At 41.0% G+C, this 136,584-nt stretch overlaps 4 protein-coding genes across 12 annotated transcripts; 2 read left to right on the forward strand and 2 right to left on the reverse strand.

The window, feature by feature from the left end:
* Positions 1-9,826: 9,826 nt before the first annotated feature.
* On the reverse strand, positions 9,827-14,329 carry spcs3 (signal peptidase complex subunit 3). The gene is made up of 5 exons (XM_064335080.1): positions 14,060-14,329; positions 12,141-12,211; positions 11,471-11,550; positions 10,925-11,040; positions 9,827-10,028 (listed from the first exon to the last, which is right to left on the reverse strand). The coding sequence occupies exons 1-5, from the start codon at positions 14,200-14,202 to the stop codon at positions 9,896-9,898; spliced, it is 543 nt and encodes a 180-aa protein (XP_064191150.1). The 5' UTR covers positions 14,203-14,329; the 3' UTR covers positions 9,827-9,895.
* A 4,230-nt stretch (positions 14,330-18,559) lies between these two features.
* Positions 18,560-31,420, forward strand: asb5b (ankyrin repeat and SOCS box containing 5b). 3 transcript variants are annotated; one of them, XM_064335089.1, is made up of 8 exons: positions 21,494-21,786; positions 24,394-24,454; positions 26,325-26,404; positions 26,854-26,961; positions 27,492-27,642; positions 28,280-28,414; positions 28,849-29,040; positions 29,493-31,420. In XM_064335089.1, exons 2-8 carry the CDS (start codon positions 24,397-24,399, stop codon positions 29,618-29,620), a joined length of 852 nt encoding a protein of 283 aa, XP_064191159.1. In that variant the 5' UTR covers positions 21,494-21,786; positions 24,394-24,396; the 3' UTR covers positions 29,621-31,420. The 3 variants fall into 3 exon arrangements, with proteins under 3 accessions (XP_064191157.1, XP_064191158.1, XP_064191159.1); XM_064335087.1 differs by lacking the exons at positions 21,494-21,786; positions 24,394-24,454 and adding an exon at positions 18,560-19,028; XM_064335088.1 differs by lacking the exon at positions 24,394-24,454 and having other exon boundaries at positions 21,492-21,786.
* Positions 31,421-33,417: 1,997 nt separating this feature from the next.
* wdr17 (WD repeat domain 17) lies at positions 33,418-58,167 on the reverse strand. Of its 5 annotated transcripts, none has more exons than XM_064335086.1 (30): positions 57,815-58,167; positions 50,032-50,160; positions 49,474-49,657; positions 48,755-48,988; positions 48,144-48,395; positions 47,227-47,349; positions 46,927-47,114; positions 46,237-46,405; positions 45,964-46,055; positions 45,656-45,738; positions 45,028-45,114; positions 44,770-44,934; positions 43,958-44,160; positions 43,598-43,747; positions 42,933-43,063; positions 42,300-42,425; positions 41,701-41,856; positions 41,457-41,521; positions 41,187-41,319; positions 40,931-41,022; positions 40,664-40,763; positions 40,193-40,332; positions 39,787-39,807; positions 38,955-39,066; positions 38,440-38,581; positions 38,189-38,291; positions 37,777-37,878; positions 37,347-37,445; positions 36,488-36,671; positions 33,418-35,948 (listed from the first exon to the last, which is right to left on the reverse strand). In XM_064335086.1, the coding sequence occupies exons 2-30, from the start codon at positions 50,152-50,154 to the stop codon at positions 35,829-35,831; spliced, it is 3,879 nt and encodes a 1,292-aa protein (XP_064191156.1). In that variant the 5' UTR covers positions 50,155-50,160; positions 57,815-58,167; the 3' UTR covers positions 33,418-35,828. The 5 variants fall into 5 exon arrangements, with proteins under 5 accessions (XP_064191156.1, XP_064191151.1, XP_064191153.1 ...); XM_064335081.1 differs by lacking the exon at positions 57,815-58,167 and adding an exon at positions 51,953-52,181; XM_064335083.1 differs by lacking the exon at positions 57,815-58,167 and adding an exon at positions 51,953-52,180 and having other exon boundaries at positions 48,755-48,985.
* Positions 58,168-61,019: 2,852 nt separating this feature from the next.
* On the forward strand, positions 61,020-118,911 carry gpm6ab (glycoprotein M6Ab). Of its 3 annotated transcripts, none has more exons than XM_064335091.1 (7): positions 61,020-61,172; positions 107,467-107,659; positions 110,344-110,500; positions 111,094-111,247; positions 111,872-111,948; positions 112,527-112,592; positions 116,534-118,911. In XM_064335091.1, exons 1-7 carry the CDS (start codon positions 61,169-61,171, stop codon positions 116,684-116,686), a joined length of 804 nt encoding a protein of 267 aa, XP_064191161.1. In that variant the 5' UTR covers positions 61,020-61,168; the 3' UTR covers positions 116,687-118,911. The 3 variants fall into 3 exon arrangements, with proteins under 3 accessions (XP_064191161.1, XP_064191163.1, XP_064191160.1); XM_064335093.1 differs by lacking the exons at positions 61,020-61,172; positions 116,534-118,911 and adding exons at positions 82,131-82,637; positions 115,996-116,511; XM_064335090.1 differs by lacking the exon at positions 61,020-61,172 and adding an exon at positions 82,136-82,637.
* Positions 118,912-136,584: the final 17,673 nt, after the last annotated feature.

Consider the following 136,584-nt stretch of genomic DNA (forward strand, 5'->3'; position numbering starts at 1 on the left):
ATGTGCAATTATCCCTATACCAACGAATCAGAGCCTTTTTTGTTTGTTTCTTAACGTTTGATGGGCTCAACATTCAAATACAATTAACTTTCAATTGCAATTAACCTTAGATTTCCCTAATAGAATAAGTTAAAAGGAAGTGCTTGGAATTCTCAAATGCAAAAGTGTTACAATGTAGGCAAATGTCTCCTCACATGGGCAGACTATCACACACACGTGAAGTTAGCTTTAGTCTAGAAAAAAAAAAAGTTTAAAAAATTGTTGTACTGTAAAACTTGTCTCATTTGCACATCTACATACATGATGGGCTGTTCACTGACAAACTGATGTAAACACTGTTTTGCAATGTATTTTATACCTTATATTTATACAGCTGGATATTTAGTGAAGTACTTTGCTCAAGGGTATAGTACTCATGTCCCACAATGACAGTTAACATAAATGGTGCATAACCTGTATTTATTGTGGCAAAAGGACACACTTTACACACACTGTACATGTTATTTTAAGGAAGGTAACCTAAAAGTACCAGGATGCAAGACAGACACTGAATTAATTTGTCATACAAGCTTAAGCTGCAAATATAAAATGATCTTCTTCATGATAGAAAGCTTTAAAAAAGAAAATCAGCAGATTACTGAAACCAACTCCATCATCATAAGTTCTTGCCAGTGAATGGTGTCTAATTTGAATCGCAATACAGACTGCATTAACTGGGTTAAATGTTAGCAGTCCTCATTTTTCACATTGCATAAATAAACAGCCATTATAGAGAAGCACAGTAGGGAGAAAGGGAGATGTTCATTTGAATGAAAACAAATGATCTGTCATTGGGTTCTGGGTGAGTGTGTTAAAGAGAAATTTGACACAATAAAGTTGGTGTTCAAATGTTGTCTTAAAAATAGCAAGTGTAACTGTAAACTACTTCATTTATCCTGTCATGAAATGGTTGTTTTAGTTTTTAATTTTTTCATTTATTGTACAATGAAGCTCAATAAAAAATAATTTAAAAACCCTTTATCACATACTGGGTGAAGTAAATCTCTTGGTTCAAAAGAAGTGCTTCCTAGTGAATTATGAAATCATAATTTCTGTTATTATAAATGCCTATTGAGTCCTGGCATTATTTATTATTACCTCCGTGAGGTATTTTTATACAGTTTAGCCTAATTTATCACTCCAGAATGTAAGCCTTATCTAAAAGTTCCTCGGCCACAAAGAAGAACAAAACTTAAAAAAACAAAAACAAACGTGAAACACCTTTAAACCTCTGTGAGGCATCTCTCCAGCAGTTCAGTGCAGGGAGGTGTCTCTTGGAAATAATTCATTGTCTCCTGGATACCGTTTGACTTTAACAACAGACTTAACTACCCCTGACGGTTCCTTCCAAGATGGCCCATATCCTGCGGGACAGGAAGGCAGCGGAGTCGGGTGCCAGAACCGCAGATTGCGAGGTAATATATCGCACCGTTAAAAGCGGGCTCGCCGTATATTACATCAGCGAGCGCATAGCTCGCTATCGTGCGTTTTTCCTGCCATTGAAATTCACCGCGACCTCCGACCCCTGGTTTTAGGGGTGTCACCTGAGATTGTCATTAGGTGTGGACCCGAGTTCGAGAAAACTGGGTGTGGCTCTCCTCTCCGCATACAGCTACGTTAGAAACCCAGTCAGAGACCCAATACCAAGAACAGGACAATGCACAACAAGCTGAGGGTTTTTTGCTTTCTGTGTATTCCATCTAATGATTTAAGCAGATAGCAGTGCAGGATATGCTGAAACTTAACTTGGTAACATCCTGTATTCCTAGGTCACCTCATTTCATTTCAGGCACTCTGGATGGTAGAAATATAAAATGTAAGCCTCTTTTTGTAAGTGGTTATGTGCACTAGTAATTTACACGTATCTATGAAATGACAGATATCGTCAGCAAGTACAACAGAGCAGATGTCTTTTAACTTTACAGCATTTCAAGATACATTCTGATGATGGAATGTGGAATGAGAAAAGACTAATATATAGCTCCATAAGACACTCAGGAATAAAATTAATGAGATTTTGCATGCGCCAACTTCTATATTCAATGCAAAGTAAAAGGAACATTTCAGTGCCAAAACTGAAGACAGCCCACCCGTATGCACTGTATGGAATGTTTGAGAAAGCCACGGGAAAGGGAGCAAATGTTATTTCATGCATTTCCTTAAAAATGTCAAAAAATAATTGTCAGAAAAGGAATCCCAGCACGATGCTACAGAGAGCTTTGTCTAGCAGGGTGCTGCGACATGCATGTGTGTCCCATTCGGCTTAGCTGGGGAACATTCCCTTTCCTGTATTGCTCCACCTTGGAGCCGCACAAAAGGAAAATATCCGAATAAAGGGAATTGTTGACACACCTCTGTTGATGAGATGCCTAACTAGCCAAAATCGATACGCACACTCACATCAGGGCAGTCTGAGTGTCCCACTGGCTGTCCCCCTGTCCCCAAAATCAAAGAATCAATCAGGGTTTACTCTGCAGCCACAGTTTTAATGCAGCGTTCAAAGTGCGGTTTAGTGTTTACATTAGAGTTTAAAGCACATATTTTACATATGCAAAATTGAGTTTACAATACATCTGTGTTTTGCATTTTGAGAATGGAGTATAATATATAGCTGTATTTTATATAATCTACAGCTGTGTCTCACATATTCAAATGGGAATTTAATTTACAGCCATGTTTGACATATTCAAGCATATAGGTTTGGTTTATACGTTCAGCCACTATAGTCATGTTTTACATATCCAGACACACTTGTGCCCTACGAGTTCAGACACAATAGCTGGGTTTTCCATATTTACAGTGGGACTTTCTCAAGGCTTACAGTCTATTGCAATCAGTTGCTAAAACCCCTGTTGAGAAAACATCCCTCTCAATTGCAGTGCATAATATTACCCATTGGTCTAAATTTAAACGGAATTTCAATCCTTGTAGAGCCCTTTGTTTCTGGCTATCAGAAAAATACATATGTTTTTCTCCCCGAGGGCAGATAATAGAGTGGAACGAAAGCAGCAGTGGTACTCCTTGGTAACTCAGGAAGTTACTCACTTTGCATAGTTTATTTGATGTAAATAAAACAAAAAGGGCCCTTGGCAACACAGCATGTTCCATATCAATATACCATCTTGGGCAATTCAAACACCCACACCCCCTCCCCTTCCCACGCAAAAAATAAAAAATAAAATAATAATAATAATAGTATGAAGAAGATGAAGAAGAATAAATAAATATGCTTTTCTGTATTGTCTGCATGTATGATTTTACAGAGCTGGAAGCCATTTTATGAAATTTTTAGATACAGTTGTTTTCCATAGAGTGCATTCAGGAGTTGAAAGACAAAGTGGAGAGGGATGAAAGTCCTGGATATAACAAGCATTTATAACATTTTTTGTATTATTGTAGCGCTTATAAAATAATTAAATCTATGTATAATTCTGATATTCAGTTCTATGATGGATAGCCTTTTATTTCCTCTTTAATCTATGACATAATCTGGTTGCTAGTATTTTTATTGAATTATACAACATAAGGCCTACTTAACAGTCTTGAGCGTGAAATAATACCAGTCAACCAGTTCTGACAGCAACTCCTGACAGCGCATTACAGCTTGTAAAAAAAATGTCATAACATTGTTTCAATTTATGCAGCTAATTTTAATAACAGCTTCAAAATTATTTCTGCATGACATTGTTATGACTTTGCTCATCAGATGAAATAGGTATTCAGCCATTGCTGGTTATGCTTATGACTATGTGCTTTATGGCACATAGTTCAAGCAAAGTGTTGCCCAAAGTCGTGTACTATGAAGCAGCAATAAGGAAATGTATCTACCAAGACTGGGACCAATCAAGTGGGAGGATTAGTTTGGACCCTTCAGAACATTTTTCAGACATGATGCCATGGGTTCAATCTACTGCACAGACTGGCCAAGATGGCAGTCACAACTCCCTATTAGGTTGGTACACAGCATGTGCAGACATGCATTGTAGGCAATGGACTTCTGATAGATTGAGTTTGGGGGGGGGGGGCTTCGACAGTCATTTGATCTTCTGTACTTCCATAATTTAATGAGTTTCTATTACTATATCCATACATGAATATTCATGAAGAAACTACCCCAAGGACAGACATAACATCCATTGATCAATCGCAACCAGAGATGTCATTTGTCACCATGTCCTTTCATGAATACATGCATGCATTAAACTGGAACAATTTCGTTTCAAAGGTTTGAGAGAGAGACAATTTTATATTGTCATATTAGTTCATTTAGTAGCCAACCAAGAGCACTCACCCAAGCCGACTCCCGTGAATTCACAATTTAACAAATTCAAAATGGCTCCATAAAAATGCATAAACCAACTAAATAACAAATTATGTGGCTCACCACTATTTAACCACCACTATTTAACTCTCCACATTTAAAAAAAAAATCAAGCAACTCCAATGGCCTGTGGGAGCCATTATCATCATTTTAAAAATAGTTTCTTCATTATTTTCTCATGGTTTGCCATAACGGCCCATTTTTGGATGTATAAATGAAAATGGGCATCAGTAGCATCCGAATCAACGGCCCTGTGGTCCACAGCGCAGATAAACTTTCAGGAACAAATCCTCCAGTTCCACCAGCAGTCACATGTACTTGTGTGCCCTTTGCTACAGCCACATAAAATGTGTTAATTGTACAGGGAGTTTAAGCGATTTGTGACTTCAAGTCTTAGCATCAGCAAAATGGCATATCCCCAATTACGGCTCTACCTGAACTATTTTTAAGTCCTCCAGATTCTCCTGGTAGGCCCCCATTCATTTCAATATTTTCACACGTCCGTGAAATCCTTCCTTATTTATGCCTGTGCAATCGCACTGGGAAACTGTGCGTGGAGTTCGCCTCACACAGAGAATTAGCAACATTGAACTTGAAAGGTTCGATAATGGCAGCGAGTCACGTGACCTTTGACCCCCGGTGTCTCCTGCGAGCCGTGACACGGATTCCGCGAGATGACGCGTAATCGTAAACATCTGTCCGCCGGCTACGTGCACGCAGCGAACCCGCGTGCGCAAAAAGGAACACAATCTGCTTTCTGACCACATGAGACGAGCAACGAAACCTACCTTTCGTGTATTCAGAATTACGTGTACGTCTAAGCGCACAAGTACTGTGCGTGAGCACTCGTGCATCAGTGGCCTTTCCATTTTGCTTCAGAATGGCGGTTTTTACTCACGTCTGAACAATCTTTGCCTGCAAAAGATGAAATGTTTCTGGGGAATTTCATCTGGGAAACATCCACCTCAAATTAAATAAATAATAATAATAAATACTAAAATCTAGCATGAGCTGTTTTGGAAAAGGTTTTGAAACAAAAACATTTGGTGGAATGCTTTTCTGTGGCAGCTGATTGGACGATGCATGGCAAGGAAACCTCCACCGCTTCCCAATCTACATCCTGCACGTAGTTTCAGGGTTCATTTTTCATTCTGACGGACACGCTCGTATTCATATCAGATGTCCACCAGTGACATGGTGGAACAGCCCATGATTTACAATGCGCTTAATTACAAAGAGGAACAACCTCCCCAAGATTTACCCCCCCGGAATCAAGAAAAGGTCACTCTGATATCCCAGCGTTCAACAAATGTGCCATTCAGTGCAAAGCAAATACCACTGCTTATGGCAAAAAGCCAGTTATAGCTTCATAAAAAACTGGCTGTGACTGGGGGCCTGCAGTGGCCACACCTGGCGTCAGCTCCCCAGGGTAGGGCTGCTCAGGTCAGCCAGGGCCCCCCAGGGCCCCACTACGCAAGCGCCTCCACACTGCCCACCAGGTACCCACAGGCTACCAGCTGTTGGTGATGGACTGTCCTTTGATTGCTCTCCTGTACACTTCAAAAACCAAAAGAAAAGTCAGTCTAAACTAGTATTTTGGTCTTCATCCTGCTAAATAAGACAAGAACATTGCGTATCAGGTGAGACAGTTTGACTCATTTCAAGATTTGCCAAAGGGGTAAGACAATTTCACTTGACAAGCAAAAATGAACTTAAAACAAGGTAATACTTTCTGCTTGTGCAAAAAAAGATTTTAGGTCTCGTATCAAGACTAAAACTTAAGATACTTTTTTTCAGTGTATTACTGTGTGAACTGGCACAGTGTGAATAACAGCCACTCTCCAACAGATCCTGCAGTGCCAATGCAGTACAGTGGTACAGTAAGTGATTCCACATGGGAATTACACCAAAGAACAAGGACTGATTTAAACCAGTAATGATGTACAACCTCAATTTTATCCTCGTTAGCCTTTTTCGTTGCACACGTAATTATATTGTTGTCACGACCTGTCAGTCAGGCGTGCAGTGAGGTTATGTGGGTGTGGAGCAGGAGCCTGGTATCTGGTTCCCAGCTTAGGGAAGAGAGCTGTTCGCTGCCTCAGATGCCCCACGCCGACGTGAGAGCAGGTTGGGGACGCCCTCGGTGAAAGAGGAGGGGCGTGCGGTGGGGAACTACGCGTGGTTCAGCCAGCGTTGCTGGGAAGAGTTCAGCAAGGGCGCCTCATTCCGACATGGCCAAGAAGCCAGGGCTTGTAGAGATGTGGTGAAGCCACAGCGGAGTTTGGGAAACAAGGCCTCCGTCTCCTCCCAAACTCCCACTCATCACAATGCATTCAGTCCCGTGTGAGATATGAAACAAATCCCTTCCTGGGAGGACGATAAAAAAAGTAAAGGCTAAATAAATAAATTCTGATGCCAATCTGAAAACAGTGGAGGCCAGACTAACTCTAGCCTTTGTGCCGCCCTAGCTAAAATCACAGACGGTGGCACATTACATTCATGGTACACGAATGTAATGTGCCATAGGTGGCAGCCTATATGGCCTATGACTAGGATCAGTTCTGACTGGAGTTACTCAACATCAGCATGTTCACTTCTAATATCACATATCCCACCAGCACATACAGTACAAGGGCACTGAACTGTCTTTTTTACCTTTCAATACAATGTTGAAGCTCTTTGAAAAACCGAACTTCAATCTGAAAAAGCGACTGGGCCCGCCTCTCGGATTCCCTGGGTGGGTGGCCAGGTGGAACCTCTCCACCTCTCTCCCGCTGACAGGGAATTAAACGTGCAGGAGACCTGCTACTGAATGCCAGCTCTGGAGAGGAAGCAGGAGCCGCCTGTGTCCGAGGGTCCAGTGACAGGACCGCTGGAGAGCGTCTGCTGTGTGTCACGGCATGGCCGGCTGGCAGGCCTCCGTGGGCGTGCGCATGGACCATTTGGACCAATCAAACGCAAGCACGCTTTAATTGCGGCGATCTCTGTTGCGGGCTGTCTGATGTTAAGGCCAAAGAGCTTTTTTCCTACATGCTCCAATTACGCCTACAGCTCGGCTAAGAGAACACTCCGGTAACTCCTAATTGTAACAGCGGGCATCGATTTGTATTTCGCTCTAAGTTTGAGTGGAACATTCTCTTTGGTCCCTTTTGTCTAAGTATCAGGCTTACACAACTGTTTTTCATTCCCCCTCTCTCTCCCCCTTGTTTTGTACCCCCCGCATACCACAGATGTTCGAAGAACAGCTCATAGGAACTCGCGATTGCCGAAACTTCAGTCAGAGCTATTTTCAGAGATTAAATCAGTATTTTGAATGCAGATGTTTGACATGCCATGATCACATCTTTCCTTGACTACAGTAACAACACCAAAAACCTTGGATTTTTCTATGTGTATTGTGCAGAACACAATGGGGGCCTTTTTGATGACTAACATCGATTGTTGTTCAGTTCAGTGTATTTTACTGGGGGTACATTTGTGAATATTTTCCATGCCAGTTGGCCTTTGATGCTTTGAGCAGGGCTGTTTTGGTGAGCGTTTACTACAGGTGATGTATGAAGAACCCCACCCCCACCCGCACCCCCCACCATTACAGACAGGGAGTCATAAAGGCAGCTGGGGTTTCTCAAACTGTATGGCACAGGCTACTTAAGAAAGCCATTTAAAAACAATTCATTAAATCCACTAGTGTAACATGAGCTTCACCTCCAGTAGATAAGTGAAGCCAGTACAGGGAGGTAGAGAAAAAAAAATCTTGCCATATTGACACAAACCCCTCTTGATTGTGGAGGTCTCACAGTTGCTGGGGAGAGAAATTCAGTTTGATTGGTCTCAGCCAGTGAATTTCTACACTCTTTGCTACTTAACAAACTGCCATACTAACCAAGAGCATCTATTTTGCTTGCTGCAAAAGTTACATACAGTATGTATGGTATACTATACAATAATGTACAGATGATTAGATATTGAAAATTGTCACTGAGCTGCATAACATAAAAAGCAATCAGATCACGGCCACAGTGGGGAATGTCTTACATACTGGCTGTATTAATGGTCTTTATGTTTCTACAGGCATTTATTTAGAGCTTTTTTGTGTAGACAGTTTGTATTGACTTCAGATGAACTTCACGACAAAATATGTGGATGTGATATTCAGTTATACTCTGGGTCCTTTTCATATATCACAACTGTAGAAGACACAATACATCCAGGTCTCGTTCACATGCACAGATCATTGCATTAAATGGGGGAAAACGAGCCACAGACCATAGAGGAGGTGGTGCTATGGGAAAACACTACCAAACAGCTTCCACAGCGATATGCAAGCGCTTGCATGTCAGGCCATTTCTTGGTCATTGTCAGGGGAACCAAATTCACTTGAAGAGCTCGTGCAATCAAGCAAAATTATTTATAGATTTCCTGGCAATGGGTCTTGAGAAACTGGAAACAGGCGATTGCTGTTATTTCAAGCTTAGTACAGTAAGTTTGGAATTTGCAAAACTGATACAGAAATGGGAAAATGCGGACCTTAAACCCAAATAGTCCCTTCAGCAATTTCATAATTCATCTGCAGTTCACAAGCTGCTGGCTGTTCACATTGCATGCATCAATGCAAAGGGCACATATCTTGTGAATGTACTTCTGAAGCGTTTTTGAGAAGTCGGGTTACAGAATAGGGCTTAAATGGCACGACTTTGTTGGTCTTGACTTCACGTACCCACAGCAAGACAGGAGAGTCACAATCGAAACAGACCAATGACTTGGATGACAGAACAAGAACTCTGCTGCCACCTCCTGGTAACATCATTTCAAGACACTGTTTGACATGACACCCCACTCACAGCACACTATTGTACACTTAAATGTAAGGAAACCTTGCAGATCTTAAAATATTTACACAAATGGACATATTTTACATGCAAATAACTATTCCTAACTGGGGAAAAATAAAGATGAACCTCAGGTAACGTGTTTGGTTTGACACACAAAACATGTACCAAGCTGAAGCCTGTTAAAACCATTAGAATGTCCTCAGTATGTTTTGCTATTAGCATGTTCTGTTTGTATTGCTAATTTACCACCACAAAAAAATCCAGAACCATTCCACAAAAGTAACCAATTACAATTACAATTAAGCTAAACACAGTACTGCTAAAAGGAACATAAAATATTAATATTGGGGGGGAAAAAGTGAGGACTATGCTACAGAAGATAACTTCCCGTATCTTGGAGGACTCAGTGACGTGAAATGAAACGTCGGTGGCAATCAAGCTTAGAGGTGAGAAATAAAATGGCACTCAACAACATCACCCTAAAACACTCCCTTTAAAGGAGCATTACATTCAAACAGAATTGCTGGCACAAGAAGCTTTCGACCAGGTCAGGTCTCCCCAAGTCTCCTCTTACTGAAAAAGAGCCTACAAATCCAGCTGAGCATCCGCACGCAAACACAAGTCGAGTCGCAGGCCCTGTGGTGTAAACTTTTATTAAAAGTCATAAAAGAGTAACAACGTTCACAAAGACGGGCGGGCGGTTTCAGTAGCTCTGGGTGGTCTCGTACACGTCGGGAAACGGGAGGGACTTGCGCCCGGAGCCGGTAACCAGGGGCAGGATCCCGGCGTTGGGCACCACGTTCCACGACAACGTCAGAGTGATGTTTTTATTGGCCCTGTGCGGGAGAGAAGAGCGCGTCAGGGCAACAGCGCACCAATCAGCCGCTTTGGGTACATTCCGTTTCGAAGAATAAACATGCCCGGAATCCGCTAATTAGGAGTTATTGACACACAAATTGCACTGCCCTTTGAAGTATATATAATGACTTAATTAACATGTCAACGTTGCAAGAGATTAATGAGCAAATGTGATGCTTTTTAAAGGACACAGGGGAAAAGGCACATATCACTTGATTTAAAAATACACTCCCCAGCCAAGTTTCCAGCCAACTTGAGTTTGGACTTGAAGGATTTGGAAGTCAGTTCCCCCCTAGAGTAGAGGAGGGCAACAAGAGCTGTATCTGTATTGTATTTATGTATTTGATGCCAACTTCTGGCTTTACTTACTTAATTTTCCCTAACATTTGACATTTCAGCTACATTTCTTGATAAGCACATGCATGACAGTCAAAGACTACTCTTGTGTCCCTTTATGAAACGCTTTACTGCGATCTAATCCACGAGTGAACCAGTGTTGGTGGATACAGTCGGTTAGCGCAGCCAGGGTAACTGATGGAAAAAAAAAACCCAGCATATACACTGGGGGGAATTCTGACTGCTGTCAGCCACTAGAGGCAGACTGGCTGAGCATAAAGATAATAATACACATCAATGGGCCAAATTGCCCAGGGCATTTTTAAATGACACCACAGCACTACTTCCACACTGCCCTCTGCTGTACACAGAGCGCATTACACTGACATGAGAAGACGAGGCAAATGGAACAGCTCTGAACACTAACAGAAAGCTTCATACTAAAATGTCAAGGCAGTCCAATGTTCATTCTGCACATCATTATTAATACTGTAACCTACATAATTTTCCTCCCCCTGAGGAGAAAAGAAATGCTTACCGAAGGCCATTTCCGTCATCGAAGAAGAAGTACTTGGACTTCATGTCCTTCAGCAAGAGCTTTGTCTTATCTCCTCTCAACACAATCTTGTCCCAGAGAACCACCTGGTTCAGCGCCTGGAAGAGACAGCCCTGCTCAGTACCGCAGTAAATTCCTTTACGACATCTCATGCATTACATACACGTCTGCTTTTCTCACATTACAATATCACCACCTGATTTAGCAATTGACCATATTCAAGGTGACTTCAATTCACTATCCAACAACACGGCCACTGAACATACAAAGAAAACAGGCTTCTATTTGACTACACAAATCAGTCAGGACATGGGTACCATTGTTGTATAAGCAGAGGCCAGATCTTAACCACTGATCATTACCTTTTAACTTTTAAGTTCAGATATTTAACAACATAGGTTAACTGCCCAACGACAGATTAGCAGTAACTGTTTAAAGAACTGGGGGAAAAAAAGGGATTCAGTATTCATGAAATGACAGAAACCTGAATCATGGAAAGAGTTACATGGAACAGGAGAGCACACTCACGTTGCTTTTAGTTGAATACTCTGCAGACAGGTACAGGAAGAGCTGTTTGACGTTCCAGTCGAATATTGGTTGCAGATGTGGTGAGGGTTAAAGAACAACCAATCATATCTAGAGAGAGGCTGAGATCCCACCCGCTGGACTGCAATCTGGACCGCCCACTGTTATAAATAATAGCGCTCTATTAAACACTGTTCAATCAATACCCAAGCCTGGAATATGCCTTAAGCTCAGCTAATCACAATTCAACAAGTAGCCGATACCTATGTGTAGCAACTTGCTGACTAGCTTATTTTTGTTTGTTTGTTTGCTTGAATGACTGAATGATGACTGGTCGCATATGCCAAACAGCCACCAAAAAAACTTGGCAGATTCACTAATTCTGGTTACATCTGGCCAACAGATTACCTTTCAATTTGCTGTGTTCTAACAAAATAATGACCTGCACCTTTCAGGATGGGGCTAATACTTGACAAAGGCAAGCCAATAAATCGTACATATCTGCAAACAAACAGAAATTTTTTCTTTTGACATCAGTAACCAATCGTGGCATGGCCTATCGCTCCTATCACCAGTCTAAAAATATCTGCCAACACAAACAAGCCGGGGCACTTCACATCACTAATCACTGGGGTGCAGACACAGGAAGAACCGCAGGGGCAAAGGATATCAGCTGAAATGTCGAAGGTGAGGAATCCCAAATCGCTTCGTTCTCTGGGCCCGGTGAAGTCGTCCACATTCTTCCTGCAGAGAAAAGCAAGTGCGCGTCGACAGTTTTACAAACAGCCCACATAGAGACGAGCTGGCTGAGCAGCAACTTCCTGAGGTTGACCTATATTTCACATGTCAGACACAATCTCCGGTTTGCTTTGCTGAACCTTATCTACACTTGCACACGATTGTGAACAAATTTAGTATATTTAAGATTCAACAGCTTTGGGTGAACACATGCAATGCATGGTCATTGACAGCAATTCACACAGTTGACAATGCTGACAGAAGTGTGAATTGTGTAAACAGTTGTGTAAAATGAGTCTTGCCATCTCTGAACTGGAATATGCAGTTTCAAAAACATAAATTTCACTTTCAAAACATAAATGTAGCTACTTTGCAATACCACTTAAAAGTGCAGTTGACTTGTATACATTTTTAAGTTTTAATCAAAATAAACAAAACTGTTAAACCATAAAGGGCCACACATTTCCTTTTCCAAAATGAACAGCTTCACATACATGGAAATTTTAAATTTACATTATAATTATTTGCATTTCTACAAAGAGCATTTCCAGTGACCAATGACTCAATCAATGTGAACACATTAGCATTAAACAGGCCTACTGCATGATCAAATACAGCTGCTGTCCCTTCCATGACAGAAGAGCAAATGGGAAGTCAGATTTTTTAATGCTCAAGATGGAAAGGAGGAGTAGCACAAATGTCATTATCTGTAAACAATGTTTTGTTCTTTACAAAGTCGAGGGTGCTTTACTAGGCAGTAGGTCTACCTTGTACAAAACATTTGCACTCCATTACATTCATTTTTAAGAAGCTATTATCCAGAACGACGTACACTATAAGAGCAACATACGTGCATTCATCTAGCGACAGGCCAGGCTAACAACATTCCCAGCGCAGCAACCAAAGATGCACCATCACTGAAGCACTACTGCAAGTTAACCATGCTAATCCAGACCAAAAAAACACACAGACTTGTGAATACAGTACAGTCAGTAGACTATACTTTATAATACTTATGATTGAAGCTATGAATCCACTTGGAGCAGAATTCAACTTAGATTTGTTTGGACGGTATACGTTCATAAAATATCATAAGAGAAACAGATTCGTGTATAAACGTGACATTTCAATAGCAAATATAAGCAAACACGTTCAATGCGCAATGCATGAGATTAAAGACTCGTGATCCAACAAATGTACACTCAACACTCGGATGAAAGCACTAGCGAATGTAATTTAACTCCAAAAGTAAAATCTGAAAATACCAAGGGGCACCAACAGTACATCACTTTGCACCGTAAATGATAGTGTAGAAACCGGAAGAAATGCAGTCAAACTGAAATTCGATGATGGGTCCAAATCCATTAATGAAAATAAATAAAATAAGACAGACTGTACACGATTACCAGTGTGTAATGTGTGCTGCAAGTTGAGGCAGGACATCTTCACACACAACTAGTTATTGTGTGACCTTCCGTCTATCAACGTGCTCTACTGCTATTGGATACTAGCTACGCAACCATGTTTGAAATCATGACCAATTTAAGAGTACTAAAACGCTGCTACTTAAGCATGAATAGATACAAAACACTGTAGCAGCTGTTGGCACCTCACGTAATAACGTGAATGCAAATGGCACCTTGAACATAATAAAACAGTAAGCGAACATAATAAAACAGCAAGCGAATCTACCTGGAACAAATGATATGCAATTCAGGATTAGCTAGCCTAGTATGCACTGTTATCTTGCTCGATGAATGGCTCATGAGACAACAGCAAACTCAATACACGAAAATACAAATTATTAAATTAACAATCCATTAAACCAACGAATTGGCTTCTTTTCACACTTACAGCATCACTTTTGATACGTGTATGTCCACAGGGACGCTTCTATCTTTGAACGCCGTGGTGATAAAACAGCCGAATGTGAGAGCTGCCATCACACTGAGTGAAAAAGCAAAAAGGGAATTGGCCCTTGATAATACAGTATTCATTTTCGTAAGTTCAACTACCTAATTAGTTCATATATTTAGCTGCAATTTCAACAAAAACTAACGGGCGGCAGCCAGCTGCTTGTGGAAAAGTCTCTTGCGTACAGGAAGTACGAATTATTTTCAAGATGCGGAAACGAAACGAAAGCACTTGCATCGAATTGAGAAAGACTATTCTCATAATTCACAGCGCCACCTACTGGATTGGCCATGAACTCGCAGTAAATGCGATACATTCTTGTGCTGCACAGGCCTATTTCACAAGATGGCGACCAAAACCGGATGGAGGGATACTTTGTTTCCGGTTATCCTTGCTACGGACGCAAGTCCATTTCTGACAGCGAAAAATTGAGCCTAAACAGCGACGTGTGTTCTCACTGTCCGATGTTATCCGCATTGTCGAAGCATTGCCAGTGAACGTTAAGCGGTCTAAACTGGACAAGGGCTATAAATTCTTTTTTGAGAAGTTTATATTCGGTTATGAAGGTAAGTATAACGTTAGCTCTGGTTCACCAGAAAGCTAAATAGCTAGCTTGCTAACCACATCAAGTTAGCCGATTAAAGAGATGTTTCACTTCGACATAACAAATTCTTTTCTGGAGGCGACTCCATTGTGTTTTCGTGGCGTGAAGCAACATCTGCTGTCCGTTAACAGCGTCTCTGTTCCTCTCGGTTGTCCCGAAAATGAATTAATAGGGAGCCTGACAACTATGAGGAAAAGCGATTCTGTTAAAATTGACGGTCAACAGGGGAGGCAAATGCTATGTAAGTACAATGTTAGGCTCCACAAAATTACTTATGTTATTATACCGAAGTGAAATATCTCTGAATTAAGTTTTGTACTACCGTTACTATTTTGTGACATGTTGTTTGTGCTGTACTTGTTCTAATAAAGATTTATATTGCTTGTCAGATCGCCTGTGTAATGGTGTTCAGTTCACTACCGAGCTGTTTGTTTTCATCGCTGATAAAAACTACCCACACATTTTTAAATCAGCTGATATGTCTTAAGCAGGCTTGTCGCGATGTCCGTCAATACATTTTGTAATTACAATTAACAACTAAAATAAACGTGCATCTGCAGTTTCAACATTGAATATCCAAATATGTGCTTGCTAACAAGCTAGCTGGCTAAAACGTAATTTGCTAATCATAACATAACATATAGCTCGCTAACTGATTTTATGACATTCCAAGTTCCAGCGCACACCAAACTACGGAGGAAGAGGTCTGCATGCTATTTCGCCGAGGCTCTCAACCAGGCGAACGTTTCCCTGCTCCTGTTTACAACCTGAGGCACTTCTCCAAACCGCGCAAAGAGTACAGATGAGCTGCTTAAACTCTGAATAACTCGCGAAGTCGGTGTTTGAGGTGCTTGGTTTAAGAGATTATTTTCTATTTCCCTAGCTCTTTGGGCCATTCCCTGTGAAATTTGGTGCCCCTACTTGAAAGGTCCTAATACCAAGAAAATAAGGACCCCTTAATGAAGTCCGAATTATTGCCTCATTCAAAATTTAATTATTTAACGTTTTTGTTTGCTTATCCTTGATTGTACTGTCAAATTTTACTGATGCTAATGTTAAACTTGTTTTTCTCACTCAGTAGCCCATGAAGAAAAAAAAAGAAATTATTCAAAAAGTAAAAACGGCTGTCTTGTGATATGCCTGATTATAAACCGAGTTATATATATATTCGGAATTGAAGTTATATATTCGGAATTGAAGTTATATATTCGGAATTGAAGTTATATATTCGGAAATTGAATTTTATATATTCGGGAATTGAATTTTATATATTCGGGAATTGTACTTATATATCCAGAATTGAATTTATATATTCAGAAATTGAATTTATATATTCAAAATTGTAATTTATATATTCGGAATTGAAGTTATATATTCGGAATTGAAGTTATATATTCGGAAATTGAATTTTATATATTCGGGAATTGTACTTATATATCCAGAATTGAATTTATATATTCAGAAATTGAATTTATATATTCAAAATTGTAATTTATATATTCAGAATTGAAGTTATATATTCGGAAATTGAATTTATATATTCGGGAATTGTACTTATATATCCAGAATTGAATTTATATATTCAAAAATTGAATTTATATATTCAGAAATTGAATTTATATATTCAGAATTGTAATTTATATATTCAGAATTGAAGTTATATATTCGGAATTGAAGTTATATATTCGGAATTGAAGTTATATATTCGGAAATTGAATTTTATATATTCGGGAATTGAATTTTATATATTCGGGAATTGTACTTATATATCCAGAATTGAATTTATATATTCAGAAATTGAATTTATATATTCAAAATTGTAATTTATATATTCGGAATTGAAGTTATATATTCGGAATTGAAGTTATATATTCGGAAATTGAATTTTATATATTCGGGAATTGTACTTATATATCCAGAATTGAATTTATATATTCAGAAATTGAATTTATATATTAAAAATTGTAATTTATATATTCAGAATTGAAGTTATATATTCGGAAATTGAATTTATATATTCGGGAATTGTACTTATATATCCAGAATTGAATTTATATATTCAAAAATTGAATTTATATATTCAGAAATTGAATTTATATATTCAGAATTGTAATTTATATATTCAGAATTGAAGTTATATATTCGTAAATTGAATTTATATATTCGGGAATTGTACTTATATATCCAGAATTGAATTTATATATTCAGAATTGTAATTTATATATTCAGAATTGAAGTTATATATTCGGAAATTGAATTTATATATTCGGGAATTGTACTTATATATCCAGAATTGAATTTATATATTCAGAAATTGAATTGGTCCCTATTCTGAGATTAAGGATTTATTATTTTACAAAAAAAAAAAAAAAAGGATGATGGTCAAATTTCACATTTTAAATAATGCCTGTGTATTATATAAATAAACATACAGATGAAAATACAGCTCTGAATGTAATAACCTGGGTTGGATACAGACAGGTAATGAAAGGATTCTGCTAATATTCTAAAAGTACAATTCTGAATATATAAATTCAATTTCTGAATATATGCTGTTAACACCATTACACAGGCGATCTGACAAGCAATATAAATCTTTATTAGAACAATTACAGCACAAACAGCATGTCACAAAATAGTAACGGTAGTACAAAACTTAGTTCAGAGATATTTCACTTCGGTATAATAACATAAGTAATTTTGTGGAGCCTAACACATTGTACTTACATACCATTTGCCTCCCCTGCTGACCGTCAACGTTAACAGAATCGCTTTTCCTCACAGTTGTCAGGCTCCCTATTCATTCATTTTCGGGACAACCGAGAGGAACAGAGACGCTGTTAACGGACAGCAGATGTTGCTTCACGCCACGAAAACACAATGGAGTCGCCTCCAGAAAATAATTTATGTTATGTCGAAGTGCAACATCTCTTTAATCGGCTAACTTGATGTGGTTAGCAAGCTAGCTATTTAGCTTTCTTGTGAACCAGAGCTAACGTTATACTTACCTTCATAACCGAATATAAACTTCTCAAAAAAGAATCTATAGCCCTTGTCCAGTTTAGACTGCTTAACGTTCACTGGCAATGCTTCGACAGTGCGGATAACATCGGACAGTGAACTTTGGCAGAGCTATCAGGGACTGTGAGAACACACGTCGCTGTTTAGGCTCAATTTTTCGCTTGCGTCCATAGCAACGGTAACCGGAAACAAAGTACCCCTACATCCGGTTTTGGTTGCCATCTTGTGAAATAGGCCTATTGTGTGTGTCGCAGACTACAGTAAATAGTAAAAACAGCAGCACTACAAATGTAGTATCACAAAAAAAATCACAACAATGTCAAATTCCTGAGGTTGGGACCAATATGTCTTAAGAATAAATAGAATAAACTTGGATACATTAATGCTCCAACCAGTCCATGCACCGGAATAAGGAGGAAGAACTGCCCTGAAAAGTGACATATAGGTCTAATATAAAGATACTTCAGACCAACGCCATTAGGCATAGGCTATGTATTCAAATGATAAGCGTTGCTTAAATTGTAGTTCTGAGTAGGCTAGTGATAACGTCAATAATTTAGAGTCTATTGCCATTTTGATAGTAGATCAGAATTGCCTCCAATTCAGGCGACGTTTTGGCTGTTCGGGTGCACAGCTCTCAACTGGGTAGCCTTCACTAGCCTACAATAGGGTTGTTCTGAGCGTTAGTCCCAATTTATACTCGAATTTTATTTGACAAACATCGAAAGATTCCAGAGCAGAATGGGCCTGTCTATAAATAGCAAACAATAGCAAGGGTCCTGTTTATTTAATCTGATGCCATTTGAATTATAGCTGTTTGTTTCCAGGTAACAAAACAAACCTTTCCCCCAACTATCCAAAAGATGTAATTTGAAGACTACGCCTGCCCTTTGTCTCTGTTCAGTGTGACAAAGCCCATGAACAATGTCCAGCGCTGGAGGGCTGTTTTCCACAGGCCGGGCTACAGCTGTTTTATCTTACTCCTGCTGGGGAGCCAGCTGCTGTGGGAATTCCTGAGAGCGGCATATGATCCCGTCAGCACAACACAGACTCTTTCCAAAACACTCGCCGCCACCCAACGAGGAGCAATGACGGAGATACTGGAAAGCAAGCCGTTCGGCTCCCAATTTACCAACGTGTACCTCAGCATATTCGCGCTCTTTTGCTTCAAGCTCTTCGTCAAGATCAGCCTCAATATCCTCACCCACTTCTATGTCGTCAAAGGCAACCGCAAGGAGGCCGCTCGGATCGCCGCCGAGTTTTACGATTTTGGTCAAGGACACAGTAAGTAAAAACGCTCTCTCAGCCTGCTGTTACAAAGTTCTCCCGAGGTTTTGGAACGAGATGTCGTGCCCATCTAAAGGAAAATCAGTCACTATGTTCTCAGGCATGCAACGTGTTGCATTCGGGCTAAGGAGATCTGTATTTGATCTGCAGAGTCAAGTGTCACATTGTAGCCTAGTTTTCTACAGTGAAAACCTAAATCCATAGTTGGTTCTGCAGCTTTCTAAAAGAGTCCTTTTCAAGACATATACAATGTTTGGGACAGTAGGCTGATATCATTACTGTTATAAATACCCTACGCTATTTATTGAACCATAATACGCTTTGTTGGACTGTTGGTATGCTAATGCTATAAACAACCCTTTAAAATCTAGAAACTCCTGTAAACGATTTCAGGAATGAAACATAAATAAAAATCTTAACTTTGTTTTATCCTGTAGGGTAAAACAAATTAAAAATAAATAAATAAACAAATACATTTCCAGAAATGTGACATAGACTATCCTACATCACCAAAATTACTAGGCCTACAATATATAAGGATTCATGGTCGTAATTCATCATTTTGGAGAGAGTACAGATGTACCAACATAATACCATTGTCCTTTTCATTTATACACCAAAATGCCCTATTAGCATGCAATGTTCTTGCTCTCAACATAGGCCAAAGATAGTATTTTAAAGTATACTGCTATTGACAGTAATGTCTGTTCTTCAGTTTTCAATTTCATATAGAAAAATGTATGTATAAAAAATGAATAATTGTTTTTTACCCAATACAGAACACACACATGCATGCACGCATGCACACAAACACACACTCACATGTTTCTTGTTATTTTTAAAATGATTGCAATGTTTGCATTCACATTTAATGATTTTCTCAACTTCATTATAAAGTATGATGTGATTAAAGTCAGCGTCGTTGCAGTTGAGGTAACAGTGTCTTTGTAGATGTCTCTTTATACAGCACATGTCTGTCATCATGGAACACAGGGAATTCAGCTGGGAAAAGATGTTCTTAGCCCTGACAACAGGATAAGAGCAAAACTAAAAATACAATTCCTCATTTCATACATACCCCCACACAACACACACACATGCGCACATGCACACCCATGTTAGCTGCATACTGCAATTAAACCAGCCATCTAAATAGGGCAAAGTTCTTAAGGAAGTACAGCACATGTAGCAGTCAAGAGCAATTTGGTCATTCAGTGTTATCTGTGAACTGCATGTCTTAGACTTAAATGGTTTCACTAAGACGTTATCATATTTTTTCATGCACAAATTATAAATGTCGATTAAGCAGGAGTGTGTCTGTTGGAGTCACACTTGTAGCTATAATGAGCCACATTCATAATATTATGATTCACTGTATTCATGTTGCTATTTTTATTATTCTCATAACTCCCCTGTAGTCTGCAGTGTGCACACTGCCCTTTGTTCTGGATGCCATATTTATGTTTATGTCGCTATGCAGGCCTGTATTTATTAAAAGACGCAGTCATTTGATACAACTTTAAAGTGTGTATGCGTGTGTGTATGCCTGCGTGTGTATGTGTGTGTCCTTAAGGTATACACACACACACACGCTGAAGTACCTTACACCTTCAGTCTTCAAACTTCTCTCATTCAGTTTTGTTATTATTATTATTATTATTATTATATGTACAGTGTGATAAGGGGATTAAAAGTACATTTTGTTGTAGAGCCATCAAAAGGTTTGCATAAGACGGGTGAAGTGCCATGGACAAACTATTTAAAGATTTTTTTTTTTTTTTACTTAAAATTAACAAGAAAAAAAAATCTAAAATCAAATTTCACCTCACATGGACACACAAAGTGAATGTAAATGATTGATCAAAATTCAGTGTTTTCAAAAAACTGCTGATCAAGGTGCATGTTATTTAATGAGAGACAGTTCACATTGTATAAATGTTGAATGAAGCAATACACAGTTTAACTGTTTCCATAATGTTAAATGACAGCCTCGTGGTTTCCTGCTATGCATTGTTGTTTGTGCATCCAGCGGTGCATCCAGCGGTTTAACGTTAGGCCTCCACGTTTGCCTATTTAGTGGACTATATTTGGCCATATAATGACAATTATATTATATTACATTTAATTTTGATAAAAATAACAGTTTATTTGATCAAAACAACAACCTATTTTTTAAGTGTTTAAATTCGTCTACACAGTAAACTGTTAAGGGTTAAAACAACTTTTACAGAGTACAAACGGTCATGTGCGCCTTTAGAGTTTAATTAGCACTGGACATTTTACTGTGTCCGGAATACAGTACGTAAAGCCCTTGCAGTCAAAAATGAAAACATCAAAGACCGAAGGAATAAATCCACAAACGTGAGCGTTTCTCACTATGGGATAAAAGGGTTAATGCTCAGACTGGGGTTAAACCCGTTCCTAACGCATTTTATAAATAGAAACAGCGCTGTAATCCCTTTTCCATCCCCCAATCGCGGCTCTCCTCAGAGCTGCCTCGTACTGCCTTTCCGTGTTATCGCGTTCAGCTCGAGAGCACCCTGTAAAAACAACGGGCCAGCCAATCAGGGCGCGGGCAGGCTCGACTCGTGCTGCCGAGGGTTTTCGCAGGGAGGATTAGCTGATACAAACATGCCTGAAGTTCCATGTATAGAGAGCAGCACTCGAGAGAAAGCGCCAAGAAAAAGGACGTTAGAAAACACCGAGGATTTCCCAGCTAAAAGGAAATCCTGCTGGGGCATTTTAACAAGTCAAGGTCAGTGCTACATGTGTTTACATTCTCCCCATGGTGCTGATCTCGATTATACGTTTGCAGAATCATAATATTGTTTATATGGACAAGTTTTTTTGTGGCTAACAAGTAGATTCCAGATTAATCATTGATTTTTTTGGGGGGATTTTAAACATGACAGCTAAGAAAATAATAAGCTGTATTTTGCATTTATATGTTACTTTATGATTTCAGTTACATTGTGAATCCAGGGTCTGGATATGCAGCATACAGTATACATACATACATACATACATACATGCTTGTGCAGTCACTCTGGGAATATGGTCAGTGATTAGATTGCCTTCCTGCTTCAGTCACTACTGTCAAAGATGCAATATAAGGGGGAAGTAGTCCTCATGTTACATTGTACATAGTTTTAATGTGTAATACAGTATGATGCTATGTTCAAGTATGTGTTGCCATAAAATGTAATCATTTCACCTTTCCAAATGTGACTACTTTTTTGTTGATTCCCTTAGCGCAGCACTATATGGTGCAGTTACTAAGTGTTGTGCAGTGAAGCGTTGTGTTTACTATCAACCGTTGCATAACAACTAATCCGGTAATCACACGTGCCATAGTCTGTCATAATCAGTGAAGAATATGGTTGTGAGAAATACAGAACGAGTGTAGGATAAGTAGTATTTTTTTATGTGTTTGGGGTCTGTGACACTAGCATTTTGTCCTGCGACAGTACTTTTTTTAGAACTCAGCTGTAGCTCTGAACTCTGAAGTCATGAATTTGTGATGTACTCAATACGCTAATCTCGGTTATATTTCTCTAAACACAAGCAACACATGACCTTCACTAAGGTTTATTCTTAAAAGTAAGGCGAAAAGCTTAATCCTGATTGGGGTATCTTTCTAAGGCCATGTAGGCTACATAGGACCATGGGTCATATTTTGAGTCCCTCTGCATTGTGACACCTTAGATGTTTCTTGTCTTAAATTATCCTCTGTACTCCTGTCCAGCCAATCCCTATGTCTTCCACAGACTTTTCACCTTCTTATTACACATCCCTGTTCACACTTACACAACTCCAAATTAAATGCAACATCTCTGCATTGCATGTCTTCAACATGGATGCTGTTAATGGCTTTATATCACAGGGTGGTACAGCCATTTTGCAGTTGAGATTTAAACCCCGAAAAGCAAGGGACAGAGTTGCCCCTATGGAACATGTCTGTCTCATGCTCTCACAAACAAATCTTGATCTCATTCCATGGTACACTAAATGAGCCTCAAATTACAATTTCATACAGCCATATCCATCACTAAATCCATATAGTATTTCTAGGGGAGTGTCCCTGCTCCCTTTGCACAGAGAAAATAAACTTTTGTTCATACTTTCAAATTTTTGTGAGGGAAGAAGACATTTTTTTTTCCAATTCATTAACTGATCATTAATATATCAGGTGCCCTGCAATAGATTGGCGACCTTTCCAGGGTGTATTCCTGCCTCTCGCCCAATGTAGGCTGAGATAGGCTCCAGGATCCAGCACCCCCCGAAACCCTGTCCAGGGATAAGCCGGTATAGATAATGGATGGATGGATGGATGGATAGTTTATCAGTTACAGCATTGGGTTGTAAATCAATGCTTCAACCAGCTTCAGCTTTTCTACTGGACACCGCTATCATACACTTGAAGGAGGGTTTACACTACATATTGCAGCTGGATAAAATGATACAATGTCACATGTCACAAGTTTCCCCTAGACAAGGCCATACTCAAATAAACTCATAATAAATAGTGATACCTCATTATTACATCTTAACAAATTAATATTCCAGCATCTGTCCTGTGCCTAAGAAGTGATGAAGCTGAATAATGTCTAATTGGATTCAGTTTAATTTCTTCTTCATCAGTCATTGGTCAGTATCAGCACTGGTGAATGTGTACATGCAGTCACCATGGAAAACAAAAGCACGTGCTTGGAGTATTCATGAAATATTCATGAGAGCCTTTTACATGGAAAGAAAATCTTTTCACTTGAAGGCACAGTACTAGCTTGACTTGCTTTTGTTCCAGGTGACCAATAACGTTGGAGCGTTTCAGGTAACCATGGACTCCGTCTGTAAGCAGAGAGCTCTGTCGAACATCCAAGACAGAAAAGAATCTTGGCCCTCGTTCGCACCATTGGGTGCTTGAATTAATTTGTGTTTGGACGAACCATTAGAACAGTTGTCATCTACATTAATTCTCAGGGGTCCCCTTCTGGATTTTTGTACTGCCAGTGTGGCATTTCATGTGAGAACACCAGAATGTTCTAATTGAAATTTCCCTGGATCCATTGAAAATGTCAGTCTCAAAGCTGTGGAATATTTTTGGAAATAGAAACAAAAATGATGGCTAATGTATTACTCTTTCATTGGCCTTATCATTCTGCTATCATTCTGCTTGTGAGATTTTCTGCTGTAGGCCTAGCAGTCAAATCCTAAACAGAGAGTGACATGAATGACAGTCCTCTCTAAGCCCGCGCCATTTGGCTGAATTTCACAGTCAAACTAGGCTGAGCTCCAAAGATGGCCGCCTCTTTGAACACAGGGACTCGGCCAACTCGAGGTGACAAGAGTCCTCTGTTTGCAGGCCATGTCTTACACGTTGAATTACGGCTGGCTTGATGTGCCGTGGGGAGACGGCGACCTTGGTACGTAGAAACGCTCCGGCATTTTAAACTCTGCGGCAGGGGTTTGGGGTCTGTGGACGATGTTTGTGCGGCATTTCAGACCGCCGGATTGTATGCACTGCAGCTCGGCCAGATGGTTTACTGAGAGACACGTCTAAATATAGCCCTTGATTTACGGACTGTGAAGCACACCTAGTAGTCCTCTCATGTTTGTGGACATTTTGAAAGCGCTGCTGCAGAACCTGCTACCTATCTCTAGCGAAGGACTGTGCATTTTGAATGCATTGAATTATTGTACGTGCATTGAATGAGTGACGTTTGTCCTTGGATGCTGTCGCATGCTACAAAGGGCTATACAGTGTGTGTCTGAACATTCTGATAGAACACCGTGAAAGCAGTTATGCCTTTCAATCAAAGTCAGGTTTTCACAATGTACTGTAAATGACAATTATTTCATTACAGTTGCATATAGTGATACATACAGTGTAAAAATGAAAATGCTGTTTTCCAAAATAAATAGGCTACCATCAACATATCCCAGGCTTCAACATTGCTGTTGTCATTTCCTTGGATTTTCTCCAAATCACTATTAAATCAGTTACATTTCTGATACATAGTGAACAAATTACAACCATGGCTATGTGCAATGTCACTTTACCACTCAAAGATTATTTTTAATTGCTTCTGTGTATAGGAAATCATTCTTGAATTAATTGAAAATGGCTCCCCTTATGTTATTTTTGTTTTTCAGCATTTACTTTTTTTTTTTTTATGTCCGTATGAGCTCAAAATTAGCATGTATGCTAGAGGGTGAAATTTAGGAAGTGCTAACATTGCATACACCAAGTGGTTCTTGCTCTGCTCATTTTAAAAAATAGTTATAAAACTTTAACAGCGTACCAGTGTTCATTTGAAGAAGGAACATATCCATATGCAATTCAGTTTACCAGGAAGCATCACTAAGTATTGTTTGTTTACTTTTTTTGCACTTTGAAATCTGATATATTGACTTGTATGCAGTGTACATTGATTTTATGTTCATAATTTATAGTATTCAACACAGTCTACAACACTGTAACAGCACAGCCAATAAAGCCTGCAGTATTTCATCTTGCAATAAGCACGAGGGTCAGAAAGCCCCTGAAATCGATGGCAATTAACAGGGCTGTAATTCATTTCTCCATTCGGATGTCTTTCCCTCATATTTAGTAAGCTGTAAATACGTAGCTTTGAAAGATAGTGTGCTGGCGAAGGTGAAAATGGAAGACATTCACTAAAACTCACTGAAGCGCTCATTTAAACACAATTTCCTCATCCAAAGGATTGACTCGGGTGGGTAAACAGTACTTAACCTTAGGCACGGTCACATGCCGTAAAATAATAATTAAAGAAATAAAAAATGAAAATAACAGCCCTACACTGGTCAAACTCCATACCAAGCCAGTGATTCCTTTTATCATTGTTTCAGCAACTCTCCTTTTCAAGTCATGCGCAGCCTTTTGTATATTTAACCGCACAAATTTATTGTTAATTTGATGGGCTCTGTGTTGCAGTAACTCGATAACTGGGCTCTATTAACAATGTAAGAGGACCATTCATTCGGCTGAAATTGCAGTGCCTAACAGACCGCTTTTCAAATGCGATGATTACCTGTATGTCACTTCATAGAACTCCCTCCTCCGTTCATTAGCGGATGATGATGGTAACCATTCTGACACGAGCAGTATTTTTTCTGTACTGTTAGTTTTAACAATGGAGATGTGGTGAGGCAGTGTGTGTCTAAGAAGTCAGGTTTTGTGTTCATTTGCTTTCTGATGTGCTTTCCTTTGCGGGAGGAGGGCCAGTGGGCTCGCTGAGTATTTGAGGTGTGATGTGGGCCCCTCTGTCGCAGGGTCATGGGCGGACCGCTCCCCGCTCCACGAGGCCGCGTCCCAAGGTCGACTCCTGGCCCTGAGGACTCTGCTGTCACAGGTGAGCGCCGGGGGGGCGGGGCCTATGTCTCCAAGACAACAGTGGGGGCCAGCAAATGCAATTGTGCTCAGAGGAATGGAGAGAGTGAATGAGAGAAAATGCCAGTGTAAGTCGTGGCCATAATACGGTGCAAACTGCGGCAGATTACTTTTAAAATGATGAAGAGTCAGCTGTGTTCTTACTGAAAATCATCCTTAGAGTTTACAAAGTAAGTTTTAAAATATTCTGATAGGTAGGTTGATAAGTAGGTTTTTATTTTATTTTAAAATGTACCTTTATACAGGGTTGGTTGACTGAGCACACATGCTCATTTACAGCAATGCCCTGTTAACCCCCCCCCCCCCCCCCTTTGAGTAATCTAACCTGTATGTCTTTGGTTTGTGGGAGGGAACTGCAGGTGTGTGACTTTAGTTATGTAACTGTGGTGATGTATTTCTCCTCTCCTATAGGGTTACAGTGCAAACATCCTCACCATCGATCATGTGACTCCTTTACATGAAGCCTGCCTTGGAGACCATGTGGCCTGTGCCAGAGCACTCATTAACGCCGGAGCAAACGTAGGCCCCTCCCCAAAACACCAAACATAGACATCGCACGCACCCCCGTGCACTATGTGTTCACCCTATAAGAGGTACGGTATTGGTGGAAGAGATATTTGTTACGGATTAATTCTTAAGAGAATAGCCAACCCTGGTCACAGACAGTGTTCTGACAGCATTACTAAACAGCGTGGTAACCTTACTACAACGCAGTGTAATATAATGGGTAAGGAACTGGTAACTCATAACCAAAAGGTTGCAGGTTCAATTCCTGGGTAGGACACTGCTGTTGTACCCTTGAACAAAGGTACTTAACCTGCATTGCTTTAGTATACATCCACCTCTATAATTGGATGCAATGTAAAAGTTATGTAAGTCGCTCTGGATAAGAGCGTCTGCTAAATGGCTGTAATGTAATGTAATGTACAATGCTGCAGAGTTATATACACTGCAGGGACAGTCATGCATGACTCTACTGTGAAATGTGGTGAGGTGAGAAGGCACCGCTGTTGGCCCGTGATGTGAGTCCAGGTCGATGTCCTCCGCAGGTAAACGCCACCACCATAGACGGGGTGACCCCGCTGTTCAACGCCTGCTCCGCGGGCAGCGTGACCTGCACAGAGGTGCTCCTGGAGCGCGGTGCCAAACCCCAGTCCGAAATATGCCAGCCCTCCCCCATTCACGAAGCCACCAGCAAAGGTACTGTACCTGTACCAATCCGGGCCGGGAGATGGACTGATAAACATATGTACTCTCTCACTCCGGTTATCTTTCTTTTATTATTCATGGTTCCATTACTGCCTTTAAATTGCACTTTTTGTACGTCGCTTTGGATAAAAGTGTCTGCCAAATAAATGTAATGTAATGTAAATGAGTCAAATATCTACTTTGTTGAAAATATAATAAAAAATCCAAATACATGGAACTCCAAACAAATATTCAAAAGTAAAACTAAGACTTCTGAAATCCCATCGTAAAAGGAGTCATTGAAGGGCTGTTAGTACTCTGTTTAATGAACGAGAGGAAAAAAAGGTCAGATTATTCAGAAACAGGATCTTGGACATGGTTCTGACAGGTGCTGCCATGTACAGTGTATCGTACAATAATATGATGTACCGTAAGTACGCCATCTTCCCTTGACCACAAAGCACCAAAAGCCTGTACTGATGTAATCCCGAGCTGGCCAGGTCATGCTGACATATTTTACAGCTCTCTATCAGTAATTATCTGATGGATTCCACTTATGGCAGCGAGTCTGACTTGGGAGGAACAGAAAGCAGGGAGCAGGAGTTGGGGGTGTGTGTTTTGACACTGTTCCTGCCCCCCCCCCCCCCAGGCAGAAGCGCGTGCGTGGAGGCTCTCATCGCGTGGGGGGCTGATGTGGACTACGACATTCCTCACCTGGGGACCCCGCTGTACATCGCCTGCATGTCCAAGGAGCTGCAGTGCACCCACGTTCTGCTCGAAGGGGGTGAGGGCCGCACACTTACATTACATTAACAGTGAGGGCCGCACACTTACATTACATTAACAGTGAGGGCCGCACACTTACATTACATTAACAGTGAGGGCCTCATGCTTACACTGAAAAACAATTATACTTTTAATAGCTACAACAGCATATATAATAAGATTTGTCGTGTGACATATTTCATGAGATAATAATAAACTTGTAGGGGGGATTATAAGAGATATTTTTTTTTTTTACAGTGCTGTTCCATGTGAGAGGGTGTCAATGAGTGATGTGTCAGACTGATTTCATCATGATCTGAACATTTCAAACCATTTTCTTCAATCCCTTATTGTTTGCTGCAGGGATTGAGGCATCTCAGTCCCTTGCTTGTAGGAGAAGTGTGGTGGGCGTGCGTAGGTTACCGGGTGTTCACCCGTTATTCTTCCCCGCAGGAGCAAACGTACAGAAAGGAAGGTTCCTGGAGACGCCTCTGCACGCCGCCGCGCAGAAGGACTGCCCGGAGGTCATGAAGGCGCTGCTGGAGTTCGGCGCCAACATCAACTCGAAGAACCTGGAGCTGAAGCGTCCGGTGGAGACAGCGCCCCCTAGCAGCCTGGCTGAGGGGTTGCTCCTGCTCTATGAAGGTAGGTTGTGGCCCGTCTTCTGTGCATGAGCAGAGCAGTACTGCATGTGACCCGATCACATGACCCTGAGCTCAGCTATAGTGGAGCTTCAGCAAATGACACACGTGAGGCGTCCTTAAGAAGAGTTTGAAGAGGAACTGAGGGCTGTGCTTCAGTTCTGTCCAAATTGTCCAAAAAATAAGGCTCTTTGAATTTCTCAGTATGTGGTGGATTGTTTTGATGATACAATGGATGATGATTATTGCTGATGATGGTATAATTTCCTTACATAATATTGTTTGCAAGCTAAAGGCAGCAGTGCTTTTCCTCAGAATGGGTAGAATCGATTCAGAGCGAGTGAACACGCATAATCATTACTGAGCCTAAATAACTGTGTCGGCATATTTACATTGACTGTTCCTTATTGGATGAAATGTTTGAGTGACATTTATTCCTCCCACCCTTCCTTGTAGCCACGCCCCGCTCACTGTGTCAGCTGTGTCGCCTGAGCATCAGGGAGTATGTGGGCCGGTCCAGACTGCACCTCATTCCACAGCTTCAACTGCCCACCTTGCTAAAGAGGTTCCTGCAATACAGATAGAACAGAGCCACCACCACCCTCCCCCCACTCTCTCTCTATCTCTCTATCTCACTCTCTCTCTATCTTTCTCCCCCTCCAGTGAGTCTTTTCCTCCCTCAAGTGCATTTAATACCTTCATATATTTTGAGCCTGTTTTTTTTTACCCTGAGCCACACCCATCACTAAAATGTAACTCTATAACTGCACTCTCATTACATGCAACAAAGGAATAAACCTGGCACTAACATACTTGAATTGTACAAAAAAATATCCTTTAAAATGTAGGGCAAGGTGTGCAAATAGTAATTAGCCTGTAAGTTACTTTGGAGTGTGATATGTGTTTTCCTTAACTGTGAATGGCTTATTTAAACAATAGTTGTGCCCCCCACCCCCCAAAACAGCTTTAAACTTGGAACATCACAAGTGTAAACTCTGTTTGTGCTTTATTATTGTGTACAGAATTATGCATAAGAATGACTCACTTCTCAATAAGAACCACTCACTTAAAAGCATTGTTCAAAGCAAAGGAGAAAGCTCATTGCCTGTATGCTGAATGTGCCTCTCTGGTGTCGAGCCAACAGTCTGTGCAGATATACGTGTTGTTACTGTCAGGGTTAATGTTTGTCTTTGTCTCCTCTGTGTTTCTCTGGGTTCTGTTACTGTTCTGGGGTAACAGTGTGTCATTGTTTCCTTTTTGTGCTAAATAGCATTGATGTGTTACTTAGCTACAGTATCATTAACACTCTGAAAACACACCTATTTTATATATCTCATGTGTAATATTATATGTTTAATTCACTTACAAACTTAATTGTCAGCACATTTATAAAAACAGTATCCAATATAAGGTGTGAACACCTGTGTACATGTAGTAGAACACAGTAAACTTTTAGCCTGCCTTGCCTTCAAGAGCTCAGCAGCGAGACCTGATGACTATGTCTGAGGGATTTGTAAGGGAATTCAGTGTTTCATGCTCAAATAAACGCACTGTATTTATGACAACGAGCCAGCACTCTTAACCAGCTCTCTATATCATTGACCCTGCTACAATAGCTTGTTCAGGGTGATCCATATGATCTGTGAATTAAATCAGTTTGCAGCGTAACTCCTCTTTACCAACCAACGTCAGTTTCTTTAAGCCTGTGGAAATCATCTTGACCTCTAAAAAGACAACATCCTAAAATGTAAATTCAAATATATATTCACAGATACGGCACATATTAAAATAATGTCACTTTAATATGTTATATTCTGCTTACAGTGCAGATTGTGAAAAAAATATATACACTGTGATATGCTGTACAATAAATGCACAATATCACACATTCTCAGTTTCATTTTTAATATGCCTTGTGTTTTTCGTATATAAAGGAATGCAATACCCTATATTGTTCTTGATACATTGTCCATGTTTTGACATATGTTTTTCAAGTTGTGTTCTTTTTTGTGAAATACTTTTTTGCCTACACATCTGACAAAACTAAATTTAAGTGTTTAAGTAGCCAAGATATTACATAGAAAGAAGTACTCTAAATCATTCATGTCAATGTTCAGAATTGTTACCATAATATTTGTGTTCAAGACCGTCCTTGTGTTATGTGTCTATCCCTGATGCATACGTAACACTGACAGCTTGTGAACTGCAGGCTTTGTAATCGTATCTTGTAAACATGTTAAGAGCCAAATTCTATCATTTGAATGTAGAATGATAACTCACCATTCTCATTGATGCATTTTGCCAAACTATGCCACGTGTACAAAGTGTTTGTAAATGTATGTGTAAAATATATTAAAAAATAAAATAAAAAGCTTGAATTTTAACATTTTCATTACCTTGAAATTTTTTCCTCTTTTGTCATTTGAAGGGTAACTAAGGACCATCACAGTTGTAACAGTGTACTTCCTATGTGTTGTTATTGCTACATTAAAAAAAAAAACACAAATTAAGTGTTGTGACAAGAACACTAGGTGGGGCTATACAGCCTGCCTCACCACTGAAATGCATATCAACAGCACAGGGTTCCTTTGTTTAATTTCACAAAAGGGTTAATTACTCACGGTCCCTTCTCGTGTCACTATCTTGTCTATTTTGTCCAGAGAGCTACATAAATTAGAATAGGACTCATCTGATTGGTTTATTTTCACGTCAAATGAAACACAACCTGCCATGTAACATCAGTATTGCTAGGACTCCATCCTGTGATTTTAATGCATTTTTTTGTGGAATATTTTCCTGCAATTGCACTCCAATTAGAATAGGACCTCACAACTATCCAATCTAGGAGCTAGTCTCAGGTAAAAACAGTAACAGAACAGGCTCTGTTCCCAAAAGGCAAAAGCACAAAGCTGCATTTTGCCACATCAAATTTGAGTTTGTCATGTTTCTTAAACAGAACAAGAAATTGGAAAAGAAATATGTTGTAGTAAAGACAAATTTCTGGAACTTAAAAAAAATCTATATTTAAATGAGCCGGTCTGCACAACTGTAGTAACTTAGCATTTGAATAATTAATGCATTCATTTAAGCAGAACATGAATGACAAAATCAATGTTCCAATTCAATACAAAGCCCTGCTTACCCAAATCTACATTGCCAGATTTTCACCATTTTCCAGCAGATCTGAGTTTATCAATTCCCAGCTGAATAATAAAACAGTTTCAGCTGGGCACATCTCAATTAACAAATCAACAACAAAGCAAGCCCTATGTGAGCACTTGCATGACATTTAACACGCCAATCAAACTCTAGCTGGGCTACTGCCCACCTCTGCTGCTGCAGAAATGTTGTGACAGCAAAAAGAAACAAAGGACAAAGTATGAATAAGCAATGCACTCGCACACACACATGCTCATATGCATATACAAGGGCAAAGAAACAAACAAAATCTGTTGAGATAGGCTGCTGTGATATGCATACCCTAACTTTATTTGAGCTGCATGCTAAAATAAAGTGAATAAAATCATTGAAGGATTCCCCCAGAAGTTACACTACTTGGCCAAAAGTATGTGGATGCCTGACATCCAACATCCCATTCAAAATGATCGCCATTAATATGGAGTTAGTCCACCCTTTGCTGCTATAACAACCTCCACTCTTCTGGGAAGGCTTTAGCCTAGATGTTGGAGCATTGCTGCAGGGATTTGTTTCCATTCAGAAGAGCATTAGTGAGTGTCACACGCCAGTGTGACACCCCGTGGAGGGGGATGCGGCAGTACCGGGGAACACTGTTGGTCGCCGCATGAGAGCGCACACACCGACACAAAATAAAATAAACGCCATCTTCACCCTTCCCCCTCATGGGTTCCAGGCAAAAACAATAAACTAAAACAATCTAAAAATAAGACAAAAAGTGAAACAGCGACAACTATTTCTTTTCCCCGCTCTGTAACTGGCCTGCTTTCCAGCAGACCAGCTCCTCCAACTTTTCAGAGGCGGTTCACTTCTCCCCATCATGTTAAAAGAAACAAAACTGAAATTAAATGAAACGCAAATAAAGCCACACACGCTCTTGACGTTAGCTCCCTGTCTCAGCCCCAAATTGTGGAGAGCAGCACACCTTTAAGCACCTGGGCTGATTAGTTAACACAGCCCAGGTGTGCGTGTTCTCCAACAGCCGGCAGACCAAATACTACAGTCAGGTTGGCCACTAATTGGGTGATTAGGCCTGGCTTGCACTAATTTGGGAATTAGGCCTGGTCATATAGTGCTAAGGAAGGAAGCTAAGGAAACAAATGCTCACATTAGTTTATTACTATTACTATTATTATTATTATTATTATTGAAAACAGTGCATTGACAAAGGTACAAAACACCATGAAACTGTATGAAAAGGTTTATTTCATATTGCTTACACTTGAGATGTAAATACGCAACACAAAGCCATTAAGTGAGAACTACACCATTACGTAACATGTTTCTACACTAGCTGGCTTTCTTTGTTTTTATTTTTAAGTCTGCCTGCCTGCATTTTTGTTCTGATGAGCAATCTCCAACAAGAGCAATTATCAAGATCAAGGGCAAACCTGGATAATAAATGTATATTACTTTTTGACAACTATAATTTTACCATTATGCCGGACAATAGATCTGGCAGTCAAATGCAGTCTATTGCAGTGACTGAACAGCAGCTGATATTCACAGTACATCGATAAATAAATAAGCAAATGAATAAATACAAACACAGTTACATATTGCAGTGAAACCTGAGGAAAACAAACTAGCGTGGTACCTTTGAACCAGTGCTAAAAAACACTGTAATAATAACTTAAATAATTTCACAGAAACTCCCAGGCACGCTCAGGTGCCCTCTGTCTTGGAAACTTGTAGAGCAGTGGTGTTAAACTCGTGCCATGGAGGGCCGTGTGTATGCAGGTTTTCATTCCAACCAATTAATGCTGCCTTAATTGAGTCCAATTACTCATTCAGCCATATGCGTTTAACTGCATTGAAGCACAGAATATAAGAAAATTTTTATTTAGACAATGCGGGTCACCATAGACGTTGGGTCACCATTGTGCACAAACCTGCATCCCTAATTCAGCAAATAATTTAACTAATTATATAATCAAGATCTGAGGCTGGAATGAAAACCTGCATACACACGGCCCTCCATGGCATGAGTTTGACACCACTGTTGTAGAGTCAACTGCAACGTGCTTAGGTTCAAACTGCAGGTTTTAGACCACACGACTGCATTACATCTGGAACAGCTAGTCCTTATTTGGATTTGGATAGCTGCTCCAGTTTTAATGCCACTCTGTGGTGTAGAGGTTTAAACTCCAGCTAAGCATGCTGCAATTGCCCCGTAAAGCTTTTAAAGGCTAATGCAACTAATGCATTCCACATGTACATTATTAAACTGGTAAGGATAATGAATGTTTTGTCTTCTACTTTATTAAGGCACAACTTGCAGATATAATTTTAATCACACAGTAACTACTCTATGATACTAAATCAATGTGCAAATTGAAGAGAAAGTACTACCTTTGTTGAAGGTAAGCCAACAACTGTCTTAAGTCTTGGGTTTGCACATTTGAAATATGTTAAAACACATCCCAATTGTCAATGGGACATTTAAATTCCAATTTCCCCAACAGTGAGGAAACACACTGAATTTGTAAATGAAAAACATATTTTTTAAATTTTTTTAACTTTATGATTTTCCATATCCAAACACGCACAACCCTGATATGGTAATACTGCACAGCCAAACAATATTTAATATATACAGTTAATAAATAAAATCCATATCTTTACAGATCTCTCTTTCTGTCTTTTTTGTATCTACAAAAATGTTTACATTCACAGTCAAATACAATACACACTACTGCCTGACTTGTTTCGAAGCAAAGCGACTGGCGTCATACTACCACTTGTTAACAATCCCATAGATACTGCAGTTTTTTTGATTATCATCCATTATGTTTTTATAGATAAAGTAATAGGTGCATTGCATGTTAAACAACTGAATTTTTGAAGACATCTCTGTCTTCCGTTTCATAAAATGAACATCAAACAATTTTCTTCTGTTTGAATTCTTGTTCTGATTGACTATACTTTGCTTTGAATGAAATAATGCTAAGGAAAGGAAACAAACAACAGGAAGGATTTGAAAAACATATGCAAACAGTCAAAAGCACACACAACAGTTTGTGGGCAGGTATTAAAGGTATGAGGTATGCATTATGACCATGAGTAATGTGTTTTTTCCTTCCAGATTTTTCTCAAACCACTTTGGAAGAAGCGTTTTCAGTTCGAGAATACATCTACCATCCTGCATTAAAATGTATTTTTTTTCCATAAGGATCATGCGTTCTGACCAAATAGGTAAAAAAAAAAAAACAGATTTGTTTTGTCACATTAAAATCTAATTCAAATGCTGGTGCACTTAAGCACTCTGTTCCATCCTTTCAGTAAAGGTGCTCGTGTGAATGTTAACCAATTATCTTTCATGTTTCCCTCTGCCAATCAGCCTGTTTTTAGCACAAACTCTGCGCATTTCTCCATGCCGCACACCGCGGGAGGACAACCTTTGGAATTCACAATCGACCGTTCACCTCACGGCACTTTTTGACAATTCTATCGTCGCCCATCTTGAGCTGTCGCTCCCCCTGTTCTTCCGACAAAGATACCCTCCAAACCAGATACTCACACACCCGCCGTGTCTCTGCCTGTGCCTCTCTGTCACAACGGCCAAGCGCTGCTGGCTAGCTTTACCGTACGCTGTGTTCAGAAGGGGTTAATGCGCATCCCTGTGCCAAGCGGTGAGAACGGATTCACTTTGGCCCACATCAGGGCGTCGTTGAGCGAAATCGCTGACTTCCCATCTTCAAGGAAAAATACAGGGCCCTGCGTAAGCCGAACAAAATGGTAAGCGCATTCCCGTAAGTGCAGTACTGTTTCAATTACTATCAATCATTAATATTTCAATACATTTTTATACAAATACAAAAAAAAAAAATGGAAACGCCAATGTAAAGTCGCTTAGGGTTTACCTATGTTTTGTAAAACTGTATGCTATTGTTTTAGGTTGAACTGTGCTTGTCTGTTTTGCCTCGCATTTAGAAATGCACGGACATCATGTGTGCTTGATTATGTGATTCTGCCCACTGCCATCCTTTTTAAGATGGCGTCTATCCCTCGGAGTTCCACGCTGATACCTCCTCAGACACTACCACTCGTTAAACACTGCCTAGTTAAGCCGGCCTGCTAAACATGTTCCCAAAATCACCCATCTATCAATGTCACTGATAGACATCATTATAGGCAACCAGGTGCATTCAGCTGATAATACAAGGCCCTGTACATGCTTGGGCACATTTGTGGGGTAGCTCCTGTTTTGAATATACTTTTTTCTCCTTTTTTATACAGGTGTTTCCATGCCTTACCTGTATCCGCAGGCCTGTGAAACAGGAGACCTGGACGTCGGAGTGGCTGGGGAGGTTTGAGCCGGTCACATAGTCCGGCCCCTCCATCCCCCTGAGGGCCTCCTCCCTAATTCGGCCCAGCAGGAGGGCGTACTCAGCCTTCTGGGCCTCAGACGGGGGCGTATATGTCACCTCCTCAGGGGACCTGTCAGTGACAAACACCGATACAGGGACTAAATTAAGCAGTCACAAACACTTACACATACAACAATTTCAAGCACAGCGAACGTCTTCATACTAAATTAGTCGATAAGAGTGCAGTAGGACTATGTGCTATATTACTTTTCATTTTCCTGTCCACTGTACCAAAATCAATGTAATAAAGGATCAAACAAATGGAAATATATTGGAAATATCTCTTGAAATTGAAAGACATTATCAGGACATGAAACTCAACTGTTCTGTGTATAAATTGCATTGTTCTTCCTACTTCTCATGTTACTCATTGCAGACTCTGCCTTATAGTCTTGTGAGCGATATATAAAAAGCAACATGTAAACACTCAGCCTGAAAAAACGAAACTTTTTTTCGCAATGTATTTTAGAATATAATTAGAATGTAAAGAAAGCAGAGAGATACATGAGAAGAAGAAGTCCTGGTGCTGTCATATTGTATATCAGAACTCATTTAATGTCTCTTGCCCAATCAAATAGGTCAACCGGAACTAACAGTTGTATAATTAGTCTGGCGTTTGTTACATTGGTTTCCATATTTCGGTCTTATCTACATGCAAACCTATTAAATGCAAACTGCTGTTTGTTGAGTGACTCCATGATAAACGAATAATACATGCAGGGTTGTTGTCAGGTGGGGGACCCACTTGTTGTGAGGCATTGTGCAGGCCCGCCACGCATCCAGCTCCACAGAGAGCTGCTGGATCTCCAGAGGGATGGACACCTCCCGCCTCTTCAGCAGCTGGCTGGAGAACACAACGACACACCACCAGCGTCAGGCATCCTGCACGCAACACGCCGCGCAGCCTCGGCGAACGGCAAAAGATAAAAACACACGCAGGAACTCCACTGGCTCGTGGAGAGAAATTGACGGTAAAAAATGTCTACTTCTGTAAAAAAAAAAAACGGGCTTGATACATGTGTGGGACATTTCAGATGAAAGCCTTCATCAGGGCAAATGAAAGAATCATAGGTCACGCGTGATGCATTTTAAAATTTTATAGTTTACAGTTGTTTATAATGCACATGATAACCATATGATTGTATTAAAATAAATGGTATAACGTGGCAGCTGACCTGGTGTACTCGTACAGAGCAGGAACGATGCTAGAGTACTGCCTCCGGATAGCCAGGAGAGCACCGATGTACCCACAGAGGATGAGCAGCTCATTATGGCTCCTGGCAATAGGGGAACAGGCATTGATTGAGACAGAGTATTACCCACAGCACACTGCAAAACCACCTTTGTCCCTAGAGGGTATGTGCGATACACTGGGTAAAGATGAATACAGCTCTCATTACAATACATCATCCTACCGCATAACACACAGTAGAACCTCCGAGTCACATACAAAAAGGGTATAAAGCAACATGCACCTACACCTTATCAATATCAATAATCACTAATTCAGTAAATTGAGAATGTAACTGCTAGTTTAATTGGTTAATCACATTCTTTTTTTTTTAAAATAAGAGACAATAGACTTACTCGTTAACTTTAGGAAGAATGAGCCTATCGGTTCGGATGTAACTTAGCAGATCGAGGATGGGATGCACTGAATTCAAAGTCCAGTCAGTCCTGCTAAGTTGTTCTGTTGAATACAGAAATGAACCATCATTTTCAAACCCAAGCCACCCGACTAAAACCATGCAATGTTAAGCACGCTTTCTTGAAATAGAAGAAACTTCTGTAATGAGACAGATGACAGCTACAGTATATACTGTAAGATAGCAACTCACCTTTAACAAATGAGATTCCTATAGGCAGGGCTTTCTCTGGCTCTTGACTCAAAAGGTAGTATTTAACAGCTTGGAAAATCTCTCCATCACTGTACGCCTGTTCCCCTAATTCTTTACATTCTTCTAAACTTGGCAGATTGCACTGAAATGACAATTGTACATTTAAAAAGACATTATTTCAATAATAAATAACAATTTTACATTTGTATTTGAATGCTACGATTCCTCACCATAGTCATGCTAATCAATAGAGCATTATTTGACTATGCTAATGTGCATGATGAAAAATCTGAGCAATGCAATATAAAATTTTAGTTTGCTCTTGGTTGACATTTAGATATGTACAACAGTGCATTTTCTATCATAATTTGATGAACATCCCAGTTCCATTAAATGATGGTAAAGCAAAAACACATTTTAATGGCTGACACAGGCTAAAGGTGTTAAAGTATAATCTGCAGGGTATCTGTGAGACCATCATATAGATCCATAAATGCCTTTAATGAATAGCATACTTTTTCATGAAGATCATTGATTTCTGCAGCACTCCCTGGGTAGAATGCACACAGCTTGACCAATAGGATTTCGTTGTCTGGAATCATTTGTAACAGATCGGCAGCCAGGTCCCTGTACATGAAGATAAGTGTTATCACGTTAGTACCGGTGACAGACAAAAGGGGTCCACTGACCATTAATCGCAAGAAAATGTTTTGTGTGCCAGAACATTGCTAGGGGTAAACATTACAATTTCACATTAAATATTTAGTGGCTCAGATTGTGGGAGACTGGACATCAATGAAGCAATATCATCATCAATGCTCTGCCATCTTCTGGGTGTTTGATTCCATTTTTTCAAAATGTAAAGATATCAATTAAACACTCAATAACATACTGATTATTTTTATCAAGGGAAAAATAAACAGGACCTGTTGATACAGTCACACAGCATTGAGCATAGCGATTTTGTTTTAATTTAAACTTTAAAAAACAAAGTAGCACTTGTATGCACTTCATTCTTTCAGTAGCTGCTGTTATATTTCAGCTCTTCTGGAACTCAAGTAGCTGAAGTATTGCTGAACATGATTTTCTTCATGCATATCCATCACCAATATTAATCATGATTTGCCCTGAACAGGCATGACTAAGAAATGCAGTCAGAATAAAGCACTGCCTAACTGAGTTGTAGGGTAGCTAAAAAATACACTATGAAAAGAAATGGGTATCACTGGGATAGTCTTTATATCAAAGACACCTTTTGTAATTATGAGTGCAAGACAAACACAATGACACTAAACAAGAACTACATGCAAGTTGTCCTTTTTTATTCAACTCAGGGAAGTGAAATACCTGTATCCAACAGATGGAAAGCTAAAAGAAAATGAAAATCAGAAACACCTCCGGTGAATTTTTCAGAATGATGGAAAATGTAAGTATGATTAAAAAGTCACACATATTCTGTTTCCGAGGAGAACATCACTGCTGGGCAGGTAATGTGTGAACCCAACATCCTAATCCTTATCATTCTCACTGGTTTCTCTGTTTAGTATTGCCCATGAGTCTCAGGTCTGAGTCATATTATGACACAATTTCACAGTAATTTATCCAAAAAGCGACTGCATGAACTCAGGTCAAGGCACATAATTAACTTTTCATTCTAATGCATCACTCTGTTATTTTACCAAATAATAACAAATATCATTATTTTCAACAATAATAGTACAGATATGGTTGAAACACAGTAGATGGGTCTTACCAGGCGGGAGCAGTCATGTACTTCCTGGCCAGAAGTTCCAAGACGTAATGTGTCGCCTGATTGGCTGCCTCTCCCAGCACCATTCCAACGCATACGGCCAGTTCCAGCTCATTACCCCTAATCAGACTGGCCATTGCCAACTTCGCCAGAGACCAGATGAGTTTCGTTATTCAAAATCAAATAAAAATACTATATCAACACACTGTTCAATGTGTATTCGTAAAATGTTCATTGTATTGTGTATTGTGTTCATTGTGAAAAGTTGTATTTCATTTAATACCAAAACAGGAATTTTACATTACTAAAATTGTTTATTTATTTTAAAAAAATTAATATTCTGGATTGGAACACTTGATAAAATGAAGTTCAATAAATAAAAATAATGAACTATCAGAGATGTGTAGTACATATATGAGCATGTATGTGGAGATCCCAGTGAGCAGGTCTGTGATGGTGCGCGAGCGTCTCTACCTCTGTGTTATCCACTGCCAGCTGACAGCAGGCTGCCAGTATCGCTCGCCCGTCCTGAAAGTACCACTCTGCCAGCTCTGTACAGACGCCGTGCAGCAGCCTGGAACAAGAGCAAAACGCAGCCCGGGCCAGGGCCTTTTAATATTTAAAGAAGAACACTAATCACGCTGCCACAGATCTAAGGCTATTCTAAGGGGAGCGCAATCCCATCAAGTATGAGGAAATTGAAAAGCGCTATAAAAAGGGAAGAGCTAAAAGAAAGCGTACCCGTTGTACATGCTGATGTTGTCTTCGTCTGCGCTCGCGGAGTGGTTTATCGAAGAGGTCTGCGGCACGTGAATGTTCCCCTCACATGCACCCTGTGCCACCAGGACCAAGTGACCAATAAGAAGACAAAAACACCAACGCTACCAAATACATTACAGCCATACAGCTGTACTTATCAGTGGGTTGTATGTGCATTTGAGGAGAGGCTAAGAACACATGTTGTCCAATGTACAGACTGAGGCAGAACCTGGAGTACCTGGGCAACGAGCAGGGCCTCCTTCAGTTGGCCCCTAGAGGTGAAGAAATTGACCAGTTTCTTCACGTCGCCCGTTGCTATGCAGTATGGGATAACATCATTGTTGTCCTCTTGCATAAGCTGGTCAGCTCTCCTAACATGCAAGTCATATACCACTGTGAGTTAGCACCCAAAATTTCAAAACTCATTTTAGACTCATATGATTTGCTGAATTCTTTATCCCAGGGACAATCAATCCAATAATAAAACTGTTTTTAAATGATACATTACCTTTGCATCAGTTTTTTCCAATATTTCAAGGATACACCAGGTGCCACTGATAGTGCTTTATCCCACTGAAAAATGAAACACCCATAAATAATTTAAAAGTTATCACCTATACAGACATATGATACAAACAGACACTGTAGATACTGGAATTCAATCAAAATCCAACGCTGACTGTTATCAATTCAAAAAATATCATGGATAGCTTTTTTTAGTGTTTAACAAAAATAAATGCTCCAGACCATACCTCTCCCAGCTCCACCATGAGCTCGCAGTATCTCTGTATCTGTCCCAGCCGCAGGTGAATCTCAGCGGCGTCCCTCAGCCTCTCCTCCTTACTTGGAGCGCCTATCCCTCCTCCGAACTTGGACATCTTCACTATCGTCAGCTCCTGCGCCTCTGACTGAAGATCAGATCCATAAATCGATAAAAGTAAATAAATTGGGTAATATTATGAGAAAAAAAACTAACCAAAAAAAATCTAAATATTTAATCTGATCAAAGTAAAGCAAATGGTAAATAATTCCTTTCACCTTGCCCATCCCATTAAGGGAGGCGAAACGCACATAAATTTTGAAAATGATGTCCAGCACCTAGATGTACAGAGACTCTACAGCAATGTGACAAATACGCTAGTATATTTCTGCTGAAAATGCAATCAGTTATATAAACAATACATTGTAATCCGCTTTACTTTATTATGACAGCATCAGCGTTAAAAAAACGTTAGATTGAACAGCCAGCCCCATAGCTTGTAACATGACCTAAAGCCAGGGTAACTTTGGGGTTTTATTAGCCCATGTTTGAAAGCTCTCGAGCATTAGTGTTTATGGATACGGGACTTACAGTCTTGAACCTGACCAAGTGTTTCATGTGCATGATGCCCTTTCCATAGCTCTGGGGTAGCAAGCTGTCATCCTGACCCGTCGTCACGGCTACAAGGTCCCAAAGGTTGTTACTTCCGCCAGGAGGCTGTGGCGTGACAAATAAACAATCAAATAAATTTTTTTTTGTTCAGCGTCCGAAAAGTGATACATCATACAGTGATGAAAGGCCCATACATCACACACATTATTAAATGCACAGGTGTCAAACTCAAGTCCCCCGGCACCAGGGTTTGTGCTGCTTGTCTCACTGACCTTTGCTCTTAATTGCTTATTTGGCCCAGAACAACCACACGTTTGAAACATTTTTTTACATTCTGCTCGTGGCCCTTGGCAACAATGAATGGCATGTGCGGTGCATGTTGGGAAATGCGTAGGTGTAAATGTATCCAACTAATTCACTAATTGGACCAATTAGACCAAGGGGAATTGTTGAGAACAAACACTAGCGCACATATGGCCCCCCAGGAATTGTGTTTCACACCTGACTACGTGCATCTAATCCACACTATATAACACAGCCTGTATCCACAGAGTGGAGAAATTAATATATATATATATATATATATATACATACAATTATTTTTGTACTCACAGAGAAACACTCAGAGAACCACCTCAGCTTCTTCACACGAACATCACTAGACAATTTATCCAGCTCCTGTTTGATGTCCCTGGATACTTTACCGCAGAGAAGGGGAGGGGCACCAGGCACCATTGCACGATCTGCACAAACAACAGGGCAGAGGGAGGGTAAGCCAAGCTGTCCAGGCAAGTGGAACCAGGGCGGTGTAAGCAGGCAATTGGGCCACGTCTTCCACAAAGGACACAGGGCTGTCTCACTGCATGCGTCACTAATCAAACCGGTATCATGTACCTGATCTCACTCACAAGCTTGGCTCTGCCACATGAATCAAGACTTAACATGATTAACATGCTATGCCTGTGTTCTGCCTGTCCAATGTCACACGACACGGATGTTTTTTTCGTTGTTTGGTCTCAAAGCCATAACGTTACATTGGTGGTCGAACCTCGGAAAGTATACTTATTTTGAGGTTATAGCCACATCCTCAAACAGTAGGCTTGGCCTTGGTAAAATCAATTTCCTGACCGGTGTGTTCATATGCACACATCCTTGGTATCTTTGTCTGGGTTGTAATACTAATACTTGGAACCAAAAATCGGTCTTCATGACTCTCCTGTCCTGAACGCAGCAGTGCAGAACACCCCCCACCCCCCAATTACAAGCATGAGACTCACCTGTGTTCCCGATGATGTCATCCCAGCTGCGATCGACCAAGATGTTGATGAGGAGAGGGGCGATGAGGGGGGTGAGAGACCACAGCCTGACTGTGGAGTCCCGGGAACAGGAGGCCATGGTGAAGGGGCGGCTGGGGTGACACGTCAAACCTAGAGAGTGACAAATAGCACCTTTAATACATGGAACAGCTGACGAGATTACCAAAACTACACAAGCAAATTAACATTCTGCTCATAAACTTAAATTCAATTAAGTACGGTTATAGAATGAACTTTGTTATTCACAGATCATTCCCTTTATGTTGGAATGTGAGAAGGGAGTTTACTCTAAACATTTATATACTTGTGAATAGATAATACCATAGACGTCTGCCCCATGATCGTACACAGTGTCCAGACACGTCCCGTCTCGGGTGTCCCAAACTCGGATGGTGTAGTCCCAGCTCCCGGAGGTCAGCAGGTACGGGACCTCAGTGTTCCACATCAGACCCCTAACGGGTGCAGTGTGGCCGCTCAGCACGTTAATACAGGCGTCCTGAGTGTAGTCCCAAATTCGCACGGTCCTGTAGGATTCAATAGCTCGGTTTTACCAGCTTAATTCCTTTAAATGTTCAAAACAGCAACAACAATGGAAGAGACCTTTTGGGATTATTTTATTAGTTAATCTGACAAACAGAATAAGAACATTATGCAATGTGCACAAAGAAGTTAACATGGCTAACTAGGCAAGCAAAACCTACTTCTTTCAATATTCTGAAAATAGAAATATTGCTAATAAAATACAACTCAATTTTATGTTTAAAGAAGTAGTTTGTTAAGAATGGACCGATGTGCTCTCCCAGTCCGTAGTTAAGAATGGTATACCCAACTCTCAAACTTCAATGACAAAAAATATTAGGTTCATACTCCAAGAAAAAGTCCTGGTGGTTTGTCTTTTCATTACAAATGGCTTGGTTCATTGACTCCTGACCCTCACATAAATGTTTCAGATTTTGTCATTCATCCACTGTCCATGCAAAAAAATATGCAGCAGGTCAGGGTATTTACCTAGCGGCAGCATGCAAATGGTTGACAACAGCTATTTATCCAGTCTCCTTGCCTGAATCATAATGCCATCAGTTATTTACCCACAATCCCCCAAGAAAATCATGTTTTGACCCAGATGGATTTACCCATCGTCAGATCCGCTGCAGAGGATGCCCTCCCTCAGGGGTGACCACCGGACGTGGAACACCTTGGCGGTGTGGCCGGTGAACACCTTGAGCGGCTGGTCCGAGCTGGTGGCCAGGTAGTACACCCGCACGTTCTTATCCTCGCAGCCGGTGGCGATCATGTCTCTGAGGGAAGTGGTACATAAAAGATCTGTCAAACAGGGCCTGGATATGCTTCAGCTTAATGGAACGGTGGAGAGCAGAATCGCTGTTGCTCACTTGTTGTTTTGGCTCCAGTCGCAGCCGAACACCGCAGCGGGATGCTTATATTTGTGTAGCACCTTTCCGTCGATCGTGCGGATTATGCTGTGAGTCACGCATGTACACACAAACACACAATCGCACAGGTCACATAATGTAAGAACAACAAAGATGCTCACGCTCAAAAATAGGTTTTACAGAATAAACAGATATAATATTTGGAGACTGAACTGAACTGAAGTTTCCTTTCTCAATAATACATTTCTATGCCTGCTCAGTAATGGATGCTACTACATGGGCACATTTTACAGAGTAAATTGTTCAGAATTGAATAAACTCTTACAGAGTTTATATGGATCCACTATGGCCAGAGTGGACTCATGTAAACTCTGTTAGAGCTGAATTAACACTAGACATTTTACTGAGTACTTCCTATGCAAAATGCAGTGACTTCAACAAGAAAGTCTGACAAATGACAACACGAAATGTAAGTCTGCCTCCTTCTTGTCACTTGCAGTCAACTCTCGTAATCTACTCCACACACTCTGCTGGTAGATTAGCAATAAGCTCAATTTTAAAAGACAGGGGGAAATGACAGGGTGTTCCAGGCAGAACTGAGAGAGTATTCCGGAATTCCGGAGCTCACCAGAAGCCATCTCCACTGCACGTAGCGATTCTTTTTGAGTCTTTGTGGCTCCAAGCGATGCAGAAGATCCCGTTTTTCCCATGCTTGAAACGAACGAACAAAACCCTCATATTGCAACCAAATCACGCCATCCTATCCGAGCACACACTGCTGACGATTATTCAAGGCCGTCATGAAAAATCATTTAAGCACAAAATTTATATGCAAAGCAAAATATCTCATGAATGAAATGAATGCGCTGGAGCTGTTCTTATTTGACATAATATTCAGGTATGCCGTGCTTCTAAAACCACGGATTAAAAACTTGCCTCGTTAAACCTGGTGATCATTTTGCCTTTTTTCACATCCCAGATGAAGCCACCATTTCGAGACGTGGCACCGGCAATACAGTTCAGGTCTCCTTTAAAAAGAATAATTATCCACATATTGCCTATTATTTCCATTAAGAAACATCTCTGTTAAAATTATTTTTCACACATTATTCACTAATGTTTTCTCTTAAGATAAACAATTCTAAGTGTTTTTTAAAAGTTGTTACACAGTTTAAGAATTCATGTAAGATATAAATGTCCCAGGCCTACCTGGAGCCCAGGAGAGTGAGTAGACAACCCCTTCATTTCCTGGTGATGTGTAAACCGCGGTCAATGTGTTAATGTCCCACACTTTTATAGTCCCATCAAAAGATGCAGTTGCCAGGAGATTTGGGTCATCTGGTTTGAATTTGCAGTCAAATATTGTCTCCACGTGTCCCTGAGGATCAACATTCCCCATCATTTCATCGCTGATACTAATATCAGAGAACGTCTACACACAAGGTGAAAATCTGATCATTTCCATTTGTGCAGAAGAAAATGCACATCATATGTGTCAAAGCTTCCAGTAAGCAATGAAATAACCTTTCCAGGCAAGGAAAATTAGTGAGCAATAATACTCGCTATAAACAGCTCCCTCCTCTGAGAGGAAAAATTGATCATTTCATTTGTAATAATTCAATTATCTAGCATTGGTCTTAATATGCCCTGCAGTCTGTTCAGTATTGTGTCCCATATCATGCATCCATTTTAAACATTAAATATTACTGCTTTCATTACTATAGTACACAAAATGCCGCCTATGCAACATTATGGTTTGTATATTCTATAAGGTAGGGGTGGTGGAGTCTGTGTCAGAAACAGTGTGTTCACACCTGCTTCAGCTCCAACTATGGCAGGCCAAACACCAGGCAGATATGTCACACACCGCCCCAGAAGAATATCATTGGGGTTCCTCACCAGATCTCTGAGGAAGTCCCACTTCTTGGCCCCCATGTCGTACAGCCCCACGCCCCCATCCATGAAGCAGCAGACGGCATGGCCTGGGGGCAGAGAGAAGGCCCGGTTCTGGGACAGCGTGGGCGGGGGGACGGCCTCGCTGGTGGAGGACGTGTGGTGGTTTTTGGTCGGGGAGATCGACGCAACGGCTGAGCAGCGAGGACAAAAAACGGACAGGGCGCTCAGACCACTGCGCGGTGGAATTCGACTAAAAATCAAACGTCGTTGAGCGTGAGCTTCAGGTACAGTGATGTCACTTACCTTTCTTAGCGGGTGGGGAGTTCAGCACGTGCAACGCATGGAAGCCGGTCTTCTTCAGCTTGAAATTGTCCAGCGGCGTAGTCCTCGACACGTTCCATACCCTCAACACACCCACCTGTGAATCTTGGGTGAAAAAGGCCTCATTCAAACTTTCAAATCAGGAGTTTTAAAAACACTTGCATGACTTTTCTTTAAATCACTAAAACAAAAGAAATGGGAAAATGGAAGAAAACATCCAAATGCCAAAAGCCAAAAAAAAACTCAGATATATTTCAGACAATCTTAAACATTTATTTCACATGTGCAATCATTTGTTTGGCTGCCATATAATTTTAGTAAAATATTCAGTGATAAAGGCTCAACTGCTGATTAGCCTCTTGTGCTCCCTGTGCTCTCAGCCCTGAATTTTTATTTAAGAGCTCTGAGTGCTGCTTCTGCATAAATAAACGCACCATAAGAAACACTTGCCAACCTTCAATAAAACTCCATATTTCTTGTATTAAAAACTCATCTCCAGCGACAAACTCACCTCCACTATTAAACATCTTCATAGCCTAACAATCATCTACAGTAATACATTCACTCACCACCTGCAATAAACACTTTCACATCCTGTAATAAGCATTTTCCACTTCTGTAATAAAAATCCCTCTCCGGTAATAAGCAACCTTACCCCCTGCAATAAGCACTCTAATGTCCTGTAATAAACTCTCACTTCGGCTGTAATAAACACACTCACCTCCTGTAATAAACTCTCACTTCAGCTGTAATAAACACACTCACCTCCTGTAATAAACACTCACTTCTCCTGTACTAAGCACACTTACCGCCTGTAATAAACACTCACTTCTCCTGTACTAAGCGCACTTACCGCCTGTAATAAACACTCACTTCTCCTGTACTAAGCACTAACTTACCTCCTGTAATAAACATGCCAGGGGCACTGGGGACCCAGGCCAGGCACTGTACGGAAGCAGCAGAGCTTGGGAAGCTGAAGGTGGTGATGCATGACAGAGACTCTGAGTCCACCAAACGAATGCCGTTGTGCAGGTTGGCCACCAGGAGGTAGTCGGTGGACAGGGGGTCCCACTCCAGGGCAGTGACCGGGTCCTCCTCATCAGTACCCTCCAAAGACTCCGGCCTCAGGACGTGCTTCTGATTCTTAGAGCCTAGCAATACAGTCAATCACCCCCATTGTGCTTGAAACTCACAGGCAATGGTAATACGAGGTAAAACAAGTGATTTATTTAAGTGACTTGTGTTTTGGAAAACAAGTTTAACACTTTATCTCCTCAGAAAGGATCGCTAAGCCTGTTTAGACCCAATAAACCAAGGTTAGGTGAGTTATCACTGTAATCAACTGCCTTAATTGATCTCTAATTGATTAGTGCTGAATAACAATGAAAACTAACACCGCTTGCAGCCCTCCAGGACCAGGGTGGAGTAGCCCTGTCCTAACAGTACCTGACCACTGGCGCTAATAGTTTTTGTGCTGTAAATGAAACCACTGTGCATGGTGTTTTTTTACCAGGCTGGAAGATGGACAGGCTCCCATCCGTGTGCCCGAAGACGACCTTTCCCCGCTTCGTGGGGTGCCAGCGGAACAGGCAGATGTCAGACAGGAAACTGTGGGCCTCCTTGTGCACGGCCACGCCCGAATCCGGTCCCGACACGGTCCAGATGTAGAGCGGGCCCCGGTGTGAGACGAAGGCAACCGCATCACCAGCGTTCCAGCACCAGCTCAGAGAGGCAGGGATTCCTGCTGGACAAGCCACCCCAGCACACACACGCACACACACACACACACACACACGCACGCACACACGCAGCAACATCAACACCCCCTGCACACACACACACACACCCACACCCACACACCCATCAATCAACATCAGCCTAAAATCTGGAAAAACATGCCAAATGACTAAAATACACTAAACCATACTTCTTAAGTAACATCTTCCTGATATTTCCCATTTACATACTGAACAGGAAAAAAAACATTCTAACCCTGTGTTTTTCAGCCTAGTCATTTTTCATGCCATATCTGTTTTTTTTTTCTTTTTTTTTTAAAATTCATGTGAGTCTGACCTGTGCTGGTCAAGTGAGTTGTACCAATGCTTCTTAAGATTCAGGAGTTAAATGAAGCATCCGTCTACCTATCATGCCTCACACAGAACGACCGCAGACAAAAGTGTAGTGATTTGTAGGGCGCTGCGCTTTTATCCGTCTTTTCGGAGACAGTACCCTTAGTGTTATCCAGCCGCGCCACCGATTTCTGCTCGGCCACGTTCCAGATGATTAGCAGGTTGTCCGCGCTGGCGCTGGCGAACACCTCCGGGTTGTGGGGACACCACGATATCGCCGTGATGGTCTTCTTGTGTTCGGACATGATTGCGCGAAGCTTGAACTCATTGTACCTGTGATCCAGCTAGGAAAATGGGCAGATTTTTTTTTTAAAGACTGCACTGTACACAAAATGAGACTTGAATGTATTAATGCTAATGCAAATTTTTCATGCTACTTATACCGTATGTCCTCTCGTACCTCTCTCTCTCTCTGAGGAGAACGAACAGATATCCTAAGCATTCTACTGAAAGTATCACCCACATGGATGCAACACAATGGTGGTGGATGAGGTGACTCACTCACTAGATGTAATGCACATTAAGATCGTAAGATGAAAGATGCTATATCCATTATTTATATATTTTTTGGCTGTCATGTATGATGTGCATATAGTATGTTTTCATGAACACAGGTCACACGAGAACCTCTTCAGAATAGCCACTGTGATGCACTAACCTGGTAAACATATATTGCGAGCGTCGCGCAATAGGCAAACCTATCTCCACTGGCCGCACACACGTCTTTGTTCCAGGGTTGGCATCCTGCAGCCAGAAGCCCCACCTGTTTCACCTGGGACATTTTTATCTGCACAGAGAGAGAGAACGACAGAAGTGCTCACTGACCACAAGAGACACGGCCCACTAATGCACATCTCCCAGCCAGATTACCTGGCAACCCAACAAAAAGAAGACCACCAAGTCAAGTGCTAAATTTTTCAGCACTGATACAATATTGTGAGCCAAGCATTTGCATGGCATAGTTAATAAGCAATGAAAAAAAACCTTTCTTTTTTAGTTCATCAGACAACATCACAGAAAAACCACAGAGAGAGGGCACCAGATAGTTCCCTCAGAAAGAACATTGCACTCTTTCTCAGTTACTGTACAACATGACCTTGCACAAAGCAGAAATACCCTGCTAGGTTAACAATGTCATCATGGTTTATGGTATCCTCTCAAAAAATTGAAGTTCCACGTGCAAATTATTTTGAAAAATGGACAACAGTGAGCTATAACTTTTAGAACATGTTGTATACTTTAGCATTTAACAAGGCAATTAAGTTTTTGCAGTAATAAGTATGTGCTAGTGTGACTTCATACCCAGTAACGCTGCCTAACCTTTGTCTGATTGGTACACACTGTGTTAATTCCTATTCTATACATAAGCTCTAATTTGTCATTGCTGTAATTATTTGTAATTGACGTATCGAGCCCTGTGAGTTGCTCTGGACGAGAGGATTTGCTAAATAAACACATAGTGAAGCTGGGTACTCATGACTTGGCTTTCTTTTCTGTTAAATGTCTTGTGTTTGTGCAATATTTCACTTGACAAAGCTGAAGCATGCATTTCCTCCTCTATACATGCCACTCTTGATAAATATAGCAGAGCAGATGAAAAAAAGACTGTAAAAAAAGGCACAGGTTCTCGGAATTCTGCATTAGACATAGTTGACGGACCTCGATTAACTTATGACACAGGTGCGATTATTAGAGAAACTGTGTGGAGTCACTCACACACACACCAGTAGAACCTGGTCCTGTGATTAAGTGGTACAGTAGCCTTGAGGACCTGTTTGTGACTGTGATGCCATTTTAAAAATTAATATAATATTTGACTCAAGCTAAGACTAAAATGACATCGATTACCTGTTCAGCAAGGGAACAACCAAAACATGCAAATCCCCAAACTGAAGGGAGGTGGTACATTATTAAAGTAAAGAGCCATGTAAGAATAATGACCTGAAAAGTGGACAGAAACTTATGCTAAAGGGAATGAACTTCCCACATACACGCACACACATTTATGTATGTATTTATTTATTTATTTATTCAATTTACTATATCAACAGGAAACAAGAAACGCTAGTATATGTTAATCAACCAGTTGCATACAAGCGTGTTTTACTGCGGACTTAAGAAATTCCATCTTTTCAGTAATAGGTGAATATCTTCTTTATCAAGATAATTCTGCTCATAACTGTCTGTAACGAATGCCTCCGCTATGCGTTCACTCTGATTAGGACAAAAACTTGGCGTGCACGCTATTCTGATAAATGCGTAGCCTATCACATACAGTAAAGCGTGCACGTTGACTGAGTCATCGCTTAAAAGAACTGCAATGCAATTTTAGTAAGCGGTGAAAGAAATTAGCTGAACAATCCTCAATGCGCATGTAATGTCAACGTTAAAAGAACATACAACCAGAGAGCAGCGCCAAATATGTATCTTTCAGCATTTGAGATCAGATAACAGCATTCTGCAAGAACACGAAAGCCAAACACGAAAACCGAGCCTCTTGTTCTAGAGTAGCCTATGGACGCAAAGGCGCCGCACATAGACCAAGCAAACTGACCGACTGCCACGGTGAGCAATCCTACCTTTACATCGGTATCGTTTTTTGTGAACCACTTAAGAATATCCATCTCGGTTTTTTGGATCCTTGGGGCGAAACGCTGCTCGCAATCGACTTCCGACCGCACAAAACGTTTGATGTTCTCGTTTCAAGCGGACGGCGAGAGTCGGCAGACCCCCGTGTACGCTCATTGACGGGTACAGCTTCGCTGTATGCGAGACGAGCGGGAGGCGGGAGCGGCGAAGCAGCTCCAGTCAGTAGCCAGGCAACTGCGGATCCTCTTATTTTAATGATGCGTTTTTACGCGCTCTTCCGCCATCCCCTTAAAGGTGTTTTCCTTTAGGCTTTCGCACGACTTATAATTCTCTATATATAATTTGTTCAACACACCTACACTTGTGCTCCCCCACCTCCATAACATTGTCTGATTTCCTTTGCCCATATAAAACGCAGCAGCGTAAGTACACCGGTGAAGAGACTACCGTAAATTGTTTGTGCATAACGTTACTGTGAATTATTAGTGTAATTTTAGAAGGTTGTTTTGCACTACAAATGGTTCTGCAAATGACAAGACGTTTTGGTCGGAGATCGAAATGTCACGATTCCTCAAATATGAGGATCAGTAAATGTCAGCTAGCGGTATGACTAATGCCGTATCCGTGCTGAGGGTGTCCAGGAAGACCAGTAGGTCCTGATATGACCTGATTTTCATGGGAAAAGGTTTATTTATGTATTTATTTATGCCAAGCAATTTGTAACTAAATATCTACATGTAGTACCCCTTGTTTCCGAGTAGAGAGATATGTTTTCTGTTGAAAATTAACCAAAGAGACCACTCTGCACTGCAGTGACTGTTTCCTAGGCGATGTAGACAGACACTGAGTGGCAGTTAAGCTGAAGTGGCACGTGTTCAGCCAGAGGACGTAGGCCTACAGTCCTTGAATGTGTGGTCACAGTGTCTGTCTTCCAAACGTAATTAAAGTAAACTCAACATATACCTTTTTGTGATGGCATCAACCACTTGATGCCTAACCAGAAATCCAATTTGGAATAATCAACGACACAAAGAGGTTCCGTCTCCAATGGCACATATCAGCCATGAAATATGCACATTTGTAGCTTTAATTTAAAGATCAAAATCAATAGAGTAAACAATTATTGAGGGTTAAACATGCATCAGGTATTTGAGGTATCAAAATGTGTTAGCCATGCAAAAATGTTTCAAAGAACAGACTATTCACTTTTGAGCGTTACAACAATCAATCCACTGGTACATTGCCCCTTCCAGTAGCACATTAAAAGGGTTAATGCACTCCCTTCTTAGAACTGAATGCTTTCTAGATGTGCACATGTGTTATGGTAAACAAGCTATCTACTCTCCTTCAACCACTGTAATAAGAAAATGGATAGTGTCACATTCACAGATCTATTGTTTTCATCTCTGAAATGAAAGCTCTCTGCCATACAATTCTTCTTCTGTTTTTATTAACAGAGTGGACATTTCAATATGACAAATAGTAATGGTGTACTTACAACAGCAAATATAATCATTGTCATCATGATCAAATAATTAATTCAGCCAAATTGGCCTTGGTTTGTGTATCACATTAATTAAGTATAAATAATTGTTTGTTGTTTCAATCTTTTCAACATTGTCATCAACAATAACAACAAATATCCATTCATCAATTATCTATATGTGTTTATTCCTGATCAGGTTCATGGAGTCTATCCCAGCTTGCATTGATCGAGAGGCAGGAATACACTCAGGACAGGTCTAACAACAAATAATTCAGCAAAATTGATGCATATTGATATATAATAAGACCAGTTAATCTGTAAAAAATGATGTAGCCCTGTACTGCTATTTGCCAATCATGACCTGCACACTGGTTTCTGAAAACTGGACATCTTTACGCCACAAGCACTGACCCAATGTGATTACGCAAGTTCATTATTTTGCACATAACTAGTCACTCTCTTCAATGACATAAAATTAGCATAATGTTCTATGACATATTGTGGTTGTCTGATTTATAAGAGTGTTTTGGCTATCATAAATTAGGTTTATGCAGTATGGACCATTACTCAGTGTCTACTTGTCATGGCCAGTTGACCTCTTGTAATCAACCAATCAATCAATCTTGGCTAACGCTACTAATGTCAGCATGACACACAGCCCTAGATGCATACCCAAACATTGCTATGCAACAGACATTTAAAAGTCTCTTTTGCATTGGATTAGCATGTAATCACGCAACAGACTGAACAAAATAACTGTCATTCTAAAAGGCAAATTGCAGGCTGAAGTATCACAATGCATACACTCAGTAGCAAGACAGACAACAGCCAAACTGGCCTTTCTCCTGTTTGATGCATATTGAGTTCGACAGTCCTTCCTAACAGTCACCTAGGCTAGAGCTGTATTACATATTCACCCAAATTAAGAGTCTGTCCTCCATTACTGGTTGTTGATAAATAAAGCCTGCTCGAACAGGAATGTATTACTCACAGTTTTTAGTTTGACACTGAGTCAAATGTGATCAAGTAGAAGCATGCATTCAATATATTTATTCAAGCAGCAATGTTAACACTGTGTCTTCCTGTCATAGTGTGCTTAACATATCCAAATACTGCATAACCATATAAGTCATTTAAAGATATGTTAGTCATTGATTTTTAAAAACTGTAAACCAGAATAAAAATCGATAAACAAGCACCACATGTCCCAGAACAGCTCACTAAAGAAAGAAAGAAAAAAAAACGGCTACACTCAAGCCAACAAACAAGAGCATAATGAACTTCCCAAATCTTAACATTTCATAGCTCCACAAATTAAAAACGTTTCTTTGAATGCATTTGAATAATTGTATATTGTTTTCATTAACTTGATATTAAAAGAGTTTGCTGCAGAATAAATAAATAAATAAAATACAATTTACAGAGCTAAATAACTTGCCTCCTCCGTGAATCGGAACTGAAACACATTGAGAAATGCATGGCGAGAGACTAGTTCACACATAGTCAAAGGGGATTATTGTGATTAAAAGTGAAAGGGCCGTGCTCAGGATTCTGCAAATCTGATTCCTCATTGGACGGAGCCTCGGTGCTTCCGCGCGCGGGTGGACCTGTGCTGACCGGAAACCCCGACCCCCAGCGCAACTGCTGCAAGACAATGCGCGTTGACAGGAGCGCGTTCAGCTACACATGAAGACCGACCATTTTCCCGGCTGTCCAAACTGTCAGACTGTTCTGCTGTGGTAGTGCTCTCGTTCTTAGACTATTACCGCACGGCAAATTGGAGTGAGAATGCGAATACTGCCCGCAATAACTGGCAGAATAAATTAACATTGTTCATTATCATTTGTTCAATAGCTTTGGCAAAAGTGTACGAATTAAAATACACTAATCGCAACATGTCCCTTTAAATCCAGTCTGACCTCTTGAAATATGTTCACACTCCTCCCAGTTTGTCATCTTTTAGGAATGAGGGATACAGTAACATGAGAGTATCATTACTGTAATTACATTACGGGCATTTAGCAGACGCTCTTATCCAGAGCAACGTACAACAAGTGCAGTAATGTTTTCTTATATGTGCAGAGATGTACTCATAAGACCTAGAGCTGTGGTCCATGGCTTATCTACTGTATTTCATTTTGTCTGACATTGGCATAGCATGAAATATTTAATACTGGGCAATCCCAAGGCACATATATGCAAAACACATCAGGAAAGATAAAAAGTTGCAATGTGCGGCTTGTCCCAGTTTAGTTTCTGACAAACAATTTTTTTTTTTAGATTCTGAGTGTGTTTAAATTGACTGGATATACATTTCATTTACCATTTATCTTTAAGTCAATTCAAAGGCAAAAGTTTCAGCAACATCATCTTTTCTACTTCTGTACTGGTATGTTGTGTGCCTCATTGCAAAACAGTCTATGCCATACGCACATGAATGCCTCCAGCTCTCTAACATTCACCCAAAGCTCCAATTATGCCCTATAGTCACCTGTAGACCACAGACGCAACATTAGCTTACTGTTGTCAGAACTCTACATCAGCAGGTATGAGGGTGGGGAAAAGGCAAAATTATACTTCCCAATTTTTAGAAAAAATAAATACATAATTGGAACTGTGCTGCCTGAACCAACCCTGAATGTTCATTCAGATTGAACTTTGGCACCGTCAGCAATTGGGGTCAATTGCAGTGTGATTAGCTGGAGTTTAAACCTCAGGTTTAAATCTTTAGACCACAGAACTGCATGACAACTGGAACAGTTATCCAAATCAGAGTTGTAAGGATTATCTGTTTTTGTTGCAATGCAGTTCTGAGGCCTAGAGATTTAAAATGAGGTCCTGTCTAGGATGCAAAATGTTACATTTTTTCAAAGTTTCCTTATAATCATGTATCACCACCACTATCCTTATTTGTTCATTAGAACAAGCCTTTTAATATATGATTATTAAAGGCACACTCCCTTAGGACGTTGGCAGATTTTCCTCCCACCCCTAAACCCCCCCACCCCACCCACCCACCACCACCCCTTTCCCCCACCCCACCCCCCTGCCTCCAGGGCCCGGGTCAATATACTCAGTTGCCCCCAATTCTCCCTGCCATTGGTGGCCCTGGTGACAGCTGCCTCGTGTACTTGCAAAATAGTTTTAAATCGTGAGATGACACAAAATATGGGATTGTCAATTATGTTAGTATGCTGAGCTCATTACAACACTCTCCGATATAAACTTGGCATGAACTTTTAACTTCTACTGTGACATTACATTCATTTAAATGTTTACATTTTCATGTTGTGTATTACTAATTCCCTTTTTATAGGAGAATTAATGGTTTCTGTTCTGCTCTATTCTTGGTGTGATATGTGTATTGTAAGACAAAGATGACAGACAGGTCTGAAATGTAGCTCTTAGTAGGTCTCCTGGTGTGTTTGTGTCTGCTAATTATGCTTGTATCTGGATGGATAGACTGTGGACACATGGGAATTTGCCACTGTGCCATTGAAGACTAAGTGCCTAATTTAGGAGCACAACTTCAAAAAGGATGGTAACAACATCAGCTGCCTTGAACTAATTGCACCTTATTGCATGCACAGTTCTTACATGTCAGTATCATGCATTCATGGGTAGAATACATTAACTACTATAACATTGACAAATGTGTCAAATTCAGCAAAGTGGCTTCAAACCTTATGATAGAGAACAAGACTAATAATTCACTTTTTTCCAGACTTTAAAAAATTGCTGTATGACTGTATTACTATTTAAACCACTCTGAAATGTTTGTCATGAAAAAACTAATTTTGAGTAAATCATGATTAATTAGTCATAATAAATAGCTAATAATAGCTAATTGTGTAGTAACTGCATCAATAAATTCCTACTATGCTACTATCAAACGGTAATAATAATAATAATAATAATAATCACGGCAATACTTTATTGGTATCAACTGGGTGTCATTGTTGTTGTTGTAAATTCATCAAAAAAAACTTTTGTTTTAACTTCGCATGTATGTTCATGTCATCATTTGCTGCACTACTCTTTACTTGCGTTCATGCGAGCCTGAGGTTCGGTGTCAATCAGAAGTCTTTCACTGAAGTTTCACTCGAAAGCGTATGTTCATACGTACACAGACAGGAACAGTACTGAGTTTCATTTGTTTCTCACTGTTCGCGTTAATGTGCACATACAGAGAGACTTACGGTTGAGAAAGAATTGAATCTTGGGTTGGTTACATTAAATCACAATGACACGCTTTAAATACCCATCGTAGCTATACAAAACGAGGGATAACAGTACGTGATTCGTAGGTTCTCCGCCATTCTTAATAATATTGTCATTAAGAAGTCAAAATCGTCAGTACACTTACCTTGCTTAATTCTGATAGTGGACAGCGAAGTGGTTCTGAAATTAGGTGTATTGCCGACCAGAAATACTGCTACGTGTACTGTAGGTACTTATTTCTGTTCATGTATTGCAGCGCCGATTGGACAATTCAAGTACTTTTCGTCGCTACGGTATTCTATATGTGAGCGGCCATTGGGTAGCTGATGAATCCATCAAATAAACCTAATCCCCATTTCTTGGTTTTACACTGGCAAATGGTTTCGTCCCTGTAAAATCTTGACCAGAAGGCGGTGTCCAGGCGCCATGGATAAGCGAAACTGTCGTCCGGATGAATCGGTTCCAGTCAGTTCTTCAGGGCAATTGTGTACTGTGTGTTACGATCATTTGAATTTAACAACGCACATTATTCCCGAAATTGTTTTGTCGTAGGCTATTTGGCTTTTGCAAACATGAAGGGACACACACCTCTCCATGTCGCACAGTTCTTAATAGGTAATGCATTATCAATTGTGCCATAAACATAAATTGTTTCGCCGTTGTGCAGCTTTTAAAAGACACGAAACCATTCCTAACAATCCATTTTTCTTCGGTATATTTAAGAGGACACTCGACATACCTCAAGTAGGCTATGAAAACATCCTTAGATTAGCCTACATCTAGCGGGATAACATTGCAATCATAGTATAGCCTAATTTGCCGGACATCTGAGCTCGGTGGGCTATATATGATGGTAGGCGTACTCGATGGTTTCTCTTTATCTTCATTGTCTTGAGGCTTAGCAAATAATCAGTTGCGAATATGTTTGCAGGGTTAATATTGTGCCTACTGTGTAGATGGAAATGTATGTTCATAGTATTTAATTATAAGAGATGCTTATATAATATTGCATTTATTTCGAATTAAGACAAAGAGCTTTTATATTTCAAATGAGAGGAAGCCTAATGGTTAGTTTTTTCCCCCGTTTATTTATTACGTGCTCACAGCAACAGATGGCGCTGCTCCCATTATAATCGTTATTTTTTTTCAAGCGAGATAAGGGTGTGTTCAGCTAAGATAGGTGAAAACAGATCGAAAGAAAAGATGAGAGCACCACAGTAACGCAGACATGATGTGGTAAACACAGACAATTGACAGTGTAAGCCGGATAATTAATAGACCATCTTAGTTGGATATGGACTAAATAATACTTAGGCAAGACAATTATACATAATATTAAGATTTATTTCTGTTTCTTTACAATTGGTCAAAGTGTAGGCCTATTTTTGGTTTCATAAGACTAAGTTAATTATATACCATACGTTTTAATACACGGGACAAATATAGTTTTGTGTTCTGCATGGATGGATTGAGGAGGGCTTTCCAAACCTTAACTGTGCATTTGCATGCGTACATGTGCAGGTAACAAAACTGAATCAAAACTCATCTGTTTCTTGTCGTTCAGCAGGGAACATTTAACTACAGCAAACATGCCTGTACATCCCTTTCATCATAAAATACTGTCAGCACATTTTTTTAAACATAGTATATTGACTACAGTCTTTCAATGGTGTGAGTGCGCTGCCTAGCATTTCCTTGGATTCAGCCTGATGAAATATCGCCTTGAGCATATTTAATTACCCTTTAAGTTGATCAATAAAACTTATAACCAGGATAAGCTGCCCTGGCCCATGGACTGGTGTTTAGTGGATACAAACACACACACCTGCATAATTTGATTCATTATTAGGATTAATGAATCTAAGTGTCCATGTGTTAGAGGTACTGAGCCATTTCATTTCATATACCTGCAAAAATTCTTAACTAGAAGTATTGGCCATTTGTATCAGCATTATTTCAGCTTTGAATGGTTCACACTCCATTCTCCAGGGCTAACAGCATGGTCTAGACCTCTGTACTGTATGTTCCACATGCATTATCTTGTTATGCACAGTAGAACCACAGAGATACAAATCTCAGTTCACACTGACTGGTCTAACAAACAGGACGTGAACCTGGAAGCAGCACAAACAATCAATCTCATTATTATATAATGCATAACAAGCAGAAAAAAGTGAGCATTAAATGAAAACAGGTCATAATTTTGATTTGAAAAAACAGGCTGGAAATTCATTGACTGGGAGTAAGTTTCTCAGCATAATGAAACAAAAAAGCCTTCCCCTGTGTAAAATAAAACACTTGTTTAAATGCTTTGCTTGAAACAATGACAAATGCATATTTAAATGAACAGTGCTAGGAACATAAGATAATCTGGGAATTCCACTTGTGTGCTAGCGATGTGCTATTCCTCATGCAGTGTTTCCTCATGGTGGCCTTGTCTATTATCACGTGACTAGAATTATCCTTAGCTTGCTTGGAACCCACTGTCCCGTCCATGTGTTCTTCAACCTCATACATTTCTTTTAAAAATTAATTTTCAGTTTGTTCTTGTAAATGGCACACATACATTCCTTATGACATTCAGCTTATAAGAATAAATGAACGGATACATTGCAAACCATGTGAAAATGGACACAATGAGAAAATCACATGAGAAAGAATTATGCGAAACACAACAAAAAAAAGTACAAAGTACAAAGTACAACAAAATTACCACTCTTCAATCCATTCTAAAATAGTACTTTATGCTCTTGATATAGTAGGTCTAAATATGTTCCCTATTGGGCTCATATTAACTCTGGTTTAGAGCTGAGCTGTAACAGTGACCATTTTAATGTGTGCTTTAATAAAAATGATTTAAAAAGTGATGCATTATGCTATTTTCTTTTAGGAAGAAGTTTTCTGCACTGTGCAAGCTGACAAAGGACATACTGTTAGGAATGTGTTGTTGAATGATAAGGGGCGCATGCCCTCCCATTAATCCAGATGGGCCTACTGTAAAGATAATTTAGGCGTATCAGCTGGTAAACAAGCCCCTCCTGGGATTGCAGTTGAGTCAACCCTCAAGTGGGTCCTTTTCAATGTTGAAAAATAACAATGCAGACAAAATTACAATGACTATGACGGGTTAAATCAACCGCATGCATGTACTATCCTGGCACTTTCTAACGGGCTGTTTCTAAACAGCTTGATATGAGTGAAAGTCGGGATAAACCCGGTGGACGGATTTCCACAGAATACAAAACGCCATGCACTTTTCTTTCAGGACCACTTTTGTAACTAGTTTCTCATTGATTCATTCGCACAAAACCCCATTGATTCTCAATCACTTTCTGCCGCAAAGAACTCCGCCCGCTTCTGGGCTCAGTGACGTAGACTGGTCCCACAGTCTGCTTTTTCCGACCCATGCGAAGAACATCCTAACAAGTTAGCCCACAACTCTGGAGTAAAACTCGAGTCTACTAAGCAGAGCGTCACATTCAGAGCACAATAACTCTCAATGGGTGAGTACACCTCGGTCATTACTTTTTTAAAAAGTGAAGTATGTGGAATCACTTCAGGCGATTTCGTCGGCTTCTGACACTGCGAACCTCGAAGTAGTGAAGGCAATGAACAGTGGACCGTTTGCGGGGGATTGCCTAGCAGAGCGATAGTCTATTACAACTACATAAGCACATGTCCTGTCGCTATGATAAGCAAATGTGCTTGTTAAATAGGCTATGTTATTTTTTTATGGGCTAATATTCAAAAAGCCCATGTTATTGTTGCATAGCCCAATAGGCTTGTCGATGCTGTTTCCTTGCAATCAACCATCACCAATGTAGGCTACTCACTTCAATCCACAAGTTGAAGGGACAATGATATATTACTTCAATGTTGTTTAAAATAATACACTGAATTGGATAGCTCGTGGGGCCGTCTGTGTTTTGCCGTTTGCTGACCGATGGCTAAGGGTCTTAGTATGTCCAAGAGAGTGCAGAGAGTTCCATTCATCGCCAAATGCACTGCATTGTTTTAAAACGAATGAACGCGAATAAAAAATAAAATAAAAAAATATAAAAAATACATTCATAAATAAATAAATAAACCATGCGCCATCAGCTGCAGTTGCGCATCACGTTTTACAAGCAGCCCGCATTGAGAAAGTGCAGCTGCACTGTAATTAAAAATGAAAAAGATAAAGCACACGCAGACAGAGAGAGAGAGAGAGAGTTGACCTAGGCCAGGTTAAAAGAACTGTTCTTGTTTTTTTCTCTCCCTATATTACCACCCCCCCCCCCCCCCCACCCAAAATAAATAAATAAATAAATACTTGACCATTAAGTGGTAGAAGTAGTGACAGCCGTGGCTGACTGTGGTGTTTATTCAGTACTGTACATACGTCATACCTATTTTACAGTTTCATTTGTGTTCATGTAGTCTGACACTCACAGATTGTCCAACCAATTGCAGAAACGATTAAAGCACACAACTGGCTGAAGTATTCACATTCAACTCTGTACCTTTGCGCAGATTAAAAAGATGGAACTAAAAAAAAAAGGAAAAAAAACGTTTTGTGAAATTTTACCTAAAATTTAACTAAAATGACTCCATGCTGCCTGTGTTAGCACATGAATCATTAATTTTCTTGACAAATAGTTTATTGGACTCTTCTTGCTGAGCATTATTATTGGTGTAAAACAAAATCCTATCAGGTGTACACAGTGCCAGGAAGTTCTCCTCAATAGCAGGAAATGTTTTTTCTTTTTTGTCTGCTGAGCTGTGGCATAAAAAAGTGATTACACCGTGGAAGCAAATTGCTACTTCACACAGAGAAAGGCAGAAATCCATGGAACTTTATTTCACATGAAACATGGTTTGGCTGAACATCGTCTGGTGACATCTTTCCCAGTGCTTTAGAAGCACTAGTACGAGCATAAAAGATTAAATTTCAACCCGTAACTTTGAATCTTTATTCTACTGCACTACTATAACATGACACTGTCACTCACAAGTGCTTTAACATTATTGTCAATTTGTGTATGAAAAATCGATAAAAACAAAGTTCATTAAAAAAAGAAAGGATAATGATAGAATGCAATTTCACTGTATTCGGAGAAGGTTGAGAATGGCCAAATGGCATGAGAAAGCCATGAACCGGCATAGTTTTCAGTACAAAGACAGTCTTCATCAAACCTCATTATTCAACCAGATTGCATGCTGAGAGGCAAATCAATGCAAAAAACTGAGGGAAAAAAAGAAAGCGAGTGTCTGAGTAAGACATAAAAATATTCACTGTTACATAACTTCCTGGCAACACACTAACCTTTTTAATTTTATTCGTACAGCTTAGGAAAAAAAGAAAATAGTCACAGAAACTTCAGAGCTGTGCGTTTGGTTGCTTCGTCCAATTGTCTCACCATACTGTGACCACAATACTTAATTGTTGATTGTTTCAGATTCTGTTTCAGATTTTCATGCTTTTTTTTGCATATTTACTTTTGTTTACCACACAATGATGACATTTTGAAATCGATACAACCTGTCCATTTTGCATTCTAGCGGAGGCTCGCTGCCATGTTGTAATGTACTGCAGTCAGTAATGAGTGATGTCGAGCGATGAAAGGGACGCTGTTGAGGATCTCACTCCTTCGCCCCTCTCTGTGGTTTTGTTTTTGCGTTGTTCTCCACATGCTATGCAGTCAGCAGTCACATGAGGGGCTAAATGGACGCATTGTGCGTGCGTTTCTCCTCCTGTGTGGGGCCTTTGATAGGCTCAACAACTGTTACAGTGTTTGTGTAAGCATTTCTGTCCCTCTTGGCACTCGAGACTGGGATTTTTCTGCTTCTCTTTTTTTTCTTTTTGTCAATGCGCATAACTTCATTTGGGTCACTGGGAATCTTGTTCCTGACTTCACAAGGGGGAAACGTGCACGAGTGACCCTCGTTCCGTGTCTTGTTGGAGTCAGAGGGATGGCGATTGTGGGAGGGACTATCTGTTTCCGGCGCCTTCTACCCAGAGGCATGGTCGCAATGTATGGTTCTGTGATCCTGTCTGTGATTTCTTTATTCTTGCTATGTGTTTGTGATGTTGCAATGTAGTGTAGCAGTTGGGTGGGGGGGGGGGGGGGGGGGGGTCACCTGTAGCCAAAAGCATGTTGGATCCCAAAGTGAGGCCCTGATGTTTTTCCCTTCCAGCACCATACTAAACCTGGGTTGTCTGAGTGAACATCTGTCCCTGAAAACGTATCACGCATAGAATGTGTCAGCTTTTATTTGGCTTGGATAAGGATACGTGCGAAATTAATCAGCAACACAATTTCAAGGAAAGGACTATAGTGTTACAAAGACATTGTTTGTAGGTCATGATTTCATGCTTGTGTACATTGGACTGGATGACACTAATTTGTTTGGTTTGGTTTCTGCTTTTATTTGTCTACGTGAGACAAATAAAACCAAAATAACACCGAAAACCAGGATGAATTTCAGTATGCTAATGCTGAATTTCATCCTGGAGCCTGCAATGTGAGTCAGGAAACGCTGCCAAGGCATTTTTGCTGTGGAAGTTGAGTCTCAATGATTTATAGTGAAGAGTCCACAGCATTGGATGAAATAGTAGTCATAAGTGCAAACCACTGTGCTTAAAACATCCATCGTTCTGAACTTTATTTGCTCCCATGGAAGGAGCTAGTGACCGTGTTCGGTGTTTATTTGTCCCCAGACTTACCTGGGAAGGCAGGTCACCCTTTAGTTTAGGGCCACAGTGTCCACAGGCTCGGCCTTCTCATCTCCCTCCACTGGCTACTGATATCAGCTCGCATCAGATTCTATATCATAGGGCTCGCCTAGTAGGCGACAAAACGGAATAATCTGTTTCGTCACCAGCCTCGGCCTCACTTGGCCTACACATCTCCAGTCTTTTCTGGTCATCGGACTGAGCTTCTCATGGTGGTCAAGACAGCAGAGCTCGCACCTGTCATTTGAAGCAGATTGAAGACCCATCTCATTTGGCTGCCCAATGGCTCCCCCGACCCTCACTAGCTATTTATTTCCTTTTGAATGTCCGTCTGGGGTAGTAACGTTATGGGTGTAAGCTGTGTTCCGATAGGTTATCGACAGTGATGTTTATTTTTTGTTTATGCTACTAGTTGTTGGTTTGTTTGGCTGACTTTACATGTCTTGAATATAAATGGGCTTTCTGTGCCTTCCTGTTTTGTATTCTGGAGCATTACACTGATGCTCTTTGCTTTCAAAACTCTGTCTGGATAAGAGCATCTGCTAAGTGAATGTAATGCATGTTTTGGGAAGAACGGCTTCCAGCCCTGACAGTGAATTAAAACCCAACATTTGAAAAACAGACGATTTGCTGTGATGCACGCCAAACCGGAACAAGACGTTTGGCAGCCAGACTATTTATGTTTCTCCATCCTGTTCATGTCTCAAACGCGTTGGATTCCCTCAGGGACAATAAGCACACTGTGCAATAAGCCCCTATATATACACACTTTCATTTTTTATCAGAGTATCTCATCCCCCTCATTCTTCCGTTCCTTACTGCTTCAGAGTATTTTATCTAATTCCATGCGGTGCGATTCACAGATTCTTGGTCTGTCAGACTGTATGCAAATCCATCTGTCCAAGGTTTCTAGAATCACGGTTGTGTGCCGGTGGGCGGTAAAAGTACTCATCTCCAAGCCTGCAGTGGTACAAAGACTACAGTCTGCGTGGCTGCGTTCTTCATTATTACCATTGTGTGCTGGGGGCAAGAGGTGAAAGTATTTACATCTAATCTGTGCCATGCATGTAGGACCAAAATAAAATCGTATGGACATGTTTTGTGCAAATAAAAATATATCGTGGAGGTGTAAAAGTTGACTGCTGAATATTCCCTATCTGAAAGTATTCCCTATCCCTAGAACGTGTATCAATTTATCGAGCATATCACTGAAAGTATAGTTTTGTCCAAGTATAGTTGTTCAGTCTGCTGAAATGATTTTATCCTATTCAAACAACAATCATTTTAAATCGGTGTTTTACTGTCATCTTATCTGTGTGAGTACATAAAAAGTGAAGTCCTGCGTTAGGTCGTTTTTTTCATCTTCTTCTTTTAGAAACCCAGCGTGAGTTCACACATAACCCTGAGGCCTGGCAGGGCTCCACTGAGTCCCTGCCAGCCATTGTGCTAGAGCAACTGCAACTCATTCTCACAAATCTTCCCCCGCGTGGACCGACACCCCTCCATGCGCGTCTGACCAGCCACTGCTCCTCTGATCTCCTCTGCCAGGCTGAAGACACCTGCAGATATCGGCTGCTTATCCAGCTGAAGTTGTGGCGGGGAGGGGGCTTTTAATGTGAAATGCAGTAGATCGGCGGAAACAGCCGGGATTAAGTCTTTCGCCCGGGACACAGGGGGCTCCATTTCCTGTTATTTTGTCTGGATTTTTAAAAATGATTCATCCTTGAGGTGTGTGTTCTGAAAGAAGTTTCTTAAAAAAAGGTTGGGAGGAAGTTAAATCATAGAACCCCTGGCTCAAAGTACCAGATAAGCCCACATACAGTTATAATGACGAATGAAATGGTCAAATCTTATAATTGTCACAGTAAAACCTTTTCATACATCATTCATATTGCCTAGGCCTTGCTCATCAACATTCAGTTGAAAGTGTGGACTAATTATGGAAAAGTCCTGTGTAATTGACCATCAAAGGTATTTCTCGGTGGCAGTGCTTATTTTCCAGGCCAGGAGTATTAAGTCGGAAAAATGGGGCGGTGACGGATGTCAACTCATGCAACTTCATCTGCTCATGCTAAAATTTACTATGAGGTCATAAGAGGGCTTTCAGTAGGTTGAGGTTTTAGGAATTTCAGATTATGAATTAGCCAATCTGATAGTCAGTTAGTTCTGTGCATCATGACCGTAGGAGTGTGGCTGCAATGTAGTGCTGAGAGAACTGGACTTCTAACCAGAGAGACGGTTGTAGGTTCAGTTCCATAGCAAAAACAGCTACACTGTTGTTTAGTATCACAGAAAATGTCCAGTGAAGATTTGACTCTAAATAAAAAATGATGTGAGTCCAAAGCAGATAAGATATATGTATCAGAGTACAATGTACTCACGTCAGATTGAACAGTACTGTACTAGCAACAGTGTGTTCATGTGAAACTCTTTTCTAAGGAGACATTGTGTTTTTCTTTCAGTGAATTCTGCTCCTCATGCCTGACCACAGACCCATTGCTTTTATACCCCAATCACAGGCCCAGAAATCATGATTCCACAGCCATTTCTGTTGGTTGGGTTTATTTTCATTTTCTTTCTGCCAGTGCGCACTCCCATGGGTCAAATAATCATTATAATGGACAGAAAGATTTTAAAATCCTGACACTTATGCTGAGTGCTGAGAAACTTGGCTTGAGATTTAAAACAGTGTTGCAGTGGCTTTCATAACCACAGGAAGAGCTTGAACATGATTTCACAATCCCAATAAACACATTGGAGTCCTCCTGGCAGCCAACCTTTAAATGAACTGCTTTGTCTGTGCATTGATGCTCTTGTGCAATGTTTATGTTATCAATGTTAATATGCCAGAATGTGATGTTTTTACAGAAAGAACTGGCTAATGTCAGCAAATGTTTTTACCCACAAGTACTATGCTGCTCTAAAATCATAATTTAGCAAAATATGGTGTATGTTGAGGGATTAGCCTGTCTATCAGACCAATGTGATCATAGATAACACTAGGCTGAATAAATCTAAATGTCTTTGCAGAATGTTCTTCTTCAGTCCTGCTATGACTTACTTAGTTTATGTCATCTGACCAGAAGGGTAGCCAACTATCTCTCTCTGTATCTTTTCAACCATTTCAAATCCTTAAGCTCTCTCCAACAACCAAAAGGCAGCCCAATGCTCACTCTTGTTTTCCCATGACCTTTATCACTCAGCTTTTGAGATGGATAGTGGGGTTTTTTGGGTCTAGTGCTTACAAAACATCCTAACTTCTGGCAGTCATTTAAATGAATGGAAAACCTTTAGGGAGTGGTAGGAAGAGTGGTACTGTACATGTGTTACTCAAATCAGTAATGTAGATTGAAAAGCCTGGGATAAGCAAAGGATCACTACATGACCTATGTGAGAATTTTAAGCCTGTGATTTGACAAATGCAGTCGAATGTCTTTGCTGCATCGTGCCTCTTCAGTATCTTTTTTAAGATGCATTCATCTTTCAACAAACCTCCTTGCAGTTGATCGCATATATATCTGTGTGTTCATAATGCCCACCATTGCATCAACTCTTGCACACTGGATTCATTTCTGAGAAATGCCTCTCAAGGCATCATCTTAAGGCTTGCTTCCTGATTTCCTATTCCTACAAAGAAAGGAGTATTTCTTAATCTAATCGCGAAATCATGTTGTCTTAATGCAAGGCCTATGCTCGATGTTCATCTTGTAAAGATGGCAGATCATAGCACCACGCTCGAGCGTTTGCTAAAGCAATATTTAGAAGGAAAAAAAGGATAGATGTAGGATTACATCAGGTGTCGTCTGTTTTTTTTTTTCTTAGGTGCCCCTCCCACCCCTTCCCTCACCACCACCACCACCACCTTCATAGTGCAGCTCTCTGGAGTTAGTTGCCATGGTTACAAGCTAATACTGAACCAGGAGCCAGTGATAAGCTTGCTTTCAGCTAATTCCATAACTCCCTCTGTTCGAAAAATCGGAAAGGAAACCGTGCGTTCTGCTTCAGCTGGGGAATGGCATTACATCATTCCTGCATCTGTTAATGTATATGTATACTGTATGCTTTATCTGGCCATCTGCTGTGGGCATGTATGCGTTTGCCCTGCACGCATACAAATATGCTGCTGCTTTGATGGCAAGACAGCAGCCCTCTTAAATATCATCTGCAGAATGATATGCAGTTTGATCAGGGCTGCACAGCGATGTCCACTGATAATGCAACTCCTACAGAGTAAATCTGAGTCAAACAGAGACCATTATATACTCTGTAAGATTTGATTTAACACTGAACATTTTACTGTGTGCAATATAGGAAGGCGGGGTGGGAGTCCTGATGGATTTCCTGTCACTAGAGGTTCAGAGAGGGAAAGGTGGCTGCAGGGTGTGGTATGGGCATGTCAGGGTCCACAGGCCCTCATGTTGCGTTGTGTGGTAACTTTGGGGCACACGGTGTCTGACCCCTGAACAGATTGGCCAGAATCACAAACAGATACACGCTCACACATGCACTCATGCTAACACACAAGCATTCGTTCACTCATTCTTAATGGGGCAAATGTGGGGAGGCGACAGTGTCATCTAAGTCACGGGTGGGGCGTGCATGCATGTCTCTGTACATGCGCTCGCCGATGATGGTTTAATGAACATTTAAACCTTTTTTTATTTTATTTTTTTTGCTTCCAGCTGCAGATGCATTATTTTGCCTTCGAAAAAATATCTGGGAAGGATACTTCTGGGAGCTTAGCCATTCCTCTTTGAAAAAAAGTCTTCCAAGCTGTTCTCTGACATCAGACTGTGATATGAGACATCTAAGAGTAAAAAAAGGGTAGGGAGGTTTCTATAAATAAGCCATTCAGTTACACTTCATCTCGCTCTCTTTCTCTCTCTCGCTCTATCTCTCTCATACCTATCAACAGCATTTTTGCGTATGTGTTTGTACGTGGTCTTTTTGAGAGCCTGATTTCACCCAGTTAGTTATTACCTCTGAATACCATTTTTTCTCCAAACACTGCTCTCTCTCTCGCCTGCTCTGTCATCTGTCTATAAAGTTCTAATTTTCCTCTGTAGTGACCAGTGCAAGTGCTAAAATGTCCCCCAATACCCCTAAAAAGTGTAGTACTCTGTAGTTTTGAACTGCAGTTGCACCTGCTTTTATGGTTTTTCAGGTTGCTTGAGAGAAACTGGATACATGTACTTCAGGTTGTTGGAAGGGCCCATCTCAACAAAATTCTATCCATTCACCCCTATTGAAACAGTCACTTTTCTTTGTTCATCTTTTAGGGAAAAATAAATGTGAATCAGGCTCTTAGGAGATTGATTAAGCTCTTGTTACTAAATAAATACTAAATAAATGAATACATATAAAAAAAATAATGTGTTCATCCCCATGATCCTAGCAAAGGAAATTAACAAAATTCTGAAGTTATAAATATAATTCAGCCACAGTTATTACATCATCGTATTTCCAGGCGCTGTGTATGCATTGGTCTGCGCAGATCCTGTCCGAGGCCTTCTCCCTTACCGCCCGCCGCATGAAAAACTGCGATTTGTGCAGCAAATCTGCAGCGGTTGCAGCAGATGAGCTGCACCATGCAGCGCGCATTCTACGAGGGAACGCGGACGCTCCGTGCTTCTTTGTGCATCTTAAGAATGAGCACACAGCCCGCTGTGACTTCACTGCCATTCGCTTCTGAAGAAAAGGAGGGGGTGTGGGGGGGAGGGGGGGCATTTGACGGTTCTGTTTGAGAGTAAAACTGAATGAATTTTTAATCCTGTTTACAGAGCGCTATTTAAAACATGAAGGGACTCCTTGGTTGCTGTGGTGCTTGCTGACTGGCTGGGAATGCAACAGGGGAGTAAAGCAGGGAGCCGCTGCCCCTTGTGTGTGTGTGTGTGTGTGCGTGTGTCCGAGTATGTGCGTGTGCATGCCTGTGTGTGTGCGTGTGCATGTATGTGTGTGTGTGTGTGCATTTTCTGCATGACTCAGATGAGCCTGTGGAAGTATCTGGAGCAGGTTGGCACAGAAAGGAAACAGGCACTTTTACTGAAGCAGCCAATGCATTAAGCATCGACGTAATGCCATTAGATATTTTCGGAATCATATTACGGCGGTTATGATTGCGATTGTTTCTGTCAATGGTATCCAGTGATGACACAAGGACTTAATTTGCCCTGGTCTGTGATTGCATTATGTCATATATACACAGGGGCACGCAATGGATTGCCTACCACTTAACCATCAGGCTGAAATCTGATTGTGTAGTGCTGGGCATTTTCATTAGATCTATCCTAATGTAATAGCACACACATTTTGAACTGTAATGATCTCTGTGGCTTGCCATACTTTATAGCCGATAGTCGGGGAATGTCTGAGGGAGCTGGGTAGACCGCAATCCGGAAAGGCGGCCATTTTCTCAGTGCCATAACAAAGTGCCACAAAGAGCTCGTTGATGTCCCCATAGGTTCTTTTTTTGGCCCCTAAATGCTTAAAAATGCATCCGACAATCATCAGTTGTCTCCGTACCGGGAGGTTGTCATCCGGAAAGTTCTGTTAAGGGCTTATAAGGGCTGTATGTGGTGGTGAGGGCAGGGGGTGGCAGAAATCGCAACCACAAGCTCTGGAGCTCCAGTCCAATGGAAATTGCGCCATGGGCCGGTAAGCTTTTTCCCTGCCCATTTTCAAAAAAAAGGAAAAAAAAAAAAACACAAAAAACTAGGCTTGTATTTGGGAGGTCACCCCATGAATATCACTTAAAAAGAGGGCTTTGTATGTGAATATTCTAAGCAGTCGGGCAGATAGGGACCAGTATGGCCTGGTCTCCATGCATGCATGTGTGTGTGTGTGTGTACAGTACATGTGTGTGAGTGTGTGTGTGTGTGCATGTGTTTTTTTTTTTTTTTCCGTATGTGCTCTTCTTGGTAATGCATTAACTGGCCAGGGAAAGGAGCATTCCTGCAGATCCCAATGAACCTTTGCTCAAACCCAGACTCACAATGTAATTGTACTTAATTACTATTTCTGTACAGTTAATCACTATCCCCACAAGTAAGAAGAAGAACAGGCACTGCTGTTCTGAGAGTTCAGGAGAACAATGAAAGTTTCTGCAACACTATCATACCATATGGGATTTTAAATGCCCTTTTCTGTCCGGATGTACCTAATCTAAATTGAAATTGGCTTGAAAAGAGATATGCATATATGATGTATATATATATATAAAGGATATATAAAGGACCACCTTGTTGCTACGTTCGTGAGTAATGCTGTATCAATAAGATGACCAGAGATGACGAAACACTGAAAGTACAACCTTATCTTTGGAGTAACATCCAAAAATTAATAAAAAGCAGGACAATGACATGACAATACAAGCTGGTTTAAAATCTGGGAAAGTGAGGGAGAATGCAATGAAAATAATCTGAATTTCTCAAAAGAAAAAACATTCATATTGGGTGACAGATTGCACACAAAAGACAATCGATCTGCTGAGTGCAGTGTTTATTATGGGCTGTGCGTTACCATTTAGGCACCAGCTTCACACAAACTGATGAGCTATTGGGCTAATAATTCCATCCAGTAGATCACAAATACAGCAGATTTCTGAAGGGAGTGATTAATAGAAGAGCACTCCCCTGCTTCCCGACTACTTTCAGAGAGCCGGCCTGCTGTCGATTTTTCGTAGCCGAGGTTCGACGGGTCTCTATAGTTACAGTGTTCCCGGTTGCTAAGGAACCCTTAAATAACTAATTGCGTGTCAAACGGCGCGCTCTTACAGTGGAGCTTTTCGGGGGCGACGCCGCCTTCCGCGGAAACGCGGCGGCGTGGACCGGACTCCCGGGCTTACGCCGCTGCAGTTCCCCGCGAGACGCCATTGTCTGAGGCGTACAGGCTCCGCCCTTTCCGCGTTGCGTGCGCATTAATCACACCGAAGAGAAAAGGAGCGCAGGGGGGCTGGGCATTCGCTGTAATTGAACGTTCCGGCAATCGGAAGGACAAAGCGCGTGAACAATTGCCGTGTCTTTATCCATGTTGAGTGCATTCATTGCAGTAATTGTGCTTATTTTCTTTACCCTTGCAGAATTAAAATTGGGTGTTTTTTTTTGGGTGCACCAACTCAATTGGTTGGTTCAAGCCTGTTAAAGTTCATTCTGGTGAATGTTACACCACAAAAGAGTTTAACAATAGATGAGTGGTGACAATGTGCTAATAGTTCCAATGTGCTAATAGACAGAAATGATGGTTCTTGGCGTTCTTTTCGTGTAATTATTTGCAGTGTTCCAGGCTTTGCGGTTCTCGTGTTGTTGAGAGGAAAATGGCTGGCACACCTACTCACACCTACTGCAGCCACAGTTCCTCTGTAACACACCAGCAATAATTGCCTTTAAATTAATACACTGCTCCCACCAGTAAATTTGATGCCTCTGAATGTTTAATGCCTTGTCGGTAGGTCGTGATAACAGTCAATGGATTTTCCATTTAGACAGAGCGTATGCTATCAGGCAGAGATCGGCTGCACTACCATGGTGTGAGGCTGTTCCTCTGTCAGCACTCTCACTCTTACTCAATGAAAGATCAGCATGTTTCTTTCCATAGCAGTTCCCCCAAAGCCAGTCCCCCCCCGCCCCCCAAAATTACATACAAGCATTATTATGCTCAGGTCCCACTGTATTATGTTTACCATGGTACCTCCTTGCTCACATGGGACAACACAATAATATTTGCTTAGAATGAATGAGGTCTTAATAATTGTTGGGGTTTGAGGAGTGTGTATATTGGCCCTCACATGATGTCTATTTAAACAGTGCGCAAGCAACGCACCACCATGTACTCAGGGCCTAACAGACGCAAAAAATGACTAATCTGAACTAAATAATAAAGGGGCTCGGCCTGCCCTAGGCAACTCGCCTTATTCAATCCAAAGTCATTTGATGATTCAGTGGCAATGGCTGAATCGTTGAATGACATTCACTGCTCGCCCATCCACCTCTCTGAGAGCACAGCATCTTCTCTTAACGCTATCGTTGACACGTTTACATAATGTAAATGTTTAAAAGCCACGTTTGATGGCCGACTTGCTGTCTGAGAAGAGCCAGGAGGTGTCTGAAAAATGGAGGATAAAAAAATGTGCTGTCACTATAGGGATGTATTGTAATTAGCCGGCTGATCAAGGGTTTGCATTGTCGTTGGAGACAGGCTGCTGCCATTGCCCAGGTTTATGAAATCATGATCAAAGCTAACTTTCTAGCTGAACAATTATCACAGCAGTGGGCTTCCTTCCAGAATGTAAAGCTGAAGAGAATACTGGGATCCTTAAAATAACAATAGGTTTATAACAATAGCTGAGATTCTCATCTCTACAATGTGTCCTTTATCCCCTACTCCCTGTGGAAGCTGGATTTGATTTTTCCAGATTATGGAATGGCCCAGCTAATGCAGTGTCCTCTGTGCGCTGATAAGAGTGAGGACTGGTACAGACGTTCTCCATCAGGCGTGAAGTGAGCTGAAGGCTTCTTCTGCTCTGAAGTCCACAGCATTGGTGTGGCACTGGGGGATGACAGAGCACATGTGGACAGATTAACTGATGCCTGAAAGCCAGGCAGTCACTGATGGCTGAGGATGGGGGTACTCTGTCCAGGGGACCCCTGCCTTAATGAGTGACCCTGTAGGAGTGGCTCCCAAACCTTCTCAGAGCTAAAACTTAATAAGCAAACAGATTTTCTGTGACTGACCTTTATCAACAAGTGAACTAAAATGTGTTTAAAGCAATTTATTTCCATTTTTTAACATACTTCAGTGCGTGTTACAAGTGCAACATTTATTTTGGCTGGAATTAATGTAAATACAATGCATGATATACAATAAGTTATTCTCTTTTTTTCTTTTTGTCTTGTGACTGACCCCAAACCGTCTCACACCCCACTAGTGCGCCTCAACTGTTTGGGAACCCCCGAGCTACAGCAAGTTGTGCATCACCGTTTGGGGATTCCAGCTCTGACAGGGATAAGACTCCAGCTGGGTTATTTGTATCAATGAAAAGATGGGTTCTCACTCTTCTACCAGTTGCTGTCTTTGCTCAAAGATCCTGTGTGACTCATATAAATCATATATTCATATAACGGACCTCCGGAAGAACCGTGAGGAGGGGGAAATTATGTAAGATGTTACAATTGGATGCCATTAACTATAAATTACATTAGCTACATACATCAGTAGCTAATAATACATTTCCGCTTTCAGTAATATTCTACACTGTGAAAATGTCGAAACGTGTTATGTCGAAAAGCTTGAGATTTGTTTTTTTGAGTCCCTGCACAGATTTGATATAAGCTATTTTCCAGCCTTAAATTCTAAGCTGGATAATACATTGTCTGTGCCTCCCTCCCCCCCTTGGAGATGCATTTGGGTTCACAAGCCCATCTGATTAGTATCCAGAAGATATGTTCAGCACTTACTCATACGGTAAGTAGGTCACAATGTATGGTGCTGTAAAAACAATTTATGAAGCAAGCTGAAGAGGTGGTTTATTTCCCTTATTTTTCTTGTAACATTTTGCAGGTTGTCGTTTCTATATAAAAGAACAAAGAAGTCAAAGAGCCAAGAGTCAGCTGCATGGTGTGCTGGCTATGGGGATCAACGAGTGAGGGTTTTTTCAGAGTTGATGCCCATTCTTTATATATATTATATGTCACTTTGATCTTCAGGCTTTTTTTGCTAAATTGATGCAGAATTATTTTGCTGCGGAGCTGGGATTCACTGACTGTTGTGAGTCTACCCAGACTCTGCGTCTTTTACATGCTCAGCAAATGCTTAAAATACCAGCTCGTTTGATGTCATCTATTACCGTGTCTTTACATACGCAGGGGCGGGTTCCACAGGGAAAGCCTGATACAGCTCAATCTATACACAAGTAAGCTAAAAGCTGCAATTCAGCACTGGGGAAATTGGATGTAGAAGCTACATCCAGCCATTGCTTTATGACATCATTTGAGCAAAGGTATACTGATTGTGAGAGATTTATACATTAGGAATATTTCATGTTGATGTATACAACTGGAATTCTTATGAATTTACTTGGCATTGTTACTTGGATATTGTATACAAACAATCATTATGCCTTGCTTTTTCCTTGACTAATATGATTAATGTTAATATTGTACATGCATGCTATATTTGAATTTAATTTCCAAGTCAAGGTGCAATTTGAACCATTTTTGTTGAATGAGGAATATACTCTTTGAGTTTGTTTTCCTTTGAACCATTTGCCTGAAGTAACATAAGGAAATCAGGGACATTCCCCTTTTGTTTGCTGCTATTTTAGCATTGTACTGTGGAAGCGACCAAGGTAGGCTTCCCAGGAGCTGTGTGCTATATTATGCATGTGCAGGCCCGATTCTGTCACTTCTCTGCTCTTCCATTTGTAGCACTGTGATTGGCTGTGTGTGGCTCTGTGGGAGAACCCCTTGGCTTGGGGACGTTGATCCTTTTCCCTGGGTGAGGACTGGTGCTGGTTAAGGTGAAGTGCTCATGTTAGTGCTAAGCCATTATTCAGGAAGGAGTTCTTTTCATTCATTCTACACTTGTAATGCGGCAATAGAACTCTCAAACAAGCAGTGATATTGATGTGTCTTTTTGCTGGTACTGGTGCTGATGCAGGGTGGCACTGTTGCATCATAACAAGAAGGTTTATGGTTTGAATCCCGGCCGGGGCCTTTCTCTGTAGAGGTTGCATTTTCTCCCTGTGTCTGCATGGGTTTCCTCCGGGTAATTTGGTTTACTCCCACAGTCCAATGAAATGCAGATTAGGTTAAATTGGCAGTCTAAATTTCCCCTAGGTATGAGTGTATGAGTGAATGGGGTGTCCTGCGATGGACTGGCGAACTGTCCAGGGTGTATTCCTGCCTCTTGCCCAATGCATGCTGGGATAGGCTCCAGAACCTCCCACGACCCTGACCAGGAATAAGCGGATATAGATAATGGATGTATGTATGGATGGTGCTGATGTGAATCCTGCAGAATAAGTTGTGTTAAATGTGTTAGGTGTAGCTTGAACCCAGATCTCCCACAGGCTTTAAAAATGTGCTCAGCCTTGCATACAATCTGCTTTTGTAAGTTTGACCAGTCAGTGAATGGAGAGACTGCAGAACATTATGCAAGTTATGTGATGACAGAAGCTAGCCTTTTAAACTTGACAAACAAGGCACCCATTTAAGATTAGAGTAGCATGATAATAGTAGCCATGGTTCAGGGTAAAGTGCAGTTGTCTGGGTCTTTGCCTCGAAGTGTAGTGGTGACACGAACCTGACCTCTGAACAGCCTGTATTAGCGCCAATAATGTATGTTCAGAGTTACAACCACACTTCAAGTTTTACACTCAACATTCATTCTCTCTCTCTCTCTCTCTCTCTCTCTCTCGCAAAGACAACTGACACAATAAAGACATCAGAAACGAGAAGACAGGTTAACAGCACCTTTCAGTCTTGCCAGCGTGTGCAGATAGCAAAGAATGCGGTGTGCATGTTGCCACTCACTTTGTCCCCTGTGGAGAGCAGGAGTCATGCAGGGATGTATGGAGAGTAGATGCCAGACTCACAAAGGCAGCCATTCTGACGTGCGTCTGTGCTTTTCAGACTGTGGGCTGCAGCACAGTGTCTCTCCCGATACCAGAAGGGGGGTGTAAATGGGCTGAAGTCACAATGGCAGGTATTTTGTGAAGCTGGTGTATGTTAGTTCCCTTCATACCCCTTTTGCAACAGTCAGACAGCAGCTTAATTAGATTTTAAAATTCAGCTGATGAATTTGAGGACCTGTCAGGGACTTGAATCTTGGCCTCAGTCAGAGTTGTGACTTGCTGTATTTAGTTGAACCGTTAAACCGTCTGGGCAGCAAACCACTGACAGCTTGGACACGAAACTACTGAAAAACCTGACACCAAGTCAGTAACAATCTGGGCACCAAGCCACTGGCAAGCCAGACCCCAAACCAATGACTGCCCTCGTGAAAACAGCATAGGAGAGACAGTACTAACCTCTCCAGCTCCATCACAGCTTGATGTTATTTAAGACTGGATGTGTGACAGAGCATGAGTGGGAGTGTGTGTTTCTGTCTATAGGTGTGCCTGCATTTAAAGTAGTTATAATGATCTACATAATTACCAATTATTAAATGTTCCCTTTATCTCTCTCTCCACACAAACACACTCATATTCAAACATGCATGAAAAAACTTATGAATTATGAAAGACTTGGAGTTGGTGACATTGTTTTGTGCAAAGTGAGTTAATGGGCTGTGGATGTGATGTAATTGGTTGAGGAGTCTGAATTCATCAAAGTGATTTATATTTTTTTTACAGCAGAATTGATTCACAGGCAAAAAAAAAAAAACAGCCAGTAACACCATCTGGTAGCTGGGGAGTGTCGACTAGGGTTTGGAAAGTAGTTTCATGATAGCGGTGCATGCTGGTTAATCTCCTTGTACTGTAACTCGAATCATATGATACAGGCGAACATGTTTGCGCCTATATTTTCCTGACAACAGACATAATCTGAGAATAAATATTACAGTACACACACGATCTAGCTTCAAGGTCAAATTTAAATCTATTTTAAATTTAAAGGTATCTATCAATAGCTTTTTGTTTCCCATTATTGTGTGAGTAAAAGGTAATTGCATGAACATATAAATTACTCTGAGAAAGACTATTTATTTTGTATAACCATTGTTCTCACTATACGCGTGCGTCCCCTGAAGATCATTTCTCTGTTAAAAATAGGTAACCGAGCTGCACCTCGAGGCCTTTGCCGAAGTTCTGCATGTGAAATGCACCGCCATATGTGAGCGTGTGCCTGTGTGTGTCTACCTCCCACCATCAGCGTGACTCAACCACAGAAGGTGAACGCCACCTTTCATGCACGCTAGCCAATGAGAGCGGGGCTGTCAGGTTGTCATGCCAGCACTGCTTTATTTCTGTGAATCGGAATATAAACCAGTGTGTAGCAACTGTGCATACTAATGCAAAGCCAACAGGCATATCGAAACATGGCTTGTATCCTTCCCAAGAGGCAACCGTAAAGATAGAGCAAAAAAAAACAACATGGGTTTTACATTGCAGTTGACACAGCTGTCATTTTTCTATGTAAACATCATTGTTTTTAAATGGACTGTGCTGCTTAAAGGTTCAGTGCTTTCTAAACTTTCTTAATAATTAGAGATGGACTGAGTGAAAGCAACAGCTTTCTGCCACTGGACATTTGCAGATCAGACAAACTGAAGCACTGGCTGTAAAGCTGCCCAATTAATGAATATTGATATTTATCACCAACATTCTCCATGCCAGAATGCACTCATTAATGGGGTGTTCTTTCAGTCAATTCAAAGGTAAAATTTACTACAGATGTCAGTTAAATGATAACTTTGCGATTTCACAAAGGCCCATTTTTAATATTTAACCCTTTAACCCCCTCCTTTTCTCCTGTTTCTTTAAAAAAACAATAAACAAATAAAGGTACACTGTCTTGCTGCACTGGGAGTGCTAAAGGTACACTTGACTATGAATCAGTGACTACTTTCAGCTACACAGGCCACAGCGAGCTACACATTAGCTGGGGCCAGTCAGTCGAGAGATGACTCTCCGAATACAACTGGTAACCTGTGTGCCCCTGGTGAGCGCTAACACAGTACCCGGAGTCCCGGTTGACTCTGGCACACTTCGTGCCAGAAGGATAGATTAACAGCCAATTGAATACCTCACCTGTAGACTCCGAGGTCATAGTTAGCTGATGGCGTACCTCAGAATGGAAAAGATGATATCTAGGCTATAAGGGCCCAGTCCGTGCATGTGGCTGGAACCATTCCCAAGGGAGTCGCTCAGCTGAAGTGTGTGGTTTCTGATATCACCCCACAATAGCACCTGTTCTGGTTTAAAAACTTTGATTTGTTGTTACTCTTTTTGATTTTGAGTTCAATTTAAGTGTCTGCAAAGCAATTTGGCTTCAGCTAGAGAGGCAATGAAAAGAATATTGACTATTTTCTGTTGTAACATTTTTTTTTTAAGTGCATGCATTTAAATGTGGTTACGAATTACAATATTAAAACAAAAATCTGTTATTCAAAGTCAAGTTAAAACATGCTATGAATGTGACAAATCACAGAAAATATGTTGAACAGAGGAGGAAAGAACACCATACAGATGTTATAATTATATTAATAAATATTAGGAATGGACACATGCTTATAGCATTACATTGAAAGATCATAGCCAGCATTACTGTATGTTAAATTGCATCTTAATCCTGCATACTCATTTAATCTGTAACTTTAAAACCATATGCGGAGAATGTGACATATGTCAGTTAAGTTGTCCTTTTAAAGAGACAACACCAAAGCATCATAATGCGTACATATTACAGAAGGTGCTCCTGTTTAAAATAGTGGGTACTATTATGGGTACTAATAGTGGGTACTTGAACTGAATACCCACAACATTTCTTTGATCATATGCGCTTTTGTTTTATGACATGCTGGCAAACAATAAACAGTAAAACATTAACCCAGGGTACGGAGTGTTATGGCCTTCATAGCAATACACAATGATGGAAATGAGATTTCATTGTTTACATTACATTTGGCTTGACCAGTTGTCACTTAGAATTCAGATGCAAATTTCAGCTGTTGTCTGGAGTGAAGAAGACAGTTGTGTTGGTGGCATGAATTTCACTATGAATATACATGGGACCTGTGCTAAGTCCTGTTTAGTAAATTCTAAGAGAGGACAATGTTTCAGTCTCCTGACCATTATTGACCATCTATAAATGCTACCTTCACATTCCATTCCAGGCTAGAGCCCTTGAGTTCTTTCCTGAAATTAACCTTCCTGAAATCTCTCTCTCTCTGAGTGTTGTTTTAGGGTCAAAATGAGGGAAAAAGTTTGTGCATTCCAGGAGCTAGTGAGTGACGGTTAAAATCACACTCACTGCCTCTGTCTGAAGAGAGTGTGAGAGAGAGAGACGCTCTGCTCCCAGCAACTGTTGCTAGGGCAGGGCGTCCTTTCCCCAGCAACAGCCAAAACCCGTTCAGTGTGAAGGCAAGAATGCACTGGCTTTCCGTTTCTCCTCCAGCACTGTTCATTTATATTACGTTATATTTATATTAGGCAACACACATTGCTTGTGAATTGACACATAATTCAGCACTTGATAATATAATTTATAAATGTTATGTATTGTCCTTTTAGCAGTTTAAAATGACGGTGGGTTGTACAGTCGCGCCCCCTCTAATGGTACGCCCACAAGGAAATGGTAAAAGGTCTACATTGCCTACGCTGAATGCCAGACAACGTGCAAAAAAAATGGCTGCTTGCTATTTTAATTTTTCATTCAGTAGCACTTATATACAGCGCAGGTATTTGGACAGTGACACAATTTTTTGTTGTTGTTGCTATTTTGCCTCTGTATTCCAGAACATTGGATTTTAAATAAGTCAATTAATGTAGTGTTAAAGTGGAGACTGTCAGCTTTAATTTGAGGGTATCTACATCCATTTTGGGTAGTCCTTGTGGGAATTACAGCCCTTTGTGTGCATACCTTGCTTTTTTAAGCAGAGCAAAAGTAATTGGACAGTTGGCTGGTCTACTGTGTTTTGACCAGCTGTGTGTCTTGGCGTCACTAATTCATGCACAAGGAAGCTATGTTTTAGGTGTGAAATTTGCGTTTGGAGTCTGTTGCTGTTGTCTCACAACATGATGACATATACAGAGAGTGGTTGTGATTTAACAAGTGACGTAATTTTACATGGTGCTTTAAGTTCACATTACCTGCCTCCTACTCTGATGTGGACATCATGTGATTTAATTGGTTCTAGTTTTTTTTTTTTTTTTTAACCCTGTGGGTCCCTGCCTGTCTGTTTCATTTCAGAGCATGTTCCACTGCCATGTAATTTTTACATTGGCATTTAATGATAGGCAGGGTGAGTTCACTACAACTTACACCACTGCTGCTGCTTGGCGTCTTGACTAGGCAGCCATGATTACCGTACCTGTGTACACAAAAATAAATAAATAAATAAAATACTTGCATGCAGTTTCATGGCAGATGCTATGTGTTATATGTATTTGTATTTTTTTTTCAACCCCAACTCCCTCTTATTATTGGGAGGACAATAATGATGATGGTGATGGTAATTATTTCCAGTCTTCTAGCCGAATTGGGGTAGGCTGCTTTCTCAGTGATGATGGTAGCCTGTGTTTAGCTCAAGCGATTGAGTAAACGTGGAACACGACTGGATAATGGTAACTTATTCCCATACAAATCATGCAGTATCCAGCATCAGAATGCTCATGTCACACGTACGGGTAGTGATGCCACTACATGCTGATATAGTAAATACGGATTAGACGATAAACATGTTATCAACCCGAATCCCAGATCACCCAAATTTAAGAGACGGGTAGCGACCTGTTGAGGACTTGCGTCTTCTTCACCTGGAACATTATAAACGCAGAATGGATTTGCCGCGTAAATCCTCCACCCCTCTTTGTGTCTGCACCTCCCCATGCAAAATTAAGCTACTGACGAACAACCATTTTAAACGCCTCGTTCCATTTCTTTAACAATAAAAAAGTAATTTTCGATGGGTGAGAATTACGCGAATGTAACATGATTTAGCCGGGGGCTGGTGGGCTTTTCCATTCTGCCAGAAATAGGGGGATCGTGGGTTGGTGGTCTGTTCGTCTCTGTGATACACCCCTTCCCATCTGTTCTTGGTGCGGAAGGCTGTTTTCAGTGCGGGCGCATCTATTTCAACACAAACCCTACCCCTTCTTCTTAAACACCTGCCCTGCCTAGGTCCAAAGCGGCACAAAGCTTAACGTCTCTTTGCCCCTGTTGCAGACAGCGCAGAATTTGCCCTCCGTTTCGGTGGGAGAGCTCCAGCACACTAGCCGCTGAGGCTTACAATGGACAGCGTTGGGAAGGAAAATTGATAATTTTCACGGACGAGTAATTTGAATGAAATCACTGTTGACAAGCAGTCTCCGAGCAAAGCGGGCGGGGGAGAGTCTGTGTGCTAAGCTTCGAGGACTGTCCTAGGTCACTACCCGTGGGTGCTTCCTGGGAACCAAAAAAGATTATATCAAACACCAGAACCAAAAAAAAGGGCTTTGACCGTTCTACCGAGGGCTTTACTGAATCACGTACCGCAGCTGCAAAATAAAGACTAGCAACAATGGAAGAGAACATGGAAGAAGGACAGACACAAAAAGGTACTGTGCCCAAAACAGCTTTTTTTGTATTTATTTATTCTAACATTTTATAACACGTTATGTGTACAGTTGCCTTTTCTTTTTGTATCACAGCGAATGTACGTAATATCAGTATCATTTGAGCGAGTAAATGCAAAAACAAACACGGGTGGAATGTGCACGGTATTTTTCGCTCCTTGTGATTGCTCGTACAAACCTTTTGTTTCCTCGTGTACAGTGAGACTGAGGTGTGAGCGAGGATTGTCTTTTCAGCGTCATCGGCTGAGATGAGTCCCAGATAGCCTATATATGAACATTTTCTCTCTTTTTGTATACAATTTATTCATCGCTGTTGCATTTGTCAAGATTTTTAGGACAAGTATTTTGTAAACTAAATATTGCACCCACGCGACTTTTATTTCCCAGTGTAAATTTCGAATTTACGGTCTTTTGTTTTTTTTATTTGTTTTGCCGAGGCTTAAATTCACGTAGTCTGAAGGGGGACTGTGTTGCGTGGCAGGAAAAAATAAGATAAGTGTGTCGTGATCAACCCGAATGAAAAAAAAAAAAATAGAACATAAATCACTGTACAATTATCAAACACGTTTTGAAGACCAACTGCAAAAGCCATTGAAAATAATAAACAAAATAAAATGCATTGGCGTGTTTAGCTCCGTCACATCACTCCACCGCAGCACGGCAACATATACACAATTTTCATTCGAATAAATAAATAAATAAATAAATGGCAAAGGTACTGGGTAAACTGGGATAGCAACGGCGACAGACCATTGATAGTGCTGCCATCTATCATTCTCCGCTTGTCTTTAAATGGCTGTACGTTTGCTTATTAGACCTGACCCACTTATGAAAACGACAGAGTAGCTTTAAGCATGCAGAATTTTCATTTTATTCCGAGTTCCCTTTGTTGACTGCCAGAAGGATAAATTAAGACCACAGCTGTCCAGTAGCCATATGTCAAACCATTTCATATGGCAACGCACACGCGTTAAAACAGTGGTCGATGAAAACCTCTGCGAGAGCGTTTATTGGTGGTTGGCTCTCACGGTTCATTGCCTATAAAAACTCACTGACTTTGGAAACCCAAGAGAATGTATTGGTATTTTGGCGTGGAGGTGTGTGCGGGCGAGCGCTTGCGTGTGTCGTGTGTTGTGCTCAAGAAGCTAGTCCTGTGGAATCAACCACTGGAGTGTCCATTAGCAAATACCCCATTTGTATCGGGAGTTAAATTTGAATGAGCATGTCAATTTCACAGATATGAGAAATGACGGCGTTAGAACATAACAGCGCTTTGGAACGGGTGATGCCTTGAGATGAGAATGCCATGGGATTGACTGAAAGGCAGCGATGGTTTCCTTGCGCTGCTGTTCTAGACTATTTAATTAACACACTGTTGGTTGCCCGCAAATTGAGAAGAAACCAACGAAACGTCAATGCAAATCCAGTTAATAAACTGTTTGGCAGTGGAATTGTCATTGGAGGCGCGACATGGCATAGCAAAGCTTTCCAGAGATACAAAGGGAAAGAGGGCGATAAAGAGTGGAGGAGACGCTACCCCCTCCCTCCCCATCCTATGTTTTTGTTGTGGGTGGGAGGGTGGAGGTAATGGGGGACTAGCTGTAATGGCGCTGATTTCTCTGGCAGAACAGCGTTCACACGCCCAACGCCCGACAGCTTCCCCCCACGGTGCGAACGGTGCTCGCCTGCCCATCAAATCTTCATAACACATAAATAAAACATTCATCTTTAGCAGATGGCAGAGAGCTTCGGATTCATTTTTTTTCCTTTAGTGCTCTTAAGTGGATCAGCCGACAGATGAGCCTCCGCAGAAAGCGTTCCCTTGAACCCCGATGCTCATGATGTCCAGTGGGGACCGAAAGGCTAATAAATGTTTATGATGACCATGATTATGATGATGACAACGTTGTCAAAAAAAACCCAAAAGAAAACAGCTAATCTATTTAACGTTTTTTTTACGCATCGAATGATACTAATATGAAAATCTGATTTGACTAATTAAAATATGCATCAAATTATTTAATATTTGAAATTGTAAATGTGATGATGATGTTGCCGAAGCATGTTATGTAGATTATAATGGTGATAGTTTACACTATACAATGACTGTCGTGAATCCATATCATGCTATCTTTGGATGCGCCTCTAATTTTGAGATTATTGATTTGTCATATTCAGTGCTAGTTAACAGTCAATTAACAGAATTGTTTAATCTTCCCTCTATATTGTCAACAATAAAGACCTTTAACTTTATTATTATGGCACCAAATAAGGAAAAGGCACGTATTGTGTATACTGTAGAAGTCACAGCCTGTCTGGTCTTCAGGCAGGACTTGTTCAAAGGAGTCCGTTTTCCCCCTGTGGTGATGTACACAGAATCTAAAGCTTAAAACTGAGCTGCATGCAGTGGTTGTCCCCCAGTGTAACAATCTGTCTGTCTGCCTCTCTGAGTCTGCATGAACTGTAAAGCCAATATGTGGAGTGCACGTATCACTGGGAAACCAATATATACAGTTGCAAAATAACCAGTCACACATTAACTGTGTTGGCACAGGTTATTCAGCATGAATCTGAGAACAAGTGGGAAATGTAGGCGTACCACAGTAATTGTTTTCACATACAAAAAGCTGAAAATATCCTTCGGAAAATGCATCTGAATTATAGCAACGTGATCTACAAGAGCAACAGCATTCATCTTGGGCTTTGAAGTTGGTTGCTTGGGGCTGAAGTAGTATTCAGGATCTGGCTTCATTTGGTAGACCTTTATAAAGCCCATCAGATTGTATTCAGTGCAGAGAGATAGCTTACCTTCCTCGGGCCGTTGGCCTTTAATTATGTTAATGATTTTAATAATCTGTGTTGCTGGAAAGAATGCTGAGCTCTCGTAAAGAGGTCAGCCTTCTGTTGTAGTAGCACATTTCTACAGAGCGCTCATTTTCATGGTGCTGAACTCTACACTGTGTACCATTTATCAATGTGGCCTGTGGCTTTGGAAAGTTCAGGAATGAAATGCCTATACTGATTAAGTAAAAGATCAGAGAAAGAAAAACAAAACACACAACTCAAAATATTGTAAACTATAAACTAAAGCAAAATCATATGTATCATAGCCATGCATATTTCTTACTACTTGTGCTACAGATATATGTAAATGTACTGGCACATTCATTTGTGAGAGAGGTGCTGTCTATAGTACCGCAGACAAATTAGAGCCTCATGTGGTTCTGCTACTCAGGTGAGATAGGTGCTGTCCATGGTACTGCAGTGCCTCTAGTATTGAGCTCCAGTGGTGGGGCAGGCCACAAGACACCACTGTATGCACTGTATCACAGTTATATTGTGATATATGTGGTCTTATGTAGCACATTAAGCATTCTATAATGGGAGTATGGACTCCGTAATCCAAATCTATAATTTATCATTAGTTGTATCTGTACAGGTGAGGCCATTGATCTGAAGAATTGTGGGGGAGTCAAGCTTATCTTCCCCAATGGGAAACTAGTTAAGCCGCAACCCTTGGACATCTCTGGCTTTACTTTTGTAGGGCTATTGTGACATCACTAGTGTTAGATTAGAATGCAGGATCTGAAATGGTAATGAAAATTTCTACATGTAATACCTATCTGGAGTGAAATTCTATTCAGTGGAATGATTATAAATCACTTGTGACAGAATAATCAAGGTTTGGATGAAAATGAGGGCATTGACCCACACAGCAATGATAAATTATAAACACAACTGTTCTGATAAATTGTTTTTATAATTTTTGTTTGGTACAGAATTGTTTATTTAATAGCATATGATGCAATGAGATAGATTGTACTGCATTGTATTGAGCCTCCAAATGAGTTGTGTGTGTGTGTGAGAGAGAGAGAGAGAGAGAGAAAGAGAGATTTATTGTCATTGCTTTTTTGGAGTACTTAATGAAAATACTATACTTGCAGTTGCACAGTATTTTTCCTTACTAACCTTCTTCTCTCAGACATTTTATGTTCTCAGACAATTTGTTGGGAGGAACTGCTTTGCCAAGTTAAAAGGCATTAGTGACACTGCAGTCAAGATTCCTTCTAACACCCCAACCTTTGTTTTCTTGATGACATTTTTAACTTTTGCAATTATTCATGGTAATGTGTCAAGTATATGATTAAATGACACGCCTGCTCAACTGCAATATATGTTGTGCCAATTAATTTGCCAATGCTACTGCAATACAGAACCATTATATTTTCCATAAGACAGGAGTCACCAGATTTTTATCAGATTTTATTTTAATGAACCAAGTGCTTTAGATATTGCTTGCTAAAAACAAAAATGACAGGTACGTGCATTTTGGAGCTTGGGTTCAAATCAACCCTGGCATTGTTATTGCTCTCAAGGGACATACTTAACATCTACTTTATGAGCATCAAACTGTGGGCCATTTAGCATAGAAACATGCACTGTGTGTATGAATAATGCAAGAAGATGGAAGGGTTGTTTCATGATTGTCAAGCCTAATGAGGCTAATGTTGTTTATATAGCTTCCGCTATGTTGAATTCTTAATTATGAATCTGTCTGTGTTATTGCAGGACACAGGTACTGTTTTTGGCATGGAGATGTCAACTGCACAAACTATGTTTTTTAGCTCCGAATCACAAATGTGATTCTAACAAACAGAAAACACATTTGTTCACATATATAACCCAAAAGGGCTGACGTTACATGGGACTATTTTGTATGGGCCTAAATTGTTTCTGAAAAATACTGGAAAGTGAATGAAACCATTGAGCAAAGCATTTGTGGCAGTTGAAGCCATACAAATGTAACCCCCAGCGTTCAGCAAAGTTGTGGAACAGCACACCCAGAAGGAGAGTGTTCGGTGTCTTATTAATTTTATTGTGTTAATTCGAACAGGATCCTTTGCCCCGTGTTGATTAGGCTATAAAAAACCTCTTCATGGGGCACACATGCACTGATTCAAGTCGAAACAGGTTTTTATGTTACATATTTTATCAGACAAAAATGAATTGCCATTTTAGTGGCATAGTTTATACCCAATGAAGAGTTTGGCTGTGCTGATCCACAAACACATTTCCAATAAAGGTTGCTAGTAGCTACAGTGTTTATTGGATTAGTAAATAATTCTCTAATAGATAATCAGAAAAGCTGATTTTGCCAATTCAAAATGTACTTAATGAATTAATGTTGGGTGAATAATAACACTATCATTTACAAGACTAATTTACAGGATATACCAGCTTTTTTGATGTGACTATCTTGATATCAGTATAGAGAATATCTGTGTCTCTGTCCATCTATCGATCTTGGGATCGTTTTAGCCCAAAGAATTGAAGATCTTTGTTATGCAGAAATCCAGGCTCTTGCTGTCTGTATTCCCAGCCAACAGAAGATGGGCACAGGAAGAAAGCTCTTGCCTAGAAGCTGTCAGCTTCTATTCTGGGAAGACATTTGGGCCTCTGGACATTTTTCAGTCTTGTGAGGGTTGGGTGTGAAGTTTAGCTGGCTTATTTTAAAGTTTGGAGCACTGGACATCCCCAGGGCCTTTGAGCGTGATAAGGCTGAGAAGTCAATCAATCCTCTTTTTTCATAGTCTGACTGCAATCCACTCCATTTAGATCAGGGACAGAGATCAGAGGAAGATCTCAGTTCTTCTTACCCTTGGGGAGATTATCAGAGCTTTTCCTCTTTGTTCATTGCCTCTTTAAAGGTAGGTACCGGAGGTAGTGCTAATCTTTCACGGTTAGCATCAGCATTAAATACGACGACTCTTGTGCCAGCATTCATCACGTCATAGTCGGGGTCACTTGGAGCTTAATCTCCGACGTGACATCAGAACTGGACCAGGCAGAGAGCTCAATTTTAGGATGGAGGGAACAGTCAGAGACTCAGAGTTTGGACCAAGCGGAAGTGATTCCCACCAAGGCTAGCGTAGCAGGCAACCTGCAAAAAGGTGATGGTTTCTTAACCATTACCCAACCTGCACTGAGCGTGTGCTGGAGGCACACCTTCATACTCTTCATACTCTGAATGGTAATACCACAGTTCCACACAGGGATGAAGTCATATATTTGACATTCTGAATATGTGAATATTCAAGCATGAGATAATTAATTGATTACCTGGGTCAGAATATTACAGATTGTCAATTAACAAAAGTCAGTGGCGTGCCCTTTCTCATCAGTATTGGTGGGCGACAGCTTCAGAAAAAAAAAAAAAAAAACATCTCACTGATATTCATTTTTATATCTGAATGCATGAGCGAATTCAGATCATTAGTTTTCACAGACATAGGGAATCAGTGCTTGGGGGGAATGAGGAATTGGATAATTCAAGCATTCAATCTTGGCAGTCATCAAATGCATTTTATAATACAATGAATAGAAGTTCACATCACTAGCAATATTCACATAAAGGGGAAGCAGGTCTTGACTGTAGGAGGAGATTTGAAAAACTGTGCTGATTGACATTTTGGAGGGAGCTAATGGACCTCATGACTACCTTCTGAACTGTTCATGTCGATTAGATATGTAGATTCACATTCAGTTCAGCGATGACCAGAATGAATAGAAAAAAATACATTGTTTTTGCTTCATATAGATTCATATATTGTTTTATATTTATTGATTATATTTTATTTATTTCCAAGTAAAACATAAGGACAAAATGCAAAATTTGTCAAAGATTATGTTTGTTGGTAAGGGATGTAGCAGAAGGTGTCCCATTCTAAGTTGGTTCGAATATTGTATGTCTTGGATAAAGAGTAGCCATACTCAAGAGGACGTCTCTTAATGTGATGTTCAGCCACAATAAATTGGCTATAACCACAGAGTATGCATCTTTAAATACCCCTTTAACACTGAAAACCTTGTGGTTTGGGAAGCTATGCTATGGAATATGCCTTTCATTTCATTTGTTTGTCTTTCTAGGGTTGATCCCCTGCAGTCATGTGGCACATACCGCAATAGCAAATTCTGTTTGGTCTAATCTGATTCAGATGTCAGCTCTTTTGTCACACAGTGATTGACGAGCAGTCATTGCCTTGTGAGACCATTAATCATATTTGGGGGAAAACAAAAACAAAAAAACAAAAACCTTTCAGACCCAGTCTCAGTTTGGCACCATGGTGTAGGCGTTTATAAATGCTTACCTTACTTATGTCAGGAACAATTAACAATGGGCAGTTTTGATCCCCGCATGATTTTGCTTTCATTACGCTGTCACAATTAATTTTCATTGATCTTTTTATTAGCTAATTTGTTTGGTATTTTGTAAATGTGTAAAACACTTTAATCCATAAACTTTGATTTGATTTTGCTGCCATTACTTTGGTTTCAGGAAATCGATTTTCTCTTTTTAATGCTAATATAAGAGCTGATAAATAATAAATAAAAATTTTTAGATGAAATGTGATATATTTAAAAAATGTATATAAGCGGGAAATAAGAAATGCATTCTGGGTATCGGTGCTATTGCATCATCTCATCTTGTTAGTTTCTGGAGGGGTGTCTGGCACGTGTGTGTGCTGCTACACAAATGGGACCTCCTGTTGGAAGTGTCATTGGAGTGTTCGGTTTGACAGGCAGATCTGAAAATTGTTTTAGGGACGCGTGCTAAACTGCCGCTGACCGGGAGTATCAAATGACATTCATCACGCAACTCCCTTCAGCAAAAACCTGTCATTTCTATCCAGGAAAGAGAACACTGTTTTCTTTCAGAAGAGAATTGATACTTAATCCTGGGAAATGCAGTTATCATGCTGTCAACAGAAGAATGATATCTACGAATATATGCATCAGCCATGAAACACTGAGGAATACATCTATGAATTAGCGACTTTTTATAATTATTTCACTGTCAAATAGGGCCCATCATTTTACTGTATTATATAGGGGCCTACAAATGACAAAGTGTGTGTGTGTGTGTGTGTGTGTGTGTGTGAGAGAGAGAGAGAGAGAGAGAGAGGGAAATTGTGTCACAGGGTCAGAGAACAGCGGCCATATTTTAATGTAAGAGGCCCATTAAGGCCGGACTTGTTTTGGTTAATGGGTCAGATAGATTTTTCCATCTGGCAGCCGTTAAACATTGAACAAGCAGGAGGCCGTGATGGCGGCGTTATGAGCATTTCGGAGATGAGCTGTTGAGTGGAACCACAGTGACATCTGGATTCTGTCTGGCCCGCGCATGCAGGCCCGTCTTCAGTGCCCCGGCACACTGTCGCCCTTTACGCCGCAGCCATAATCCATCATGGAGTCAAAGGTTTACACTGTGCCACATCTCTATTAATCTGTACCCTTCTGTACTAGAAGCACTCTAATGATGAACCACATCTCTACACAACAGTCTTACTAATGAGGCATTTTCTGATGGGGCATAGACATATTGTACGCTACAGCCATAATGTACTGCCTTACCCTGTTGAGGCGTAGATATACACACTTCACGAGTCACTGTTTTTAACAGGGCCTTTTAACATTTTCTGAGGCAGGGACCCCACCCAGGCTCAAAGGCATCCATGGGACCCCATCATAGGGGTTATATAAAATTTTAATTTTGGAATATTTTCCCAAATCTGTGCAGTATATTGTCATTGTATATCACGTCTGGCCAGGGACCCCCAACAGTACCTTCAAGGACCCCCAGGGGTGCATTGGCCCCCTGTTGTTGTCCAGTTCTACATAGTGGCTTCACACTATGTAGTCTTGCACTGCTGAGTAATATTTTTCTTTAAGGAGACATGGGCTTACATAGCAGCCTCTTCCTATTAATGAGTAACAGATTTATGCCTCCGTACAGTCTTATGTCATTAAAGAGACACAGGCTTGTACTGCAGGCTTAGTGCATTAAGCATTTACAGGTTGACGTATCGCAGGGCAAAGAGGCAAGAGGGAGGTATGAAAAATGCTAAGGCCAATTACTTTCAGGTCAGTAATTTATATCACTAACGCTGGGTTTTAAAAAATGTCATAGCGTCAGCAGACACATCTTTGGACGGCACGTGCAGTATGTGTTTGATCAGTAGCTGGGTCTTTTTCTTGCATTGCTCACTATATCAAGTGAATCAGGTAACTGTCCGGTGGCGAAGCATAGATCACACTCCTGCAGCCGCTGCGCGTGAAAGATCATTTTCGGTGGGGCAGAGGAGTCGCCCCGGTCTCCGGGTTTAATGACGCTGTTCCTCATACGGCTCGGGACGGGGTAATGCATTGCTCCACCGCCCAGTGCGCCCTGTATCTGATGCCCCATTCATTATGACGAGTCCGGGAGCAAGCCACAAAATTAAATCACGCGCCCCACACGGACAACAGAACCTGACCAGCGACAGTCTAAAGGAGTAGCATTTTTAGATGTATTTTGCATTGAAGATGCAAAACACGCAACTGTTTTAATACTCGGTGCATTTTACGCGTGCGGTATGCAGTATGTGGTCTGTGGCTATTGAGTCATTTGTGATTAAAAAAAAAAGGTGCATTAGGCCATTTGTAGTTGACTTGCAATGCAACGTGGAACACAAATGGTTATTGTCTTGCTGTGTGTGCGGTAGTTGTTTGCGCGGCCGGTGTCCCAGTCTTTATTGTCCCCCAGTGTCTATTGTATGTTAATAGGACGGGCTCGATTTGCATGCGCTGCTCTCTCTGGGCACCTACACCCCCTCTCCCCACCACCCCCCTCCCACTGAGCTCAATCTGTCTGCCTTGCCCGATGGTCTGGCAGGTCCAGCCTGGGCCTTTCCGGGGGATTTATATGGCTGCCATAAACCAAGGGGGGAGGGTGGGGGGGCGGGGGGGAGGGGGCATGGACCAAAAAGAAAAGATTTTCAGCACTCCCAGCACTGGATAGTTGGTGTCAGTTTCAGTCCAAAGCACTCTGCCATTGCACTCTATCGCTATCTTTTACTGTTATTTACAGTATTGTATTACAGAGAGAGAGAGAGAGAGAGGAGGGTGGTTTAATGAGGCTGTGTAGCTGCAGTAGGGCTTTGGCTGTGAACGCGGAGCTCGTCACCTGGAACGCTGCCGATGTCGTTATCATCGCTATCAGTCGAATTTCACGTCCAATCTGCTTGCCTCGACTAGTCACTCATCTGTTCTCAGGGTGGTTGGTGAAGCTGGCCAATCTCTCATTAGTCAGATGGGACAGGTGCACTTGGCTTTCCGCAGCTGCCCATACAAATATAGCACCTTATACAGATTTACCCCACTAAAAAAAAGGGGGGGGGGGTAATTTATTCATATCTAAAATCCAGAAATGTTTGTGATATACAGTATATCAAACATGTAATCGTAGACAGCATTAAAAGTATTATATCTGTTTAATTCCATAATTAAATATATTCTATATGCAGTTGCATATAGTGATATTGGCAGTAATGTATTTCTTAATGTGGGCCGTACAGTGGGGTGTGCATTGAGCTGTGTGGAATATGTATGATTTCATTAAAAAGGCAGGCAGAGGAGGGGACCTAGGGCCTCATAACCATGTCACACAGCCTAAATCCTCACCCCCCTGCCCCGGGATAATCTTCAGTCAAACAGGGGCACGCGTTGGGCACTCAGAACATTCTGAAGATCTGTTATTCTGAAGAACATGGTGGATACTCACAACATTCTGAAGATCTGTTATTCTGAAGAACATGGTGGACACCGTGAAGAACTCCAAAAACCTATTTTCCTCCATATATAATTGTATACATATTGAGCATTAGCTGAAGGGCCAATCACTTTAATAAAAGCAGGAATGCCAAACAGACATTTTCATTCACTCACACACTGTTTCGCTGTTCTTTGGATCAGATTCCCAGACAAACACAAGCCATGAAAAACATAACCAGGTCCTGTCCTGTTAGGGTTTGTAGACAAATGGGAATCCGGCTTCTTTATTTTTTTGGCTCAACCAGTTGAACCAGCTGCAAGATTTCTGGGAAGTAACCCTGACTTTTGTATTGAGAAATACATAGCAAAAGTAAATAAATAAATAAATATTACTGTAATAATGATAATGTCCATAGACCCAAAAGACTAGATTAAATCTAGCGACAATGTGGTAAAACTTTACTCTACTTTTTATCTTGTGTAAAAGGTTCTTGCACAACACAACTTGAAAATAGGGGAAATATGCAGATGATTGAGACCACAGCCTGCATGACTGGAGGGCTTAGAAGAAATGAGTAACAACATTCCCACAGCTGTGAACCAAGCAAACATGCTAGTGAATTCAGAAGAAAAACAAGCTAAATCAATGACAGCACAGTTTCAATGAATCAAACAGCATCATGTACCTCCTTATATGTACGGAACTATATATATATATATATATATATATATATATATATATATATATATATATATATATATATATATATATATATATAAAAATAAAAGCATTTAAAGCCACAGCTGTACATTAATTACCAAAAATTATACAGGAGATGATGCCATTTGTAACTACACAAATGGGGTATTCATGTCCAGTAAGAGAACAGAAACAGGCACAGTCATTTGCACAGTGTGAAATACTTGTCTGAATGTACAGCTTGTTGGCAGAACAGTAGACAGCTGTCTCAATCCCTTATACAATAGGTTGGCAATGGGCTTTTTGTGTAAGGATTACCAGTCCTGTCCCTTAAAACCAGTCTTAACTGTATTAGGCCAGCGATTTTCCTCAGGCTTCCTGGAGCCGTGTGTCGAAGCAGGGCACAGTGCTATGCCTCCACCCCCAACCGTGCGCCCTTTAGCTGCACCCTCCTGTACGATTGCCCCCACCACTCCCACCCCCACCCCCATATCGCACTGATCTCCGCCCATGACTAGCTCAGGCCAGTTCCACAAATTGTTCTTCATACTTGCTTTTATACCTATTAATAGCAATGAAGCATGCAGAGCTCTGAAGGATGTAGCTGGTGAGGTCAAATCTGGGGGCATTTCTCGTGTGACCTCATTAAAAAAAGCATGTTACAGTCATCAGTGCAGATGTGAATAATCACTTTTTTGACTATGAGTTTAATAAGAGATTACTACGATATAAATAAGGTGCTTGTAGGGGGATATTGTTGGGTGTCATAAGTTAATTGTTTTCACATGCACATTACGGTGAACGAAACTGTATACTCAGCTATTGCGTTTTTTTTTTTTAACCCTGAAAATCAGTGTTTGAGCTTTCAGGCAGGAACCCTTGCCTAATTGCCCCAGAGCACAATCTTTGTAATGTGTCTGATTCACTATTGTCCCACAGAAATTGTTGACGTACAGTAAGTGGGTCACTGCTCTCAAGTAGAATTTGCACCGTTGGTTGGCATGGCAACCCCGCTGGTCGATTAAACATGCGCGGATGATTCAGGAGCCCGTAGAGTTCAAAACCTGCTGGCTTCAGGCAGGGGGGTGGGTTAGAAGTGAAGGGAGAAGGGAGCTAAATGTTAACAAACATACAAACCCTTCACTTTTTTTCTTCTTTGTTTATTATCTGTGGGCCAGGCCATAAAGACCCACCATCCCTGGTCTTGCTAAGTTATTCTGTACTGCAAATGTTTGGCGGCACTATTGGTGTGGAGTGAATAGTTAGGGTTTGTAATTTTTGTGCATGAAAAATTGAAGGTGCCATGTCTCAAACGTACCTGAATATCACCAATTACTGTCAGATTTCCTAGCGGTCTGACAAATGACTCGATGAAGACATCAATAATACAGAAAGATTTAAAGCCTCATTTTTGTGTTATTTTTTAAAAACCCAGTTGAGGGTGCTTCTGGGGTGATTTTATCCCAGTCTGTATTGTCATAACTGTATATATTGTCATAAATCATTTTTGCACCACAACCGCCCCAGTTCCTCTGACCGACCCCTTGTCCTCACAATGCTGTGTGTATTCATGTAAAGTGAGATACAGGCAAGGCTGGGTCTCTTTGTCTTTTAATTGTTACTCGGTCACTCTTTCTATAAAGCTCCTCCTCTTTTGCTTCCCCCAAGAGGTAACCATTAGATAATTGTGACCTCTGACCTCGTTTGGATTAAAGCAGAGGCTAATCCCCCTGTTGCCCGTTTGTTGTCTGGCAGATGGGGTGGGGATCGGAGGGGGAAAATGAGGGGACGTCGGGACGGATGGACGGGGGGGTGGGGGGGCGGGGAGGGAACCCCTTTGTCGTCGGGGGCAACGCGTTCTGTTGCTCTGAAGGAGATGTGTCGTCGGCATCAAAGCAGTGATTCAGATTTGGGTCATGTAAAAATTAGAGGCAGGATCACATGCCTTGTGTTATTCTGCCCTTTGTGTGCAGAACAAAGTAATCACCAGATCCCTCGCAGTAAGAAACCTGCTAAGTCATTTCAGCTGTGTCGTAAGGCTAATGGACCACTGTATTGCCATTCAGCTGGTGGTTGTATTTCAACACAATTCACATTAATTGTGGACTTATGTTAAGGTCTGTGCATCAGTTACTATTATTTGGCACAGGACATGTAAGATTGCAGTTTCAGACCTCAAAAGCTATAACCCCAATTAATCTGGATGAACATTGTTTTTGACGTGATCCTCAGAACTTTGAGTTTGCCCAGCAATAGAGAATCACACGCAAAGCATAGCTGAAATACATTTGTCTGTTTGGGACTGCTGTCTTTGATACATTTTATAATTATATATTTTTTTTAATTATATGTACTGATCCTGCACCTGAAAAATAAATAGTTTTCAGAATCTTAATTTGGAGTTGAGAACATGTAGTTCCCTTTCAACTCAGAGCATTCTCACAGCATTTCTGCTACGCGTCGACAACGCTGGGATGTTGCCCTGACATTGCAGCAGCCTCGCTATAAAGCTACCGCTCAGGCTCACTCACGCTAAAACGCCCACAGCAAATATTACCCTGTCACTTTTTTCGACATCCCATTGACTCTGATCTACCCACCAGCCTACCAGGAGCTGAGGAGAACCACAGCCGGCGAATCCCTTCAGCCTGGTCTCTCGTTAGGGAAGGGGCCTGAATGAGAGAGCGAGCGGGCGGGCGCAGAGCGGGGCGGGCGCCGCGAACGCCGCTGAATTATTTATGGGCTCAGAGACACCTCTCGGAGAGGCAGGCGCTGAGCTGGGCCTAAATTATGGATGAAGCAGCCAGAGCTCTCTCACTCGGCTCACCATTTGTTGTTTTCGATAGTGTGCGCTCACGGGTGGGGTGGGGGGGGCAGCGCAATAATTAAGCCATCGTGGAAAATAAAGTGGACGATAAGTTTGCGGCAGAGCGGTCCTGGGGCCGGCGGTGCCCAGAGGAGACGAGACCGAGATTCAGGATGACTCATTCGGTTTACTGTGGAATGCAGGGGGTGGTATTGGCGAACTGCTGGCTCGAGAATTGGAAAAAAAATCACACTGTTTTATTTTGCGAAGTTACCGCTAAACCATGACATGATGGTGGCCAGAGTAAGGGTGGGGGGAGGGGTGCATCAAAACTGATACATGAGACATCACTACTTCCCGGTCTGTGGTGCTGGCATATGGTTCCCCTGAGGTGGGGAGGGTATGGGGGAGGGGGTCTTCAAGACAATCAGGATGCTCTAGTGCAAATCACAATCTCTGTGGTGGAGGGAAGGTCATGTCATGTGGTCATTTTTTTTGTTGCTCGTTCTATTCTGATTCACACTTTGTGGCACATTGGTGTGTCAGTCATGGTGCTTGACTGACATGTTAATCAGGCCCTGCAGGAAGCTCATCTCAGCTGCCCAGGGTTGGGAGGCAATCTGGGTTAAGTATTTTGCTGAAGGGACGCAAACACATGACCTGCTCGTGTCACTGGAGGTCCAGAGCCCTCCATGACTCTACGTCCAGCGCAGCTGGTGATTTAGTGGGCCGTTAACGTCCTGGACGTTAAGGGATTTGGACAGTGCGGAGCACGCGGTGGGGGTTGGGTGGAATCAGGGCGGGGCATTGATTCTAAGACCAGGTTTCATCAGCAGCTGTCTGTGTTGCATCTCTCTGGGGACCAGATGCTGAAGTGGTTTCCATAGACAGTGTTTATGGTTCAAGGGCACTTGGAATGACCGAGTGGCTCCCTGTTTGCACAGAACCGTGAAGGAGAGTATCCCGTGTATTTGCCTACTCCCATCCCAGGTCTGCAGATCTTGGGTATAAATATTGGGTCTTGGTTATGGCTTTAGAGAGGAGGCGGACAGGTTCCATGACATTTGATCCTATTTCAGAACTTCTTTAACTTCAGAGACAAGTTAGCATTTTTATTTCTTTCATTCTTACACAACACACAGTGTACACTACATGGCCAAAAGTATGTGGATGCCTGACATCCAGCACCCTCATCCAAAATTACAATGAACATTTTACAAAATGGTTACCAGGAATGTGAGGCTTAAGATGAAAAATCCTTTGAAAACAGGCCTGAACTACTATTTTACAAGCCATTCAGTTATACCCCCTATCTCTCTATTCTCTCCCTCCCTCTCTGTTTCCCCCTTCAGACTTACCCAACATTCCATTTAAACTTTTAAACCTATGGGCTTGTAATTCCCTTGGCCTTATGTAACCACTGTTTATGTCTTTCTCTGGTGTTAGGAGAGGCCTGCACCCCAAATCTATTTCCTGACTTGTTCTTCAGTCAGTGTTTTAATAAATTATGTGGTGGGGAAAAAAAACAAAAACAACAGGAACCTACTGGAGTGGAATCCTCACACTGTTAAGATTTTTATTTTCATTTGACGGTTTTTATCACCTCATGCCTCTCTGGTCCCTCCCTGGTGAAATTGCAGTTGCTGCCCCGGTCCGCTTCGGGAAAAAAGCAATTAATTCTCACACCATTCTCACACCTTGTAATAACCCCTTGTGACTTTGACACCACTTGGTGCCAATCAGGAATTCAGCTGGGGGCAGGAGGTGCAGCCAGTGTTTGTGGTGAGCCTGCCAGCAGTATCTTGTGCAGTGGCATCATGCGATACTTCTGTCTAGCTCAGGGCAATTGACTCTCTGGCCACCCCTCTTTGGTGATTGGATTCTATTAGAACTTCGGGAAGCTCACTCCAGTCAATTTCAGCACGCTCTGTAATAGGGTTGAGTACCGGAACCTGGTACCACTATGGCACCGGTTCCCTTATGACCAGTACCTACCGGACCGAATCGTAACAGATTTTGGTGCCACATGTCTTCACTAACTGACTTCACCCTCATGCTGACCACTCATTCAGTGACAGCAGGTACCATCAGCAAGCTAGCTAGCATTAGACTTGGTCAAAACACCCAAAGCAAAATAGTATAACTTATAAGCGTAAAGTATAATTCTAACAAGAAAATAAAACAACTCTGCAAGTTCCTTTGAAAAAAAAAAGACATTATCTAATGTTGTTGTTTATTTTATAGAAGGTACGGGTACAGGCACTGTTTTGGCACTGCCCCAGTATCATTTTAGCACCAGTATCAGCAAAATCTAAACAATTCCCATCCCTACTCCTTAGCAGTGTGTAGTTTCTCCGCATTTCTCAGCACGTTTTACTCTTGAATCAACCAACCACCCACCCCCTCTCCCTTGAGATGTGCAGCCCAGGTGATATATGGGACTGCGGCGTGTGTGTGTGTGTGTGTGAGCACCCCAGAGCCATTGTTCTTCTGTGCTCCCGATTGCTCACACTCCCGTGCCACCTCAGCCTTTCTAAAAAGCCCAGAATATACTCTTCTCTGATAAGGCCTGCGTCATAAGGCATTTTGGGCGGCGAGAAAAAGTATTAATCTTTTCTTATTTCCTCGTTTCTTCAGTTTTTTTCTTATCCCTCCATTAGAATAATCAAAAATCATTTAAGAAGTAATAGCTTAAGCTAAGCCCGGAGGCAACTTATTATATCAGACCCTCACAGCTTGCTGTACTGGGGATAATTTCATCGACCGTTGGAATTTTTATACGGTTTACAGCCTGATTTACCAAACACTATTAGAATGAAACAACCAGTCTTACCATCCTAATGTATGACTTACGCTGCCATTTATTAGACCTTTGTGTTTAGCACGTTAGCATTTTCTGGAATTGGAACTGGCAGTAAGTGAATTTCTGTTGTCACTACCCTTGTTTAAAGTAAACTGTAGCAGTGTGAGTGCTTTACCGTTGGAGCCAGCGGTAGGCCTTTGTTTTCTTAAGCTCCTTGGGTAGCATGTTCTGTTGCTATAACGATTACGACTGTAGAGTCACAAAGTCCAAGCTCTGGTTCGGTCTTAGAGTTGTTGCATCATTGTCATCTTTATCCGATGGGTTGAACACATGATTGTCATTTCAACGGCTATAGCATTAAAATTTTTTAAACTAAGCCAATCCATTGAACATATTTGTGTTTGAACGTCAAAGATATGTTTTTTACAAACAGAACCAGAAGTGCCTTCAGCATGTGAGTTCAGCATGCTTTAAAATGTTTCTGCCTTTTGCATTTTTTATTTATGCACATCTTAATGAAGGAAATGACGTGCAAGCATTGTTGAAGCGTCAGAGCAGGATTAAGTTGCTCCCATTTTTTATCTCCATGGAGACAACTGCATGAGTTCATGTGGGCACCTTCAGTATCAATATTCACATTGAATGTACAATATCTGCACAGTATTTATCATTGACGCTTAATAGTAAGTAAATAAAGGATGTGCTTTAGATACCAGAGGTCATTGTTTTAAAATGATATCCGCACACACACACACACACTCACAAGCACACAAGGCCAAGTAGCACTGTGCCTTTGCACTGTGTGGTACTGTGAGGTCCCCCATTCCACTCAAAAGTGGTAGAAATGGACGTTTTATTGACTTCCCTTGCCAAACAGCTCTGTGCTGATTAAATTATGCTGGAGCAGTGGAGGTCTGCGTCTCACAGAGGATCTGCAGGGGGCGCTCCACAGCCCCTGATTGAAACATTAAGCGATTCGGTGGCGTATTAGATTTGTCTGCATCCGGAAAGGGAAAGCGAGGCCATGAATTTTGTTTAAACTCCGTGCTTCTTCAGCCATTAGCTTCAAATAAACTTGTAAAGAGAATGGATGTGCGTATCTGCCTGTGTGTATCTGTATTTCAGTATGTCTTAAATGATAACGTGTGTGTGGTGTGTGTGTGTGTGACTGGACGTTTGTGTATATTTGTCCATTTGCATACATGTCTGTGTACATCTGAGCACTGTAAGTGGTGTTGGGAAGTGTAGATATATAGATTATGCTATGATTTGTTTGGTGTCGTTACACAAGAAATGCATTTGCGAAGGCTTATGCATCTTTGTAGTCCATCAGTATGTGTTCCTGCCTTTAGATTGACTGCATTATTCCCCTTTATCCCCCATACGCATTAATGATGTCACAGACAAACAGTCATTACATCATTATATTCCAGTCACACATACGCAGGAAACCAAGCAGAAATTCACTGGAGATGAAACAGAGCAGCCTCTGAGCTTGATGGGGCTCTGAATGCCATCGCACCCCATGTCCCTGACAGCCCAACTTGATGCATGGATGCTAACCACATTCATGCAGGCATCTGTGCACAGATTTGAAACAAACGACGGACGGAGATGCCATTGCTTTGCATATATGAAAAGGGTCTCTGGCTAAAGCGGTTAGCAGTTTGCATCTGCGACCAAGGTTAAAAGGATGGCCACAGCATCGGCAGCTGTTAGCTTGTGCCGTTCCAGCTTTTGGTAGGACCGTAAATGCATGTGGATGGGCAGCTGTACTTGTACTGACTGCTGCTGAATGCTGGCAGGCCGCTATATCAATCAAAGCCAATGAAAAGTGGGGAAGATTAAATGAATTGGCTTCGTCCAGCAAGCTAGCATCATGGCGTCAGTACTTGGGGTAGGGGTTCCTACGAGTGACACTATATCACGAATGAAGTTAATTATCCAGCCGCACACAGGCTTAATGAATACCGTCTAGGATGTGTATTTACCTTAATGGGCAGCGTGCAATAAATTAAGTAAAATGCGGCGTATAATCGTTTGATTCAGCTGACATTTATTTGGCTACGGGGGATGCTATTGACATATAAATGTTCCTTGATTGATGGGTTGAATATCTTTCGCAACAGCAAATAATCCCCCTCCCGGCCAATCGCAGGACTCTCACAGGAACATTAAAGAACAATGTCATCATGTTCCCACAACAGCGAGGCCCCAGCAGTGTTTGTTATGGGTGGCGCACTCTCCGGCTGTTCACAGCTCAGCTATCTTCAGATTACATCACTGATGTGAATCTGTGGATTTTAAATTGCTCTGTCTGTTTCATAACCTTAGATTGAAGATGGCATTGCTGCACAGCTCTCAGTGATGGAAGGGACTGAACAAAATTCAAGACATATGTGGCCAATCAGACTGGCTCTTGTGGCAATATATGTACCCTGAAGTCTTGTCTTGTACTGTATAACTATTCATGGCAAACACACACACACACACACACACACAATTATATTAATGTATTGTTACATTCCACTACAGGTATATTGAACACTTATTAAAATATCCTATGCAACACATTGCTTGCTGAGAGTCTAACAATGTGAAATCATGTTTATTTTATTGGTTAGGCTGTACTCTATATCACAGTCGTTTCCTTTTACTACCAGTTAATTTAATCACTGGCAGACGGAATTAGATCATTTCACAGATGGACGCGCAAGAAAGAAAAAAAAAATTCATATAGGCATAGTCAGTTACAAATCAATTTGGAAATTGGCTCGCAAGAACTAATCACATGCACGCAGCTTTTTTTAACTGGAGGGTGATCGCTTGCACAATGAATTTGTTACAAATTGTAAAATTCTGACAGTTATTACCACAGAGGAATAACTTTCTGAGAGTCAAAATAGAGGAGGAAAAAAAAAACTGCTTCAAGGAGGCATATCTTTGGAAGTCCATTACAGTCAATGTGCAGTCCATTGCCAAGGTGTTTCAATATTGGACTAATAGATACTAATTGAGTTGTCTTGGCTGATATAATTCAAAGACAAAGTGTTCATTGCAAATGGGGAAACAGGGCATACATTTTTAATCTTTAATTTTTAACTTAATGTCAGTTACCTGCCAGAAACAACTAAAAAAGTAACAATTTTCTAAAACAAAAAATGTAAGCATAGTTTTTCCTGTTTCCTTGTTTCATTTGCTTCTTACATTGTACTGTTGTACTAAAAAAGAAGAAAAAAGTATCCACAATCAAGAACAGACTGTAGTGTACTGTGTACTTGTGTGAGGAAGGCGAGATTGTCAGGTACTGAACACAACACAAAGATGCAGATTCAGGGCTATATTTGGCCGTGGGTATCTGTGCACGAGCATAGGCATGTATGAGCTTGTTTGAGCTGTGAACGTCAGATAATAATTGGCTTGTAAAATCAACTTTGTGCGTGTACGTGTGTTTTGTGTGCACATACTTGCATATTTACGTGTATGTGGATAAAGCATTAGCCAATGCAGTAATCTGGCACATGTGCACTGTGTGCTCTACGACAGCTTCTGATTGGCTACATTCCTGTGCACAGGCATGACTGGCAGTTTTCTACTTCAGGGGAAGAAGCACTGCCCCTGTGCCGTGTAAACCTTTGGCTTTGAGATCACTGGCATTAAGGTGAATTAGAGATCTCTCTCAGATAGCTGCTGTGCATTTATGACCACTGGACCAACCCAGCATCTCCCTCCCACTGATCTGAGGCTCTGTATCAGGACAGCTTATGCCTTCAGTGTACATTTTCCTCAAAGAGTAATTCCACTTGCTGTTTCAGCATGGCTCCGCCTACTACAGAATTATGAAAAATTCTTCCTGGGGCTGGTTGGAGTGGGAGTGTCCATCTCATTTGCATAAAGTGTTCTCTATGCAAATTAGTTTGTACAGTGTAGCTGCACCTAGCTGTTTTAAACTCGGATCAAATTGTCCTACTAGGTGTTGCTGATCAAATTTGACTCAAGACTCAGCAATTACATGATCTATTTCTCACCTCAAATGTTTTCAGAAACATATTTTAGTGGGCTGTTTAGGTGGAATATGTGAGTTTATGAACAGGCAGCCATGTTTATCTGGTTTGAAAATATTGGGCCAAACAGCAAAAAAAAAAAGAAGTTATCTAGGGTATAATGACCCTTTAAGGGAAGTTGTTCTGGAATGTTCTCTGCAGATGCCAAGCAAGAAAAATGTATAAGCTGTTGGAAGTTCAGCAACTTCGTGTCCACCTATCCAAGTTTTATCCAGAAGTCGGATGCCATTCTAAATATCTGAAGCTGAGAATAGATCAGAAAAAAACAACAACAAAAAAAAGAAAACAGGGCAACTAATGTATGGTATTCCCAGAAAACTCAGCCTGTTGCTCATACATATTAATGAGTGCAGAGAGGAGCATTCCCTCCTTTAGTTAAAGTAATGTTTCTGCTTTAGGCAAAAGCAGAGGATTACCATTTAAATGAGTTTTAACTCAGGTGTGTGTCCCTCATCCGGTGGACAGGGGCTTGAAATGGCGTTGTGCTGATAAGGCGCTATTGGGCTCACCGAGCAATCCGTCTTGGTGAGAACTCTGGAATAAGCCCTGGATGTGTATTAGCTCTGTCTATTTCACAGCTACCCTGTGTCAATATTTTCTGGAGGAAATTTCTATGCCTCATTGATCAAACCGCCACTGCGTGAACGCTGCTTGTTTATTTCGCATTTTAGATGTTGCAGTGTAGAGGAGCCACGGCTGGGATGTTAAATCATAACACTTAAAATGGCATGATATTAAAAATATTTATTTTTATAGTGCTTTCTATGTGTAGTGCGCTAAGTGTGCATATTATTGAGTTTGCTGCATTACAAGTCTATTTTTTCAACCGGAATTGGGTGTAATACTAGAACACCCTTGATCTGAAATTATTGACCAAAAATACATATCATGTTGGGATTTCTTTTTTTTTTTAATTGTAAGTTTTCAGTGTTGTACCCTTAGCTACACGTTGAGCCTTATTAGTGCAGTAAGTGACATAATGCTCAAATTTGTACCCATCTGCTAATACTAATCATTCAAAGCATGGTTTCCTATTTGTCAGTATTCAGAAAAAGAGCTGCCAGGTAATACTCTGCACCCATGTTAGTAATGAAGGGAGGGGTCAGGGTATTATATTATCATTGGCCAGTCTGGAGTCAGTGGAAGCTGTGAATAGGTGGGGGAAATGCATGTACAAAAAAAAGTTAATTAATTAAAATCCCCATGGAGACCAGATTTGACAGATCAGTAAGGAGCTGGCCCATGAGGAACTGAACGGCTTTCCTTAGGCCATCTATCTGTCTTTGTCAGAGGTCTGCAGGGTCAAGGAGGGCTTTGTGTGGGGGTCAAGAGGCCATACTACCTCTATACTGCCACCAGGGGAGCACAGACAGACTGTAGGCTGGATTTTGGGGTCAACTGGTGGTCAGTCTGTCAGGGGACAATGTAAGGATGTTGGGGTGGGGGCTGGAGGGGTGAGAACATGACTGGTGTCCCCACTCACCACTCCATGGGGAGACCAGTAAAGCTGCTGGTTGAAAAAAGGGGGCAGGGAGGTTGAAAAGGGATTGGGGTGGGCGTGGGGGTAGGGGTGTGGGCGCGGAGGGGGGCCGCATATGGATGCTGCCTGGGAGGAATGAGTCATCACAGCCTGTGTCTGAGAGCCCCGTACCGCTACCTCTCTCCCACTCAGCCAGGGGGAAAACATCACGAAAAATCCTGACCCATTCCATCTGATGCTCATCCCCACCCATGCGTGCGCGATAATAATGACAAAACAGCCCGTCTCATTGCTTCCTGCAAGCCGTGAATCTGTAACTGCACTTAATGGCCGACGGGTCCGATGGCATTCCGCCTCCGACTCTGCGCTAGACTCCGGCTTCTTTAGCATTCCTCGCGTGCATCCGAGCTGATTTAAATCCAGACGCTCTTCCGTATTCCCAAATGAGGGAACGCCGTGACTTTATTGTTCTCCTGCTCTGAACCGGCTGTGGCTTCCACGGCATTCGAGTACCGGGCGATCGCCTCCAATCTTTGTCGTCAAACTCTTGGCATCAAATTCCATGTCCAGATGATCAGAATGGGGCCTTATACAAAGAAGCAATGGTTTCAGGATCACCAAATGTCCGTTATTTCGAATAGACATTATGCATTAATAATATTTATATAGTTTGGGTTTAGGGCCAGCATGGTGGAATGGCATGTTGTGTTTTCTCAGGGGTCGAGCAAGAAGGCTTGTACATATCTGTGTCAGCTATAACTGAACACAGATTCTACTCGGCTAGGGATAGGTTACTCCATTTGAATTCCAGAAAAAATAATAATACTATTCCATATATTTACTATCCAGCATTTATGTTTTCAGTAGTGGTAACTAGAAGCACAATGGGCAATTCCAAACTAGTGCGGAAAAGAGAAATTAAAGGCAGTTAAATGTGTAGGAAAAAAAGCTACAACCAGGCGCACATAAATCACAATACACAGTACATAATCTCTACACGTAGACATGCAGACAACCTGCACACACACTGCTCTACACACTCAAACATACAGCGAGTGAACAGTAGCTGTATTTAGCAGACGGCCCCAGTGGGATATTGATCTGAAATTATATCCCACAGAGATCAAATCCCAGACATAGGTTACATTATTAATTTTCCCGCTCTGGGTCAGTAGATCGTATCACCTTTCAGATGAAGAGATTCACGAGGAGCGCAATCCCTGCACCCATTTGCAGTAGCGGAATGAAATAAACAGGGAGGAAAAAACTATGAAAACAATCAATCTTTTTCCTACCTACTCTGGCATGCAAACGGACTCTCTGAATTTGCACTGCATCAGAAACATGAACATTCTCACCAGATATTCAACTGCTACTGTTCTTTCATCTACTTTGCTACTCAGCTGCATCAGTCTGCCCTAACTGCGCATGAAGCTGTACTCCTCTGACACAAAGACTGCATAGCCCAGTTTATGGACTGTGCAGTAGCTAGCAACATGGGATCTTCTGAATGTAATAGAGAACATGGCACTGACAATGGGATGGGATCATTGGACTTCAGAAATTGGGAGAAGATTGAAATATAGAGGAAGAAAACATTTTTCCTCTATATTTTGTTTCTTGACTTTCTGTGTAAAACACATTTTTTGTGTTTTCCATGCTGAAGAGAACCCTGAACATACTCCAGTCAAGCAAGGTCTGAAAAAGCCTGTGGAGGCATAAATAGTATGGGCTATTTTAAGGCGTGGCGTGCATGTCTAATGATTGTGTATTGAAACATCGACAAGATCTGGGGTGACGCACAGTTGAATTTCCCACAGTGTTTAACAAGCAAATGATCCAAGCCAGTGGTCCAATATGGACCCATATGGATTAGTATGGCAGTTGGGGGAGGGGGGGGGGCGGTGATGATACAGACATTTTCATCAAATAACTACACAAAATAGGACATTTGTGAAAAAATAAACGTGACAAAACATGGTTGTATGGGTGTGATTGGTCACGCGTGTCACTCTTATGATGTACGGTCGTTTTGTGGTCTGGTTGCGGTGCCCCGGTCTTCAGCTCCCAGCCTCGTTCACTGTGAACCGTAAATCGCGTTCGCTCACAGCAGCCTCAGTGGCTTCCTAACATGCGCTGGCCCCTGTATGGGCTGCGGGCGCAGATCGATACTGTTTGCGTGCTGTGTATTAAAGCACTAAATCTGCTGCCGGCAATTTCTTTTGAAGAGCGCCACAGAAAACGTTCCGCCCGGCGACAGGGAAGTGATTGGTCAACTGTCAACTGGCTCCCTTGTTTAAATCCGGGGGGTGTTCTGCTTTTTTTAATGCATATATTTAGGTTTGTATTTATTTATTTATTTTCCCAGGGTGCTTTGAGTGCTGCATCAAATGCCTGGGCGGCATCCCGTATGCCTCGCTGATCGCCACCATCCTGCTCTACGCCGGGGTGGCGCTGTTCTGCGGCTGCGGGCACGAGGCGCTCTCTGGCACCGTCACCATCCTCCAGAACTACTTCGAGGTGGTGAGAGGACCCGTTGACTCCCTGGACGTCTTCACCATGTGAGTACCCCTATGACAGCAGCAAGAGCTAATGCTTTGAAGAGTTGATTTTTTTCGAAGTCAGTGTTCTAGAACTCCATTGCTGTCAGTTACCAGTAGTGCTTGTTACATCAGCATTAGAATGTTCAGTTAAGAACATTCTGATCACACAGCTCGTTATTTATGCATTGCTGGTTGTGTTAATCTTTCACTTTTTAAAATTGATAAAAACCTACTTGTGCATGTGTACTTTATATATATTAGATAAAACAGAGTGTGCTTAATTATTTTCTGTAAAGGTTTTGTAGCACTCTACAGACCCACCAGTGGATGATTTAGCATCTGCCTTCCCCAATGTGTGTGAAGAATAGCACCCCACACATTTTATTTTAGGCAAACACATAGCAAGCAGGTGCAACAATTATCAGTCAGCCCAGTCTTTACACTAGGCACCTAAACAATGAATTTACCTCTTTTTAATAGCTACCCTCCCCCCTCAGTCAACAGACTGAATTCCAGTCCAGGATATCAAACAATGGACATCAATTCTAGTGCCAGGACAGATATTTCAGTATCGGTGTATATATAGTTCCTAAGCATCCATCTTCAGCTTACAGTCAGTCATTAAATGTTGTTGCTTTCACTCTTTGAACTGGATTTCTAAAGGGAATTTAAATAGGCTAAAATTATGATCTGTCTTATTTGGGGTAACCCCAGTTCGTTTTCAGTTTATATTTTGTCTTTCAGTGGACTGCCACTGCTTTCAAATCACTCAACTTCCATTTGAAATGTTGTAGGCTGTTGATTATACAGACAGCCATATTAGAAAATCATCTGTTTCACTTGGACCGGGGGCTGGTTGACTGTGATTATCCATGCACGGCCATCATTTAGAAGCGGATAAACAGTGAGTCTGATGGCAGACAAGAATCAAATCACACCATCCACCCAGATAAATGTCACAGTGACCTGAAAAACCGAGGTACAAAGGTACAGCTAACAAAATATAAAAAAGAAAATGTATTTACGCCCTCCTCACGGGTCGTGGATACTTTTTATTGGGTGAGGCTGGAAGTGTCTGTTTTTTTTCCGTGACATTTCTTCCGTGCGCCTCCGGTATTGATTTGGCGGGGTTCCCGCGTGGAGCATTAAGCGCTGTGAAATCCCTTCGGGGCGTCCGGGCCACACCTGCTCGCCGGAACTCCGCCAGCTGAGAGTGGCGGGGCGTTGCCGTGGCAGCCGCGGGACGCCGTGTCAGAACCGCGCCCCCGCCCCCGCCACGCTCAGCTCTTCACCTGTCACAACGCTCTCCTCATTTCACACACAAAGACCCGCGTGCACCGTGGATTTACCGATATGTGAGCTGGGGTTTTTCCCCAGCGATGCGGCGTGAGCATCGAAAGACCTTGTGTACCACCTGTTTCACAAAATGGACAGCGTCTGGGAAGGAAGTGGCTTACATTAATCACACTGTCAATTCTGTAAGCGTCATTCCAACAAGTGCCTGGCAGGTCTTAAAATGGGAAAATGTGACTGTTTATTAGGTCTTATTTTCCTGTTTTTTTAGCAGTGTGTGTGTCTGGTTAGTTTTTTTTTTTGCCACTGTCTTGATTTTTATACTGTCCTGACATTATCTACCACCCAACAATGTAATGACCACAAATTTAAATATTCAGCACTGATGTGGTTAGGGTACAGCTAGAAATTGTTATGAGCACACGTTGGACAAGATTACTAGCACATATTTTTATAGGACGGTTAGCACAAGTTAGATAGCATTTTTACACACATTTGGATAGGATGGTTAGTACAGATTTGGATAGTATTATTAGCACAGGTCTGGATCAGGTGGTTAGCCCGGGTGTGCATGAAATTAATAAGTATTCTCTGTTTTACTCTACATAGGTTTAGCATCAGGGGGCAGCTCTCTCACAATTGCCTGCCCACAACTGAATGTCCTCTGGCTCTGCTCTGGAAATGAATCCACCCTGCGAAACTGAGTGGTCTTGTTAATTACACGAGCGAAGGACCAGGGTGGGAGAGGATCAAAGCCAATCATTAACCCAGGCAATGGAACAAATGGAAACATTTCTTCCAAGTTGCTGAAAGAACCTAGGAGGCAAATTATACCCAACAGCACTCGACTTGCTTTCCCCATCCATATTCCACATAAAGCGCTATTATATTCATTTTTCCATTTCATTTGCTGCATCGATTATTTTTTACATATATGCAATAGACAATTTACCTGTATAGTTACAATGTAGCAAAATGAGCGTGCTGAATATAGCTACAAGCCCATATTGTATCACTGCTGCATAGTGGAAAACTGGGTTATGACGGGTTTTGGGGTCAGCAGTTTTGAAGTTACGCTTAGAGTCAGGTACTGGAATAGGTCTAAGGTAGGGCTGCACAACTCAAGATTCAGTGTCTATGCTGGTTTTTGTTCTGATAGATCGTTGTGACAGTACACAACAGTAAATCGATTTCAACAAGACTGCAGTTTCCAGCTGTGGCTCCTGATTTTTTTCAAAAGGATCACAAATTAAGTAATTAAGAAGAGAACCTGGCCATGCAATGTTAAAACATTTTGGCCCTCATGGCACATGCCTGGTTTAAGGTTATTCAGGCAACTTGCACAAACAGGAACTTCCTGCAGCACACTTTCCTGAATGTGCTTCTTGTTCTCTCTCTCTCTCTCTCAGGATTGATATCTTCAAGTACGTGATCTACGGCGTGGCGGCGGCCTTCTTCGTGTACGGCATCCTGCTGATGGTGGAGGGCTTCTTCACGACCGGGGCCATCCGGGACCTGTACGGAGACTTCAAGATCACCGCCTGCGGCCGCTGCGTCAGCGCCTGGGTCAGTGGCGTCACGCGTGCCAACGGCTGTGAATGCCAATGCGCGTTTACTCAACACCATGACTGGACATGAATAAATAAATGAATATGTAAATAAATAAATGAATTGACAGGATGCGAGGGAAATGAAATGGAATAAATTACTTCCTGCCTTTGAAACGTTACATCAATAAACTTTTATCCAGTTTTAATTTGGAATATGTAGAATGTTGTTTATGTAACTTCTTATATCATGTTTAGTTATTTTATTATTTATGATATATGCTATGTAAGTATTTTGCCATTTTCAACTATATCCATTATAGACATAAATAAAGATTTACATGGAGAGAAGCATTCTCAGACATATAATTGGCTGAAACAGAGAAGTATAACCATTAATACAATTTATTGATGATGCCTCGACTTTTTTGCATTTAGAAAATCCCAAACTTGTCAGTGGTAGTTCTTTCTATGGCTGGCAGTTACGCATGTGGTCTGTATGAATGAGGAGGGACGTGTTAGCAGTGTTAGCACGATGTCTGTTTTGTGTTAAGTCAGACACGGTCAGACAGGTGTGTGAGTGACAGCTCTCTTTCCCCGCCTCCTCCCCAGTTCATCCTGCTGACGTACATCTTCATGCTGGCCTGGCTGGGAGTGACTGCCTTCACCTCCCTGCCCGTCTTCATGTACTTCAACATCTGGACCATCTGCCAGAACACCACTGTCATCGAGGGGGCCAACCTCTGCCTGGATCTACGCCAATTCGGTACACCCTGGTGCAATTTGGGATTTTACCCAAAGCCAATTTCTAACTGATTATGAATAAATATATCCTCAGATTCTGTGATGAAGAACTGTTTGGTATTCAGCAGGCCACAGTCCCACTGCTCTCCTTTCTGGTTCAGCTCAGGGTTCATGAAATAGGTTCAGGCTAGACTCTAACAGACAGATAGCTTCCTGGTGTTAAACCACAAAGGAACTTCATTTCTGTACATGGCTGCTTTACTTCCGGTTTGGCACAGGTCTATACTGTAAGTGAATTTGTCACGGTCTGTTGTAACGGCACTTTAATAACCCTGCTTGTGGGGTTTCTGTCATTATTTAAATAACCAAACTAAGACGTTCCTATGAAGTTTGGGTCCAATAGGGGCAGTGACAGGACTTACACAGACAGCCATACACAGACTATTTCATGTTAGCACTGTATGTCCATGCCTATGTATTTAGATTGCACTTCGCTTTATATTGTCTGCTGTATGACATGACTCACAGTAGCTCTAACGGAAATGATGTGTTGGCCATCTGTGGTCTTGCTCTATAGGACCCTCCTTGCTTCAGGGGGCTTTCAGCACACAGCACAGGCTCACTGTAGCATTTTTATTTTTTTCAGGAATTGTGACCATCGGAGAGGAGAAGAAAGTCTGCACCGGATCTGAGAAGTTCTTCAAGATGTGCGAATCTAACGAGGTCAGCGGGAAATGCACAGCGGATTCTCCCCTCATCTATGTTCCATTTAGCCTTCCCTATAATGAACTCCAAGACTTGGAGTGCATCCATTTATGCTAAGCACCTGTGATCCCGAGATTTATAGCCGCTGTTGTTAAATGTAATTGATCGGTGGGCAGTAAAATCTTTTCACTGCTGTCTTTTGGCAACCATAATGCATTCCCTTAATATTAAAATAGCACCGAGGGTTTCCCTGTATCGTTTTTTACAGTATGGCAGTCACGGCTCTGCATTGATCGATTGCGATGCATTGAGAATGTCTGGAGCATGCAATTTTGTATCCAACATTTACACCAAGTACACTAAATATTAAAACTATAAATATTAGACATTAGTATGTCATACATTAGGGCATCACATTCCTATTGTGGTCATGTGGATACTCCTTTAATCTCATGTGATTTATTGCATTGTGTTCCTCCTTCTTCATCCTCATCACCCGAACCACCACCACTACTGATGTATGGAGTTTTTGGTGTGTCACCCTCTCCTTACCCCCATCACTAATAAAGCTCCCCTTCTCTTTGGACATCTTCCAGCTGGACCTGACGTTCCACTTGTTCATCTGCGCCCTGGCCGGGGCAGGGGCGGCGGTCATTGCCATGGTGAGTGCCCAGAAAATTCATTACCCCCTTTATCTCCACAGCTTTGTGCAGCCTGGTGCACCTCCACTGCCTTCCTGTGATAGTACAGGCGCTCCCATATTTCACACCCGTCTGAACACATAAAGATAGTCTATGATTTCAGTGGTACACTGGAGACAACCCAATTGCCATTATGCGGTTAATGTATTATGTCGTGTTATTTAATGGAACGTGCGCTAGGCTAAAAAAAGGCCCTGGTAGGTATCTTGCACTGGTAGCGGGGGAAAATGTAATCCCATTGTTTGGATTTGTGTAGCGGGAAATCTCCCGTTTCAGGTGAAAGGTTAACGATGACGTACGCGCTCGTGTGCCCACATTAGGGCTGATTTGTAAGCTGTTTGCGGGGAAGGGTTTTGCATTGTAGCGCGCCGGGGAGAGAGAAAAGGGCGGGGAAGGAAACGTTTCCGCGCGGCGAGGGGAACGAGGCCGCTCGGCGTCTCCGAGAGAGAGAGAGAGAGAGAGGCTGGGCTCTGAGAATGCACGGCGAGCGGTTGCCATGGAAACTGCGAGAAGAAAGGAGCTTGTTGAAAACACGGCTCTGGCTAAGTGATTGCGAGGAGCCATCTTCTAGGAGAGAGATGGCAGTCTGCAGTCAGAGATGATGGCTTCAGATTTTAATTAGAGCGCATTTGCAATAAATAAAATATATATATATATATAATAATCTACGGACACACGAAAAACTGATAATTAAAACAAAAAACAAAAAAAAACTAATGGTGTCTCACAGAGCCTTTCGACCGCAGCTGAGCGTGAAGCGAAATGGAACATGATTGCGGTTCATTTCGTATCAATTCATATCCTGCACATGGCTGCAACGCAAACAGAGCAAAATGATCCTTTCACCAAAATGTATTTATTGCATCAGAAATTACCGTCTCTCTGGCCACTCGTTGTTCATTCCAGTCGGTGGAAAATATGAGAGAAAATGACTCTGAACTCCTAAAGGATAAAATGGACACGCTGTGATAAATGCGCTGCCCTCGCATCGGTGTGCTCCATTACCCCTCATCAGCCCGAATTTGCTGATATCTAGCCTTCCGCAGAGTGTGTCTGAAAACCATATCCACCTGCCATATCCTGTTCCAAAGCTTTTGCTCCGCAGACAATAGGAAGACAAAAACGATAAATATTTAACTGCAAAATAAAGCCAATAAATACGGTAATTAATAAGGTTTGGTCAGTATTTCGATTAAATTAGTCCCAGCCGCAGGCTTGAATGAATATGAATGTGATAACATTTAGAATACAGAGCATGGGAAATTATGACATTAGTTACACATTCATTAAATTAACTGCTCATAATTAAACACACACACACACACACACAATGTGACAAAGAACCTGTGTTTCCAGGTCCTGGTGTCTAAGGTATTAGACAGAGTTATAGAATATATAACACAATTCAAAAATGTAACCTTTGAACAATGATTTAAACCCGCAAGTATTATTTTTGTGTGGCCTTTTATCCTATTGGCTCTTGATGGAGAGCAGAAGTCATTCAGAATATGCCCTTATCAGGATGTCTTAGAGCATATAGTAGGGCAATTATTATCCATGTCCAACGAAAGCTTAGTCACGGACATGTAATTGCAGTAATGAGATGTTGACAAATACGCAGCAAGAATGTCCATGTACCTTAATTTGATTAAATAACCAAGGAATGCAGCGTAAACAGGTGTGTCCAGATGACAGGCAACAGAACTTAATTACAAATAATTGATTATGTCCTTGAATGCACGCAATCTTTATTCTTCAAAACGATCATCAAATTTGCCTAGAATATTTGGAGGAAACAAGAAGGTAACTTTTACCCAATCACCCAAGCAATAAAACTGGACTGGTTTAACAGGAGGGGAAGTATTAGAAAGTCTGGATGCATGATTTGTAAGATGTATTTCCTGACTAGTAGAATGTAATAGGCACCATTTTTGTTAATTGCTGTTGTTAAGCAGTGCCCTTAGGTTTTAAGTGCATAAGCACAATTGACGCACCCCTCAAAATCCATGTGTAACAAAGTTGTGATTGTATATCCTGTCCACAACCAGGGATTGAGAAGCAGGCTGATTAGATCCAATCAGAAGCCAGAACATATGAACCTGTTACGCACCACTGGTAATATTGCATTCAGAATGCAAGAAATGCAAGCCTGATTTGTTGATATGTGACCTGATACTTGTGGGTTTGTGTTCCGGTGATAATTCCAATCACGTCGTATCCATAACAAAGATACAACGTGATTGGAATTATCATTCAAACTCCCACAAGTATCAGGTCGCATATCAGCAAGCCCGGGTTGCATTTCTTGCATTCTGAATGCAATATTACCAGTGGTGAGTAACTGATTCATGTTTTCTGATTGGATCTAGTCAGAAGCCATACAATATATAAGATTAAATCATCATCACTGTGGATTGGGCCAAATTTTATTCTGAGTTTCATCTCACTGTTCAACTCAGAATAAAATTAGAGATTTTAAAAATCCACAGTCACAGTGATTTGATCTGAATTACCGGGTTAAAATTACAGCAGGTGCTTGGTCTCTGTCTGGATCCTGCATCTTGTCCGTTTAGCATCCTTCAATTGTCTGACCGAGATTAGAGTGGAGGTGAGGAGACGCTGAAAGGAGAGCCTCGCAGCTGATAAGGGCAATGAAAGCCGGAGGGTGTATGAGCAGCCACTGCCTTTGGAAGCACAGCCCTGGTTCAGAGCTGTGTCGCTTATCGCCACCTGCTGGATCTTCATAGAAACACAAGGGCGTGAAATACTCTTTCCCCACTTACACCTATGTCATAGACTGGCGCGTGCAAATATTGTATCATGTGTCATTTTCCTCGGTAATTAGTATTAGATGCATATGTAGGACATAATGCTTGATTCTGTTATACGCTGTTTCATAATATGTGAATTGTTTATACATATACATTTGATGTGGATTAAGTATTAAATATATGCATTTGTATGTTTGTGTGCGTGCATGCATGTGTGTGTGTGTGTGCGCGTGCGAAAAATATATTGAAACAGGTGAGATTTTTTCTCCATTTTTTAAATTAATTACATCATACCTTTTGGACATCTTTGTGCATCAGAAAGTATGTGCATTTTTCCAAAACACCCCTCTGTGGCCATGAAAGGTATTGCAAGGCACATTTTTCTAAAGGCGTGTCAAAGTGCTTTGCTAAATGATCGACGGTTGAGCTGATCAGCTGAGCTGAATGAAGTAGTTTCTCAAAATCCGATCAATGAGGCCCAACATATGTTAGCTCGTGGCGTTGTTTCGTCGATGTTGAATGAAGAGAGGCGGAGCCCGCTTCGCCTCAGTAATCTCTCTTTTCTCCTGTCGTTGTCTCTCGCCGGTTAACAGGTGGCGGGCGTTTCGGTTCTGATCCGAAACTTTGTCGCCCTGAAGTCCCACAGTCTGGGGAAATACTGCACGCGGTTCTAAGGGGAAACTCCACCGCCGTGCCGGGGGACAGCTCAGGACACGCTTAACTGTCAAGACTCCCAGGCTCACCAAAAGAGTGGCCTTAAGGAAGACGGGGAGGCTAGGATGTTCTTAATGCCGTCTTGAGTTATACGATTCTATTAACTGCAGGCTCAATGGCTTTATGCGCACTGACTCTCGGCTCGGTCTGCCGTTTCCCCTTAATAGCAACCTGCTGACACGCCGAAAACATAACCGGTTTTATGCTATAATACACTAATGCACTCGACCTCCCCGCCCCGAGTTTCTATAAATTAATGGATAATAACCTGTGTGCTAGCTGGACAGTATTTCCTATTAATATGTGCCTACATTTGCTTTTTAAAAAAAAATTCTTTCTAAATGTGTGGTTAAGCTAATGTGCGTTACGTCCGCGGTCGGCTTGCCGCTAACTGTCCGTAACGCTTGTGTCTTGCAGGTGCATTACCTCATGGTGCTCTCTGCCAACTGGGCTTATGTGAAAGATGCATGCAGGATGCAAAAGTACGAGGATATCAAATCTAAGGAGGAACAGGAACTCCACGACATCCACTCCACTCGCTCCAAAGAGCGACTCAACGCATACACATAAGACACACACTCACACACACACACACACACACACGCACGCATACAGACGCATACACACACATGAACACTCACATTCCTGTGCACGCTTGTCTCTGCTTTGCTTCGTTTTTTCGGGGTTGATGGGGCGGGTGGGTGGGTTTGGGTTCAATGTCCTTCACTGAGCTTTGAGTGTTTCTCAGGATTGTCTCTGGGCGGGGCTTACAGGTCACCATGACGACGCTCCTGGGGATGACACTTACATATTTCTTCTATTCTTCCTCCTCATCCTCTTGTTCCTCTTCTCCTTCTACTGCACCAGTGCTTTTCACTTCAGAGACAATTAATTGTTTTGTTTTGTTTTTATCTTATTTTTTTATGCGAGTGACTTACAATCCTAATTCTAACTATTGCTGAATTTTACCATTTAATTATTAATGTCATTGAGTGTTCCTGGTGATATTTATTTATGGTCATGTTGGAGGGATGGGGTGGGTGGGATGGTCTGGAGGTGGGGTGATGTGTATCTATCGCATTTTTCACCATTGTGTAACTGATTTGTATGTTTTTTAAAAAAGGTCTCATTTTTCAGGGCTTCACTCAAATACATTTTTGATTAAAAGACCAAATTTTGACCAGACTTTTTACAGGTATCATTTACAGGTGAATAACACAAGCTGCCCTTTGATGAGCATCAACAGTATAAATGTACAGATTCTTTTCCAGCAAATTCTGTATTGGATAAGATTGCCAGCGATTTTTAAAAAAAGAACCTTAAAGTGACTTTTTTTCATACTGTCATACTGTAGCTCGGCGTAACCGCCAGAGAAAATAGCTGTTTACCAACTATGTCAAGTCTGCGATGGCACTTTGACGTTGATCTTTGAAAATGTCAGTTTGTGTGAAAGTGAAGGGAAGTAATTACTGAAATGGTAATTCCACAGGAGGTTTATTATTGTGATGATGACGATGAAGGTGATGATGATGATTATGAGGTCAAAGGAGGCAGGATACGGAATCTTTTTTTCAGAAAGATCGGCTTTTTTAGGATTTGCCTCGGACAGACTCTGTACATAAAACCACGCTTTTCCATCCAAGCCATGCAGTCACATGCAAATACCATTTTTACAGTGTTTTTTTCTTTTTTTCTTTGTTTCAAGCAAGACTTTTTAAAAGCAAAGTATTTTTTGTCAGTATTCTGCACTGTATATATATCTCTATATAAAATATATACATATATGTTCAGACACTTCGATTTCAGGTCATTTCATAAGATCATAAAACACATCTCAGTGGTAATATCTGGGTGATATTCTTCTGCCAGTTAAAATTTTGAAAAAATCTTGAAGTGTGGGTGAGTTCAGGTGGCATCCCTGTGGTGGCCTTCGATCTCAATGGGGAAAAAGAGGATATCACACATAGAACGAAACAAAACTTGGTTGTTAAGCTACTTACTAAACGACATTAAATGTCACTTAAAAAAAAAAAAAGTATAAATATATATATTATTCTTGATTATGGACCAAACTTGATGTTTTGGATCTGTCTTGCCTACATATAACTGCTATAGGATTGCAGTACAGTGTCTCATAATTTTGTTGCCTGACAATACCTGTTTTGTCAGTGTTTCAAAAAAGCTAGTTTTGTGCACTTATTGAACCATTGTGAGCTCTTTCTTGGTGTAAGTGCATTTTTATTCAATCCAGAGATGAATCTCTGTGCAGTTACTAGTCTTGCAGCATTGTTTTTTAACCAAACTTGTATTAACGTAGGTAAAGACCGTGACTCTAGATGTTATTTGTGGCATGGTTATGCATTTAAATGGTAATAGTTTTACGGATTCAAAAGTATTTTGTTTTTTTCTTTTTTTTTATACACTTCGACTGTCTTGCTGGGTCAACTGTTTTCTTAAATGTGCGATATAACAGTTACGACGCTAACAGTATTACGCTAAATATCTTTACTAGGTTGTAGTGTTTGATTTGTGTCTTATATAGTTTGTGATGATTTTCAAACCATGTCTTAACCTGATACTTGTAATGATGTTGCGTATTCAGTATTAATCTGGCCATGCTTTTCAGCTGCTCATATTAGTCTTTTGTACTTTCACAAAGAATGCTTAGTAGCAGGCTGTTTTGTACATAAATGTCCCAACAGCTTGACGGTGGCTTTTTTTTTTTTTCTTTCTGAACTGTAGGAACAAATTTGCTTGCGTAAGTAAAATACACTTGTGTAATTGTTAATAATTAAGATCGGCTCTGTGTCTTCATTTCTATAAAACACCCACACCCTGAAATGCCAAGCAGCACTGACCACTCCAATGTGAATAGACAGAATTCTGAGGCGATTTTTCATAATAATGTTGTTCACTCATCAAAATCTTAATTGTCAGAACAGAACACCTCAAATAATGAGTTTATGTAGCAATTTTATTTCTCAAAATTGGTCAACACTCTCGATATGCTGCCAATATTTTAAAAAAGAGTAAATAAACAAACACGGGATGTTTGTTTTTTCATGATTTTTTTATATAATATTCCCAAGAAAACCTTTGGTCTCTAAAAACCTATAAAAAGCCTATTGGCTCAGGTGCTACTGCATCACATGGCCCTAGAGGGCAGTGTAGGAAATGGTGGGGTTTTCCATGTCTCATTGTGCAAGAGTGCCCCTATTGGTCAGCCGCTGCCAACACATCCCCAGCCACAGCTGCACATGCTGCATGCTCGTCCAATGCCCTGGCTGCACAGCTCACTCTGTGGACTGCAGGGCCGAAACCATGTGACCGCTGGCGGGGGAGGGGGGTGGGGGTGTAGGGGGGAGCTACCAGGTGTTCCAAAGTGGGAAAAAGCCCCAATCTATTTGAGTATTCCCACAAATAGCCAGCAACGGCATACCAGTCCCCTGTAGCCAACAGCAGCGTACGAGTCCCTGATCCTGCACCAGTCAGCATGCACCTGGTGTCCGTTTAGTGCTTTGAACAAACAAAGCTACACCCAGGAGGTTCCTGTGAGGTCAGTGCATGAGTAGGATTAATGAAAGATTGATGGCTAATCCTGTCAGTATTGTGGAACAAGAGGCCCACACTAACCAGTGGGTGGTGGGTGACAACATTCTCACTTGTGTGCAAATCAAATGGTGGATAATGAGTGAAAAAAAATCAGTGACAATCCCCTTCCAGCACATTCACGTACACTCTTCTTTTTTAAGACACAAAGACAGCGAGACCAGCTGCTCTAAGTGTGAATGTGTCTTGCACCTTCCCCTTGAAGTTTTCCACATTTAGCATCTGCATCTTCACTTGCTTGCTGTACTTCCATTTAGGAAACGTCCTTATCCAGACTTAAAATGAAAGAACATACACGCATCCACTAAAATTAAGAGAGCAACAGTTCTGGGTAAAAAAAAATAAGTGTAAGCGCAACCTCAATAAAGGACTAAGTAAGGAGATTTGTGTCGACCTAGAATAATAACACACACTGTGGCACTCCCTGAAATAGACACCCTTGTCTTCGTCTACCAAATCTTTGTCTGAATGTGACTGCTGCTGTACTTCAAAGGCCCTTCTTAAATAGCGCCACAAACAGATAATTTAACAATGCAGCTGTGAAGTCACTCTTCTATTGAGCTTCTCAGTCAGCTAATTAATAAAGGCCACTGCTATAGTGACTAAAACATTGATGTTATGGAAACACAGCTAACTCTACTCAGATTAAAAGCAAAACATACTACAACTACTCAATGAACAACCACACAATGAACTAACAAAGTAACACAAAGCATAACATTACCACAATAGTTATTTCTGCCACAAACTAAACCTTACGCTAGCCACTAAGAAATTATTCAGAAAAATCTATGGATGATTACAGCACATTACTGCGACCATAATGAAATCATTAGGTCTCGTGGTACTGATCCCATATATCAACACCACCAATGAACGAGGTGGTGCGTGTGTGTGTGTTTGTGTGTGTGTGTGTGTGTGCGTGTATACACTGTTGGTCTTTAGCTATCAGCAGTTATTTGAACACATTTCTGTGGGAGGTTTTAAAGTTTGGGTTGGAAACACATTCGTTTCCTTACTTAAAGTACACAAATCTCATCAGACATAAAGCAGATGAGCGCTGGTACTGTCTCCTGCCCTGCAGACAGAGCCCGCGGCGCATGGCGGTAAGTGACATTAATAGCTGTTCAATGAACCCTGAACGAACGGCAAACATTTTCCGAGAACATAAAATATGTATAAAAATGATAACGGGGGGCTTGGATACACAAAGGGGAAATGGAAGATGGTGGCAATACAGAAAGACAAACAGAGGGGATGGTAGCTGACCTCCATGGTCGTGGTGAAGTCACATTTCATTAGAGAGAGACCATTTGTTCGGAGGCGTTTGCTTTTCGACTGGTGCTTCAGATTAAGCTATTTTAGGACTTGGGTTGCAGGAGATCAGTCCCACACTGGTGAGTGTTGAAGCAGAGAAGCATTGCCTAATGCAATGAGGTGGTGTGGGATGAGAGAATAAATTCACATCTACTGTGAGCTTGGCACCTATGGCTGTCAAACTGTAACATGGGCTGTTTAGTAATGTGAACACACACATACGCACGCGCGCACACACACACACACACACACATAGACACACGCACAGTCCTTACCAATGCACGGTGCCAATCAGAACAGAAATCACTGGCAGAATGCAGCTCAGCAAAATATATGCCATCTAGTGGCTGAATATTACTATCGCTTGAGAACACACACCCTAATTCTCTCAGGCACTAAATTTGCAGTAATTAAATTAAAATGTCATTTTTTTGAAAATTTAGAACATTTTTCCTATTCCATTTTACATTATTTTACTTTTTTCTATTAAAGCATTTTTTTTTTGCTCCAAATCAAAGTAACATTATGTGCCTTCATGCAATACTAGGTTTAAACAGATGATGGCAGTGAAGTCCTAAATACAATGAAATGAAATGATGCGTCAGTTTACAGTTGTGGATTGAGAAAGGTCCATATGATCTCCATAAAAATTACTTTTTTGTCATGAAATTATTCACCAAATCCTCACAAGAGACCCTCAGCAAAGATAGTCTACACGAAATGTCATAAATAATGAATGTGCACGAAGTATCAGACAAACAGCAGTCACAAACATAGCCCAGTTTTACCTTGTATGCCTGAAAACAAATGCTGTAGCATTTATTATGAGCAGAATAGCAGATATTTTCAGAGACTGCTTGTTTGATTGGACACTTGGGGATCCTAGTTTGTGTGTGTGGAAGGAGGAAGCTTGATGTGAAATGTCAGTCTATGGCAGTGTCATTGTCTTTTAATTCCGAGCTGACCTGTTAGCTTGGTGGGACTCACCAAGGACTGTGATTCACTGATGGATTCATGGTGAAAGTGGAACGCTGGTAATGAAGTACACTGATACTATGCACTCCAAATGTCAGTATTAATACAATGCTAATACATAAATGTGCATGCATATCACATCTTTCCAGTCAAACACTGTAGGGAAAACAGGTCTTCTTAAGCAACATCCTGAAATAAAAATCTTCAGACTGAGGGGACTAAAATGAATACAGAGATCAGTTTCAATACACAGGTGGATATTCCGGTGGATAACCACAGCCTCTGTGAATAACTTTGAGGTCGGTGAACCACGATGTCCGCCATCATAAATGTTTCAACAGAAGCGGATTCCCTCTTAAATCTCTGGCGCCTCACGAATCGTAGGCTTATTCGATAAATCTGACGGCACGTTCCTAAGCCAAGGGTGAACCCCGCTTTATCCTCCAGAAGGTCCTGTTTGAAATGCAGGCGGAGAAAGCCTCGTCTCAGCCACGCTCCAGCGGCCTGCCATGGGTCCGGAGACACGGCGGCTCAGAGACCGCCGCGGTCACATGGACTGGACCACAAAATTAATTAACCGCCGTCCCCCGTACCGCCTGTCTCATCTGTCCATCAGAGCCCGTCAGGAGGAGGCCCAGCTCCGCCACTTTCCAGTATTGAAAAATGCATTCCGCTCAAATAGCTTTGCATTGATTTTAATCCCCCCATCCCCAGCCACACATCCACCCACCCCTTTCTGGAACTTTGGATCAATGCCATGCCTCGTCCCCCCCAAACAATCATTTAATGGGAGCTGCAGTGGGAGCGTTTCGCCTGGACACAGTGGACTCTTCAGAGACTCGACATGTACTCAATGATAATTCATATCTGGGCTTGGGAAGAAAAAAAAAATAATACAAAAGGAAGCCTCAACAGAGGAGCCATGGAGTTCAGACTGATGATAAGAAATTGTGGCTACACTGACCCCACGACAGCAAATCACTCCGCTCAACTTCCTGTAATTGACACCAGTCATTCACTACCGAGGAAGTCATTCAGCCATTGCTGATGTGACAGACACTTAATTATTGGTCGCTGGACTTAAGCTCCTTGGCTGTCACATTTGCTTCTGTATGACTGGCAGGCAGCCGATCTTAGGGGATCGTCTCTAATTTCATCGAAATGCGTCTTGATTCTCCGAGGCTAACTAGAATTATTTCAAGTGCTGTGTTTTCCTTTCCAGCACAGTTGAGTCTGGGACCAAGATTAATAAGCATGGATCTACTCATATGTGTACTGTTTACTTAATGATTCCAGAGGTCCACTCTCCCTGCCTGAAATGGACATTAAAAGTTATAAGTGGCTGCATATTCCCTGGTAACTTCGAGTACTGCATATCCACGGAATGGCATGATGTCCTAGATTGTCTTAAGAAGGTTGTGATAAGATGAGGTGTGATTATATTGGTCAATGATGTAAAAGAGTGCAAGTGAAAGAGGCTTAATTCAAGTAAATGAGACTAATTCAAGTAAACAGTGAAGACCAAGTGTTCACAATCCCTCTGCACTCTTGTTTTTGAATGATAAAAAATGTGGTCCCCAATTTAGGTCTTCCAGTATGTTTGCTGTTTAATGTTAATAGTCAAAATAGTGCATATGCTGTTGTGTTTATTTCAGGAATGTGCACCTTCAATCTCACCAAAGTAGAATGCAAAAGCTAGCAATGAACACCCTGCAAACTGCTCTTGCAGATAGTATGCAAATCTGGGTTTTTAAATAAATTATGCAGCAACTACTAAGCATCATAATGTCCTTATCATTGCTCCTCAAGATTGGACTGAAAATAAAGTCAGTAATTTCTCCCCAGAATACTGCAATATTCCTGTGAGCATCCTTCCAGAAAATAGTATTGTGAATTAAATTCAGTTCAGTTGTATTTGTATGATGCTTTTTGACAAAGGCTCATTTATGAATATGTTTTAAAATAGGAAAACACAGTGCAGCTCTAAGAAAGCCGACGCCTGTGCTGTCCTACAGTCCCTGCCATGATGAATTTCCAATTTGCAGCAACAAGAATCCCCAAAGCAAAGAGAGGAAGCTCTATGTGAAATCACAGCTTTACAGTCTGTGTGTATTGGCCTCCAGGGGTGTTTGCAAAAAAAAGATATTGCTCGCTAGGCACACTTGACCTTGAAGATCTTGAATATGAAAAATACAGTCAAGTCAAGATGATATGAGCTGAAGATCTGACTGCATATAAACAAGTAGACACATAAAGTGAAGGAATAATTTTACATACAGTGTATGTAATGATAGGGAGCAGACCTCACAAACACAATCCTTTTTTATTACCATGATTTTGTACCAGCATGACAGGGACAGGCTGCCCAAAGAGCACCTTGGTAATCTTAAAATGAGAAGATTCCCCATATCTTACACAGATACAGACACACACATATATGTGTGCACACACTCACGCACGCACGCACGCACACACAAAGACACACACTAAACATCTGACAAAGGATTACTGAAATGTTCCGTTTTTTACTCTTGTTTTGTGGTTTGTTTTTGGTAATGTTTACCGACAATAAAAGCTCATGGATACTGTATTTTAAATATATGATGTGTGTGGGATGGCATAAGACCTTAAAGCCAATATTGAAAAATATTGCTCATCAATGTCCTCTTTCTGCAAAATTGTTTTCTTGTTTTACACAGTAGCTTGAAATTTGAAAACATTTTGATAAAATATAAGAACATTAAATAAGGTGAAAATGTTTGTCTGGAAAATAAACACAAAGTCTTTGGCCTTCAAAATATTGATTTTTATACTTCAGGAATCAGTGACAAAAATGTGGTGCAGCCTTGGTGTTGAGCACGAACACATCTTCATCACATCCAGCTGAAATGAAATCCATAGATAAGATTACTGCATATCATTGTTCCTTCAATTTCAGAATGAAGAGGAAAAAAATAACTATTTTCCAAAATGACACCCACACTGAAGAGAGCCAGTGCTGAGGAGAAGCTGTACACGCTTGGAATTCAAGATGACCATCTCCGAGCGATCTGCAATCCCATCACCTCACGTTTCCATGGCAGTCCACGGCCGGTGACCAATCAGAGGCAGAGAAGGAGCACAGTGCTGATGGCATTTGGGGTGTAGCCATTGCAGCCTATAATGAAACGGTACTGGCTGAGTTGTTTTATTGTTGCAACCACTGGACTGACAGTCAGAATTGAATCCATAATGACCATGTGTCATACGAACATATTTAGAAAATCTCGAATAACAGCTATTAAGCTGATTGAATCTGCCAAGACCTGACTGTCCATCAGTCATTAACTTTATGACTACAGGTATATATAGAAGATACACACCACTAATTCCCTTGTGTAAATAGTTCTCCCTAAATAGATTATTGATATTGAAAATACTGATGGGCAATGCCCAATTCAACCTCAAGATGCAGGCTGCCTGCAAGGAAATCAAGAATAAAGTAATTTACTGCTTTAAAAATAATACAATTATGGAAATTTAGAGCTTATTTTTCAGAGTTGCCACTGTAAGGAGGAATATAATACATATGTAAAATCATCTGTAAATATTCCATAATATTATACATTTACTGTCACACTAAAGATCAGTCAGCCCAATCAAAAACATCTAAGTTATAATATGTTGCTTCAGACTTTCCTTCTCATAATAAACATTTCAGTAGGTGTAACTCCAGTACATTCTCAAGTCTCTACCTGCAAAGAGAAGATTTAAGACTCTATTTTTGGCCTGGTGCAAATTTTGTTTTAGCAAAAGTTAATCACTTCCTGGGAAAAGCTCTCATGTTATCATGTCAAAACAAACCTGCTGAAAATGAGCAGCTTTTTTTTTTTAAACGATTGATGATCTGATTGACCATAGTGCAGTCACCCTTGCCACACCAATGGGTAATATAGTTCCAATCAAATATTTTTTTTGTTATTGCACAAGCCTTGCACCCACTACCAAAATTAAAAAAGGTTATTTTGACACCCTCCATGTGATGCTCCATGTGCAACCCCCTGGATTTATGACCAACTATTGGCTTTGTTAAGTCAAAACTGAGCAATTGATATTAATAATGGCTGTGTTAATATGGAGAAAAGAAATCTGTTATAACATTAAATTGTTATAAATTATCCAAAGCGACATGCAATAAGTGCATACAGAAGGTCACTGAAACAGCTAAGAGACCACAGGTCCGATAAAACAATTCTCAGTTATCCATAGCCGTGAAAATCAAATCTAGTTCACACAGTAAACATAGGCTGTCAGTAGAGTTACTGCAAGTCAAACTTGAAGTGAGAAATGACTACTGGAGATATGATAAACAGCTACAGCATCAAGATAACAATTCAAGTCTGTCACACGCCAAGCGTGACACCCCTGAGAATGAGATGTGGCAGTACCAGGGAATACCGTCATTTGTCGCATGGAGAGAGAGAGAGAGCGCGCATCCACACAAACATGAAATAAAATAAATGGACACCTTCACCCTTCCCCATTACGGGTTCCGGGCCAAAACAATAAACTAAAACAACAAGCTAAAATAACAGACAAAAGAAAGTAAAACAGACCAACAACTTTTCAGTTCCCTGCTCTGTATCTGACCCGCCTTCCCAGCCAGGTCCAGCTCCTCCAGCATCCCAGCTGAGGAATACTTTATTTTACTGTAGTGCTCAAACAAAAACTAAACGAAAATCATAACTGCGCTCTCGGTGTTAGCTCCCGGTCTCGGCCCTGAACTGTGGAGAGCAGCACACCTTTAAGCACCTGGGCTAATTAGTTAACGTGGCCCACTTACCATAGAGAGGAAAGTAATTTTGCTCAACTTTTTTTGTAAAACTGAATGATCTTTAGTGGTATTTGAGTTTGTTCTTGAAATGCATATATTGCACTTAGTTCAATGTAAAGATTTCAATGTATATTTTTTTTTTGACAATTTAGTGCCAGGATTCAAAACAACAATCCATCCCACAATTTTTCTGCACAGCCATTTAAACTGAACTCCTATTTCTGAACTGTCATTTAACTGCCATTTCTGCTGTCTAGTCACTCTTCTGATGCAAATGGCAATATATTACTTTGTGTAAGAAATTACATAATTTCTTGTTTCATCAGCCATATTTCAAAATGCCTGTCAAATATATGAGAACTGTTTATGCCTTCATGCATATGTATCTACGAAAAACCGTATTGCTGTCGGGCTTCCAATATAAACACCAGCATTTTGTAATAAGCTTTCACGTATCAAGCCTCAGGTCCATCATACATAAAATATAAGGTAATATGAAGCAGTTTTTTTCTGTTTTGAACACTAAATGCCCTTTGCAGGGTGAATTCCTTCTTTAACACTCTGGGCGTGGCTTGGCATTGTGGAGAAAGCACCACGGTAAGCCGGTAAACCAGAGCTTTTTATTGGTTGTAGGTTAGCTTTGCCAACGGGTGTTAATTACTGAGATCCAAATAACTTTCAGAGTCCTCTTCACGCCACAGTTCACTTCACTGAAAGTCCTACGTCGTCATTACTCCACAGAAACTCAACCCTTTGACGCTAGTAATTGAAGAGAGTGTGGAAATCCCTTCTCATTCTTTTTTTTTTTTTTGTGCTGCAAATGTTATTTTTGTATGGATCATTTTTCTCCCAGAACATGTGGTTCTGAAGAAGCAACAGGGGCATGATTAATTGGCAAGTAATGCAAACCTGCAGTCAAAAGGGGAAGAGGAGGATGGGGGTCATGCATAGTCCTGGATGACCTCCTTTCTGATCCAGGCTCTTCCCAGGGATGAAGAATAGAAAGTAGCTTTATCATTTTGTTGAATACATTTTTTGAAATTGCCATTTACCTAGAGTGACCAGGACAATTATATATCTATTAAGTGTACTATGTATTAATGGTCTTACTAGTCTCAGTTGCAAGAATATTTTCAAACATTCATCGGTTTAATTTTATCCTTCTTTAACAGAGCAAAAAAAAAAACCCCTGGGGTCCACAGATGAATAGTAGTTTTACAGTCTTTAAATAATACATCGCTTGCTTTCATTGTGTTGAGGAAATCATGCATGCATTACTTAGAATGATGAATAGGGTAAACATAAAACTCCCTGTGCTTCCGATTTATTTTATTTTTTATTTTTTCTTTGTTAGTTTAGGTGCAACATGACGGGGACAACCTGGATTTCAACTCAAAGGAAATACTTTCCGACGGGTGGCGATGTGATGAGACTACAGGTAGCATCCACATCCCTCCAGAAGGTCCACCGGATGGGGAATGTTTGCTATTTAAGCATCGCGGTACAAATGCATCTGACAATAATGCGGTTGAAAGTTACACTCACTGGCAGTTTATAGGGTCTCTGCTGTGCTGCTGCCGGCGAGGTAAATCCCTTCCAACAACAGTATCATTTTGAACACAATGTGCGGCAAACAGAAATAAATCTATATTAAAGAAGACGGCAACGTCTTTGTGATTAACTTCGCCCGTTAAATTCTGTACAATCAGTTATAATAAAATAAACCACAGGCACGTAGCCAGGACATTATCTCTCTCCAAAATGTATTCATTATAGCACAATATGTGCTGATGAATTCATGAGAAATGTTGTTGAACAACTTGATGATATATTTGTAATCTGCCTGCGGTGATGTCATCAATCATGATATGAATCATCTTTCCGGTGGTTCATTATACTGCCCCATGCTGTTTTTAACTACAGTGAACCTAACTCTGTTGTTGTGTTTATTACCATAAAAAATAAAATACACATATATAAAAAAAATAAATAAATAAAATAAAGCCCGGGGGTTCTCTTTGACATTTTATGCGAGCTTGTTAATGATTAATTTCTTTGACTCCCATTAAAATAATGTGGATGTCATTGTTTCATTTTAATGAGGCAAAGCACAATAAAGCTGGAAGGAGTGGTCTGCAGTGGAGCTCCTATGACACATCTGTTTGTTGAGAGTGTCACCTCCCTCACCAGGGTAAACGCTAACCTTCATAAGCATGCTAAATCTTGCCGATGTTCAAGGGGGTAACTGAAATCACGGTGTGTAGCTGATTTGGGGTGGTACATCTTGGGTGATTTCTGACACTGCATTAGGGTTCAGGGAGAACAGACTTACATTTTGTAATAAACTTCACAGAAAAACGCGACCCCATGAAACCCAGGAAAGTATCATTCTTAACGCATAAATAGTTCAGTTTGGGGTCTCACCCCATCTATGACCATTCTGCCAAACAGAATCTTTCAAGACCATTCAAATGATTTGGTCTGAGTTTGTGGGTTAAACCCCCTTAAATTCATTATATAAAAGAAGAGCCATTAGTTTGTCCTCCTCCTTTTTTTGCTTTATTTATTTGCTCCATTGCGTAATAATTTGAGGCAAATCCCTATAGCAACTTGTGGGAATGTGCGGCTGTTCGATCTCCCACATGGCACATCTGTGGCTGGGGAGGAGTGTGCAGAGTTAACATTTTCCTCCGCCCGTAGGGATCCTGATGACTCAGTCTCTGATGGATGAAATGCATTTCACTCCCCTGCTCAAAAAGGGCACCCATGCAAGAGAGTGATGCAACCCATTCTGAGGAGTGCAAAAACAACTTCGCCTCAGCATACTCAAAGGCCCAAAATTAAATAAAGGGAAAATAAATATTTAAAAAGACTCATTACAGAGGTTCCAACAGTCACATCATTCTTCTAGGGATTCATGCTGTATAGATTTGTATTGATCAGGCTTGTGGTTCTGCAATGGAAATTAGCCTTTATTTAAAAGTTCAAATTAGCCTTTAATTAAAAGTTTTTTTTTTGCAACTTCTTGATCGTGTACTTCAGGTTGGAACTCATGACAATGTAGTAGCATGGCAATTACTTCCTCCCCAGTTTGCAATATCCAATTGTATAAAGCCACATGGTGCAACCTTAACAGTTGATATGGAAGAGTACAGACAAGCACACTATTTCCTCCGAAACACACAACTGCCAGCCACTTTATAAACTGCAGCCTACAAGTGAAGCTCGCACAAACATGAGGCTAAGGAAGACACATAATGTGCAGCTTTAGCAAGCAGACCGCATGCACTTGATTGCAGTGGCGTAGGTTTCGTTTGAACATTGGGGGGGACACACTGAGTGTCTGGATGTCGTCCCCCAGGAAATTTTGAGCGTCAAACACTTCATTTCCCGCATTCTGGTGAATTTTTATGCACCAATTTGTGCCTTTTCTGCATCAATTAATGATGGAAATGCTTCTTTCATGTTTTTATTGGGGGGGGGAGATCTCCCCCCCCCGAAATCTCCGCCTCTGCTTGATTATCGACCATTGATTGAGATGCTGATCGTTGCCAATTGAACATTACATTACAAGAATAGAGCAGACACTCTTATAAGCAACCCCTAACTGAAGCAATGCAGATTGAGTACTTTGTTGAACCTGTGATCTTTAGGTTACAAGACCAGTTCTTTAGCCATTGAACTACACTGCCACTGTGGGGCTACCAGTCATGTTCAGCACAGCCGGAATTCAATCCTGGACTGCGGTGCACATCCATGCATTAGAAGAGAGCTTTATCAGAATGAGCAACCCTGAAGTGCTTGTCCATTTTGAAGCCTTACTTTAAGACAGTATTGCTTTATTGCAATAACTCCTATGCCCTGTAGTCTTACACTCAACTGTCACATGAAAAACTGAAATGAATTTCAATCAGGCAGTACCTACAAGAAAATCAACTCGATTGCAGGTCTGTTTCTTTCAGGTCCAAAGTTCAAGGCTATAAATATCAACCAAGATTAAGGATGACATTTGGAAGAAAAAAAAATCCGCATCTACATGCAGGATTCAATGAAAATGTTACAGCGTGCTAATGAGCAATGCAAAAATCCCAAAAAAAGGAAAATAAAATCATCAAGAAAAAGGCATAGCTCACATAAATAAGGCCTCTTCATTCAAAAATTATGCAATATTTTTTGTAAGGGTCATAACCCCTCAATTTCTCTCATCCCACAATTTGGAAATTTTTTATTTTTAAACCTTCCAACAGTGGAAGATGAATGAATTACAATGCATGAAATTGGCATTGTACGAAATAATGCATAAGCTATGTCTTCACTATAATAGAGATTCTTTCTCAAGGAGACAACCCGGTTAAATAAAGTTTTAAATCTAACTGGAAAAATCTGGTCTGTTACAATACAAGTATTAATTTCCAGTCACATTAAGTTTAATATACCTTACGCTCGTTTTCCATTATGCAATTATTTTGTACATAACATGCACAATATGGCACCAGGATGTATTGTGTCTGTAGGAAGTGAAATGACTTCTGAACAGATTATAGATGTGTACAGCATGGGAATGGCATGGAATTTCCTGGATTCAATTGTCGCTGAACAATCTTTGTCCTTGTAACTATTTAAAACCTCCAAACAGACAATCACAGGCTGTGGAACCTGGTAATTGAAATTCGCATTCGCCAAGGGACATGATGGTTGATTGAGAACAGCGAGCCCTCGGCAGAAACTGCTTCCCAGGAGCCCTCTCTCTCCCTCCCGGAACAAGGAGTGAGATGCCAGGAGAGGGGAAAAAGCAGGAAGAGCATGGATGACTATTGTGTACAATGTTGGGATGTACAGCTTGGTGTGCACGTTCAAAGGCAGTATTGAGTATTGTAAAAGGAACATGAGTATTGAGCTTCTGATCCCAACAGGCAGCTAGCCAGCCGTCTGCATTGGAGGGGGGTCAGTGAAATGGGACGGCTTGACTACAGGAGAGCACAGTTACGTCATGCCAGCTCCCTGGGGGAAAGGAACTCAGGGAGGAAGAGCCCATCCTTTCTGAAAACAGCTTGCTCTATTCTCCAGGGGAGGGAGGGAGAGAGAGAGAGAGAGAGAGAGAGAGAGATGTGTGGAGGGCTGCTATGCTCCAGCGAGACACTGGAGGGGTCAGACCACAGTCTGAGACTCCGGAATCGTTTACAGAGGTTATAAAACTGACATATACTTTTAAAACCTCCTTCAAACAAAACCTCATCAAGATGAGTTTAACCACTGAAGCGCATAAAAAAGTCAACAAGGGCAAGAGTTGGCTAGAACTGTGGAAGAAGAAACCTGATGTTTTCGAGACAAACAGTGAGCGTGTCATGTGAAATGAGTTTCTATTCTGTTGCAGAATTTGGGAGCAGAATGAGTCACCTCTCAGATAATTGTCAGTAACCCAAAATAAGCTTTGGTGCCTGTTCTCTCACGTCCCCCCCCAAAAAAATCCTCTGTGTTGGGGGCGCAGTGGGATGACAACTCAGCGGGAAGTATATTCAGAATGACATCTGCAAAACATTTCACCCAAAACAGTATTAAATGTGACAAGTAGAGAGAAACCACTGTTCTGTGCTTTCGCACACTTCAGCTGCCACACACACACACACACGTGCACACATTCACTCACACACACACACACACAAATGGATGTAAGGGGTAAAGAATATGGACTAACCATGAGGTAGTTTAATTGGTTTCACTGAGGGTATTCAATTATCGATCATTCAGTTATTTAATTCGATTTATATTATATAACAGTCTGGATTTATAACAATTGTATTTATATTATATAACAGCATGGGTTTTTATGGTCAAAACAGAACAATGAATTGTAATGATGGAATAGTGGGATTCACACACACACACATGGATACATTTTATTTGATGAATAGATAAGTTCAAGAGTAATTATTCATGCAGTTTCAACCAATTTAGCATTGATTGTAATTCATATCTGATCATGTAATTTGATACAGGAAGGTGCTCAACAACAGTTTTTTTCTTCATTAAAGCCACAAAGGAAATGAATGAAAGACAATACCAAGCCACAACTTATTTCTTCGAAAATATCCCCAAGAAAACCGAAACCAAAGTTTAAAAAAAACAAGAGACAGCAGAATATTCCAGAAAGACAGGCGTAAAAATGTAAAAATGCTCGATGAGCTGTAAGAAAAAAATGTTAGATCCTTCGCACACCAAACATCAAAAAAACACCAGGCCCAGATGCAAGGTTCAGATTCCCCTGATGGCAACAGCAAACATCAACCCCCGAATGTCCCTGCAACAGATGTTAACTGCCTGATGTCAAGCGCCTGAAAAAATTGTGTTAAAAGAAAAAAACACCTGCTAAATCCTGTTTATAACCCTGAGGGAATATCATCAAAATAGCCTGTCCCCAGATTGTTGTATAGGACTAATTGCCGTTAATGTTCTGTTGACACATTCCGCAGTAAGCAGATTTTAAGAGAAGAAAGTACTAAAAAGCCATTTTAACTTCAAATTCTTTTGATCTACACAACAGCAATAATCTCACTTTGAGCAACTTCAACTAAATTATTCATAAACAATGCATATTTAATATGTTGATTCAAGGAGAGGGGAAAAAAACAACTAATAACTTTGCATAAATTGTGCTTTTAATTCACTGCATATTGTTTGGAGTGGTTTGCTCATTTTGTTTCAAAATTATTACACCATGTCCACATGATCTGCATACTGAAAATTGGAGAGTATATAAGAAGTTCATTTGTATAGCTGAAAATCCACAAGAGATACCCACTTATGTGTGGAAATATGTAATCCGGCTGTTGTGCATTTGTGATTCATACCTTGTCATTCCTCATTAAAGGTTTTATTATGAGCTGCACTATGCTCTTATAGTCCCGTTGGGCAAAAGTCACGGAACAAGCCTTTTCAAGCCTTCGAGCCAAGCTCAAACAGTTCTGTTTCTGGGGCTTACAATTCGAGGGCATGCCACGTCTCTTCTTCCACCAAGCTTTTGATGTTGTTTAAGGCGATGGTACTCGCTACAAATACGAAAGTGGATCTTTCTCTGATATCGAAAGGGAGTGTGTTTTCAAGAACGTGTGCTTCAGTAGTGTAAAAGGGCTCACCTGCCATGAACCGACACTCACCGACTGATCTTCATATCTTCGACCCACCTCCCCAACCCCCTAAATCGTGATGATACTTCCCATGAATTCTGAACATGCATAATTCTACATAACTCTGTTCATTTTTCAGTCTTTTTGAGTAGAAAGAAATGTAATGAGAGCATCTTGAGCTTAGTTTCTTTTTTAGTGATGTGTTCATGTTCTTTCCTTTGCACTTGGAAGCACCATACAGCTTCATTGTGTTCATAGGAACTCCTTCCGCAGTATTCTACTCTATTAACAACTATAAATAGTACAGCATTATGGAAACTGAATAACATGGGGCCATTTTAGGCAAACCATCTTATGCTGTGAACATATAAACTGCAGATACACTGCAGGTTAATGGTAACACATAGGCAGAACAATAGAGTCACTTAGAGGTTTAGCAGATAAAGCACAACATCCTGAAATGCATGATCCCTTATAATGTTATGTATTCCATCCGAAACAATTTAGCAGGACAATGTCAGGATACTTACAGCACAACTATTAAAGGTCAATGATGTGTCATACGAGTATGTATTTTATAATGATGTAAAATGTATTTCCTTCAGTTGGGTTCCAGGTTTTTTTTTTTCTTTGGAAAATATATCAGCACAGATTTGTTGAAGAATATGCTCTTTATTGTCTATATTTGCAGGCCTGCACGTGTCTACTGTATGGGTATGCATGTGTTCTGTAGGTGTGAGCCATGGGTCTAACTGCAAGGATAACAGTGCATTCGGAGCAGTGAAGCAGGGGGGTTTTGTGGACTGGCCTGTGAACAGAGAAACTCATGGGCACTGAAAGGGTCTGCTGGCCACGGTCACTTCTCATCAGCTAAAGCTGCGTGTGCTTGGTTCACCTCGCTGTACCACACACAGCTGCATGTTTCCCGAACTGACAGAATCATCTGCTTGTGATGATTCAAAGGTATGTTGCTCTGTGAAAGCCAAAATTTATACCATTTACACATTTGGCTTCTGAAAAGCTTGGCAGGACATGTATGGTAACTATAAGCCTTGTATATTGTTATATTTTGTTAACAAATTAGAAATCCTACTCTGATACTGGGTAGTGATTGTTAGCAATAGCAATAATATCACTGCCTGTTATAGTTCCGACCTGCGGCCACTAGACGCAACTATGTCCCATTCTTTCTGTGCCCTGTGTTTAATTCATTGGTTTGAAATATTGTATTAGGGTTTCACTTTATTCTCACAGGTTCTGTTTGTTTTTGCTCAACGGGTTCACCTGTGCCTTTGTGTATTTTAGTTCCTTGTGTTTGTACATTCTTTGCATGGTTCTAGTCTTTGAACTCATTGAGTTTTACCCCATGGATTCACTGCTGATTCCTCTGTTGCTGTCTAATCGCTGGCTTCAGCTTGACAATCCCCACATTAACTGGGTTGTGAGGACTATTTTCTGGGGTAATGGCTGTTTTAAGGGTTAGCTAACTGGTTCTTTCCTTTCTTCCTGGTTGCCTGAGTCTCTGTTTCTGTGTTGGAGGGTGAGAGGGACATGGACCTGTCGTGGGAGCCTGCTGAATACTGGGACCTTTGTCAGGCTTTTAGTAAGCAGCACACCTGTGGGCTCTCCCCTAATCGTCCATTTGGCTGTTCTATTGAACTGTTGCCAGGCACTACATCCCGTTGGGGGTCTGTTCTCACTGTCCACTCCAGAGACTAAGACTATGGGGCTGCCTTGAGGCTGAAAAAATTTAGACCAGTGGTTCTCTTGGTCCTGTGTATACTGGTTTTCTTTCCAACTGCAATTGCAATCCCAGAATATTAACAAGCTGTTCATTGTTATTAATTACACTTTTAATATTTGAAGGGATTATTTACCCTCCTAAGTCACATGAAGTCAGAAATAGCCATGCATTTAAACAACTACAGGCTGGATAGTATTAATGGATAGGTAGCTTTTAACTCTATTAGTATTATGTTGGATTCGCATGGCTGAGTGAACAAAAGTACAAAATCCCAACTTTTGTATATCTGACGGAATTATATCTGACATTTATGAGGAGGTAATCAGGCAAATTAGACCTCATCTGACATGCCAACTTGCATTAGTGTTTGTGTGAAGCAGTACATATGGCCGTGCATATATTACATAGTCCCACATCAGCCAAGGTACGTACCAGCTGTGAGAGAAAAAGCATGCATAGATAGTTTCCTTAGTCTTGATAGAACCTTTCTTAAATACTTACAGATTGTTTGGTATTTAAACACTATTTAAAAACTAGTTGAATTTAGTTCTATTTGTTACCCCATTCATTTAGAAAATGAATGTTACAAAAGTACCCAGGTTAAGTTGTAGTTGTGTGTTCTCAGTTCATTTCAAGGACAGAGTGAAACATTCACAAACCATACTACTTAGGGAATCCAGTCAGGCTTTCTGTTTCAAAACAAATTAATATTATAAGAATTAACTTTGTGTTGAGTTCATTCTTATTACAATTTCATTTGTTCTTGTACTTAAGGACTCATTACTCATTTGTACTGCTTAGGGAATCCAGTCAGTCTTTTTGTTTCAAAACAAATTAATATTAGAAGAATGAACTTTATGTTGAGTTCATCCTTATAACACTTTCA

This window comes from Anguilla rostrata, chromosome 5, assembly GCF_018555375.3.
Source record: "Anguilla rostrata isolate EN2019 chromosome 5, ASM1855537v3, whole genome shotgun sequence".
Lineage (NCBI taxonomy): Eukaryota > Metazoa > Chordata > Actinopteri > Anguilliformes > Anguillidae > Anguilla > Anguilla rostrata.

Coding starts and splice junctions, on each gene's coding strand:
- spcs3 (XM_064335080.1), bottom strand. CDS start 14,202: ATGAATACTGTATTATCAAGGGCCAATTCCCTTTTTGCTTTTTCACTC. Junction 11,551..12,140: donor CCTCACCTTCGACATTTCAG/CTGATATCCTTT, acceptor TTTAACCCTCAC/CACATCTGCAACCAATATTC. Junction 10,029..10,924: donor GATGACGGAAATGGCCTTCG/GTAAGCATTTCT, acceptor TCTCCCGCACAG/GGCCAATAAAAACATCACTC.
- asb5b (XM_064335087.1), top strand. CDS start 18,662: ATGAACAATGTCCAGCGCTGGAGGGCTGTTTTCCACAGGCCGGGCTAC. Junction 26,962..27,491: donor TCATTAACGCCGGAGCAAAC/GTAGGCCCCTCC, acceptor TGTCCTCCGCAG/GTAAACGCCACCACCATAGA. Junction 29,041..29,492: donor GTTGCTCCTGCTCTATGAAG/GTAGGTTGTGGC, acceptor CCTTCCTTGTAG/CCACGCCCCGCTCACTGTGT.
- wdr17 (XM_064335081.1), bottom strand. CDS start 51,997: ATGGATATTCTTAAGTGGTTCACAAAAAACGATACCGATGTAAAG. Junction 41,320..41,456: donor TGGAAAAAACTGATGCAAAG/GTAATGTATCAT, acceptor CTTGCATGTTAG/GAGAGCTGACCAGCTTATGC. Junction 35,949..36,487: donor TCACAGGCCTGCGGATACAG/GTAAGGCATGGA, acceptor CGGCTTACGCAG/GGCCCTGTATTTTTCCTTGA.
- gpm6ab (XM_064335090.1), top strand. CDS start 82,601: ATGGAAGAGAACATGGAAGAAGGACAGACACAAAAAG. Junction 82,638..107,466: donor AGAAGGACAGACACAAAAAG/GTACTGTGCCCA, acceptor TTATTTTCCCAG/GGTGCTTTGAGTGCTGCATC. Junction 111,949..112,526: donor AGATGTGCGAATCTAACGAG/GTCAGCGGGAAA, acceptor GACATCTTCCAG/CTGGACCTGACGTTCCACTT.